The 144,179-nt window shown below is 37.5% G+C and overlaps 5 pseudogenes across 1 annotated transcript; 2 read left to right on the top strand and 3 right to left on the bottom strand.

The window, feature by feature from the left end:
• On the bottom strand, nucleotides 46,311-46,874 carry BNIP3P43 (BNIP3 pseudogene 43; annotated as a pseudogene).
• ANKRD30BP2 (ankyrin repeat domain 30B pseudogene 2) lies at nucleotides 48,867-128,952 on the bottom strand (annotated as a pseudogene). Its single transcript, NR_026916.1, has 12 exons — nucleotides 128,694-128,952; nucleotides 124,502-124,616; nucleotides 124,166-124,339; nucleotides 121,848-121,955; nucleotides 118,089-118,153; nucleotides 114,416-115,322; nucleotides 106,235-106,652; nucleotides 104,160-104,278; nucleotides 101,419-101,943; nucleotides 100,070-100,266; nucleotides 97,826-97,943; nucleotides 48,867-49,280 (listed from the first exon to the last, which is right to left on the bottom strand). The product of NR_026916.1 is annotated as an ankyrin repeat domain 30B pseudogene 2 (transcript).
• ZNF355P (zinc finger protein 355, pseudogene) lies at nucleotides 68,691-71,576 on the top strand (annotated as a pseudogene).
• VN1R109P (vomeronasal 1 receptor 109 pseudogene) lies at nucleotides 75,029-75,502 on the top strand (annotated as a pseudogene).
• On the bottom strand, nucleotides 119,429-119,535 carry RNU6-614P (RNA, U6 small nuclear 614, pseudogene; annotated as a pseudogene).
• Nucleotides 128,953-144,179: the final 15,227 nt, after the last annotated feature.

The following is a 144,179-nucleotide window of genomic DNA, read 5'->3' as shown; positions in this document are numbered from 1 at the left end:
AGCGGAGATCGCGCCACTGCATTCCGGCCTGGGTGAAAGAGCGAGACTCTGTCTCAAAAAAAAAGAAATGAGATAATTAGATTTACTGTAAATGAAATTTTGATGAAGTGCTATTGAAGTATAATATTCTATGAAATCCCTTGTTACCTTGAAAGGAGCTAAATGACAACTGCTTGATTATCATGGGACAAAGGATAACTTTAGGTTTTTTTCTTCTAAATTGTGGATAGTGACTATTTCGGTATTTTCTGTAATGGTATTTTCTGTAAGTGATATTACCCAGCTTTTAGGTCCACATCTTAGCCAAATCACTTCCTGAAACCTGACTTTACAACAAAAACCTTCTTTGTTCTTCTTAGCCTGTGCATAGTGGCAGCATTTAAAATTAATACCATGCAATTACCTTCTGTTCTATGATAATCTTTCATATTTTCTCTTGTTTTCTCAAACTCTTCATAACTCTTAGGTCAAATTTCAGGCACTATATAGTTCCCTTCCTTTTGTATCACCTTTATGTAGCTAAGATTATAGTAAGTTCTTAACAAGAATTTATAGATTTATCGGTCAAATTATTAACCGTTCAACAAGAAGACCAAAGCCAATGTAATATTTTTAAAAGTAGGGATTAAGAAAATTACCTTTGGTATTATCCTTAAAGAGAGTTTTAGTCCTTATTTTCCAATACATACACTCAACTATACCTCCCATTTTGTAAGAAAACCAGCTGCATTTGGGAACATTTCTTAAATTGTTGAAGTCTTAACATTGATACATTTAACTATTTACTTACAATCTTTGTGAATATTATAGAGGATATTCACTAAAGATAACTAAAGAGATTGTACTCCACATGTCAGATGAATGGCTTTAAAGCCTTAGTCTGTAGAATTCGCCAGGATTTTTGCTTAAAGTGCAAACTTCTCAGTTAGTTCCAAGTCCAGAGATTCTGATTTAACAGGCATACAACAGGACCTGGGAATCTGCATTTTAAATAAACTCAAGGTCCATCTTAAATGCACTCAGAAATAAGTGATTTTACTACTTGAGAAATGTAACTTGAGGAGTTTAAAATCTGTGAAATCTGTGATAAAAATTAATTATGTGGCTGGGCATGGTGGCTCATGCCCGTAATTCCAACACTTTGGGAGGCCAAGGCAGGCAGATCATAAGGTCAGGAGTTCAAGACCAGCATGGCCAATATGGTAAAACCCCGTCTTTACTAAAAATACAAAAAAATGTAACCAGGTGTGGTGGCTGGTGCCAGCTACTTGGGAGGCTGAGGCAGGAGAATTGCTTGAACTGGGGAGGTGGAGGTTGCAGTGAGCCTAGATTGCACCACTGCACTGCAGCCTGGGTGACAGAGTGAGACTCCAGTTAAAAAAAAAATTTAATATGTGCTTTGGCACTTTAAAGAGAAGTAAATAAATGAGTCGTGTTTGGCTTCTATTCTGTCCATCTCTGCTCATTTTCTTTCTTTCTTTATTCACCTTGGCTGGTCCGTGTATTTACAGGTAACTTTCATGAAAACTCCATCCATCTTCATCAATACACATAATACATACTTTGCAAGGCCCTTTTTAGAAGCCCTATTCAAATATTTCTGAGCTGGATGAATCAGTCTGTGTTAGTCTGTTTTCATGCAAATAAAGACATACTTGACTGGGTCATTTATAAAGAACAAGTGATTTAGTGGACTCACAGTTTCACATGGCTGGGGAGGCCTCACAATCATGGCAGAAAGCAAAGGAGGAGCAAAGGCATGTCTTAGATGGCAGCAGGCAAAAGAGTTTGTGCAGGAGAACTCCCATTATGAAACCAACAGAGGCTTATTAATTAACATGAGAACAGTATGGGGGAGACCGCCCCCATGATTCAATTATCTCCACCTGGCCCTGCCCTTGACATATTGGGATTATTACAATTCAAGGTGAGCTTTGGGTGGGGACACAGCCAGACCATATCACAGTCTCATAATCTCTTTTGTAGTGATAAAAATCACAAATTTGAACCATTCATGATATTTTCTTATACTATAATTTATGAAAGATTTATGGAAGATTTACTTATTTCATTTTGTATCTCCTCCACCTTCACTATTGCAATGGATTAAATGGTTGTTTTTCTCCCCCCCACCCAAATTCATATGTCAAAATCCTAACCCACAATGTATGGTACTAGGAGGTGGGGTCTTTGGGAGCTAATTACATCATGAGACTGGAGCCCATGTGAATGAGATTAGCACCCTTATAAAAAAGACCCCAGAGAACTCTCTTGCTCTTTTTCTATTGTGTGAGGATGTAAAGAAAAGACGGCAGTCTGCAAGTCAGAAGAGGGTCCTCACAAGAATTCATCCATGCTGGCACTCTAATCTCATATTTCTGAATTCAAGGTCTGTGAGAAATAAATTTCTGTTGTTTATAAACCCATCCAGCTTACAAAGTGCCTAGTCTATGGTACTTTGCTCTGGCAGCCCAAACTAAAACAACTATATTTTTAAGAAAAAAAAAATATGCATGCACATACATCTATAAAAGTCTTCCACCTGATAACTCTGAAATAACTTTTACTTTAATGGTATTCATATAAGAAAGAAATGTATGAAGCCAAAATAAATCTCAAAATTAAGGGGGAATATTACTTAGCAAAATGCATGTTTGCTTTGCCAAAGCCTGAGACTTTTTTCTTTTTAAGCAAATTGAAAATCTCAAAGATTTCAACATTTTTTATTACTTATCCCAGCAAAATCATTCAGACCACTTATTTTTAAAATTAAATAGTCACTGATTTATTTCACTTTTATGCAGTTAAGATAGGAAGTGGAGGTCAATTGGAAAATAGAATTACAGGAATAGGACCATCATGAAATGATTTTTTAATTTATTACCATTCAGACCATCTATACTTTTTTGTCACACATTCAGAAGAATGGAAGAAAGGAGGGTAGAGAATGAGTCATATGCATTGAAAATTGTTATTCAGTTTTAAAATGAGTGCCCAAAACTATAGACACTGTAAGACCCTGAATTTGAATATTTTACATTTCATTCTTCTATTAAAATTCATTTCATTGAGGACAAAAAGAAAACAAGAAAAAATAAGAAGATAAGCATCTTCAGAGAAACAACTATAGCCCGAAACCAAAAACTGAGAAGCAAACCTTCCAAATACTGTTATATTTCAACAAAAACAAGGAGTGATCAGAGTGAGTGCTTTCACATGTATAATCAGTACATGTTCAGGATGGTCATTTTTTCCAGATATCATTGCCGCTACTCTGGGAGATGTAACTCAAAAACTATTTTTCTTAAAATTGTTAGATTTTATGGAATAATGTGACCATGATATTAATAAAAGTAGGAAAGTCACTATAGAGTAACTCAGTGTTGTCTAACCATAAAATGGAAAGAATTTGAAGTTGTAAGAGAATTCAGGCTGATGTACTCTGTTCATTTCATATACTCTGAGTTCCAAACAGAATGAAGCTCACAGAAGTGGAAAAGAGCAAAAGAGAAAAGAATTAACCAGCATGTGATAATATAGAGATTAGAAATGAAGATTTAGAAACCTAGGAATCTAAATCTGAGCCACATTACCTTTAGAAAAGTGAATGCTGATAGGAGGAGAAACAATTATCCAGTACTTAGGGAGTAAGAAAATTAGTGTGATGGTATTCCATTACAAAAACATGGATTTAAAAAAAGATACAAACTGCAATGCCACCCCACTCCTGCCCCAGAGGATCCCTTAGCTAATACTGGATCTGTTCTATGAGGAATGCAGAGAGAAAAAAATCAGTAAAATATATATGCCTGGTGTTCTATTTTCTAAATATGAAAATGAACAAAAAGCATAAACAAGATGCAGTTACTAAAACTACATCACAAGTAGAATTACCAAAGTAATCAGAGAACAAATTGAAGTTAACTTAATCTCCATTTAGAAATTGAAGTGAACAACTAAGGAATTATGTAAGAAATACATAGGCACTATATACATCAGCAATTACATCCAGAAAAATAGTGAATATCTAGAAGAAACCATACAAAAGTAAATTATATGAAAAGACAAAGGCATAATAAAAATCCTTAATATGGTGTTGGTAAATATAGATGCATGACAATGGAGACTCAACCTCTGCCTACTTGATGTTTTGAAGAATAAGAAAGAACATTAACATTGGAAACATTACTTGTTGAAAACTTCAAAGAGATAAAATGACACTTGAATCTATAGATTAAAATAGCATTCTGTTTTTTAGACAAAAATATAGAGATACTGATCATCACTAAGACTGACTTTGATTCACTTACTAGATTTGAAGAATAAAGCAATAGGATAATTGTCATCTGGGCAGTTAAACAAGTCTCTGAGAATTCAACTGTTGCTGATGAAGAATTAATGATTACCAGAATTATGCAACTTTTGTAAACGTTTAGAAATCCAGAGCAAGTATATAAACTGTTTTCATTGCATGAAAAAAATAGGCAGCACAAAACTGTGATTTCTCAGAGAAAGAAAACAATATATACCCTTTATAGTGCCAGCATACTTACTGAAAGTGATTTCCAGCCTCCAGCATGGTATGAGACAATCCGAGAGAGAATATCATGATTTGCTGAATTTAAGAGCAAGATATCAAAGTTTATGGAGGCCAAGGTGACTAGAATCATCAAGGCAGACTGACAGAGAGAAGAGGGCTGCACAGAGAGAGAACTGTGGAGATTTACGTAGAGGTTCTCTGGAGTCCTTGAGTGAGAACCGAACTGTGCCTACATAAAGTAAAACTCCATGAGATAGAAAAATGAGTCTTCATTAGCAATGGGCCAGAGAAATTCCTGGAGGTCATATGGGCCTTAGAAGAACCAGTATGTGCTCCAGCCAGAGTGAGAAACTTATAACATCAGATAGAGTTCTCAGAATAATCACACCTTAGTAGAGGGGTGAATCAGCTCTAGAGTCAAGGCTCTGAAGCCATTATAATCACATTTAAAAGTAAACAATATCACCACTGATCTCAGATAACTGCATTTGAAAACAAAGTTCATCTCTCTTTAAATAAAACGAAATCCAGATCCTAACAATGTAGAATTCAGAATTTCCCTTAGACATTAAAAAAATAACAGAAATGCATATAAACAAAAAAATTCATCCAAAACAAGAAAAAAAAATTAACAGAAACAGACCAAGAAAAGACAGAAATTATGGGATTAGAAAATATTAAGCAGCTTAACAACACACATAATTGAAATCCCAGGAAATGGGGGGAGGGCAAAAACTATTTGTAAAGGCAGTGGTTGAGATATTTTTAAAACTTGGTAAAACTATAAACCAACAGGTAAAAGAAGCGCAGTGGAATCAAAGCAAAATGAATAAAAAGATTAAGTTGAAGAAAGTTGTTTCTAAAAAGAAAACTTAAAAACAGTTGGAGAAAAAGAGATGTATTATTGACAATGGAACCAATGTAATAACTACTTTTTATGATAAGCATGTATATCAGAAGACAGTAGCGCAACATTCTATTACTTAAAGCAAGAGAAACAAGTCAACCTGGAAATTCATTCATGTGAAAATTCTAAAAAAATCAAGAAATTTACAAAAATGAAAGCAAATAAAGCTATTTTGACAATAAGTAGCTGATAGATTTTATCAACAGCATACTGGTACTGACAGAAATGGTAGACAAAAAGAAAGTAACAGGATGAAAATTTACTTTTTTTATTATTATACTTTAAGTTTTAGGGTACATGTGCACAACTTGCAGGTTTGTTACATATGTATACATGTGCCATGTTGCTGTGCTGCACCCATTAACTCATCATTTAACATTAGGTATATCTCCTAATGCTATCCCTCCCCCCTCCCCCCTCCCCCCACCCCACAACAGGCCCCGGTGTGTGATGTTCCCCTTCCTGTGTCCATGTGTTCTCATTGTTCAATTCCCACCTATGAGTGAGAACATGCAGTGTTTGGTTTTTTGTCCTTGTGACAGTTTGCTGAGAATGATGGTTTCCAGCTTCATCCATGTCCCTATAAAGGACATGAACTCATCGTTTTTTATGGCTGCATAGTATTCCATGGTGTCTATGTGCCACATTTTCTTAATCCGGTCTATCATTGTTGGACATGGGGGAAAGGATTCCTATTTAATAAATGGTGCTGGGATAATTTACATTTTTAAAAAGAAATGACTCATGTTAGAAATAATACATAGGGCTGTGCATGGTGGCTCACACCTGTAATTTCAGCACTTTGGGAGTCCAAGGTGGGCAGATCACAAGGTCAGAAGTTGGAGACCAGCCTGACCAACATGGTCAAACCCTGTCTCTACTAAAAATACAAAAATTAGCTGGGTGTGGTGGCGTGCGCCTCTAATCCCAGCTACTCGGGAGGCTGAGGCAGGAGAATCGCTTGAACCCAGGAAGTGGAGGTCGCAGTGAGCCATGATCACACCACTGCACTCCAGCCTGGGCAACAGAGCAAGACTCCGTCTCAAAAAAAAAAAAAAATGGAAAAAGAAACAATACATACAAAAGACGTTTTTTCATGTTTTAAGTAATGTTAAAGGTAATGGATTATTTAAAACCAAAATAACAATTATTTCTGTGGCATTCAAAATATATATAAAGAAAGGAGGAAAACCCTATGACAGTAGGGCAAAGAACTGTAGAGAGAAAATGGATAGACAGTTATAATATTTGTTTTTTTATTTGAACATTTATTTTAAATTTATGGAATACATGTACAGGTTTGTTACATGGATATATTGCGTGATGCTGAGGTTGGTGGTACGGTTGAGCCCATCTCCCAGGTACTGAGCATAGTACCTAACAGACAGTTTTTCAACCCCGGCCTCCCTCCTTCCCTTCCTCTCCCTCTAGCAGCGTCCAGTTTCTATTGTTGACGTTTTTATGTCCATGAGTACCCCGTGTTTAACTCCCATTTACACGTGAGAACATGTGGTATTTGATTTTGTTTCTGCATTAATTCACTTAAGATAATGGCTGCAAGTTGCATCCATGTTGCTGCAAATAGATGGTTTTGTTCTTTATTATGGCTGTGTGGTATTCCATAGTGTATATGTACCATATTCTCTTTATCCAATCCACTGCCGATGGGCACTTAGGTTGATTCCATATCTTTGCTATTGGGAACAGTGCTACAATGAACATACAAGTGCATGTGTCTTTTTGGTAGAATAGTTTATTTTCTTATGGATATATAACCAGAAATGGGATTATTAAGTCAAATGGTCGTTCTGTTTTAAGCTCTTTGAGAAATCTCCAAACTACTTTCCCCATTGGCTGAACTAATTTACCTTCCCACCAACAGTGTATAAACATTCCCCTTCTTCTCTAGCCTTAGCAGGAACTTTTCAATAAAAAATATCATTAAACGTTTTTGGAGTTTTTATTAATAGCCATTCTGGCTAGTGTGAGATGATATCTCATCTCGGTTTTGATTTACATTTCTCTGAGATTAGTGATTACGAGCATTTTTTCATGTTTATTAGCCACTTGTATGCCTTCTTTTGAGAAGTATCTGTTCATGGTTTTGCTCATTTTTAAAATTAAGTTATTTGTTTTTTGCTTGTTTAATTGTTTAAGTTCCTTATAGATTCCAGATATGAGACTTTTATTGAACACATTGTTTGTGAATATTTTCGCCCATGCTGTGGGGTGTTTGCTTATGCTGTTGATAGTTTCTTTTACTGTGCAGAAGCTCTTTAGTTTAATTAGGTCCCACGTGTCGATTTTTGTTTTGTTGAAATTGCTTTCGAGGACTTAGTCATAAATTCTTTCCCAAGGCTGATTTTCAGAATGGTGTTTCCTAGCATTACTTCTAGGATTCTCATAGTTTGAGGTCTTACATTTCAGGATTATAGGTTGCTGGGTTTTAGTATCATGGTAATGCTGGCTTCAGAATTGCAATATTTTAAAACTATATAGCAGGTATTATAAATATTATTTGAAGGTTGAGTGTTTTAAGTTAAAAAAATGTACAGATGGTACTCTTTATGCACATCAGTGGGGGGCCTTAGTAACCACTGTGCAAGTTGAAACTGGGCAAAGTTATCTTAATAATTAATGGAAAAACATAAACTTGTTCCTGCAATCATTAAAAACACTTGTCAGTCAGGTGCAGTGACATCACACCGGTAATTCCAGCACTTTGGGAGGCCAAGGTGGGCAGATCACTTGAGCCCAGGAGTTTGAGACCAGTTTGGGCAACATGACGGAACCCTGTCTCTACAAAAACTACAAAAAATTAGCCAGGAGTGGTGATACGTACATATAGTCCCAGCTATCCAGGAAGCTGAGGTGGGAGGATCACCTCAGCCTGGTGGTCGAGGCTACAGTGAGCCTTTTTGATACCACTGCACTCCAGCCTGGACAACAGAGTGAGATCTTGTCTCTAAATAAAAGAATAAATAAATAAACACATTTGTCAAAATATTAAAAATGTCTTACTGTTGGTTATATATGCATAGAAAAGTAAAAACCAAAAAACAACCCTAAAACTAGTATTTATATAGTACACTATAATTTAAAACATTGATAATTAAAATACATGTTTTATATATTTCTTTGAAATGTATTCAGAGTAGTTTGTACAGTATTTGCACAACTTCTCATCATGTGACTCTCAATATTTTTTATGCTTTGGTGAATTGCCATACTTCTTTATAAATTCGATTATTTGTCCAACATTTTATTGTTTGTGCGTTCATTGTCTTTAAACATCTTGGAGAATTTCTTCAATGTAATTTTTTTTCTCAGCATCACATCTTCTGGGAAAACTTTTGTCTTTTCCCTGCAATCAGCTTCTTCATTTAAGTTGTAAATATGTCTTCTGTAAGTTCCCCTGACTGCACATATGAAATCTTTTGGATGGTAGTTGTGTCAGCATTCTCGCAATTAACTATTTCTTCTATAAATCCATCAAGATCCAATCTGAATTTCACTTTCGGTGTTGACACTTTCATTTATTTGCCACACTTTCATTTTTGTTGGCTGATTTTCTGTCGTTTATCAATTTTTGTATAATGTCATGCCTTTATCACTGAAAGACAAAGAAGCAACACTACTGGATGCTTTCCTGTCTCTGTATGAATACAAAACAGATACATAGTAATTGATTATTGATAGATATTGAGAAAAGTGACATGACTGATCATGGATCTTGATGCAAATCTGATATTTACTTAATAGTTTTATGGACTGAAGAGTTAACAGAAAAAAATTATACTTCAATCTGTTAGTCCCAATTAATACACTGCTGTACCTAAACTGTTTTGTTTTGGGGCTTGTGCTATGTAACTAAAGCATGATAACTAAAGCCTTTGCATATCAAAACTAAGGAAAACAAGAACTGTCTATTTTATGAGCCCTATATCAATCATTAAAATTAAAACAAAATGGAACGGTTAAAAGTTAATAGTGGAGATAAAAGCGGATCTTAAAAACTAAATTCTCAATTCAAAAGAAGGCAGAAAAAGGGGGAAAATGAACAGAAATGATGAGATATTTAGAAAACATATAGCAAGAGAGTAGTTACACACCCAATCATATTGATAATTACATTAAATATAAATTGACAAAATATTCTTATTAAAAGGCAGAGATCATAAGACAGGATTAAAAACACTGACTCAACTATATGCTCTTTATAAGAAACTTATTTGAACCGAAAAAAAAAAAGAAAAACAAACAAACCAAAACCCACTAAAACTGTGATGAGCAAAGTAGACATCAGAACAGGAAATATCACTGGGGATGAAGAATAACATTTCATAATGACAAAGGGGAAAATACTCCAAGAAGACATGTAAATAATAAATATGTATGCATACAATAGCATTACTTCAAAATACATAATATAAAACCTATTAAAACTGAAAGGTAAAATAGTAAAACCACAGTCATCCATGGGGATTTCCACAGTCTCCTGCCAGAAATTTTTAAAATTTGTTAAACAAAAAATTGGTAAGGGTAGAGAGGATCTTAAAAATATAATTAGCCAACTTGATCTAATTGAATCTTTTAGAATAATCTAAGGATGAGGGATGAGGTAGCAGAGAAAGAAAAGGCAGACATCAACGTGACATTAGTGTTTCAAGGCTATGAGAATACACCAATAATGGTGTGTGTAGATGGTAAGCTCAATCTTAAAAATGTTGAGTTTTAACTGACAATTCATTATTATGAAAGATAAGAGGAGATGATATCTAGGGAGAGGCTATATGACTGAACTCTAAGAGAAAGGTCACAGCAGAAATTGTGTACTTGACAGCTCTATAAGGTCAGTCAAAAATAAGTCAGTGATGAATTCTCTGGTGTAAAAGCAGAGGAATGAGGATTAGATTTAAAACACATGGAAGCACAGTGACTTATGATAAAAACATGAGCTTGAAAATCCTGCAGACAGGGCTTTAAATCCTGGGTATGATATTCTGCTTGTGTAGGCAATAGTGATAAAAACACAACAACAAAGAGAGGTAAAGAGCATTTTCCTTTGATATAAGTAAAGAGCACGACTTATTGCCCATATATATATAGGTATTCAACTGAGATTCAACATTTTTCTCTCATTGAAACAGCAAGCTCTCCAGGCCTTCATGTTCCCAGTGAGGTAGGTACTCTTCTGATGATTATACTCAGCCTCCCTCATTGCAAAGCTCCCATTGTTATTGTCTTGGCTCTGGATTCCCTCAAAAATAGATGATGAAACAAATATCTTGGGTCAGATACTTTAATCAGAAATTGAGTGAGAAAGCACAGAAGTGGAGAAAATGAAACAGAACACGAAGCCAGTGTGAATGAGTAGTTACTGCTATTGTGCTCAGTAATGATGGAGGTATGGAGATTGTCTCAAAATAACTTTACAAAGAGATGGGGATGCTGGAATCCCCATCTCTTATTGCTTAAGGATTGCCTTAGAATCATTAACTCTCCACCCCTAACTCCTTCTTTGTTCCTATGTGTGGTTGAGAAGCACTGGTTAGCCTCAAGAAGCTTGCAGGCAGGCCCAAAAATCAGAAAGACAGGCATGATGTGGGGAGCTCTCAGTTAGTTGGAAACAGGTGAATTTCAGGTGAACACATTGAGTCCAGGAGATAGAAGACAAGTCATCAACAATATCTGCTGTGGCCAGTTTTCTGTTTCTTTTTAAGAATGTATATACTTTTTACTGGGGGTCCCCAAGTCCCCCTTTGGTTTAATGATTCACATAACTCAAGAAAGCTGATTTTTTTTGTGGTTATAGTTTCTAACAGTGAAAGAAACCAGATTAAAATAATCAGAAGCATAAAAGCACATAAAGTTGAGTCCAGGACAAACCAGATGTGAGCTTACAGGTGTCCTTTCATAGTGGGGACTTCACACTGACTAATTTTCTTTACAATGGTGTGAGACAACATGTGTGAACTTGTTGCCAACTAGGGAAGCTCAGTCAGTCTTGAGTCCAGGGTTTTCATTAGGATTCCACCACATATGCATCGAGCGTCCTGTGACTGAACTTAGCTACTTAGTTCCCAACCTCCCTATGCCCTAAGAGAGGTCATATTAGTATGGCATTACACAAAGTCATAGGCATACAGAAACAGGTGCTCACAAGAAATCACGTTGTTAGCATCAGCTATTTGGTAGGACCTACGTTTTCAGGTATACAAAGACTCTCATCAGGCAGCATATACCAAGGGCTCATAGGTTATCATCTCCCAGGAGCTTGTCGAGGGCCAGTCCTGAAGACCTTTGGAATGCACAAGGTTTTGGAAAGCCATGTCTTGCTTTCTTTTTTCTCCCTTCCTGCCTTTGTCCCTTCCTCCCTCCCTTCCTTTTCTCATTTCCTCCTTCTTTTCTTTCTTCTTTCTTTCTTTCCTTCCTTCCTTCTTTCCTTGCTTCTTTTTTCTTTCTTTTCTTTTCTTTCTTTCTCTTTACTACAATTCATATTACTTTAAAAAATTAAGAGAGGGAGGCAGAAAAATAAAGAACACTTTAATCTGCAGGTAAATAGATTATGTCTGGTGTAGACAAAAGAATGGCCTCCCAAAAATGTTCATGTCCTAATTCCCAGAGTCTAACATACAAATATGTTAGGTTGCATGGCAGTGGGAAATTAGATTTCAAGTGAAATTAAGGTTGCAATAAAATGATGGAGAGATTATCTTAATTGGGTGGGATCAATGAAATCACAAGATTCCTTATAAGTGAAAGAAGAAGGCAGAAGAAAGGCAACCATGGAGGTGGTGGCATGAGAAATTACTCAACATCACTGACTTTTAAGATACAAGAATGAGGACCCAGTGCGGTGGCTCACGCCTAATCCCAGCACTTTGGGAGGCCGGGGTGGGTGGATCACGAGGTCAGGAGATCGAGACCATCCTGGCTAACATGGTGAAACCCCATCCCTACTAAAAATACAAAAAATTAACTGGGCATGGTGGCACATGCCTGTAGTCCAAGCTACTCAGGAAGCTGAAGCAGGAGAATCGCTTGAACCCGGGAGGCAGAGGTTGCAGTGAGCTGAGATCATGCCAATGCACTCCAGCCTGGGCGACAGAAGGAGACTCCATCTCAAAAAAAAATAAAAGATATAAGAATGAGGTCATGTTCCAAGGAATAAAGGTGGCCGCTGGATGCTGAAAAAAATCAAGTATATAGATTCTGCCACAGAGCCCTCAGAAAGACTGCAGCCCTGCCCAAAACTTGATGTTAGCCCTGTGAGTCTCATTTAAGGCTTCTGAGCTCCAGTACTGTAGGATTACCAGTCACTTTATTGTAAGATATGAAGTTTGTGGTAACTGGTTACAGCAGCAAGAGGAAATTTATATAGTAATTGTATCATGAAAATCAGAACCATAATTTACAACTGCTTTTAATACTGCACTTGGATGTTTGAAATCACGTACATGGAAGTGATCACTATGTGTATGAGGGAGGATAGCAAATTAATACCAAAATAACGCAAATGCAAATCTTACACTCATTTCTATGTAGGTTTCATTTAATCTTTGAAATTAAAAGGAAATTAAAGGATTATGATATTTTGATGAAATTAGACTAAAATGAACAATAACAAAATAAGAACTTATATTCTTTATGTAGTCAATAAAGAAGTGATAGTGGAAAAAAACAAGGTCAAATGAAGGTGATGATTTAGGAAGTTGGAAAGATAGCTTAAACTACAAAAAGGTATATAACTAGTGAACACTTAGACACACTGATTTATGAGCTTCAGCTTTTGGCTTGGTGACAGCATAAAATGAGAGCAGCTGAGGTTTGCAAATTTGTAATCTCCTTGTGGAAAAACAGGGGAAAACACATCTCAGCCTAATAAGATTTATCTACTAAAGAGTCAAGACTTGATCCATTTGTCCTTATAATTCAAAAGCTAATTCAAATACTGATTTGATGTATTCTGTGAACAACCATTGCTGATTATCATCGCATACCTGGCATTCTCTTTTATCTGATATCTAAAATATTTGCTAATTCCTGGACTTTCTCTTTTCATACCCAGTGCGGTTTAATTTCAATCTTAGAACAGTTGTCTTTGAGAAATTCTTCCGTCTACTGCATCTGTGAATGGGCATAGCATGGTTACGTACATACTGTCACCCCAGAGAACATTTGTTAAACTAAAGCCAAAGTTTAAAGCAACAGCTTTAACTCACTGGTTTTACTAATGTTTTCCTCCCCAATAGCCACAACAATATTGATACCCTCACACTTTTTAACATAAAGCTAGGTGTTGTCTATTTTTCAGGTGCTGTTATCTATATGATGTCAGTATTTTAAAAATCAGCTTCCAGCCCATATGGTGGCTCATGCTTGTAATACCAGCCATTGAAGAGGCTGAAATGAGAGGATTCTTTGAGCCCAGGAGTTCAAGAGCAACCTGGGCAACATAGCAAGACCCAGCCTCTATCAAAAGTTAAAAAAAAAAAAGGTGGGCATGGTGATGTGCACCTGTTGTCCTAGCTATTTGGGAGGCCAAGGTGGAAGGATTGCTTGAGCTTGGGAGTTTGAGGCTGCAGTGAGCAGTGATTGCACCACTGCACTCCAGCCTGGGCAACAAAGCAAGACCCTATCTCAAAAAATATATATAATAAAAATAAAAATCAGCTGTCATTGAGTTCTACATAAATAGGCACAGGTGATGTCCATATAGACATAAATAATAATATATCTGACAATGGGTCCATATGATCTTCAAAATGTAAAAAGCCTATCTGTGTAATTGACTGGTTAGTCTCATTAATGAATATAGATTCAATTCTACTTTCTTGTTCTAGATAAATTACATAATCTAGCTCTTCATTTCACTTATTTACTGATAACAACAGGAGGAATGACAAGATACCTGTTTTGGAAAATTACTGTCGTAGGAGTAAAGGTGAAACAATGAAAGAATTACATGGAAAACTAGAAAAAAGTATGGTTTTCTGATATTCTATTACATCATATACTAAAGGCCTCATAAAACTCAGATATTTTATCTAAAAATATTATTTTCATCTTAGGAATGATCAAAGCATGAGACTAGAATTGTATTACGATGACTCTCACAAGCACATGTGCTAAAAAGGAGGGGAAAACATCATTACTGATATTTTAAACGTATGTTTTACTTTCCATCAACATGAACCTCAACTTGATATGATGCAGATTGAAGGAAATCACCCATAATTCCATATGAAGAAGGCCTGTGATATTTTATGGGAAAATAAATAGAGAAAATGCTAACAGAAACCCTATTAAGCATTAAGCTTTATGGAGCAAAGACAAATCCAGTGGTGAAAGATACACACTCGAGTTCTGTTTGTTGTCTTGGAACAATACAGTTTAGAGGTGACTGGTGGGTGAGGAGAACATATGCGAGTTCACCAAACAGAAAAGCTGAATGAGGCAATGCCTCTTTCTGATCATATCTCTTACTCAGATAACTATATAATTTATTGTCCAGTAAAGGGTATATTTAAAAATCATATTAAAAGTCATGCAATGAAGTTGTCCAGGGAAATCAAGACTTAACAGTCTCACTCTGACAATAATGAATAAGGGGGTTCCCTCAAGATAGACTAGGACATGACCCCACACTGGCAGGCAGTAGTACCAGAAAAGAAACTATGGAAAATCTTTACCTTATGCTTGAGGTAGGGACCAGGCTAAAGTGAAAGCCAGACATAAAATTCTACCTAAAATATATCCACAATCGAAGAAAATATGTGGTGTACAGGCATAGAATGTCTTTACTGGATCATTGAAATAGTAAGATAAATTCAAATTTTTACATTGTTTTATTTTCCTCCAGTTAGGGCTTGAGGTTTGTCTCTGGAGAGTGACTGTCAATTGGAGCCCTGCCTTTCTTGGGTTCTGAGCAGGGGGTTGTGGATGCTTAACATGTGCCTTTCACAGGGCACTTCCTTACCCCAGCAGTGGCCAGGTGTGCATCCCACAACCAGGCCTCCCTCTCACAGAACATCTGTTGAGACTAGGAGATGCCTGGTGGCTATTGCCTGACCTGTGTCCTGTGTATTTCTGACAAGAGCCACTCCTAGATACCCTGGCCAGGAGGAGAGTTAGGTTCCAGTGTAGGTCAGATCAGACACATGCAGGCCACAGGACAAAACATGGGAAATCACAGAAGTAGTTTTATTACTCACAGATCCAGAGAGAAGAGGGTAGCTGAGAAGAGGGTTTAGCTGTGTCCCCAGCCAAATCTCATCTTGAATTCCCACATGTTGTGGGAGGGAACAGGTGGGAGGAAATTGAATCATGGGGGCAGGTCTTTCCCATGCTGTTCTTTTGATAGTGAATAAGTCTCACAAGATCTGATGGTTTTATAAAGGGGAGTTTCCCTGCACAAGCTCTCTTGTCTTGTCTGCTGCCACGTGAGATGTACCTTTCACCTTCCACCATGATTGTGAGGCCTACCCAGCCATGTAGAACTGTGCGTCTATTAAACCTCTTTGTTCTGGAAATTACCCAGTCTTGGGCATGTCTTTACTGGCAGTGTGAAAATGGACTAATACAGTAGCACAACTCGTAGGGCTGAAGAAAATGGGGAAGATGAGTGGGGAGCAAGAGACAGAAAAGGGGTCTGTGGGACTCCAGCCTTTATTGGGCCCAGAACATTACCCAAATAAGTTTTCCACGGGGCTCTGGTCAGTGGGGTGAGTGCCAGCAGGCACATTTCTTGGCTGCAGCTGCAACTGAGCAGGTCACTCTGGCTTGTGGGGGCTGTCCAAGTGGGCTGTGAGGTCTGTGGGGTGAGTCAGGTAGGTTGTATCCAATGGTTCCACAGTGGCTAGTCACCAGGAGGAGGCAGCTGTGTAGGATCAATATCTGGGCCAGCCACACTGAGGAACTGTGAGGGTTAGAACTGGAAATTGTCAAGGGAATCTGAACCCAGCTACCATATAAGAGAGTTCAACTTACGTTCAATGTGAATGCCATGGCAATATTAAAAGGTAAGAATTCGCTCCATACGTGCTTGAGGTAAATAGGAGAAACCTAGAATTTATGTAAACAGTGAGAAGATTGCATGCGTTTTCCGTCATATATTTTAATACTAGCAGCATATTATATATGTCAATCCATCAGGCATTCAAAAGTACATGCTTATGAAAATTTTTTTGCACCATCAGACAAAAGACAAGGGTAGAAGACATTTGTAACCCTATAAACACTAGTAAATTAAAAACAGAAGGACCTTTATGTCCTAATATATGTTGTGAAAGGCTGCCCTGTGAAATATGGGATATCTTAAACATATTTTAAAAATCATAGGTGTCAATATTTTTTAGAAATCCATTTAAATTTTCTCTTGCTTTTTTACAATTCCTATTTATTTATTTAGTGGTTCTGCTGATTTTGATGTATATCCTAAACTTTACATTTTCTTTAAAGTATGTTTTATACAACTTTATGTAAAATGTTTCAGTATCTTCACATTCTCTCCCTGTCCTTTTGTTTTGCTCTTATATGGTGGCCTTGAGTCTTTTCTCTGGCTTTTCAAACCTAGTAAGACTAAGAAACCAAAGTAACTTTGCCCGTGGTTTGGTAATGCCTTCTAAAGCACATCCTAAGCTCTCATGCATACAGGGGTCTCCTTTGAGCTCTATGCTTTTGAGATCTCATATACCTAAATTCCATTACTCCAAATCAGTACTGCTCAGTTTTAGTTACTAAGTTTAAAAATGTATTTTATTTTATTTTATTTTTTGTAAAATATATTTATTTATTGGACATTATCATTGTATTTCTAGTCACTAAACATTCTGTAACATCTTATTTTAATTCTTTTTTAAATTTTTTTATTTTTAATTTTTTTTATTATACTTTAAGTTTTAGGGTATATGTGCACATTGTGCAGGTTAGTTACATATGTATACATGTGCCATGCTGGTGCGCTGCACCCACTAACTTGTCATCTAGCATTAGGTATACCTCCCAATGCTATCCCTCCCTCATACCCCCACCCCACAACAGTCCCCAGAGTGTGATATTCCCCTTCCTGTGTCCATGTGATCTCATTGTTCAATTCCCACCTATGAGTGAGAATATGCTGTGTTTGGTTTTTTGTTCTTGCGATAGTTTACTGAGAATGATGATTTCCAATTTCATCCATGTCACTACAAAGGACACGAACTCATCATTTTTTATGGCTGCATAGTATTCCATGGTGTATATGTGCCACATTTTCTTAATCCAGTGTATCATTGTTGGACATTTGGGTTGGTTCCAAGTCTTTGCTATTGTGAATAGTGCCACAATAAACATACATGCACATGTGTCTTTATAGCAGCATGATTTATAGTCCTTTGGGTATGTACCCAGTAATGGGATGGCTGGGTCAAATGGTATTTCCAGTTCTAGATCCCTGAGGAATCGCCACACTGACTTCCACAATGGTTGAACTAGTTTACAGTCCCACCAACAGTGTAAAAGTGTTCCTATTTCTCCACATCCTCTCCAGCACCTGTTGTTTCCTGACTTTTTAATGATTGCCATTCTAACTGGTGTGAGATGGTATCTCATTGTGGTTTTGATTTGCATTTCTCTCATGGCCAGTGATGATGAGCATTTTTTCATGTGTTTTTTGGCTGCATAAATGTCTTCTTTTGAGAAGTGTCTGTCCATGTCCTTCGCCCACTTTTTGATGGGGTTGTTTGTTTTTTTCTTGTAAATTTGTTTGAGTTCATTGTAGATGCTGGATATTAGCCCTTTGTCAGATGAGTAGGTTGCGAAAATTTTCTCCCATTTTGTAGGTTGCCTGTTCACTCTGATGGCAGTTTCTTTTGCTGTGCAGAAGCTCTTTAGTTTAATTAGATCCCATTTGTCAATTTTGTCTTTTGTTGCCATTGCTTTTGGTGTTTTAGACATGAAGTCCTTGCCCATGCCTATGTCCTGAATGGTAATGCCTAGGTTTTCTTCTAGGGTTTTTATGGTTTTAGGTCTAACATTTAAGTCTTTAATCCATCTTGAATTGATTTTTGTATAAGGTGTAAGGAAGGGATCCAGTTTCAGCTTTCGACATATGGCTAGCCAGTTTTCCCAGCACCATTTATTAAATAGGGAATCCCTTCCCCATTGCTTGTTTTTCTCAGGTTTGTCAAAGATCAGATAGTTGTAGATATGCAGCATTATTTCTGAGGGCTCTGTTCTGTTCCATTGATCTATATCTCTGTTTTGGTAGCAGTACCATGCTGTTTTGGTTACTGTAGCCTTGCAGTATAGTTTGAAGTCAGGTACTGTGATGCCTCCAGCTTTGTTCTTTTGGCTTAGGATTGACTTGGCAATGGGGGCTCTTTTTTGGTTCCATATGAACTTTAAAGTAGTTTTTCCCAGTTCTGTGAGGAAAGTCACTGGTAGCTTGATGGGGATGGCATTGAATCTGTAAATTACCTTGGGCAGTGTGGCCATTTTCATGATATTGATTCTTCCTACCCATGAGCATTGAATGTTCTTCCATTTGTTTGTATCCTCTTTTATTTCCTTGAGCAGTGGTTTGTAATTCTCCTTGAAGAGGTCCTTCACATCCCTTGTAAGTTGGATTCCTAGGTATTTTATTCTCTTTGAAGCAATTGTGAATGGGAGTTCACTCATGATTTGGCTCTCTGTTTGTCTGTTGTTGCTGTATAAGAATGCTTGTGATTTTTGTACATTGATTTTGTATCCTGAGACTTTGCTGAAGTTGCTTATCAGCTAAGGAGATTTTGGGCTGAGACAATGGGGTTTTCTAGATATACAATCATGTCGTCTGCAAACAGGGACAATTTGACTTATCCTAAATATATATGTACCCAATACAGGAGCACCAAGATTGATAAAGCAAGTCCTGAGCGACCTACAAAGAGACTTAGACTCCCACACATTAATAATGGGAGACTTTAACACCCCACTGTCAATGTTAGAGAGATCAACAAGACAGAAAGTCAACAAGGATACCCAGGAATTGAACTCAGCTCTGCACCAAGTGGACCTAATAGACATCTACAGAACTCTCCACCCCAAATCAACAGATTATACATTCTTCTCAGCACCACACCACACCTATTCCAAAATTGACCACATACTTGGAAGTAAAGCTCTCCTCAGCAAATGTAAAAGAAAAGAAATTATAACAAACTATCTCTCAGACCACAGTGCAATCAAACTAGAACTCAGGATTAAGAATCTCACTCAAAACCGCTCAACTACATGGAAACTGAACAACCTGCTCCGGAATGACTACTGGGTACATAACGAAATGAAGGCAGAAATAAAGATGTTCTTTGAAACCAATGAGAACAAAGACACAACATACCAGAAGCTCTGGGACGCATTCAAAGCAGTATGTAGAGGGAAATTTATAGCACTAAATGCCCACAAAAGAAAGCAGGAAAGATCCAAAATTGACACCCTAACATCACAATTAAAAGAACTAGAAAAGCAAGAGCAAACACATTCAAAAGCAAGCAGAAGGCAAGAAATAATTAAAATCAGAGCAGAACTGAAGGAAATAGAGACACAAAAAACCCTTCAAAAAATTAATGAATCCAGAAGCTGGTTTTTTGAAAGGTTCAACAAAATTGATAGACCGCTAGCAAGACTAATAAAGAAAAAAAGAGAGAAGAATCAAATAGATGCAATAAAAAATCACAAAGGGGATATCACCACCAATCCCACAGAAATACAAACTACCATCAGAGAATACTACAAACACCTCTACGCAAATAAACTAGAAAATCTAGAAGAAATGGATACATTCCTCGACACATACACCCTCCCAAGACTAAACCAGGAAGAAGTTGAATCGCTGAATAGACCAATAACAGGATCTGAAATTGTGGGAATAATCAATAGCTTACCAACCAAAAAGAGTCCAGGACCAGATGGATTCACAGCCGAATTCTACCAGAGGTACAAGGAGGAACTGGTTCCATTCTTTCTGAAACTATTCCAATCAATAGAAAAAGAGAGAATCCTCCCTAACTCTTTTTACGAGGCCAGCATCATTCTGATACCAAAGCCAGGCAGAGACACAACAAAAAAAGAATTTTAGACCAATATCCTTGATGAACATTGATGCAAAAATCCTCAATAAAATACTGGCAAAACGAATCCAGCAGCACATCAAAAAGCTTATTCACCATGATCAAGTGGGCTTCATCCCTGGGATGCAAGGCTGGTTCAATATCTGCAAATCAATAAATGTAATCCAGCATATAAACAGTGCCAAAGACAAAAACCACATGATTATATCAATAGATGCAGAAAAAGCCTTTGACAAAATTCAACAACCCTTCATGCTAAAAACTCTCAATAAATTAGGTATTGATGGGACGTATTTCAAAATAATAAGAGCTATCTATGACAAACCCACAGCCAATATCATACTGAATGGGCAAAAACTGGAAGCATTCCCTTTGAAAACTGGCACAAGACAGGGATGCCCTCTCTCACCACTCCTATTCAACATAGTGTTGGAAGTTCTGGCCAGAGCAATCAGGCAGGAGAAGGAAATAAAAGGTATTCAATTAGGAAAAATGTATTTTAATAGCAAGTTAGTTTAGTGCACTCTTACTTCTTTCTTTACTGCTGGTATACATGTATATTCCTTTAAATAAATCTTGGAATTTATTTAAAAATTTTAAATTATACTAATGAAACTGTATATTGTTGTGGATTCATAGGTGAATTTGGAAAGAATTTGTCTTTATGATACTAAATCCTTTTTATCCAAGAATCATATGTGCCTTTATATTTATTCCAGTCTATATTTATATCACTGAGTAAATATATAGAAAGGTAGATACATACAGCTGTAGTTATAGATAGATACAAATATAGATATAACATGTTAAATCTATATCTATCCCATATAACATATATGCATGTTATATGTGTGTGTGTATATATATATATGTTTGTGTTATTAAAGAGCTCCCTTAAAATTTTTCTTTTATTTCCTATATAATTTTAGGTTGAGCTTGAATTTTCCTTGTAAAAACCAGCAAATATTTATACTAGTTTTAATACTGACGTTTAGACATTCTATCTTATTTTAGCATTGAATATTTTCACAATTATAAATATTATCTAATATTAATAATGTAACTTAAAAATATTTAAAATTGTACCTTTGAATTATTTTATGTTGAATTTATATTCCTTTAAGTATGATAGTAAATTTATATTTTATGCTTTCTCTATGCATATGCAAATTAATCTATCCACTTCTCTACCTCTATGTAGTAACATATGAAAATCAGGCCTCTGTTCTTCTAATGGACATACACATGTTTGCGTATAGAATATCAGACTCTTTATAGCATTTAAAATCTTTAAAGACATGAATATGACCTTTTAACAAATATATTTTAGCGTGTACTGAGAATCCCCTATTTATTTTTTATTTGGGCTAACCAATATATCATTAATATTATTGGATTACCAAATTTGGAATCACACTTTCATCCCCAAGGTGGATATTTGTTTTATTTTTTTTGCCAATTTCTTGTCTTACTGTTTCAAATATTGTTGGATATTATTTTTATTTTATTTGGCATTTTAGTATCAATATTTGTGAGTGATGTACTCTACATATTTTTTCTTCAATATCTGGTGGGTTTTATAATTACTGCTATATTGGATTTGTAGTAGATATTGAGAAAAATTATTCCTGCATGTTTTATAGCTGTATGAAGGAAACTAATATATTTTACCCCAAAATATATTTCCTTGAAATATTTCAAAATGGCTATTGAGAAGGGCTGGAAATGCAAACTTAGCTGCAAAGCTATCTTGGGGAGATTCGCATCGGTAGAGAATCTGCCTTGATGCAGCCAGGCTTTCTCTGAGGTCTGCCCCCTTGTCTGGATCTAGGAAAGGTTAACTGAGTGTCGGAGGTCTCCAAAGGTCTGAAAGAAACATTTTCTGTCTATTCTATCTGAGGACTGCTCCCAGTGAGGTTTCACTTACGTAATAAGTCCACTGTTTCTAGGCAGGGTACTTTTCTCACATAACCTTTTTTTTTTTTTTTTCCCTGTGATCCAAGACCCCATTCTTTCTGTAAACTTCATGTGGTAGATAAGCTTCTGCACCCATCGTGTGTCTGGGTCTTCATTGTAAGGGCTCCAGTGTACACACATTGCAGAAACCTGTTTGCCTTTTCTACTATTTATCTGCCTCCTATTAGTGATTATCAGGGAAACTTCAGAAGGCAAAAGGGACATTCTCCTTTAGCCCATACTCAGACAAAATCCCCCAACATTTAACTGATTCCTAATAGCTTAAAATCACTTTGAAAACTCCATATATTTATAACCTTTTCTTCCCTCTATGATTTCTGTTCAGCTTGTGTTTTGTTTTTTATTCCATTTACTTCATCCTCGAAAAGACCTATTTTATGTCTATTTATTCTCATTTATTGACATTGAGAAAAGAAAATAACTTTCATGTGAGAAATGCAAGTCCTTTTAAATAATCAGGCCCAGAGAGATATTCAAAGGAGACAGCAGTTCTGTCCTGCTCCTCTTTGAGCTGTGTGTTCATCTAGGCTGCTTGCTGTTGCCACAGTAGCTATAAATTAACCAATAACGCCACACCAGACACTATAATCCACACCCAATAATAGTGTAACAGTGTATAGCCAGTCAATAATAAATGTTATTTCCATAAGCCAATGAGAATTTGTGACAAACCTCTTTGCATCATCCCACTTCTGGACCCTTTTTTGCCTTTAAGAAACTGCTTGTTGCAAAGCTCCGAAGGGAGTTCATATCCAAGGATACTTGGGTCTGTTTCTTCCAGGCGGCTGTCCTCATTTTGGCTCAAGTAAACTCTGAATTACATTTTGTGCCTCAGCCTCTTCCACTTAGATTAACAACATGGATTTGTGTCACCATGTACAGCAATTAAAATGTTTACACTTTTCCCCTCGAGGGCATTGATGTGTTTTCCTGAGCACTTGGAATAGCTACATAGTGTTTACTTTCTAGATTATGGTTTCTCAACCTTGGTGCTACTTACCTTTAGGACCAGAGGATTCTTCGTTGTGGGAGGCTGCCCTAGCAATGCTAGTTGATTCATTTGACCTCTAAATTTCACACCTCCACCAGTCTTGACATCCCCACAATAACCCTAGACATTGACAAATGTCTCCTGGGGAAAACTCCACCAGTTGACAGCCAAAGTTCTTGAAATATTGGAATCGTCAATTGAGTTTTTATGTTATCCAAAACAAATATTTTTCTTTGTTTTTAAACGTCTACTTCCATCACTTATCTACTTATTTTTACTTTTATTTGTAACTTAATTCCATCAAGGAGAGAGAGTGCATTTCTTGTTATGCTAAATTTTTGAAGAATGTATTGATTTTTTATGACCTGATATATGGATGATAGGTAGATATTACATGTTTGTATTATCAAATTTCAGGGCGATAATAAAATAAATACTTATAATGTTTATATTGTCACTGTATACTAGTTATTTCTTTCTTCACTACAGGAGTTTTTCAACCTATAGGCTATTTTTCAATTCAAGGTTATCCAGTAGATTTTGAAATGTTATGATTAAATATCTACTTCTCAAGCATTCATCTTTGCAAAGGAATCAATCCCAAGCTCTTATAATGCACATCATATAAAGGGCAGATTAGTCAATATATGGTTCAGAAATAATTATGTAATATTTATAAGAAAATTAAAAATTTAGATCCTTAACTCAGATAACAATAATCCAAATTAAAATTTGATTTAATTACATAATTTAAAATGACACCAGAATACTAGCAAAAATGTAGATAAGTTTATATAATCCTTTTTAGCTGTGGAACTTTATTAGCATAAATTCAAATACAGGAACCAAAATAAGATTGAGACCTATAGTCAAAGGTTAAAATGTACACATTATAGTGGCATGATTAAACTAATTTAAAGCATAATAACATGGAGAAATATTGCAAAACATACATTTTACTGAATTAATTGTTAATATCTAATCATTACGTGAGAACAAAGGTAAAGAGTAGCTACACACACACACCCACACACAAGTGCAATATTGTCAATAAACGTGATGTTCAGCTACACTAGAAATCACACCTATGTTTTCTCCACAGAAAAGTAAAGATTAAAAATCACAATAATATTTATTGTACATATGGAGGTAAAGATACTCAAAATATTACCCTAAAATACTTTTTTTGTTGAGATGGAGTTTTGCTTTTATTGCCCAGGCTGGAGTGCAATGGCACAATCTTGGCTCACTGCAACCTCAGCCTCCCAGGGTCAAGTTATTCTCCTAGCTCAGCCTCCCAAGTAGCTGAGATTACAGGCATGCACCACCACACTCAGCTAATTTTTTGTATTTAGTAGAGACGCGGTTTCACCATGTTGGTCAGGCTGGTCTCGAACTCCTGACTTCAGGTGATCTACCCACTTCAGCCTCCCAAAGTGCTGGGATTACAGGCGTGCGCCTGGCCAACTTTTTGACATATTTCAAGATAGCTACTCGGAAGACTGGAAATAGCTTCTTCTACAAAAATAGCTGAAAAGCTGTGTTTGTTGGGGAGATTTGCATTTGTAGAGAAAATCTGCATTGATATAGACAGGCTTTCCCTGAGATACTCCCTTGTCTGGGTTTAGGAAAGATTAACTGAGTCTGGCACGTTTACATTTCAAAAAACCATTTCCTATCTTTACTTCCCAAGAGGAGGGCTGCTCCCTGTGAGGTTTCATCCATGTAACAAGACAACTTCTGCTGCCAGGCTCCTCTTTCTTCCTTGTCGTCACCTGCCTTCTGCAAAGCCTGATTTAGCAAAGTACAGCTCTGTGTTTTCTGTAACCTCAAGACAGCATAGGCGTGTTGACTACCTTGCCTTTCCTGGAGTTTTTATACATATATAGTATATATTTGTATATCGATTTATAATATACAAATATTTGTATATACATATTTATATATATTATGTAAACTCCAAGTGCATAGTTGTGCACATAATTATATCCGTAAACCTTTTTTCCTGTTAATTGAGTCTATTGTTTGATAGACTCAAATAATTAAAGCTTCAAGGGAAATATAAAGAACTAATTAAGTTAGCACCTACTTTTCAAATATCGCATTTTTTCACAGACCTATTAAATAAGACAAATAACATTTAAACTTTATTTTTAAATTTGCAGAATAGTATTTTTCAGCAGATGGTTTATTTTAGCAAATTCCATCTTCACATTGTGCTATGCTTTTATGAGTTCCAGCTGTTAACGGATAATATTTTACTGCTGAATCTATCATGTGTGATATAATTGCTCATTATGTGCCTTAAAACACAAGCGATATAGTTATTTTCAACTTGGAGCAAATTAAAATCTTATCAGCAATTTAAAAAGTCTAGAGTAGTCTTCTTCTGGTTAATTATTTTAACTTGTATTTTTCTCTTTATGTTTTTAGTGAGTTGTCTTATCAAGGAGAAGAACTCAAGCTGATTATTCTTTTTTTTTCTCTTCCATCCACCTCGCTGGTGTGTGAATAATTTCATTTCTCAGAAAATGTTCTTTCATATCCATCTTACAAGATGAGAGACCTTTTAACATCTTCCATTCGGATGTGATACCAGTAATGGAAAATATTCCAGCTTCATGAATATGGTGATACAAATAGTTATCCGTCTAACCTCTGTCAGTGCCAAATGTTTACTTTACTCAGTGAATTACTCAGCTGACTGTTAATTTCTTCTGAAATCACTAATGAGAGGATCAGAGGTCTGGCTGTTGTCTGTACCTCGTATGACTCCCAGTGCAGACAGTTGTTTCTATGGAGCACAGACAGTTGAATGGATTGACTTCCTGCCTAGAATAGTTTCTGCTGTGCTTCTTATCCTTCTTGTGGAGATTTCAGATTATCTGAATTGCTTTTCTATCTTAAGAAAAAACTCAACAATTCTCCCACCTGAGAGGAACGTAAACTTTAGTAAGTTAGCAGAAGCAATCCGTAAAGTTTTTACATTGTTTGTTGTAAAATGCAGCGTTGGTGTCTCCATCACTAACATTTTCTATCCCTCATTGTTCTTTCTTTGACTGCAATAGGATACCTCTAGGCAAATCTGTATTCCCGAGACAAAGTGCCCTTTCCGTTAGCTATAAGTACACTCAATGGTAGGCTGAAATGATAGTTTTTATCTATGGCGAAATGGAATCATATCAGTGATTTTTTTAAAGGGAAATTTAACTCTTGTTATGGTTTGAATGCTTGCCCCTTCCAAATCTCCTGTTAAAATTTGATCCCCAATGTTGCAGGTGGGGCTTACTGGGAGGTGTTTGGTCATGGGGATGAACCTTCATGAATGGATAATGCCCTCCCTTAGGAATCTCAAGCTATCCTCCCTCCTCGGTGCCCTCAGGAATGAATGTACCATTCTTTATTCAACTATAATTCCCCCACCCATCCCTTTTGAGATATTAATTAAATGTATGTTACACTGCTGCATATTGTCTCACGTATCAGTGAGTTTCTGGATTTCTTATTTTAGTTTACCCTTTGTCCTTTAGTTTGTAAAGCTTCTAATTTTTCTATATATTTTCTGATGTTAGGGTAAAATCCATGACTTATTCTATCTCATGGAATTTTTATTTCAAATATTTATTTTTCATCTATACGTGTCACATTTTTCATTTTATAACTTCCATTTTTCTCCTATGTTCAATTTTCATTTAAGTACTTTGACATATATATGTATTTATCTATATGTATTTATAAAATATAATTACATTAAGGACCTTGAAAATTCCTTCTTCTGTCATTGATAAATGACTTATTTTTTCCTCTTAATGTATATCTTAATAATATATATCTTCCGGCTTCTTTGCATGTCAGAGTTTTTTTTGGGGGGGGGGTATTTTGATGTTATGCTATTGAATATCTAGATTTTATTGGCTACATTTGAACAATGTTGTGGCAGGCAGTTCAGTAACTTCAGGATGACTATTTTTCTGTTGTTGTTTTAAATCTTCTCTTTAGACTTTGTTGAGTTAGTCTAGAGCCATCTGTAATTTGGAGCTAAATGAGCACTGTCACTAGGGCATGAACCTCCAGTGGTCTTTACTGAATATCCTGGAAGTACAGAGGGGATTCCCTTCTCTGGCTGGTCAGAGCTAACATGTCTTCCTGTCATGTGATGCCAGGGAAGTGTTCTTCCAACTCCCTGGTAGTCCTTTGCTGAGCTCCTTAGAATTTCATCCTATGTACATTTGGCTTAGGGACTTGGGAGAAACCTTAGGCTGATTATTGGTTCCTTTTTCTGTAAACGTTCTCTTCTACTACATATTCCAGCTGCTTAACATTTTGGTTTTTATCTGGTTCCTCAGTGCAATGACAATGTCTGCTCTCTCTGGGATTCCTCTCTACTGCTGTCACGGAGAACCTGGGAATAAAGCAGGAGTCATTCTGGCTCCTTCTTTTCTCTTGCGGAGCACAGTCCTGTGCTGCCTGATGTTCAGTATTTCAAAAAAAGTTTCATATATTTTGTCCAGTTTACTATTCTTTAACTCTAAAAGAGTAACTCCAGTCCCAGTTACAGCATCATGTTCTGTAACTCTACTCCTTGTTGCTTCATTCTGCCATTATCTGGTATGAGTGCCCCTTTCCCTTCTGTAATCAGGCCAAGAGCATAACATAATACTAGTTATAACTGCACAGCTTGCCTCCGTTGTGTAAAAAAATCACTGAGACTTAACTGTGTCCAACTTTTTAAATGTGAATATAAGTACAACTAAAGCTATATTTTGTTTAATATTTGCATTGCATGCTTTTCCATTATTTAATTTCAACATATGTGAAATATAAATATAAATTTTAAAAACTTTAAGAGAGTCCATTTAAAAAATCTGGTCTGATTATGTTTTAACTGGTTTATTACAACGTGCATTCAGGGTCTAATATAATTGGTACATTTGTCTATTTGCAAAAAAACTTGACAATATTTTAAAATTAATTTATCCAACTCACAACTTATATGCTTCTGCTGTTGTATGGAAGATGCATTTTAAACTTTATGAGATAGTATTCTGTTATACAGTCGATATCCAATTAAATTTCTCTCTATGTTTATTTCTTTCATTAAAAAAAGCGTTCTTCTAACTGCAAACTTTCATCAGGGATCATAGCTCTTCTACCTGAAGAATAATCTTTAGTATTTCTTTTCCTGTGGGTCTGCTTGGGATAAATTCTTTATTGTATCTTTGCTTTTGATGGATATATCCACCAAGTAGACAGTTCTAGGTCGGCACTTATTTTATTTCAGGACTTGAAAGGTATCAATACCTCACTTGTTGGCTTTCATAGTTTCATTTGAGAAGGTTGTCATCAGTCAACTCTTTCTGTTTATAGTTAGCCCAATTTTTTTATCAAGTGCTTTTGACATTTTTCTTTTACTTTTCAGAAATTGTCCCATTATGTTCCTAGGTGTGTCCTCTCTGTGTGTTTTCATTTGGTTTGCAAAGCCTCCTGAACCTGTGGATTAATATTATTGGTCAATTTTGATAAAACCTCTAACATTGCCACTTAAAATGCTGTTCAGACCAGCTGTTTTCTCCTTCTTAGATTTCAACGTGTTAGATTATTACTGTATGCTTTATATTTTTTAAATAACCTTTCTCTACTTTTTTTAGTTGGTTAATCTGTATTAGTGTATATTTTGCTTTTTTATTTTATTTTATTTTATTATTATACTTTAAGTTTTAGGATACATGTGCACAATGTGCAGGATTGCAACATAAGTATTCATGTGCCATGTTGGTGTGCTGCACCCATTAACTCGTCATTTAGCATTAGGAATATCTCCTAATGCTATCCCTCCCCCCTCCCCCCACCACACAACAGTCCCTGAAGTGTGATGTTCCCCTTCCGGTGTCTGTGTGTTCTCATTGTTCAATTCCCACCTATGAATGAGAACATGCTGTGTTTGCTTTTTTGTCCTTGCGATAGTTTACTGAGAATGATGATTTCCAGTTTGATCCATGTCCCTACAAAGGACATGAACTCATCATTTTTTATGGCTGCATAGTATTCCATGGTGTATATGTGCCACATTTTCTTAATCCAGTGTATCATTGTTGGACATTTGGGTTGGTTCCAAGTCTTTGCTATTGTGAATAATGCCACAATAAACATACATGCACATGTGTCTTTATAGCAGCATGATTTATAGTCCTTTGGGTACATACCCAGTAATGGGATAGCTGGGTCAAATGGTATTTCTAGTTCTAGATCCCTGAGGAATCGCCACACTGACTTCCACAATGGTTGAACTAGTTTACAGTCCCATCAACAGTGTAAAAGTGTTCCTATTTCTCCACATCCTCTCCAGCACCTGTTGTTTCCTGACTTTTTAATGATCACCATTCTAACTGGTGTGAGATGGTATCTCATTGTGGTTTTGATTTGCATTTCTCTCATGGCCAGTGATGATGAGCATCTTTGCATGCTTTTTGGCTGCATAAATGTCTTCTTTTGAGAAGTGTCTGTTCGTGTCCTTCACCCAATTTTGATGGGATTGTTTGTTTTTTTCTTGTAAATTTGAGTTCATTGTAGTCTCTGGATATCAGCCCTTTGTCAGATGAGAAAGTTGTGAAACTTTTCTCCCATTTTGTAGGTTGCCTGTTCACTCTGATGATAGTTTCTTTTGCTGTGCAGAAGCTCTTTAGTTTAATTAGATCCCATTTGTCAATTTTGGCTTTTGTTGCCATTGCTTTTGGTGTTTTAGACCTGAAGTCCTTTCCCACGCCTATGTCCTGAATGGTATTGCCTAGGTTTTCTTCTAGGGTTTTTATAGTTTTAGGTCTAACATGTAAGTCTTTAATCCATCTTGAATTAATTTTTGTATAAGGTGTAAGGAAGGGATCCAGTTTCAGCTTTCTACATATGGCTAGCCAGTTTTCCCAGCACCATTGATTAAACAGGGAATCTTTCCCCGTTGCTTGTTTTTGTCAGGTTTGTCAAAGATCAGATAGTTGTAGATATGCAGCATTATTTCTGAGGGCTCTGTTCTGTTCCATTGATCTATATCTCTGTTTTGGTACCAGTACCATGTTGTTTTGGTTACTGTAGTCTTGTACTACAGTTTGAAGTCAGGTAGCGTGATGCCTCCAGCTTTGTTCTTTTGGCTTAGGATTGACTTGGTGATGCAGGCTCTTTTTTGGTTCCATATGAACTTTAAAGTAGTTTTTTCCAATTCTGTGAAGAAAGTCATTGGTAGCTTGATGGGGATGGCACTGAATCTGTAAATTACCTTGGGCAGTGTGGCCATTTTCATGATATTGATTCTTCCAACCCATGAGCATGGAATGTTCTTCTATTTGTTTGTATCCTCTTTTATTTCATTAAGCAGTGTTTTGTAGTTCTCTATGAAGAGGTCCTTCACATCCCTTGTAAGTTGGATTCCTAGGTATTTTACTCTCTTTGAAGCAATTGTGAATGGGAGTTCACTCATGATTTGGCACTCTGTTTGTCTATTATTGGTGTACAAGAATGCTTGTGATTTTTGTAAATTGATTTTGTATCCTGAGATTTTGCTGAATTTGCTTATCAGCTTAAGGAGATTTTGGGCTGAGAAAATGGGTTTTTCTAGATATACAATCATGTCATCTGCAAACACGGACAATTTGACTTCCTCTTTTCCTAATTGAATACCCTTTGTTTCCTTCTCCTGCCTGATTGCCCTGGCCAGAACTTCCAACACTATGTGGAATAGGAGTGGTGAGAGAGGGCAATCCTGTCTTGTGCCAGTTTTCAAAGTGAATGCTTCCAGTTTTTGCCCATTCAGTTTGATATTGACTATGGGTTTGTCATAGATAGCTCTTATTATTTTGAGATATGTCCCATCAATATCTAATTTATTGAGAGTTTTTAGCATGAAGAGTTGTTGAATTTTGTCAAAGGTCTTTTCTGCATCTATTGAGACAATCATGTCGTTTTTGTCTTTGGTTAGGTTGATATGCTAGATTACATTTATTGATTTGCATATGTTGAACCAGCCTTGCATGACAGGGATGAAGCCCACTTGATCATGGTGGATAAGCTTTTTGATGTGCTGCTGGATTCGGTTTGCCAGTATTTTATTGAGAATTTTTGCATCAATGTTCATCAAGGATATTGGTCTAAAATTCTCTTTTTTGGTTGTGTCTTTGCCAGGCTTTGGTGTCAGGATGATGCTGGCCTCATAAAATGAGTTAGGGAGGATTCCCTCTTTTCCTATTGATTGGAATAGTTTCAGAAGGAATGGTACCAGTTCCTCCTTGTACCTCTGATAGAATTTGGCTGTGAATCCATCTGGTCCTGGACTCTTTTTTTTTGTTGGTAAGCTATTGATTATTGCCACAATTTCAGATCCTGTTATTGGTCTATTCCGAGATTCAACTTTTTCCTGGTTTAATCTTGGGAGAGTGTACGTGTTGAGGAATTTATCCATTTCTTCTAGATTTTCTAGTTTATTTGCGTAGAGGTGTTTGTAATATTCTCTGATGGTAGATTGTATTTCTGTGGGATCGGTGGTGATAACCCCTTTATCATTTTTTATTGCATGTATTTGATTCTTCTCTCTTATCTTCTTTATTAGTCTTGCTAGCGGTCTATCAATTTTGTTGATCTTTTCAAAAAATCAGCTCCTGGATTCATTAATTTTTTGAAGGGTTTTTTGTGTCTCTATTTCCTTCAGTTCTGTTCTGATTTTAGTTATTTCTTGCCTTCTGCTAGCTTTTGAATGTGTTTGCTCTTGCTTTTCTAGTTCTTTTAATTGTGATGTTCGGGTGTCAATTTTAGATCTTTCCTGCTTTCTCTTGTGGGCATTTAGTGCTATAAATTTCCCTCTACACACTGCTTTGAGTGTGTCCCAGAGCTTCTGGTATGTTGTGTCTTTGTTTTCATTGGTTTCAAACAACATCTTTATTTCTGCCTTCATTTCATTATGTACCCAGTAGGTATTCCGGAGCAGGGTGTTCATTTTCCATGTAGTTGAGCAGTCTTGAGTGAATTTCTTAATCCTGAGTTCTAGTTTGATTGCACTGTGGTCTGAGGGACAGTTTGTTATGATTTCTTTTCTTTTACATTTGCTGAGGAGAGCTTTACTTCCAAGTATGTGTTCAATTTTGGAATAGGTGTGGTGTGGTGCTGAGAAGAATGTATATTCTGTTGATTTGGGGTGGAGAGTTCTGTAGATGTCTATTAGATCTGCTTGGTGCAGAGCTGAGTTCAATTCCTGTGTACCCTTGTTAACTTTCTGTTTCATTGATCTTTCTAATGTTGACAGTGGGTTGTTAAAATCTCTCATTATTATTGTATGGGAGTCTAAGTCTCTTTGTACGTCACTCAGGACTTGCTTTATGAATCTGGGTGCTCCTGTATTGGGTGCATATATATTTAGGATAGTTAGCTCTTCTTGTTGAATTGATCCCTTTACCATTATGTAGTGGCCTTCTTTGTCTGTTTTGATCTTTGTCGGTTTAAGGTGTGTTTTATCAGAGACTAGGCTTGCAACCCCTCCCTTTTTTTGTTTTCCATTTGCTTGGTAGATCTTCCTCCATCCTTTTATTTTGAGCATATGTGTGTCTCTGCACGTGAGATGGGTTCCTGAACACAGCACATTGATGGGTCTTGACTCTTTATCCAATTTGCCAGTCTGTGTCTTTTAATTGGAGCATTTAGTCCATTTACATTTAAAGTTAATATTGTTATGTGTGAATTTGATCCTGTCATTATGATGCTAGCTGGTTATTTTGCTCGTTAGTTGATGCAGTTTCTTCCTTGTCTCGATGATCTTTACATTTTGGCATGATTTTGCAGCGGCTGGTACTGGTTGTTCCTTTTCATGTTTAGTGCTTCCTTCAGGAGCTCTTTTAGGGCAGGCCTGGTGGTGACAAAATCTCTCAGCATTTGCTTGTCTGTAAAGTATTTTATTTCTCCTTCACTTATGAAGCTTAGTTTGGCTGGATATGAAATTCTGCATTGAAAATTCTTTTCTTTAAGAATGTTTAATATTGGCCCCCACTCTCTTCTGGCTTCTAGAGTTTCTGCCAAGAGATCCACTGTTAGTCTGATGGGCTTCCCTTTGTGGGTAACCCGACCTTTCTCTCTGGCTGCCCTTAACATTTTTTCCTTCATTTCAGCTATGGTGAATCTGACAATTATGTGTCTTGGAATCGCTCTTTTCAAGGAGTATCTTTGTGGCATTCTCTGTATTTCCTGAATCTGAATGTTGGCCTGCCTTGCTATATTGGGGGAGTTCTCCTGGATAATATCCTGCAGAGTGTTTTCCAACTTGGTTCCATTCTCCCCGTCAGTTTCAGGTACACCAATCAGACGTAGATTTGGTCTTTTCACAGAGTCCCATATTTCTTGGAGGCTTTGCTCATTTCTTTTTATTCTTTTTTCTCTAAACTTCCCTTCTCGCTTCATTTCATTCATTTCTTCTTCCATCACTTATACCCTTTCTTCCAGTTGATCACATCGGCTCCTGAATCTTCTGCATTCTTCACGTAGTTCTCGAGCCTTGGCTTTCAGCTCCATCAGCTCCTTTAAGCACTTCTCTGTATTGGTTATTCTAGATATACATTCGTCTAAATTTTTTTCAAAGTTTTTAACTTCTTTGCCTTTGGTTTGAATTTCCTCCTGTAGCTCAGAGTAGTTTGATCGTCTGAAGCCTTCTCTCAACTCGTCAAAGTCATTCTCCGCCCAGCTTTTTTCCATTGCTGGTGAGGAACTGCATTCCTTTGGAGGAGGAGAGGTGCTCGCTTTTTAGAATTTCCAATTTTTCTGCTCTGTTTTTTCCCCATCTTTGTGGTTGTATCTACTTTTGGTCTTTGATGATGGTGATGTACAGATGGGTTTTTGGTGTGGATGTCCTTTCTGTTTGTTAGTTTTCCTTCTAACAGACAGGACCCTCAGCTGCAGGTCTGTTGGAGTTTTCTAGAGGTCCACTCCAGACCCTGTTTGCCTGGGTATTAGCAGTGGTGGCTGCAGAACAGCAGATTTTCATGAACCGCGAATGCTGCTGTCTGATCGTTCCTCTGGAAGTTTTGTCTTAGAGGAGTACCCGGCCGTGTGAGGTGTCAGTCTGCCTGTACTGGGGGGTGCCTCCCAGTCAGGCTGCTTGGAGGTCAGGGGTCAGGGACCCACTTGAGGAGGGAGTCTGCCTGTTCTCAGATCTCCAGCTGTGTGCTGGGAGAACCACTGCTCTCTTCAAAGCTGTCAGACAGGGACATTTAAGTCTGCAGAGGTTACTGCTGTCTTTTTGTTTGTCTGCGCCCTGCCCCCAGAGGTGGAGCCTAAAGAGGCAGGCAGGCCTCCTTGAGCTGTGGTGGGCTCCACCCAGTTCGAGTTCCTGGCTACTTTGTTTACCTATGCAAGCCTGGGCAATTGTGAGCGACCCTCCCCAAGCCTTGCTGCTGCCTTGCAGTTTAATCTCAGACTGCTGTGCTAGCAATCAGCGAGACTCCGTGGGCGTATCACCCTCTGAGCCAGGTGCAGGATATAATCTCCTGGTGCGCCATTTGTTAAGACCATCAGAAAAGCGCAGTATTATGGTGGGAGTTACCCGATTTTCCAGGTGCTGTCTGTCACCCCTTTCTTTGACTAGGAAAGGGAACTCCCTGACCCCTTGCACTTGCCGAGTGGGGCAGTGCCTCACCCTGCTTCGGCTCATGAACTGTGCACTGCACCCACTGTCCTGCATCTGCTGTCTGGCACTCCCTAGTGAGATGAACCTGGTACCTCAGATGGAAATGCAGAAATCACCCATCTTCTGCATTGCTGACACTGGGAGCTGTAGACCGGAGCTGTTCCTATTCGGCCATCTTGGCTACACTTGGTAGTTTCTTTTCCCTCTGCTTCTGGGTTCTGAGAGTTTGTCACTAACATAGGATTCCAGAACACTGCTTCAGGGTTCTGAGTGATTGTTGCTCACATGGGATTCAAAAACACTCCTGCTGGGTTCAGAGTGTTATCCCTCACATACGATTCCAGAACACTGCTATGAGGTTCTGAATGTTTGTCCCTCACAAAGGATTCCAGAACACTGCTGCTGGGTTCTGAGTGTTTGTCCCTCACATAGGATTCCAGAACACTGCTGCTGGGTTCTGAGTGTTTGTCCCTCACATAAGATTCCAGAACTCTGCTATGAAGTTCTGAATGTTTGTGGCTCACATAGGATTCCAGAACACTGCTGCTGGGTTCTGAGTGTTTGTCCCTCACATAGGATTCTGGAACAATGCTGCTGGGTTCTGAGTGCTTGTCCCTTATATTGGATTCCAGAACAATGTTATGAGGGTCTGAATGTTTTTCCCTCATGTAGGATTCAAGAACACTGCTAAGAGGGTCTCAGTGTTTTTCCCTCACAAAGGATTGCAGAACTCTGCTGCTGGGTTCTGAGTGTTTGTCCCTGATATAGGATTCCAGAACACTGCTATGAGGGTCTGAAAGTTTTTCCCTCACAAAGGATTCCAGAACGCTGCTGGGTTCTGTTTGTTTGTCCCCCACAAAGGATTCCAGAGCACTGCTGCTGGTTTCTTAGTGTTTGTTCTGCACATAGGATTCCAGAACACTTCTGCGGTGGTTTGAATATTTGTCCCTCAGATAGGATTCCAGTACACAGTGGCTGGGTTCTGAGTGTTGGTCCCTCACATAGGATTCCAGAACACTGCTTCGAGGGTCTGAGTGTTTGTCCCTCACAAAGGATGCTGGAACACTGCTGCTGGTTTCTGAGTGTTTGTCACTCACAGAGGATTCCAGAACACTGCTGCTGGGTTCTGAGTGTTTGTCCCTCACAAGGGATTCCAGAAAACTGCTATGAGCATCTGAAGGTTTGTCCATAACAAAGGATTCCAGAACAATGCTGCTGGATCTGAATGTTTGTCCCTCACACAGGATTCCAGAACACTGCTTCGAGGGTCTGAGTGTTTGTCCCTCACACAGGATTCCAGACCACTGCTTCTGGGCTCTGAGTGTTTGTTCCACATATAGGATTCCAGAACACAGCTACAAGGCTATGAAAGTTTGTCTCTCACAAAGGATTTCAGAAAAATGCTGCTGGGTTCTGAGTGTTTGTCCCTCACATAGGATTCCAGAACACTGCTGCTGGTTTCTGAGTGTTTGTCCCTCACATTGGATTCCAGAACACTGCTGCTGGGTTCTGAGTGTTTGTTCCTCACATAGGTTTCCAGAAAACTGCTGCTGGGATCTGAGGGATTGTCCCTGTCATTGAGTACGAGAACACTGCTGCTGGGTTCTGAAGGTTTGTCCTTCAATTAGAATTGCAGAATACTGCTGCTAGGTTATGAGGGTTTGTCCCTCACGTAGAATTCTAGAACTCTGCTGCTGGGTTCTGAGCGTTTCTCTATCACATGAGATTCTGGAACACTGCTAAAATGTAGGAATGTTTGTCCCTCACAAAGAGTCCAGAGCACCGCTTGTGGGTTCTGAGTGTTTGTCCCTCACATAGGATTGCAGAACACAGCTGCTAGGTTCTGAGTGTTTGTCCCAAACATAGGATTCCAAAACACTGCTCAGAGGGTCTGAAAGTTTCTTCCTCACCAAGGATTCCAGAACACTGCTGCTGGGTTCTGAAAGTTTGTCCCTCACATACGATTCCGGAACACTGCTATGAGGGTCTGAGTGTTTGTCCCTCAAAGGGATTCCAGAACACTGCTTTTGAGTTCTGAGTGTTTGTCCGACACAAAGGATTCCAGAACACTGCTGCTGGCTTCTGAGTGTTTGTCCCTCACATAGGATTTCAGAACACTGCTATGAGGGTCTGCATGTTTTTCCCCTCAGAAAGCATTCTGTATCACTGCTACGAGTGTCTGAATTCTTGTCCCTCACATAGGATTCCAGAACACTGCTACTGGGTTCTTACTGTTGGTCCTTCACATAGGATTCCAGAACACTGCTCCTAGGGTCTGAATGTTTGTCCCTCACATAGGATTCCAGAACATTTGCTGCTGGTTTGTGTTTGTCCCTCATATGGGATTCCAGAACACTTCTGCTGGGTTCTGAGTGTTTGTCCCTCATATAGGATACCAGAACACTGCTATTGGCTTCAGAGTGTTTGTCCCTCACATAGGATTCCAGAAAACTTCTAAGAGGTTCCGAATGTTTTCCTTCAGATAGGATTCCAGAACACTGCTGCTGGGTTCTGAGTGTTTGTCCCTCACATAGGATTCCAGAACACTGCTAAGGGGGTCTGAATGTTTATCCCTCCCAAAGGATTCCAGAACACTGCTGCTGGGTTCTGAGTGTTTGCCCCTCAAATAAGATTCCAGAACACTACTATGAGGGTCTGAATGTTTTTCCCTCACATAGGATTCAAAAGACTGTTACGAGGGTCTGAATGTTTTTCCCTAACAAAGGATTGTAGAACACTGTCACTGGGTTCTGTTTGTAAGTCCCTCCCATAGGATTCCAGAACACTAATACGAGGGTCTGAACGTTTGTCCCTCACATAGGATTCCAGAACAGAGCTGCTGTGTCCTGATTGCTTGTCCCTCACAAAGGATTCCAGAACACTGATGCTGGGTTCTGAGTGTTCATCTATCCCATAGGATTCCAGAACAAAGCTGCTGGTTCCTGATTGTTTGTCCCTCACAAAGGATTCCAAAACACTGCTACGAGGGTCTGAATGTTTGTCCCTCATATAGGATTCCAGATCACTGTTGCTAGGTTCTGAGTGTTTGTCCCTCACATAGGATTCCAGAACACTGCTGCTGGGTTTTTCGTGTTTGTACCTCATATAGGATTCCAGAGTACTGCTATGAGACTCTGAATGCTTGTCCCTTACATAGGATTCCAGAACACTGGTTTGAGAGTCTCAATATTTGTCCCTCACAAAAGATTGCAGACAACTGCTGCTGAGTTCTGAGAGTTTATCCTTCACTTAGGAATCCATTGATTCTGGGTTCTGAATATTTGTCCTTCACATAGGATTCCAGAACAGTGCTGCTGGCTTCTGAGTGATTGTCCCGCACGTAGGATTCCAGAACACTGCTACGAGGGTCTGAATGTTCTTCCCTCACAAAGACTTCCAGAACACTGCTGCTGGTTTCTGTTTGTTTGTCCCTCACAAAGGATTCCAGAGCACTGCTGCTGGTTATTTAGTGTTTGTTGCACACATAGGATTCCAGATCACTTCTGTGAAGGTCTGAATGTTTAGCCCTGAGATAGGATTCCAGTACACACTGGCTCGGTTCTGAGTGTTTGTACCACACACTGGATTCCAGAACACTGCTGCTGGGTTCTGAGTGTTTGCCCCGTCACATAGGATTCCAGAAAACTGCTACGAGGACCTTAATGTTTGTCCATCACAAAAGATTCTAGAACAATGCTGCTGGATCTGAGTGTCCCTCACATAGGATAACAGAACACTGCTTCGAGAGTCTAAATGTTTGTCCCTCACAAAGGATTCTAGAACATTGCTGCTGGTTTCTGAGTGTTTGTCACTCACATAGGATTCCAGAACACTACTGCTGAGTTCTGAGGCTTTGTACCTCACATAGTATTTCAGAACACTGCTATGAGGTTCTGAATGTTTGACCCTCACAGAGCATTGCAGAACAGGGCTATCGGGATCTGAATGCTTGTCCCTCACATATGAATCCAGAACACTGCTGCAGGGTTCAGAGTGTTTATCCCTCACATAGGATTACAGAGCACTGTTCTGAGCGTCTGAGTGTTTGACCCTTACAAAGGATTGCAGAACACTGCTGCTGGGCTCTGAGTGTTTGTCCTTCACATAGGATTCTAGAACACTGCTGCTGGGTTCTGAGTGTTTGTCTCTCACATAGGATTCCAGAACACTTCTCTGAGGATCTTAATGTTTGTCCCTCACAAAGGATTCCAGAACACTGCTGCTGGGTTCTGAGTGTTTGTCCATCAAATCGGATTCCAGAACACAGCTGCTGGGCTCTGTTTGTTTGTCCCTCACAAAGGATTCCAGAGCACTGCTGCTGGTTTCTGAATGTTTGTCCCTGACATAGGATTCCAGAACACTTCTAAGAGGCTCCGAATATTTGTCCTTTAGATAGGATTCCAGAACACAGTGGCTGTGTGATGAGTGTTTGTCCCTCAAATAGGATTCCACAACACTGCTTTGAGGGTCTGAATGTTTGTATCTCACAAACCAGTCTAAAACACTACTTCTGGGTTCTGAGCGTTTGTCATTCACTAAGGATTCCAGAACACTGCTGCTGGGTTCTGAGTGTTTGTCCCTCACATAGAATTCTAGAACACTGCAGCTCGTTTCTGAGTGTTTCTCCGTCACTTTGGATTCCAGAACACTGCTAAGATTGTCTGAATGTTCGTCCCTTACCAAATATTCCAGAACACTGCTGCTGGGTTCTGAGTGTTTGGTCCTCACATTGGTTTCCAGAACACTGCTGTGATTGTCTGAATGTTTGTCCCTCACAAATTATTCCAGAGTACTGCTGCTGGGTTCTGAGGGTTTGTCTCTCACATAGAATTAAAGAATACTGCTTCTGAGTTCTGAGATTTTGTACCTCACATATGATTCCAGAACACTGCTATGAGGGTCTGAATATTTGTTCCTCACAGAGCATTCCAGAATGGTGCTATGAGGGTCTGAATGCTTGTCCCTCACATAGGATTCCAGAACACTGCTCTGAGAGTCTGAGTGTTTGACCCTCACAAAGGATTCCAGAACACTGCTGCTGGGTTCTGAGTGTTTGTCCCACACATAGGATTCCAGAACACTGCTGCTAGTTTCTTAGTGTTTGTCTCTCACATAGGATTCCAGAACACTGCTACGAGGATCTGAATGTTGTCCCTCACAAAGGATTAGAGAACACTGCTGCTGAGTTCTGAGTGTTTGTCCCTCTCATTGGATTCCAGAACACTGCCGCTAGGTTCTGAGGGTTTGTCCCTCACATAGGATTCCAGAACACTGCTGCTGGTTTCTTTGGGTTTGTCTCTCACATAGGATTGCAGAACACTGCTACGATTATCTGAATGTTGTCCGTCACAAAGTATTACAGAGCACTGCTGCTGGGTTCTCTCTGTTTGCCCCTCACATTGGATTACAGAACACTGCTGCTAGGTTTGAGGGTTTGTCCCTCACATAGGATTCCAAAACACTGTTGCTGGGTTCTGAGTGTTTGTCCCTCACATACGATTCCAGAACACTGCTATGATTGTCTGAATGTTTGTCCCTCACAAAGTAGTCCAGAGCACTCCTGCTGGGTTAAGAGTGTTTGTCCTTCACATAGGATTCCAGAACAGTGCTGCTGGGTTCTAAGTGTTTGTCCCTCACATAAGATTCCAGAACACTGCTACGAGGATCTGAATGTTTGTCCCTCACAAATTATTCCAGAGTACTGCTGCTGGGTACTGAGTGTTTGTCCCTCACATAAGATTCCAGAACACTGCTACGAGGATCTGAATGTTTGTCCCTCACAAATTATTCCAGAGTACTGCTGCTGGGTACTGAGTGTTTGTCCCTCACATAGGATTCCAGAACAGTGCTGCTGGGTTCTGAGAGTTTGTCCCTCACATAGGATTCCAGAACACTGATACGAAGGTCTGAATGTTTGTCCCTCAGATAGGATTACAGAACACAGCTACGAGGGTCTGAATGATTGTCCCACACATAGGATTCCAGAACACAGTGGCTGGGTTCTGAGTGTTTGTCCCTCATATAGGATTTCAGAATACTGCTATGAATTTCTGAATGTTTGTCGCTCACAGAGGATTCTAGAACTCTGCGGCTGGGTTGTGTTTGTCCCCCACATAGGATTCCAGAATACTGCTGCTGGGTTCTGAGTGTTTGTCCCTCACATAGGATTCCAGAACACTGCTACGAGGGTCTGAATATTTTTGCCTCTCAAAGGATTCCAGAACACTGCTGCTCAGTTGTGTTTGTTTGTCCCTCACAAGGGACTCCAGTGCACTGCTGCAGGTTTCTGAGAGTTTTTCCCTCACATAGGATTCCAGAACACTTCTACGAGGGTCTGAATGTTTGTATCTCACAGTGGAATCTACAAAACTGCTGCAGGGTTCTGAGTGTTTCTCACTCATATAGGATTACAGAACACTGCTGCTGGGTTCTGAGAGTTTATCCCTCACATGGGATTCCAGAACACAGCTGCTGGGTTCTGAGTGTTTGTCCCCCACATAGGATTGCAGAACACTGCTACTAGGGTCAGAATGTTTGTCCATCACAAAGGACTCCAGAACATTGCTGCTGGGTTCTGAGTGTTTGTCCATCACATAGTATTCCAGAACACTGCTCCAAGGGTCTGAATGTTTTTCCCTCTCAAAGGATTCTAGAACACTGCTGCTGGGTTCTGAGTGTCCCTCACATACGATTCCAGAACACTGCTGTGAGGTTCTGAAACTTTGTACGTCACTAAGGATTCCAGAACACAGCTGCTGTGTTCTGAGTGTAGCTCACATAGGATTCCAGACCTCTGCTGCTGGGTTCTGAGTGTTTGTCCCACACATAGCATTCCAGAACAATCCTGCTGGGTTCTGGGTGTTTTTCCCTCACATAGGATTCCAGAGCACTGCTGCTGGGTTCTGAGTGTTTGTCCCATATATAGAATTCCACAACAATGCTACGACGATCTGAATGTTTTCCCCTCACATAGGATTCCAGAACACTGCTGAGTGTCTGAATGTTTGTCCCTCACAAAGGATTCCAGAGCACTGCTGCTGGGTTCTGAGTGTTTGTCCCTCATATAGGATTCCAGAACACTGCTACGGGGGTCTCAATGTTTTTCCCCCACAAAGGCTTCCAGAACACTGTGGCTGGTTTCTATTTGTTTGTCCCTGTCAAAGGATTCGGGAGCACTTCTGCTGGTTTCTTAGTGTTTGTCACGCACATACGTTTCCAGAACACTTCTACGAGTTTCTGAATGCTTGTCCCTCACAAAGGATTCCAGAAAACTGCTGCTGGGTTCTGAGTGTTTGTCCCTCACATAGGATTCCAGAACTCTCCTGCTGGGTTCTGTTTGTTTACCCCTCACAAAGGAATCCAGAGCACTGCTGCTGGTTTCTGAGTGTTTGTCCCTCACTCAGGATACCAGAACACTGCTACGATGGTCTGAATGTTTGTCCGTCACAAAGGATTCATAACACTGCGGTGGGTTCTGACTGTTTGTCCCTCACAATGGATTCCAGAAAACTGCTTTGAGAGTCTCAATGTTTGTCCCTCACAAAGTATTCCAGAGCACTGCTGCGGGGATCTGTGTGTTTGTCCCTCACATGGGATTCCAAAACACTCCTGTTGGGTTCAGAGTGTTTTCCCTCACATAAAATTCCAGAACACTACTACAAGGTTCTGAATGTTTGTCCCTCACAAAGGATTCCAGAACACTGCTGCTGGGTTCTTAGTGTTTGACCCTCACATAGGATTCCAGAACACTGCTGCTGGGTTCCGAGTGTTTCTCCCTCACATAGGATTCCAGAACACTGCTGCTCGGTTCTGTGTTTGTCTCTCACATAGCATTCCAGAACACAGGTACGAAGTTCTGAATGTTTGTCGCTCAAATAGGATTCCAGAACAATGCTGCTGGGTTCTGAATGTTTGACACTCACACAGGATTCCAGAACACTGCTGCTGGGTTCTGAGTGTTTGTCCCTCACATAGGATTCCAGAACACTGCTTCGAGGGTCTGAATGTTTTTCCCTCACAAAGGACTCCAGAACACTGTTGCGGGGTTCTGAGTGTGTGCCCCTCATATAGGATTCCAGAACATTGCTACGAGGGTCTGAATGTTTTTCCCTCACAGAGTATTCCAGAACACTGCTGCTGGGTTCTGAATGTTTGTCCCTCACATAGGATTCCAGAACACTGCTGCTGGGTTCTGAGTGTTTGTCCCTCACTTTGGATTCCAGAAAACGGCTACGACGGTCTGAATTTTTGTCCATCACAAAGGATTTTAGAACACTGCTGCTGGATCTGAGTGTTTGTCCCTCACACAGGATTCCAGAACACTGCTTCGATGGTCTGAATGTTTGTCCCTCACAAAGGAGTCTAGAACACTGCTGCTGGTTTCTTAGTGTTTGTCACTCACATAGGATTCCAGAACACTGCTGCTGGGTTCTGAGTGTTTGTCCCTCACATACAATTCCAGAACACTGCTACTAGGTTCTGAATGTTTGTCCCTCACAAAGGATTCCAGAACACTGCTTCTGAGTTCTGAGTGTTTGTCTGTCAAATAGGATTCCAGAACACTGCTGCTGGGCTCTGTTTGTTTGTCCATCACAAAGGATCCCAGAACACTGCTATAAGTTTCTGAGTGTTTGTCCCTCACATAGGATTCCAGAACAATTCTACGAGGCTCCGAATGTTTGTCCTTCAGATAGGATTTCAGAGCACAGTGGCTGGGTTCTGAGTGTTTGTCCCTCACATAGGGTATCAGAACACTGCTGCTGGGATCTGAGTGTTTGTCTTTCACAGAGGATTCCAGAACACTGCTGCTTTGTTCTGAGTGTTTGTCCCTCACATAGGATTCCAGAACACTGCCGCTCGGTACTGAGGGTTTGTTCCTTACATAGAATTCTAGAACACTGTAGCTCATTTCTGAGTGTTTGTCCCTCACTTAGGATTCCAGAACAATGCTACGATTGTCTGAATGTTTGTTCCTTACCAAGTATTCCAGAACACTGCTGCTGGGTTCTGAGTGTTTGGCACTCACATTGGTTTCCAGAACACTGCTATGAGGGTCTGAATGTCCCACACATAGGATTCCAGAACACTGCTAAGAGGGTCTGAATGTTTTTCCCTCAGAAAGGATTCTGGAACCCTGCTACTGGATTCTGTTTGTTTGTCCCTTACAAAGGATTTCAGAGCACTGCTCCTGGTTGCTGAGTGTTTGTTCCTCACATAGGATTCCAGAACACTTCTACGAGTGTCTGAATGTTTGTCCCTCAGATAGGATTCCAGAAGACAGTGGATGGGTTCTGGGTGTTTGTCCATCACATAGGATTCCAGAACACTGCTGCTGGGTTCTGAGTGTTTGTCCCTCACATAAGGTTCCAGAACACTGCTTCTGAGTGTTTGTCCCTCACATAGGATCCCAGAACACTGCTGCTGGGTTTTGAGTATTTGTCCCTCTCATGGGATTCCGGAAACCTGCTGCTGAGTTCAGACTGTTTTTCCCTCACATAGGATTCCAGAACACTGCTGCTGGGTTCTGAGTGTTTGTACCTCACATTGGATTCCAGAACACTGCTGCTGGGTTTTGAGTGTTTGTCCCTCACATAGAATTCCAGAACACTGCTACGAAGTTCTGAATGTTTGTCGCTCACACAGAATTCCAGAACACTGCTGCTGGGTTCTGAGTTTTTGTCCCTCACATAGGATTCCGGAACACTGCTACGAGGGTCTGAATGTTTATCCCTTACAAAGGATTACAGAACAGTTCTGGAATCCTATGTGAGGGACAAACACTCAGAACCCAGCAGTGTTCTGGAATCCTATGTGAGGTCAGTGTGGGGGGATGGGTGAGGGATAGCATTAGGAGATATACCAAATGCTAAATGATGAGTTAATGGGTGCAGCACACCAACATGGCACATGTATACATATGTAACAAACCTGCACATTTTGCACATGTACCCTAAAACTTAAAGTGTAATAATAAATTTAAAAAATTAAATAAAAAAATTTAAAAAAGAATTAACATAGTTTTATGTAGTCTTCAGTAGACAACATTCATCCATGTAAATTAAACAGTATTTTCTACAATCATGTGAATATAAGGCCACACTATTTACTATGAATAAATCCCTTAAATAGTAATTTTAATATCAGTATTTATTCTTTTGAAATATAATTACAACTGAGTTAAGGTTACAGATAATTTTAAAAATGTATGCCATTACTAGTATATTAAGATTATTTATACTTAGATATTTATATCTAATATCCAAAGAAAATTTACTATCTAATTGTTACAGTAGATATTAATCTGACATGCTTATTAATTCATCCCATAGATATAATAATAGGTCAGCTGGGCGTGGTGGCTCACGCCTATAATCACGGCACTTTGGGAGGCCGAGGCAGGCAGATCACCTGAGGTCAGAAGTTTGAGACTACCCTGACCAACATGGAGAAACCACGTCTCTACTAAAAAAAATACACAATTAGCCGGGGATGGTGGTGCATGCCTGTAATCCTAGCTGCTCGGGAGACTGAAGCAGGAAAATCACTTGAACCTGGGAGGTGGAGGCTGCAGTGAGCTGAGATTGCACCATTGCACTCCAGTCTGGGCAACAAGAGCAAAACTCTGTCTCAAAAAACAAAACAAAACAAAAAGATAGAGTAGTAGGTTAGCAAAATTTTACATTCTATCTTTTTTTGTTGTTTTTGAGATGGAGTCTGGCTCTGTCACCCAGGCTGGAGTGCAGTGGCATGATCTCAGCTCACTGCAACCTCTGCCTCCTGGGTTCAAGCGATTCTCTTTCCTCAACCCCTAAGTAGCTGGGATTACAGGTGTCTGCCACCACCCCTGGCTAGTTTTTGTATTTTAGTAGAGATGGTGTTTCACCGTGCTGGCCAGGCTGGTCTTCAACTCCCGACCCAGGTGATCCGCCTGCCTCAGCCTCTCAAAGTGCTGGGATTACAGGCGTGAGCCACCGCATCCTGCCTCACAGTCTATTCTTATGTTTTACTATATTTGGAATGCCACTCTTACAGAACAAATCAATGCAAGTGATGTGACTACCCAAAAATCATGAATCATAATAGTCTTCAGTTAGATATGTTGCAATCTCAGATATAGTTCTACTATGTAAACAGAGTCAAATTCCAATTCTTTATCAAAAAGTGCTGGCGAAGGTTGCCTGATGTGTTCCAGTGTAGATCCTCAATCCAATGGCCAGCAGATGAGAGAGCAGCAGAGATGGAAGAAAAATCTTAAGAAATTCTGCTGAGAATATGCCCCCTTTCTTCATAACACTGTGTTTCTTGTGTTGAGAGCAGCTGTGCATTTTGGGTGTTTAGAGAGAAACTGTCTCAGGGGAGTATTTTCTGGTCGACTTGGCTAATATTATATGTAATCTGAATTTTTCTTTCAGATACCTTTAACCTCTTAATACAATTTTATTCAGACTGAGAGCTGTTTTTCTCTTCAATGCTTTCGGTGTCTGTCTTCAGAAGGGACACCCAAAAGTGTCTCATGGTGTTTCTGAGTGAGTTGGGCTGTCACAATGAGAACTCTTTGGCACTCTATCCAGACCCATGCTGGGAATCCAGCAGTATTTTTTTGTCACCATTATAAATAGAAACGTAGCTGAAACATTGCTCCCATTTCCATTATTGCAAAAGTGCAATCCTACCCAGGAGTCCTGCAGGTTCTCCTCCTGCAGTTCAGGGACCCTGCTCCATAATGTGACTCTGGAGTGCAGCTGTGGTGGTTGGAGTCCATGTGGAATGTGGGCTGCCAGCTGTGTGCTGTGAGCTGTGCCTCAGTGGTAGATGGTAGGGGAAGAGATGGGACACAGGCCACCAGGACAGGGCAAGCAGGATTACTGCAGCCCGTGGCCTAGGGAGTAGGGACCCTTTGCTTTGAAATGTAAATAGCCAAAAGAATAGTATCCTATTTCACAGTGTCTGTAAAAGAACCAGAGCCTACATTCAGCAGGCACCTGGCTGTAAGTTGCAAAACTATCTCGTATCATGAAGATGTCAGAAGTTTATTTTTCCTTTCAATATAACCAATTAACATACACAGATGGCCTCCCCAATTACCAGGTGAATTCAGGATAAACTGTGTATGACAAATGGTGCTGTCAAGTCTTCTACTTGAGGACTAATTATAGAGACCTTTCTGTCTTTGCAATCTCTTGAGCAGATTGTCTGTGATTCTTGTCACATCACATTCTGGTTTTGTTGTGCAATAAAACACTTTTCTTTCTGGTCTGTTATTGTGGGGTTTTTCTAGGACTGGAGATAATTTTCCTTTTAATTATATTTCTCAAACCCTGTTCACAATTACCAGACATTGTATATATGTATAAATTGCCCCCCAAGCTTCATTTTAGAGAAGGCTTTCCCCCTCAGGCTTCCAGTCAACTCAGTCAGTTGTGCTTCAAAGTGCACACTGCCCCCAGAGTATGCAGGCAGACTTGTGTCTCTGCCTGTTTCACATCTATAGTCCTCTACAACCACTCGTAGAGAGGTTAAGCCTTTCTACAAGTGGTTGACAAAATTCACAGGACAGTAATCAGCCATTTCACCTCTTTCAGTGACCATAGTGTCTTCAGACCTGAAACTGAGTTGGAGACTATTAGGCCCAGAAGAACAATTAGGGTGACATGTGTGCATTGAGTAAATGTGAGTATCTCAAAGTTCCTCTTTCTCCTCCTCCCCAAATTCCCATAAATGTGCAGTTAACACCTGCCATTTCTCCATCCATCCAGGACCTAAATCTACAATACCAAATTCTGAATCTCGGTCTTGAGATTAGAGGAAAAAGAATAACTTTGATCTGAGGATTGCAAGTCCTTTTGGTTTTATCAGGCTCGGAGAGACATAAAAATGAGAACATAATTATGTTCTACTGCCTCCTTTGAGCTACATGTTTGCCTCTTGAAACTGTTTGCTATCCCTACAAGTAGATATAAATTAACCTAATAATGCCACACTAGATGTTATAAGCAATACCTCACAGCTTAAAAATATATAGCCAATTAGTCATCAATGTATTTTTGTAGATCGAGAAGAATTTCTGACAAACAACTTTGTTTCAGTCCACTCCCTGTCCCTCTCTTTTGCCTTTGTAAATCCACTTGTAACTGCTGCTAAGTAAAGTGTACATTCAAGGTAACTTGAATCTATGCTCCCAGATTTCAATCCTCAGGCTTGGCCCAAATAAATTCTCTACTTAAATGAGTGTTGCCTTAACCTTTTCTTTTTAGGCTGACATATCATGTCCTAGAGCAGACTTTATGATGGAAACTTTTTTTTTTTTTTACTCTCCTTGCTGTAACACCAAAGAATGAAGAGTCAGGTTGATCTTACCTGTAATCTGTACATAAGAGCTGAGCTCTCCCTGGGAATCACAGGAGAGAGCCAGATTTTGGATTGAGAATGTACAGAAAACCCATAGGAGACATTTTCTGATCTGTGAGATGTCAGCATAGAAATCTTAAAGCCCTCCTTTCAGAGTGTATCCCTTTGAGCTTTCCAGATCTTTTCCAGTGACCTGCTATGTTTATGTGAGAGGCTGCTGGTGTAAATAGAATCTGGTTGCACAATCTGTAAGTGTAAACATGCATGTCAGCAGGGAGAGATCAAAGCCACAAAATACCCAGAGCAATGACATAAGTTTACCTATTTGTAAAATGTGATACTGGAGTAGAGTATTCTTGTCCTTTCTCTTACCTAAGACCTAGCTAATCAGAACAGGTGATATCACACATAGATCCAGGTTCTGGAGCTGTACCAGGGCAGTTCCATTTTCTATTTATAATCAGCTTGAGTCTTTCCTACCTGGATCAACATACGGTCATCAGTCCATGGTCACTAGGAATCCTCTCACAATCACCCGGGAATCTTTAAGACATTTCAGGATGTCCTGTACAGACTTGGGTCAGGCTGGCAGGAGTGTCTAATTCTGCTTCCATGTGAGAGGAAGGGAAATGAGTCATTCAGTGTCTGTTCCTTCTTTTGTAGAAATAATCTCCTTGGTTGGTACCTGGACGAGAGTTTCTCCAGTTTCCTTGGCAAAAAATTCAGGAGTTCTGGAGACTCAGACTGATAAACAAATTGCCTCCATTTCATATGGCCTTTAGAAAAATAGATGAAGCAGTCATGGTCCCTGTCATTCAAAAACTCTCAGTCTAGAACAACTGGATAAATAGTTTAATTAAGCATCATATAGTCAATACAATAAAGTGGGAGTGTTAAGGGGACTTGGGCAATGGCTCTGATGTTGTTGTGACTTCTGATGTCACCACCAGAAGAGCTATTCTCAAACAGGAGAGTTATTTGTATTTCTATTGCTTTTACCTTGCTAAGAATACATATTTTCTAATAAAATTATCCTAGAAAGCCCTAAAAATTTTGGTTAAATTGCTTATTATTATACGTTATAAAATAGAGTAGTGGCTAAATGGATTAAAATTATACAAACTCTTAAGTTTCTCTTGGACAGGCTTAGGAAAGACAGAACAAGAAGTACTCCAGCAGTATAGAGATCATAATTCAACATAGGACAGTTTCTCCACCCCAGCTCTGTCCAGATTCACCATTTTCTGAGACTCATTCAGGTCTGGTCCCACCCTGGAGTCTCTCCTCACAGAACTCATTAGAGGAGACCAGAGATTTGGGAGGTGGCTCCTGCTGCCTCTCCAGAGCTTATGCTCACAATATTCTGAAACCCAAAAGCAGATAAATTAGAGCAATAAACTATATATTTTGAGGTCTTAACTTCTTTCTTTCTAATTAAAACCAGTGCTTGTAGAGACATTCCATCCCAGTAGTTACTCCACAAGTCACAAGAAAGTAAATAGAAACACACTAAAAAATCCCTCTAAACTACACTTAACCCTTTCCTTTCTGTATCCCTCCCATCTGTCTATATTTATCTCTTATGCCATACATTTTTTTAAAAAAATCAGTGAGAGGCCGGGCTCTGTGGCTCATGCCTGTAATACTAGCAATTTGGGAGGTCGAGGTGCGTGGATCACTTGAGATCGGGAGTTCAAGACCAGCCTGACCAATATGGAGAAACCCCATCTCTACTAAAAATACAAACTTAGCTCAGTGTCGTGGTGCATGCCTGTAATCCCAACTACTCGGGAGGCTGAGGCAGGAGAATGGTTTGAACCCAGGAAGCGGAGGTTGTGGTGAGCTGAGATCGTGCCATTGCACTTCCAGCCTGGGCAACATGAGTGAAACTCTGTCCCCCCCCGAAAATAATCATTAAGAGATAAACAGGGAAGAAAACAATGCTGGTCCCTTCATCTAAATTCTGAGTATTATTGAACACTTAGTACCCAACTCTCAAGTTGTTTTGAAGATTAAATCACATAATGTGATGTTCCCAGCACAGTGCTCTGTAACACACTCCTGAGCACATAGTACCTGCTTAATAAGCATTGCATAAGTATATGTGTACATGTTGTTTTTCAGTGCAGACTTACTCAGACATTGTTGCCTTCTCCTGTCTCTGTAAACTTTAAAGAGCTAGCAAAGAATGTGTTTTTTCAGGATAGAGATTGATTGTTTATTTGATCAGAAGTATTTGTGTTGTGATGAATGATGAGTGTGAGAGTCTGTTCTATGCCTGCTTTTTCTAGCTAAATGCTACTAATGATGGGTCTGTGGAAGCTACATCAGCATTGACAGGAGATGTGTTTAAAATGCACTTTCATGGATGCTTTTAAAACCTGCAGAATCACATTACATAGTGTGGGGCCAGGGTTACCAAATGATTTATATGCACATTGAAGTTTGAGAGGCAATGCTTAGCTAAGTGGTTCTTGGCCCAGGCTTCTAATTAAGATTCCATGGCCAGGTTGCAGAAATCTTTTCACTTGTGCCCTTCCCGCAGGCTCTGTATATTGTTCTGGGTGGAAGCATCCTTGTTGATATAATTAAGTGCCTCATGTGACTCCAGGTTGAGGCCAGGGTCAAACACGAGGAATTCAAAATACATTCATGAGAGTTGAGTTCAAACTTTATTCCAAAGGGAGGTCACAGGGTCTACTATGGTTGGATTTGGTAGGTACAAGTTAATGTGGTCCATATCCCCATTGCTGTAGCAGAAATTGTGGCGTCTGTGGCAGGAAAAGAGAAAGATAAATTTTGATCTTTGTGGAGCAGCTCACTGTCCTTGAATCTCACCTGTTATAAAGAACATAAATGGGTGGACATGTTCTGCATGCCTGGATCTTTCTACCTGTGTTTGTGGTGGTAGCAGGTGAAGAGATTGTGCTGATTCCTTTAAAGGCATATTCCAAAGATGCAGGTGTGACTTGTCCAGAGAATATCACCTGAGAAGAAATGCTAGAGAAGGATGATGAAGAGAAAAATGGCTTTTTCTCAGGTGACTGTGTCTCAGATTAGGAGCAGTGTTCACTCTGCCTCCTGGAATGCCATATGTTTAGAACTTACAAACCTGTACTTCTTGACTTTATGCTGTTTCTCCCTATAAGTTTGTTTAAACATTTTTTCTTCTCATGATAGTCAAGCAACTCTGAAATATATTATTTTCTATATACTAGAGTCTTCTCGACATTCTCTTCATCTTGGCTTCTTCTCTGCCATGCGGAATTCTCATCATTAATTATGACTCGTAATATTAAAAATATTCCCTTTGGCTGGGCGCGGTGGCTCATGCCTATTATCCCAGCACTTTGAGAGGCCGATGTGGGTGGATGACCTGAGGTCAGGAGTTCAAGACCAGCCTGGCCAACATGGTGAAACCCTGTCACTACTAAAAATACAAAAAATAGCTGGGCATGGTGGCGGGTGCCTGTAATCCCAGCTACTTGGGAGGCTGAGGCAAGAGAATCACTTGAACCCAGGAGGTGGAGGTTCTGGAGGTTGCAGTGAGCCTACATCGTGCCACTGCACTCCAGCCTGGGCAACAGAGGGAGACTCCATCTCCAAAGAAAAAAAAAAAAAGAAAAATACCCTTTGTTGCTGGTGCTGGTGCACATGGAAAGGTATGGATACCCAAGATTCCTACTGGGGAAGAGGTGGGGTTCTTAGATATTCATGAAAAAGGGGAATATGTAATGTTGAAGTTCTGTCTGTGTGCTCCATCAACTCCATGTGGAACAGGATTAAAATATGCACATTTGAACAGGATGGTATTTGTTACCCAGAATAATTCAGAAAGTTTTGAAAAAAATAATTAGAAGATACTCGCTTTCTAGAATGCTGAAGAAAGTCTGCGTAAATACTTTAATAGAGATTACACAACATGAGCGATTACTGTAGTTTGCATTTTGCATAAAACTTGTTTCTTTATGATTAGATTTGAATTATAATTTACTTCTTTGGCGGGGGCCAGTATCACAGCAGTGATATTGTGTCGTTCTGTGAGCATCAGCGCATGATGAAAATTTGTTCTGTTATAATTGGTGTTAATTTGATTCGTTGAGTTAAATAGTTCTCTGAGAATTTTTTTCCACTGTAGAGTTATTTTTCTCTTTATTATTGAGTACCTTGGGGACATTTACCAGCTGATGTGAATAAAGCATCCCATGTAATCTGGAAGTTCTCTTTTCTTCTTAGATTGTCTTTGCATATGTCTTTCTTTAAAAAGTGAAGTCTCTCATCTTTGTTTACTGGTCATAAAAACCCAGGCTCTGTCACTTAATGAATGTTTGACAAAATATTTATCTTGGGCCAGAAAGATTGGTGTCACTTGTGAGCTTGTTAGAAATTCAGAAACTCAGGTTTTACCTCAGGTTTCTTGAAACAAAATCTGCATAAAAAGATCTCCAGTTTATTGTTGTACACATTAAAATTTGAGAGGTACTTTATAACTAAGCCTGACTTTTTAATCTGAGAAATATGCAGAACTTATACTGTATGATTAAATGGAGCACTCAAAAATGTACATGTCTATGTTCCTGTTGTTAATTTTGTACTTTATCATTCAAAAAATATCATCAATACACTACACTGGTATTGTGAATCTTATGCTCTCTTTTCTCAGAGATAGAGAATGCAACAGAGAATATTTCTTTGTTGGGAATTATTTTATAGGACAATTTTGGTCGTATCAGTCAGAATCAGTTCTCTTCACTCATTTTATCTTGAGTCAATTTAAGAATTCTGCCTATGGCCACTTGAAGTGGGTGTGTGTGTGTTTTCAGGGACTGTTGACATTCAGGGATGTAGCCATAGAATTCTGTCTGGAGGAGTGTCAATACCTGGATGCTGCTCAGCAGAATTTGTGTATGGATGTGATGTTACAGAACTACAGAAACTCTGTCTTCTTGGTTGAGGATAACTTCAATATAGAATTTCTAATTTACCCTGAAGGTTTCATTTTCTTCCTTTGTAGGATGTGTTTTGGTAATTTCTGCTTTGCATGAGTAAATTTCAGATCCCTGTTTTTAAGACAATCTTGCGGATTTTTTGGTGTGGAAAATGAATTCTTCAGGTTGTTTCATTTTGACCTGAATTTTCCCCTTTCCTGAGTTTATCTATGTTATTCACTCTAGATAAGTGGTAATTTCAGAAACTTAGTGACATAAAATAATGTTGTCCACACCTTAAAATTCAATTGCCACCACCAATTTTTGATTCAGTAATACTGGGGAGTGAAACAGAGGACACTCATATTTAATATACTTTCTGAATACGCTAAAGGTTCTGTCAGTAAAAAGTATTTTGGGATTAATTTTCTAGAATCTTCTATTATGTCCTCTTTTCTCTACTTAGCACAGTATTAGGTTGGTAAATGGAGAATCCCAGGAAAAGTCATGCTCATGATGCTTTTTAAAATAAAACAGGTATTGTCTTCTCTAAGCCAGACCTGGTCACCTGTCTGGAGCAAAGGAAAAAGCCATGGAGTATGAAGCACCCAGGTAGGTGAAAGCGAATGAAGAAGAGGATGACATAGATGAGGCATCCAAAGGCCGAGAGGAACCCGGACTTTTACATGTGATTTGGGAAGCTGTGCTCCAGTGGAAATCCTTTCTGAGAAGCCTGGGTTTTTTCACTTGTTCTCACATAGGGGCATCCTCTGTCCCATGCTCTCTAGTGACTCTACATTTTCTTCAATAATTTTTCTTCAGATTTGCAGTGAGAGCCAAAGTTCTCTTTATGGCTTATAAAACAGTGCACAATCTGACTACTTTTATTGCTTTTAGGGATATACAAATAGCTGCATATTTTTTAGAAACCCTGTGTTTACCCATTTTTAAGTTCTCTTTCTGCATTGTGTCTGAAATATGTAAAAGTAGTGATATTGAGATTTGGTTCAGAAATCCCAGAAATACAACCCACATATGTTGTATGTTTTCTGCTTTATAGTTTCTTATTTTATGGAGGTTTCAAATGTGTTTCTACAGAAATTCATACTCGGTAATTTAATCAGAATATTAAGTATCTCTTTAAGAATATCTAATGTTATTTGAATTGAAATTTTTATTCTTTTAGTACTAACTGAGGTTGGTAATTTCAATTCTGTCTTAATTTCTCAACTGTAATATAACGTAGATATTTCCTACATTTCTACAATTCACTATGTCAGGGAACTTAGAACATTACTGAGCATATGTTAAGCTCCCACTTCTTTCCTTGTTTTTTAAATTACTATTTTTTAATTTTATCTTGTTCAGGATAAAGTTTACCAGAACTGTAATTTATATGTGTGTATATATATGTAGGTGTGTATTGTGGATTTTTTTATAAATAAAAATTGTATATATATTTATTGTGTACAATGTAATGACTTACTGCATGTGTATATTGTAAAATGATTAGCACAATTATGTTTCTGAGCATTTTTATCACCTTTCCTCACATAGGTACCTTTTTTGTAATGAAAACATCTAAGGTCTGCTGACACCAAATTTTAAGCATACAAAAATTTAGTGTTAACTGTATCATGAAGCTATACATTACATTTGAAAAACTTACTCATAACAGAAAATTTGTCTTTTCAATATCTTTTCATTTTCTCCCATATCTAGTCCCTGACAACTTCCATTGTAGTCTCTGCTTCTGTGAGTTCAGCTTTCTTAGATTCCCCATATAAGTGAGAATGAACAGTATTTCTCTTTCTATGTCTGGCTTATTTCCCTTGGCATAATGTCTTCCAGTTTTACCCATGTTGTTGAAATGGCAAGATTTAGTTATTTTTCAGGCTAAATAATATTCTATTGTTTATTTATACCAGCTTTTCTTTATTCAGCATCCACTAACATTTAGGTTTTTTATATCTTGGCAATTGTGAATAATGCTGCAACAAATATGGTGGTACAGATATGTCTTCAAGTTACTTATTTCATTTCCTTTTGTTATATACACAGTATTATATGCACAATACTACTATTGCTAGATTGTGTAGTAGTTCTGTATTTCAGATAACCTCTATTGGTTTTTGTAATGACTCCATCAATTTATAACTCTCCAAGAATGTACAGAATTTTTTTTCTTCAAAGTGTTGTCAACACTTGTTATGTTTCTTCTTTTTACATTATCCATTCTAACATGTTTGAAATGATACTCATCATAGTTTTGATTTGCAATTGCCTGATATTTGGTGATATTGAGTACTTTATGGCTTATGTGTTGGCCATTTGTATGTCTTCATTGGACAAATAACTGTTTAGTTTTTTGCCTATTTTGAACTGGGTTACTGTTGTTTTTGCTTTCAATCTGCTTGCATTTCTTATATATTTTGTATATCAATCTTTTATCAGATGTATGGTTTGCAAATATTTTTTCCCATTCTACAAATTTTTTTATTTTATTGTTCTCTTTTCTGTGCAGAAGGTTTTTAGTTTGATGCAGTCCAGCTTGTTTATATTTGCTTTTGTTGCTGTACTTTTGGTATTATGTCTAACAAATTATTGTTAAGACCATATCATGAGGGTTTTCCATGTATTTTTTTTCAGGTTTTTTAAGGATTCATATTTAAGTCTGTAATTTAACTTTTAGCATGGTGTAAGAAAAATAAGCTAATTTTATTCTTTTGCCTGGAGGTATCCAGTTTTTTCAGAAGCAAATATTAAAAAGACTATACTTTGTTCATTGTATATTTTTGGTGCACTTATCAAAGATTAGTAAACTTTATATGTCTGGGTTTATTTCTGGGCTCTATTCTGTGCCATTGGTTTATTGTGTCCATATTTTGCATGTATCATCTGTTTTTTTACTACAATCTTAAAATATAGTTTGAAATCATAAAGTATGAAGTTTGGTTGCTTTGTCCCTTTTCCTCTAGATTGCTTTGGTTTTTCAAAGCCTATCGTAGTTTCATGTAAATTTTAGAATTGTAATTTCCATTACTGTGAAAAATGTCACTGGATTTTTAATAGAGAGTTCATTGAAACTGTAGATCACTTTGAATCATATGGTGCTTTATAATATTTATTCTTCCAGTTCATAAACTTGAAATCTTTTTGCATTTATTTGTGACTTCTTCCACTTCTTTCATCAATATATGTTTCAGTGAAAAGATCTTTTGCCTTCTTTGTTAATTTTTCAGAAATTTATTATTTTAATTCTATTGGAAATGAGATTGTTTTCTTCCTTTTTTATCAGATGGTTTGTTGTTAGCATATGGAATCATAACTGATAATTATATGTTAATGTTATATATTGCTAATTTTCTGAGGGCATTTGTTATTTTTTGATGTATTGTTTATGGTTTTCTATTTATAAGATCATGTCACCTACAAACAGCAACCTTTTAATTTTTTTCCTCAATTTGAATGTCATTTTTAGGGTCATTTTCTTGACTAATTCTTCTGCAAAGTACTTTCACTGCTATGTTAAAATAGAAACATTGACAATGGAACCATGTAGCCTTACCCCGGTGTCTATAAATTTGAAGAAGCAAACAGCTCTTTAATTTTTTATAAACTGTTTTCAGGAGGTACAGATCTTCTTTTGTTCCCAGGGTAATGGGAAGCCCTATGAGCTTGTAGTAAGGAAGAGTTTATAACTGTGTCACAAGGCTGCTGGGTATGCAGTGGATTCAACCTTCAAGTGGCTTTTTACCAGGGGCTTTGGTTGTTGTGATTCCCATCTAATGTCTGGGCGGGCTGGATTTCCTTCAGGACTTTTATTTATAGTGCAGAAACTAGGACAGATTTCTGCAATTGGGTGTGCATATGGTGGACCTTATGTCGGGATGTGGTAAGTGTGGCTACCACTGAGTATTTGGAAGTTTTTTTCCACATCACTGTGTGGGTTCCTGTGTTGGCAGGAATTGTTGTGAACTGTGGCAAAGACAGCTGAAACTGAGTCACTGAACTCCTTCAGCGGCCACAGTAGAGGCCAAGGTCTGCAGGCCACAGTAGAGGCCCAGCTGGAGTGCAGTGGCACAATCTTTGCTCACTGCAACCTCCGCCTCTCAGGTTCAAGCAATTCTCCTGCCTCGGCCTCCCGAGTAGCTGGGATTATAGGTGCCTGCCACCATGCCCAGCTAATTTTTTTGTGTTTTTAGTAGAGATGGGGTTTCACCATATTGGCCAGGCTGATCTCTACCTCCTGACCTCAGGTGATCCGCCTGCCTCGGCCTCCCAAAGTTCTGGCATGACAGGAGTGAGCCACCATGCCCAGCCTTCTTGGCTGATTTTCAACAGTTGTCTTATTATGTGAAGGTGAGTAGTCATAGAAACAGTGGTATATTCACTAGGTGTTTAATGATAAATATATATATTTTCTTTGTGTGAGAGAAACACTTTAGTGATTTGAAGGTGATTTATGTTTATATATTTATGTATTTTATGATTTATAGAAAGACCTATATCACTTTTAGTTGTTTTCAAAAAAAAATGTGAAAACACATGACATAAAATTTACCATCTTAAAGTTTTTTAAGTCTATATTTCAGTGCTGAGTGTGGTGGAGGCTCATGCCTATAATGCCCGTACTTTGGGAAACTGACGCAGAAGTATTGCTTAAGCCGAGGAACTTGAGACCAGCCTGGGCAGCATATAGAGAGCCCTTCCCCACAAAAATTTAAAATTAGCCAGGTGTTGGGTTGTCCACCTGTGGTCCTAGCTCCTTGTGAGGCCGTGGCAGGAGAATCACTTGTGCATGGGAGGTTGAGGCTGCAGTGAGCTATGATTATATGACTTCATTCCAGCCTGCAGGACAGAGTGAGAACCTACCTCAAAAAAGGTGTACATTTTAGTTGTTAAGAGTATTTACATTGTTATGTAAAGACCTCTAGAACTTTTACGTCTTCTAAAATTAAGACAATACCCATTAAGTAACAACTGCCCATTTTACCCTCTCTTTAGACCTTGAGTAATACCATTCTCCTTTCTGTTTCTATTTGACTACTTATGATGACTCATATCATGGAATCATATAGTATCTGTCACTTTATTACTATCTTATTTCAGTTGACATAATATCTCAATGTTTATGTAAGAATGTGACAGATTTACTATTTTAAGGCTGAATAATATTCCACTGTATGTATATGTCACATTTTTAATTTGTTTATCAGTCAAGGGATATCTGGGTTACTTCTGCCTTTTGGCTTTTGTAAATATTGGTATAATATATTTATATATTGTATATATATAAATATATGTGTATATATTTATATATAATATATTGGTATAATATATTATACCAATATTTAATTTTTAATATATATAAAATATATATTTATTTATATAATATATTTATTTATTTAATATATATTATATTTATATATAAAATATATAAATATTGGTATAATATATTTAATATATATTATATTAATATATATTAAATATATAAATATTGGTATATTTATTATACCAATATTTGAAATATATATTCAAATATATCTTCCACGTTCTTTGTTTGGATATAGATTTATATTTGGAGTATACATTTATATTTATGTTTGAATATAGATTTATAAGTGGAATTCTTGGATTCCATTTATATATATATTAATATATAAAAATGTATTTTATATTCCAGTCAAATAATATGATTTATATTTGAATCTAGGTTTATAAGTGGAATTATATAATTTAAATTTTAAGAAACATTCATAATATGATGGTTGCATCCTTTTTCCCCACTCAATTCACATGAGTTTTAATTTCTTTACATCCTCAACAGATTCGGCATTTAAAAAATTTATCGTGGCCATTCTAATGGGTATGAGGTGGTTTTGTTTTGGATTGTAATTTTGTTTTGTATTTCTCTACAATTGGTACTTTTTTTGCATTATTTTAAGTGCTTTTTTCTACTTACATATATATTTTTGATTAAACATCAGTTCAATTCTTTGTGCATTTCTAAATCAATTTATTCATTGTTAGTTTTTCAGTTTTAGTTGTTTATAATTCTGAATATTAACTCATCACATGTAATTTGCAAATATTTTCCCCCATTTCTTCGGTGGCATTGTCATTCTACTAAATATTTTCTTTGGTGTGCAGAAAATTTGAAGTTTAGCACAGTTAAATTTTGGGGGTTTTTATGTTTTTCATAAGTATGATGTCATATCTACAAAAAAGTGCCAAAACCAGTGTTCTGTATTTTCCCTATTTTTTTCTTCTAAGAGTTGTATTAGTTATATGTTTTTTAGTTTCATTATTTTATTTAAAATGTGCAAGAAAATAATCCAACTTTATTTTTTTCAGTGTAGATACTCAGTTTTCAGCATCATTTGTTGAAGATATTTTCTTTTCTCTATTGTGTAGTCATGGCAGCTTTGTGGAAGATTATTTGATTATATAAAGAAGGGTTCATTTCTGGGCTATTTTGTTCTATCATCTGTTCATTTGTCTCTGTTAGTACCACATTGCTTTTGTTTATTATAGCTTTTTAATATATTTTGAAATCAGGAAATTTAATGCCTCTTTGTTCTTTCTCATGGGTGTTTGGCTAGTTTTAGCTCATAATCAATTTAAAAAGTTTTAAACAATATTTCTGGTCAACAATGTACCATTGGAATTTCTTCACCACCGTGAGTTGTTTTCACATTTAGATTAAATTATCTGGACCTTGAGCAAGAATATATTAAAGAGTGTGTTTTATTTCCATATATTTTTGAATTTGCCAGTTTATCTCTTGATTTTGATGTCTAGTTTCATTTTATTTTAGTCAGAAAACATAACTGTATAATTTTGGTCATCTTAAATTTATTTATTTATTTTTGTTGCTATTGAGAGACAGATTCTCACTGTGCCACTCAGGCTGGAGTGCAGTGGTACAATCTTGGCTCACTGCAGCCTCAACCTCCGAGGCTCAAATAATCCTCCCACATCAGCATCCCAAGTAGTTGGGACTACATACGTGTGCTTTCACGCCTGGCTAGTTTTTTGATTTTTGGTAGAAATGCGGGTTCTCACTATATTGCCCAGGCTGGTTTTGAAATCCTGGTCTGAAGGGGTCTTTCCTCCCAAAGTGCTGGGGGCTACAGGCCTGCGCCACCACACCTGGCCAGGCTTCTTAAACTTAATAAGACTTGTTATGTGTCCTAACAGAATGCACCAAGTTCGAACAAGAATATTGTGTAATCTCTTCCTTTTAACTGGAGAGTCCTGTACATATTTTTAATGTGTAGTTGGCCTATGATATGATTTGGATGTTTGTACCCTTCAAATCTCATGTTGAAATGGGATTCCCAATGTAGGATGTGGATCCTTGTGTGATGTGTTTGGGTCATGGGAGCAAATCTCTTGTAAATGACTTCACGCCATCCCCTTCGTGATCAATAAGTTCTCACTCTGTTAATTCACATGAGAGCTGCGTGTTTAAAGAACCTGGCACTTTCCTTTCACGCTTGCTCCCTCTCTCCCCATGCAATATGTCTGGTTTCTCTTTGCCTTCACCATGATTGTAAGCTTACTTAGACCCTCACCAGATGCAGATGCTGGCACCACACTTATTGTACATTTTGCATAACTATGAAGAAAATAAATCTTTTTTCTTTATAAATTACACAGTCTTAGGTACTTATTGCAATACAAAATGAATTAATACAATTTATAATGTCATCCAGGTTTTGTTCTCTTATTGATGTTTTATCTAAACTTTCACTCATTATTAAAGTGGGGTCTTAATGTCTGTGATTATTATGTTGCTATGTATTTTTTGCTTCACTTCTGTCAATATTAGCTTTATATATTTTGGAACCCTGATCTTTTAAATAGATGTAATAGTTATAGATTCCTGGTAAATGACCAATGTTACCATTATATAGTAACAATCTTTACCTCATGCTAGTTTTTGATTTACAGCGTATTTTGTCGAATATAATTTATGACCACCTCACTTAATTGTGGATACTGTTTGCATGGAATATGCTTTTTCATTCTGTTTCTTTCAACCTATTTGACTCAAAGTTAAAGTGAGTCTCTTGAAATCCTGGTCTCAAGCAATCTTCCAGTCCTGGCCTCCCAAAGTGCTGGGGCTACAGGCATGAGCCACCACACCTGATTAGTCTTCTTAAACTTAATAAGGCTTGTTATGTGTCCTAACAGAGTACACTATGTTTGAACAAGAATATTGTGTGATTTGTTGCATATTGTGTGATTTTGTTTGTTCTTATTCCATTGGGCCATTTAATTTCTTATTATTAGTTTAATCAATTTATGTTTAAAATGATTCCATAGAGAAATGAAGTTACTATTACCATTTTGATTGTTATTATTTTTTGTGTTTCTTGTAGAGATGTTTTCCATAATTTCCTATTTTACTGTCTTAATTTTTGCTTTTTTGAGTTTGTAGTGTTATGCTTTGTTTCCTTTCTCATTTTGTATTGCATACTTTCTATAAACTTGTAATTATCTAGGTAATTGGAGATTATGTAAAACATTTTAAAGTTATAACAATATTAGTACGTCATAACTTCAGTTGAATACAAAAACTATACCTCTTTACATCCCGTAGTGGGTTTTTTGTTTGTTTGTTTTGTTTTGTTTTGTTTTGTTTTTGAGATGGAGTCTCGCTCTGTCACCCAGGCTGGAGAGCAGTGGTGTGATCTCGGCTCACTGCAACCTCCGCCTCCCAGGTTCAAGCAATGCTCTGCCTCAGCCTCTCAAGTAGCTGAGACGACAGGCACCCACCCCCATGACCGGCTAATTTTTCATATTTTTAGTAGAGATGGGGTTTCACCATCTTAGCCAAGCTGGTCTTGAACTCCTGACTTTGTGATCCACCCATCTCGTCCTCCCAAAGTGCTGGGATTACAGGCATGAGCCATTGTGCCCAGGCTTACATCCTGTAGTTTTTCATTATTACAAATATTATTTTATATTGTGTATCTATTAACAGATTTATGCAGATTTTTTGTTGAAATTCTATAGCAGAATTTTAAGAGATTTTGCTTAATGATTATGGTAGTAAACAATTGTATATGTGTTTATATATTTACATTTAACAGAAAGTTTATAGTTTCATGTAGTTTTTTAAGATTGTTCAGCATCATTATATTTTTCAACATATGGACTCTTTTCGGCAATAAAAAAATAAACAGCATCTCACTATGTTACTCAGGCTCATCTTGAACTCTTAGCCTCAACTAATCTGCCTGCCTTGGCCTCACAAGACTCTGGGATTACAGACATGAGCCACTGGTGCCTGGCCACCATGTAGCATTTCTTGTGGGACCATGCCTGTGGTGATAAATACCTTCACTTTTTGTTTATTTTGTAAGTTCTTTATTGTTTCCTTATTTTTAATTCCAGAATAATTCCAAATAATTTCAAAGCAAACAGTATTGATTGGTATTAGTTTTTCTTTTATCACATAAAAATTTGGAAAGTTCTCATCCTCTTTTATCTTCAAATAACCCCTCTAACTACTTTTTCCCTACATTCGTCTTCTAAGATTTCTTTTCCAAATGTAGTAATCTACTTAATGGTGTTCAGTAAGTTTAACATTCCATGTTTTCATTTTGTTTTGCAATTTTATTTTATTTCATTTTACTTCATTTAATTTTATTTTTTTTTGAGACACAGTCTTGCTCTGTCGCCCAGACTGGAGTGCAGTGGCATGATCTCGGCTCACTGCAAGCTCCACCTCCCAGGTTCACGCCATTCTCCTGCCTCAGCCTCCCTAGCAGCTGGGGCTACAGGCGCCCACCACCATGCCCAGCTAATTTTTTGTATTTTTTAGTAGAGATGGGGTTTCACCGTGTTAGTCAGGATGGTCTCAATCTCCTGACCTCATGATCCGCCCGCCTCAGCCTCCCAAAGTGCTGGGATTACAGGCATGAGCCACCACGCCCAGCCAATTTTATTTCTTTTTTGTTTCATATTTTAGAGTATGCCAAGTGACATCAGTTAATTGTGTTTTTAGTTTTTATTTTTATGACAATTGTGAATGACAATATTCAATTCTGTACACTTTAAGACAGCGTGGAGCCAAAGTTACATATGAATCAGTCATATCTCTATTCCCAATATAATAATTTCTGTGTTTGTGTATACACATATTATTTCTGTATTGTTTATGACTTGTATGTTTGTGAGTGATCAATGGTCGTTTTATCTGAGTAGTCATAAAAATTCTCCTACTTCTAATATCTATTTGGGAATCTATTTTTGTGTGGGAGAAACACTTTTTTGATTTGAAGGTAATTTTAAAAACTGTCAATTTTGTCCCTTTTTTAAGGTATTATTACTGTTTACTTTTAATTATCAAGAACATAAAATTTAGAATCTTAATTTAAAAATATGTAGTTTATATTAACTATATTGACATTATTATACAATATATCTGTAGAATGTTTTTGTCTTACAAAACTAAAACTGAATACACATTAAACAACTACTCAATTCTCCCATTTTCTGGCCCTTTACAAACAATTCTGTTTTCCTGTTTTTGAGTCTAACTGCTTTAAATATCTCATGTAAGTGGATTCATACCATATTTTTTGTGGCTGACATATGTTATTCTGCATAATTTCATGAAAGTTTGTTATGGTTGTTTGTTAGAATATTTCCTTTTTTTTAGGCGGAGTTTCGCCCTTGTTACCCAGGCTGGAGTTCAGTGCAGCGATCTCAGCACACCACAATCTCCACCTCCCAAGTTCAAACCATTCTCCTTCCTCAGCCTCCTGAGAGGAGGCTGGGATTACAGGCATGCACCACCATGCCCGGCTAATTTTTGTAAGTAGAGATGGGGTTTTTCCATGTTGGTGAGGCTGGTCTCGAACTCCCAAACTCAGGTGATTCACCCACCTCGGCCTCCCAATGTGCTGAGATTACAGGTGTGAGCCAGTGTGCCTGGCCTGTATTTCCTGTTTTTAAACACTGAGTAATATTCCATTATTTTTATGTTTCAAATTATATTTATCCAGTAATCTGGGGAGAAAATTTTGCATTGCTTTCACCTATTGCCTTTCAATAACAATGCTGTAAAAATTATGGATGTGCAGCCGGGCGTGGTGGCTCATGCCTGTAATCACAGCACTTTGGGAGGCCAAGGTGGGTGGATCATAAAGTTAGGAGATCGAGACCATCCTGGCTAACACGGTGAAACCCCATCTCCACTAAAAATACCAAAAAATTAGCCGAGTGTGGTGGCGGGCACCTACAGTCCCATATACTTGGGAGGCTGAGGAAGGAGAATGGCATGAACCTGGGAGGCAGAGGTTGCAGTGAGCCTAGATTGTGCCACTGCACTCCAGCCTGGGTGACAAGAGCGAGTCTCCATCTAAAAAAAAAAAAAATATGGACGTGCAAATAACTCTTCCTGTGATTATATGTGTGAGAGTTTATATTTATACTACATTCTCTTTATTTGGTCTAGTTCACTTTTTATAACCAAACCAAATTTTTTTAAGTCTATATAATGTGTTTTGAAATCAGGGAGTTGTGATGCCTCCAACGTTGTTCCTCTCTTTGAAGATTATTGGGTGTTTCATTGTTTCTTAAAATTTCATATAATTTGGGGATTGCTTTTTCTATTTCTGCTAAAATAAAATTAGATATTTGAAAGGGATTGCATTAAATCTGTAGATTACACTCAGCAGTACGGGCATCTTCACAATATTAATTATTTTACCCTTTGATCATGCTGAATATTAATTATTTTACCCTTTGAGCATGCTGAAGAGTGTGTTGTTTAATTTTCATGTATTTGTAAATTTTTTAGTTTTGTTTTTGTTGATTTCTACTCTTATTCCATTTTGGTCATAAAAAGTAATCTATCAATTTCAATTTTTAAAGATTTAGTAAGTTTTTATTTTTATCATGGCCTAACAGGCAGTTTATCAAAGAGAATATATGTGAGCTATTGAGAATGGTTATACCCTGCTATTGTTAAGGGGTATTCTTTGTTAGGGCATAATATTGTTTTATACTTCTTTCTTTGTATATTTTTTCTTTTTGAGATGGAGTCTTGCTCAGTCACCGAGGCTGGATTGCAGTGCCGCAATCTCGACTCACTGCAAACCCCGCCTCCCTGGTTCAAGCAATTCTCCTGCCTTAGCCTCCTGAGTAGCTGGGATTATAGGCGCCTCCTACCGCACCTGGCTATTTTTAGTAGAGATGGGGTTTTGCCATGTTGGCCAGGCTGGTCTCAAACTCCTTACCTCAAGTAATCTGTCTTTCTTGGCCTCCCAAAGTGCTGGAATTACAAGCATGAGCCACTTGTTCCCATCTGTACTGCTTTCAGTTTCTCTTTTCCTTTTTTTGTTTTCTTGAGACAGAGTCTTGCTCTCACCCAGGCTGGAGTACAGTGGTGCGATCTTGTCTCACTGCAAGCTCCACCTCCTGGGTTCATGCCATTCTCCTGCCTCAGCCTCCTGAGTGCCTGGGATTACAGGCACCTGCCACCACGCCCTACTAATTTTTTGTATTTTTAGTAGAGACTGGGTTTCATCGTGTTAGCCAGGATGGTCTCCATCTCCTGACCCCGTGATCGCCTGCCTTGGCCTCCCAAATTGCTGGGATTACAGGCGTGAGCCACCGTACCTGGCCCTCTTTTCCATTATTAATATTGTTTTGTTTTATTGTTCATTGCAGAAATTGAAGTATTAAAATATCTTATTATAATTATATTGCTCTTTATTTGTTGCTTTAATTCTGTCAATTTTTGTTTCGTATTTTTGGAAACCTAATGTGAGAAATACACATACACACACAAACATATAAATATATGTATGCACATATTTGTCATACATTTTCAATAAATTATATCTTTATTATTGTTTAATGACCTTTTTTCTCTTGTGAATTTTGACATAGAGTATATTTTATAAAATAAGAGAGTTGTTGACTTACGATATATTTTGTATAATACAATTTTGATCTCTTCTGCTCTCATTTGGTTAATGTTTGCCTAAAATGTCTTCTTCCACTTGCCACTTTCAGGCTGATGTCACTACTAGATCTCAAGTGACTCTTGAAGAAAGGCAAGTTGGATCTTGGTATATAAAATTTTATATAATCCCACTATTCAATGTATGTGTATTGATTGGCAAGTCTATTTTTAAAATATTTATTTTCTGAAGACAAAGATTATTGTTATTTTATTGTTTAATGATTCTTGTAGGTCTGTTTCTCATTCTATCTTCCTTTGTGTCTTTTTGATTTTTGTATGGATAGGCTGTCACTTCTTTCTTATTTCCTTTTTTGTACCTATACAGACATTTTCTTTGTGGGTGCCTTCAGGATTATATAAAAACCTCTTAAAATTTCAACAATATATTTTGAAGTGGTGAAATTTAAATTTGGGTCCATGCACAAATTATTTCTTATTATATCTGTCTTCAGCTTAGTTATTGATGTCACTAAACATATCTATTTATGTTATATATTTATTAACAGATGTTCATTATTATTTTTAGCTTTTATCTTTAAATTTTAGAGAATAATTAAATAAAACATTTTTTGGTATTATAATAATGCTACAGGATATTTTTTCTATAATATTTGCATATCTTTATATCTTTCCTAGAAAGCTACCTATTTTTATATGATAGTTTTGTTTTTTAGCATCATATAGTTTTAGTAGGAGGACTCTTCTCAGCATTTTTTGTAGGGCACATGTAGTGTTGATATAATTTTTCCACATTTCATTATCTTTAGAGGTCTTTCCTTTTTCTTCATTTTTGTAGCACAGTTTTGCTGGTTATATTATTCTTACATAGAAGCTATTTTTCGCTTGGCATCTCGACTATAGCACACAATTTCCTTCTGGCCTGCAAGGTTTTTGTTGAAAGAGTCACTGGTTATATCATGGAACCATAATTATGTATTTTCCAGCATTTGAGATTCTCTTCTTGTCTGTGACTTTGGGAACTTTGCTTTGCATGTCTTGTTATGGATCTGTGTGTTTCCTAGTTTTAGTATGTTGAGCTTCTTCATTTTTACAACCTTATTTTCTTACTTTTGAGAATTTCTCAGGTATTCTTAATTTTTCGAGACAGTGTCTTGCTCTGTCACCCAGGTTTGAGTACAGTGGCATATTGCAGCTTACTGCAGCCTTGGGTTCCCTAGGCTTATGTGATCCTCCTACCTCAGCCTCCTGTTTACTGGGACCACAGGTGTGTGCCAATACACCTGACTAATTTTAATTTTTATAGAGGAGAAGTATTGCCATGTTTCCCAGTTTAAACCTGAACTCCCTAGGTTCAAGTGATCTGCCTGCCTCAAACTCCAAAGTGCTGGGACTACAGACATGAGCCACTACACCTGGCCTCAGTTATTATTTCTATTTCTATTTTCTACTTCCATAATTTCTATTATATTTTTCATCTTTTCCTTGATATTCTATTTTTTTCTGATTTTATTTAGTTACCTGTGTTCCCATTTAGGTTAAATTTTTAAAATTAATGTGTACATCTTTATTTTCATGGTTGTTTTCTGACAGTTTTAAGTTTTTTTTTTTACTTAGGCCATGTCACTGTAATATTTTGTATGTATTGTACTCTTTGGTTGAGATTTGGACATTAACAAACAGCTACCTCTCACAATCTTTATAATGTGGTGTTGTCCTAACATAATCTGAAACCAGTTGTCTCAACTAGAGATTCTGGGAGCCTATCAAATATGTTATGATGTGTCTTGTGTGGAATTTTGTGTTGATTATTCAGTTAAAGAGGTTTGTCTGTGTTTCTTAACAGTCTGTAATTACTTCCTACACATATTGCATGCCTGTGGTACTGTAGTTTGTTGCTGTAACATTTACCTTTGATCTCAGCAGACTCAAGCTGTTATTTCAAAGTATACCATCATTTCTTTCAGCACATTTTGTCACTGGAGACAGAAACAAGTCTCTGTAAAAGTGCCCAGAAGCCAGAAGTAAAACTACACGAGCCAGTTTTTTCTTTTTCTATATTGAGGAAGATGCCAGGCATTGCAGTTTACTTCTAAAAGTGCCATGCTGCATTATGGAGGAGTAAAGGTGTTGGGCAAATGTAACAAACTTTTCTATCCATTCAGTATGGCTTGTGGCATTTTGCTCACCTGGTACACTGAACACACTTAACTCATTTCTAGATTTTCCATAGACATTTTGGTCAGTACAGTTTTGTTATAAGTCTATAAAATAATTAAGACCTGTGGTATTTTTGTTATGCCATGTTGCTAATGTACTTTGTATAATTTTATGTATTAGATTTGTAAACAATAGATTTGTATATTTACATGGGCCTAGTGAGATAATTTGTTATTTTTATTTCTTTCAGCTGTGTTTTCATTTCACCGAAGACCTTTGGCTAGATCAGAACACAAAAAATTCATTTCAAAAAGTGATGCTGAGAAGATATGGGAAATGCAGACATGAGAATTTACAAATAAGAAAAGGCTGTAAAAGTTTGAATGCATCTAAGGTGCAGGAAGGAGGTTACAATGGACTTAACCAATGTTTGTCGATTACTCAGAGCAAAATACTTCAATGTAATACATGTGTGAAAGTCTTAAGGAAATTTTCAAATTCAAATAGACTTAGGAGAAGACATACTGGAGAGAAACCTTTCAAATGTAAAGAATGTGGCCAATTCTTTCACAGGTTCTCACACCTAAGACAACATCAGATAATTCATACTGAAGAGAAACCCTACTAATGTGAAGAATATGGCAAAGATTTTAAGCAGTCTTCAGGTCTTACTATACCTGAGAGAATTCATACTAAAGAGAGACCCTACAAGTGTGAAGAATGTGACAAATCCTTTAAACAATCTTCAAGACTGAATAAACATAAGAAAATTTATACTGGAGATACAACCTACAAGTGTGAAGAAAGTGGCAAAGCTTTGAAGTAGTCTTCAAACCTGACTATACATAAGATTATTCATATGGGAGAGAAACCCTACAAATGTGATGAATGTGGCAAAGCCTTTAGAAAATCCTCAAAACTGAAAGAACATAAAAGAATTCATACTTGAGAGAAACCCTATAAATGTGAAGAATGTGGCAAAGCTTTTTACTATTCCTCAGGCCTTACTCAACATAACATAGTTCATACTGGAGACAAACCCTACAAATGTAAAGATTGTGGCAAAATTTTTAAGTGGTCTTCGAACCTTACTATACATCAGAGAATTCATAGTGGAGAGAAACCCTACAAATGTGAAGAATGTGGCAAAGCCTTTAAGCAATCTTCAAAACTGAATGAACATATGAGAGCTCATACTGGAGAGAAATTCTACAAATGTGAAGAATGTGGCAAAGCTTTTAAGCACCCTTCAGGCCTTACTCTACATAAGAGAATTCATACTGGAGAGAACCCTTACAAATTCGAAGAATGTGATAAAGCCTTTTATTGGGTTTTAAGCTTTACTAAACATATGATAATTCATAGGGGAGAGAAACCCTACAAATATCAAGAATGTGGCAAAGCTTTTAAGTGGTCTTCAAACCTTACTATACACAAGAGAATTCATACGGGAGAGAAACCCTGCAAATGTGAAGAATGTGGCAAAGCTTGTAAGCAGTCTTTGGGGCTTACTATTCAAAAGAGAATTCATACTGAAGAGAAACCCTACAAATGTGAAGAATGTGGTAAAGCCTTTTACTGGTCCTTAAGCTTTACTAAACATGATAGTTCATACTGGAGAGAAGCACTACAGTTGTCAAGAATGCATCAAAGCTTTTAAGGGTCTTCAAATCTTACTATATATAAGAAAATTCATGCTGGAGAGAAACCATACAATTGTGAAAAATGTGGCAAAGCGTTTTACTGTTCCTCAAACCTTATTCAAAATAACATAGTTCATGCTGAAGAGAAACACTACAAATGTCAAGAATGTGGCAAAGCTTTTAAGAAGTCTTTAGACCTTAATGTACATAAGATAATTCATAGTGGAGAGAAACCCTACAGATATGAAGAATGTGGCAAAGTCTTTAAACTATCCTCAAAACTGAATGAACATTAGATAACTCATAGTGGAGAGGAATCCTACAAATGTGAAGAATGTGGCAAAGGCTTTTACTGTTCCTCAAGCCTTACTAAGCATATGATAGTTCATACTGAAGAGAAACTGTACAAATGTGAAGAATGTGGCAAAGCTTTTAAGTGGTCCTCTGAGCTTACTATACATCAGAGAATTCGTACTGAAGAGAAACCCTATAAATGTGAAGAATGTGTCAGAGTCTTTAAACACTCCTCAAAACTGAATGAACATAAGAGAAATCATACTGGAGAGAAACCCTACAAATGTGAAGCATGTGGCAAAGCTTTTTAAGCAGTCTTCAGGCCTCACTATACATAAGAGAATTCATACTGGAGAGGAATCCAGAAATGTGAAGAATGTTGCAAAGCCTTTTACCAGTCCTTAAGCTTTACTAAACATAAGAGAGTTCATACTGGAGAGATACCCTACAAATGTCAAGAATGTGGCAAAACTTTTTCTTGTTGCTCAAGTTTACTCGATATAAGAGAGTTCATACTGAAGAGAAATCCCACAAATGTAAAGAATGTGGGAAAGCCTTTAACCAGTCCTTTAGCCTTACTAAACTTATGAGAATTCATACTGGAAAAAAATCATACAAATCGGAAGACTGTGGCAAAATCTTTTAAGTATTGCTCAAATATATCCAGCCATAATTCATACTAAAGATTATGCCTATGAACCTAAAAAAGTTTAGCAAAGCTTATGAATACACCTCAAACTTTCCTAAGCATTGGAGAAATATCAGTCAGAAACCTTAGAAAACTGAACAATGTGGCAAGGCCTTTAAATGGTTGTCACATCTTACTGTAGGTAAAATAATTGATAGTGGAGAAAATCTCTACAAACAAAGAATGTGTCAAAACTTCTAACATGCTCATACCTTATGGCACATAAAGGCGTTTATACTTGAAAAATTGTACAGAGTGTGGAAAAGCCACTTCTATTTGCTCACATCATAGTCAACATCAGGAAGTTCATACTTAATAAAATTATTATAAATGTAATTACTTTTGAAAGACCTTGGAAAATTTAAACCCTTAAAAAAGAGTACTCTGGAGACAAACATTACAAATATAAAGAGGGTTGTAATACCTTTACTTGCCCTATATAATGTACAGATTTTATGCTAGAAGAAAACTCTAAAGGAATTACTCAAACTTGTTCAGCGTCAGAGAATTTATGTTGAAGGAAACCATACAAATGTAATAAATGTGGAAAAACATTTGTTCAGAAACTACAGCTTAAAAAACACCATGCAGTTTATAATAAAAGATATTTTTGCAGATGGAATACATGTGTAAAAATATTTAGTCAAAATTAAGTCTTTGTAAACTTTAGAAAATTCACAATAGGAAGAATTAAGGCACTGGCACTTAAGACGTTACACTAAATCAGAATGTTCTGTATAGAAAGTAATCCAAAGCTAAAACTGTTGGATAATTTATTTGTATATAAGTTTAAGAGGAGTGGAAGATTATTTTTTGGAGAGTTATAATTACATTCAAGATATACGTTTTTCCTTGAAAAAAATGTAGATTTTTTGAAAAGCAAATAGTGAGGTAATTCAACTGTAAAACTGCTTCATTCTGCTCCTTTTTTCCTGTTGTTTGTGTAAAAGCATGTCATCAATTTCTGTTGCATCAGAAATCTGAGAGATTCCTTTCTTATTAGGTAGGCATCATTCATTAACTTTTCCGTGGAAGAGTAAGGATATTAAAATGTAAGATGTATATTGAAAATCTAATTGGAGAGGCTCTTTATGGCTGACTTTTAACATTTTTCATGTGATACATGAGTTATGTGTTTAGAGTAATATTCTGCATTATAGTGAAAGGAAAACTTTGAGTTTTAGTAGTAAATTGTTTTACCAATTGTACTTTTATGTAATAAAATGTAGGGAATTTTAAAATTCTTTTATAAGACTGTGATAACTTAGCTTTTAAATTAAAGGGAATAGTTTTAAACTTTTTAAGACCTGCATTTAGTTAAGTGTTATGTCACCAACTTTAACGTGTCCCACCTTATTAAAGATGTAGATAAAAATGGTAACATAGTAGAATGAGCTCTCTAGCAATCTCTTTTGCCTGTGGCATTAAACTGAAAAGTTTAAGAGTATTGTTTCAATGGGTAAAAATGTACATTTGTTTAACGTTTTAAATTTTTGTAGGAACATAGTATTGTTTACCTATTTATGGCATATATAGAATATTTTCATACAGGCATACAACTTGTAATCACATCAGAGTAAATGAGGTATTCATTACATAATGCATTTATTTTTTGTGTTACAGACAATCCAATTAAACATTTTTAGTTATTTAAAAATGTACAAGTAAATTATTACTTGCTACAGAGGTTTTTTATGGTCATAATAATAATTACATAGTAGTATAATAAGAAATCCCACATTTCTAAGTCCTGAATGAATATTTTTAAAAATTGTTCATATATATGTTGAACAAGTGGCCTCTCTGCCCGTAAACTCATACAGACTGTTAGTTTTTTACTTACATGGTGTTAAATATACAAATATTTTACTCTTAATATAAACATTAGGTGTAAGAAATTTGTGGGGCAAGTAATTGTGTGAGTGTGAGTGTACCTATTTTCAGAAGACAAGAAATATTGGAACAAAATATCACTTTAATAAAGTGGACAAATCATTTACTAGAAGACCAGAAACCTCCGTGATTTTGAATAATATCTGTATTCTCTGTATTTTATTTAATTAATTACTGTGAAGTCTTATGGATTGCGTTTCCGAATCTTTCCATGCAAATTCTTTCTTTCATGTGCCTGGTACTCATGGTAGACTGATATTTTTTTTCATATTTTTTGTGTTTATAATTTATTAAGTATTCATTATGTGAGTTGCTCAGGTATTCTAAGAATTTTTGTAAAATTTACTAATGCATGCAAAATAATTTTTCAATGTTATTTCACAATGAGTGTATTAACTTATATTTCTTTTGTTGCTTTCTTTTTTCTTTTCTTTTTTTTTTTTTGAGATGGTGTCTCACTCTGTCACCCAGGCTAGAGTGCAGTGGTGGGATCTCAGCTCACTACAACCCCCACCTGCTGGGCTCAAGCAATTCTCTTGCCTCACCCTCCTAAGTAGCTGGGACTACAGGCATGTGCCACCATGCCCAGCTAAAGTTTTTGTATTTTCAGTACAGACTGTGTTTCACTATAATGGCCAGAGTGGCCTTGAACTCCTGACCTGGTGGTCCACCCGCCTTGGCCTCCCAAGGTGCTGGGATTACAGGCATGAGCCACTGCATCCTACCAACTTATATTTCATTTAGTTAGAACACCCCATTTTGTTATTTTAATTGGAGAAACCTGTGTAAGCTAAGTTTCCTTTATTATTGTTCCTTTTACTCTTTATAATTGACATACGTGAATTTATTCATTCAGCCAATTTGTTTAGGTAAATGCTGGGGAGGCTTCATAAGTCATAAAGATATTTTGATATGTAAATGTAGCAAACACAATGCTTGCTGTGTAATAGATGCACCATTATTGGCCACAAATATTTCTGCTGGAGTTAGTTTGTAGCTCCAAGTAAAGATAAGGAAATACACATGGTGAAGAAATAAAATCGATTCTGTATATGGAGAGGACATTGTTCTTATGCTGCAAAATTGACTCTTTCTGAATTTAAAGAGACATTCTGCTTATTTTCTGATTATCTTTAGTTTTGTTTGTGTGTCTACTTATGTTTATCCCAACTGTGTATGCATCACAGCCCTTCTTTTTATTCTTTGTGTTATGGTTACATCTTTATTGCTGTTTGTTTTGTGCCATGTCACTTCACACAGTACTTTGTAGGTTCTGATGAAAGTTTGTCAATGTAAATTTCAGATCTGTTAATTGAGATAAAAGGCATGCAGTGTTCACAGGTGAGAGGAATAAATCAGTCAGAATTTATTATCTTTGTAAAACCAAACTTTTATTAAATTTTAACACAGTCTGTGTGTGGTGGCTCACACCTATAATCCCAGCACTTTGGGAGGCTGAGGTGGGAGAATCACTAGGTCAAGAAGTTGAGACCTTCCTGGCCCATATGGTGAAACCCCATCTCTACTAAAAATACAAAAATTAGCTGGGCATGGTGGCATGCACCTGTTGACCTAGCCATTCAGGAGGCTGAGGCAGGAGAATCACTTGAACCCAGGAGGCAGAGGTTGCAGTGAGCTGAGATTGCACAACTGCATTCCAGCCTGATGACAGAGCGAGACTTCATCTCAAAAAAAAAAAAAATTAACACAATGTGTGGAAAATATAAAATTAGTTAGAAGATATGTCTTAGAAATTAAACTTTTAGAAGAGTTAATGGTAAGTGGAGAATGTTAAACTTAATTTTTTATTACATACTTACAGCTCAACTTAAGTTTTCATTCAGAATCTTTTTTTTGGTGTGAATGTTAAATATTCAAAAATAATAGAATGACACCTGTGGATTTCACATGTGAAATAATCTTTTTCATATTAATGTTAAAATCTTGAGGAATTTCTCACACTTGTATAATGTACTTTTTTATTGGGTGCAGTTTACACTTTAGAGGTTTCAGTCTTTGTCACCTAACTAGTCAACTCCTTGGTCATTTTATCTGGAAAAATTTTAAAGATCATGGCATCTTTTGAATTAAAAAATTTCTTCAGTGATCTGGGATGCAAACTTATTTACTCTCTTCAGAGTGGTTTAATCATGTGAAACACAGCAAGAGCTGCCCTTTTTGTGTCTTCCCTATCATTACCACCAGCACCAGAAACTCCAGTTGTCCCAAGCTCAAAATAAAAGCCCTAAGGTACATTGGCTTCTCCCATGCTCTGTGCTGGGTGCCGAACATGGTGGTAAATATTAGAGTTCATATGGTCATGACTGACTAGGTGACAAAACAGCACAGAAATTATGTATCTTTCATACTATTCAGACAGGTTTATGACAAAAACACCGGTCAGAATTTGAAACATTGTCATTTTTAATAGTTTTTATAAATATATTTTTAAATTCACAGATGAAATATGTATTTATTTTGTGAAATAGTATTTTGAAGTAAATATACATTGTCAATGCCTAATTTTAGCTAATTGTCAAATGCTTTGCCTCACATAGTTATTATTTTTGTGGTGAGAAGACAATATTTACTGTCAGTATTTTTTCAGAAATACAATACATGCATTATAATCTCTTGAACTTATTTTTCTTATTCAACTGTAATTATGTAATCAAGATATGTTTTGTAGAATCCACATGTGAGTGAAATCATGAGATATTAACTTTTCTGTGCCTTATTTCAACAACTATAGTGTCCTTTAGGTTTATCTTTGTGATTAAAAATAAGATTTTCTGTTGAAAATACAGTATTCGATTGTATATATATACCATAGTGTCTGTATTTCATCATTGGATGATGGACACATATGTTGATTCTATGTTTTGGCTTCTGCAAAGTGTGCTGCAACAAACACAATTGCAGATGTCTGTTCATCAATCTAGTTTCATTTGTTTTGTGATAGATATCCAGTAGTTCAATTACATGTTAGAGTTTGTTTTGCAAAATTTCTATTTTTCATAATGGCTGTTTTTATTTACATTGACACAAACAGTGTGAAAGCTCCCCTCTTTCTCTTTTTTCAAGTTTACCAACAATTTTTTAAACATTTTAACAGGAGTGAGTTTATATGTTAGAGTTGTTTTGGTTTGCCTTTCCTTGATGATAATTGACTTTGAGCCATATTCATCTGTCTGCCAAGCTATATGTATGTCTTTCTTTGAAAATTATTTATATAGATCTTTTGCTTATTTTTCATGGTTATTTGTTTTTTGTTGTATAGTCCTTTGAGTTTCTTGTATATTTTTGATATTAACTGCTTTTCACATGTGTAATTTGCAAATATTTTCTTCCATTTTTCAGTTATGTCATTCTGCTGATTGTATCTGTTGGTGTGCAGCAGCTTCTTAATTTTAAGGAATCTGATTTGTCTATGTTCCCCTAAAATTTTGAGGTTAAACCCAAGAGTCACTGCCCAGACCAATGTTATGGGGCATTCATTCTATATGTCCTCATCTTAGTTTTAGATTTTCAGGTCTCATATTTAAGTATCTAATTTGAGTTAATTTTTATATATGGTGTGAGATGAAGGTCTGATTTTATTATTTTGCATGTGGATATATATTTTCTCAATATCATTTATAAAACAGACTGCTCTTTTTTTAAAAAAATTGTCATCTTTATTTACAATCAGTTGTCTGTAAATACATGAATTTATTTCTGGTCTTTCTCTTTTGCTCTGTTGGCCTTTGTGTCCATTTTTATGTAAGTAACACTCTGTTTTGATTACTGTAGCTTGTTGGACATTTAAAAGTCAGGTAGAGTGATTCCTTCAGCCTTTTATTTTTCATTTTTTGCTTGATTTTCTTAGCTATTAAGGCCTTTTGTGGGACAATATACATTTTAGATTTTTAAAAAATTTTCTGTGGAGAATTTAACTGGTATTTTAATAGAAGTTTTATTATATCTGTATATCAGTTTGTGTAATGCAGATATTTAACAATATTAATCATGCCCATTTATGAATTAGAATATCTTTTTGTTGGAATATTATTTTCTAACTTTTTTTTAAGATTATAATGTACAGATCTTTCACCCTTTTGGTTACATTCACTTCTAAGCATAGTTACTGCTGCAATTATTGTAGATGGGATTGTTTTTTGGTTTTATTTTCAGATACTTTATTGTTAGTATATAGAAATGTTACTGAATTTTTTATGTTGATTTTGTATCCTGCAAGTTTAATAAATTTGTTTATTCTAATAATTTTTTGTGAAGTCCTAGGTTTTTCTATGCTTAAGATTATATCATCTGCAAGGAAAATATAATTTATCTTCTTCATTTTATTTAAGATTGCTTTGATTTTATTGAATAATTTTTCTGTCTTGGTCATTTTGTATTATGTTCAGTAAGATCAAAGAAATTGGGCTGGGCATGGTGGCTCACACCTGTAATCCCAGCACTGCGGGAGGCAGAGGTGGATGCATCACGAGGTCAGGAGACCAAGACCATCCTGGCTAACAAGGTGAAACCCCGTCTCTACTAAAAATACAAAAATTAGCCAGGCGTGGTGGCAGGCACGTGAAGTCCCAGCTACTCAGGAGGCTGAGGGAGGAGAATGGTGTAAACCTGGGAGGCAGAGCTTGCAGTGAGCCAAAATTGCACGACTGCACTCCAGCCTAGGCAACAGAGTGAGACTCCATCTCAAAAAAAAAAAAAATGGATTGGAGAAATTGGACATCCTTGTCTTGTTCTAGCTCTTAGAGAAAAGGCTTAGTTTTTCCTTATTTAGTATGTTAGGTGTGCATTGTTGTTACATATGACATTAACTTGAATTGCATTTATTTTATAACTGGTTAAAGAGATTTATTATGAGGAGATATTGTTACACTTTCATTATGCATCTATTTAAATGTTACATTTGTGACAACCAATCCCACAAAAATACAAAGGATACTTGCAGACTACTATAAATATCTCTGTGCACACCAACTAGAAAGTCTAGAGGAAATGAATAAACTCTTAGAAATATACAACCTCCCAAGATTGAATCAGGAATAAACAGAAGTCTTGAAGAAACCAAAAATGTGCAAGCAAATTGAATTGGTGATAAAAAAAAACTACCAATTATAAAAAGTGCTAAACCAGATGCATTCACAGCATGATTTTATCATGTATACAAAAATGAGTTGGCTGTAATTCTACAGAAAGTATTCCAAAAAATCAAAGTGGGACTCCTTCCTAATTAATTCTATCATATAATATCAGTCTCATCTTGATATATTAATCAGGTAAAGACACAACCAAAAAAAATTACAGGCCAATATCCCTGATGAATACAGACACAAACATTATTCATGAAATGCTTGCAAACTGAGTCAGGAAATCAAAGTTATTTCACTGCAACTATGTGGACATTATTCTGTGAATGCAGGAATGTTTTAACATGTGCAATCTATAAATGTGATTCAGCATATAAAAATAATTAACAAACAAAACCACATTACCTCAATAGATGTGGAAATAGCAATTAATAAAATGTAATATCTATTTTTGAAAAAAATTCTCAAAAAACTAGGCATTGAAGGAACATACCTCAAAATAATTACAGCCATATAGGACAAATCCTCAGCCAACACCATACTGAACAGGTGAAAGATTAATGCATCCTTCCTAAAAATTGAAATAAGAAAAGAATGTGCACTTTCACCACTCCTATTCAACACAGTTCTGAAAGTTTTAGCCAGAACAATCAGGCAAGATAAAGAAAGAAAAAGCACTCAAATAACAAAAGAGGAAATCAGCTTATCTGTCTTTACTGATGATATAATTTTCTACCTACTTCAAAGACTCCTCCAAAAGACTCCTAAGCCTAATAAAAGACTTCATCAAAATCTCAGCAACAACAACAAAAAGCAAAACAACATTCAAAAATGAGGAACATTTCTATACACCAGTAACACTTAAGCAGAGCAAAATTAAGAACACAATCCAGTTTACAATAGCCAGAAACAAAAAATAAAATAGTAATCCATTAAACAAAGGAGGTTAAATATCTCTACTAGAAGAACTACAAACCACTACTGAAAGAAATCAGACACAGTGCAAATAAATGGAATAGTATTTCATGATAATGGATTAGAATTATTAAAAACTTCATACTGCCCAAAGCAATCGACAGTTTATTTCTATTTCTATCAATCTACCAATGCCATTTTTTATAAAATTAGACAAAAAAACTATTCTAAAATTTATATGAAAACAAAAAAGCTCAAATGTCCAAGGCTATACTAAACAAAAAGAATAAACCTGGAGACATTATGTTACCAAACTTCAAACTTTACCACAAGCTACGGTAACCAATATAATATGGATGCAGATACACACACACACACACACACACCCCTACTGAATAGAAGAGAGAGCCCTGAAATGAAGCTGAACTCTTGCAATTAATTGATTTTTGACAGCATCAACAGAAACAAATGGAAAGAACTCCCTACCCAATAAAAGGTGCTGGAAAAACTGTTTAGTCATATGCAGAAGAGGAAAACTCGACCACTACTTCTCATGATATAGAAAATTAACTCAAGATACATTAAAGACTTATCTGTAAGAGTTCAACCTATAAAAATCCTAGAAGAACACCTAGAAAATTCTCTCCTTGGCATTGGTCTCTGTAAAGAATTAATGACTACATCCTCAAAAGTGAAAGCAACAAAAATAAAAATTAAAAATTGTGACCTGCACAGCAAGAGAAACTATTAACAAAATAAACAGACAACCTATAGTATGGGCTAAAATATGTGTAAACTGCATACAATAAATAACTAATATATATGTTTTATAAGGAATTTAAGAAAAAATGTTGACAAAAAATGTGAACCTATACTTTTAAAAGAAAGACAAAAAAAGCAGCCAACAAACATGAAAAATTGATGAACATTTCTAATGATTAGAGAGATGTAAATCCAAACCACAATGTGATACCATCTCACCCCAGTCTAAATGGCTATTATGAAAAAGTAAAAAAAAAAAAAAAACAGATGTTAAAATTGTGTAGAAAAGAGAACCCTGATATAATCTTAGTGGGAATGCAAATTAGTTCAGCTTTTGTAGAATGTATTTTGGGGGTTTCTCAAAGGACTAAAACCAAAGTTACCATTTGACCCAGCAGCCTCACTACTGGGCGTATACCCAAATACAAATAAATTACACCTGCACTCGTATGCTTATTGCAGCACTAGTCACAATAGCAAAGACATGGAATGAAACCATGTGCTCATAAATTTTAAGATGGATTTTAAAAATTATGTAATTACACACCATCCAATACTATGCAGCCACTGAAGAAGAATCATGTAATACTCTTTGCAGCAACATGGATACAGCTCAAGGTCATGATCCTAAGCAAATTAACACAGAACAGAAAACCAAATACTACATTTTCTCACTTATAAGTGGAAGCTAAACATTGGGTACACATGGAAGCAAAGATGAGAACAATAAACACTAAGGATTCCAAAATGGAGGGAGAAGGGGTACAGGGGTTTAAAAGTACTTGTGATGTATAATGTACCCTATTTGGGCAATGGGATTATTAATTGCCCAAACCTCAATGTCATGCAGTATACCTATGTTACAAATCTGCACGTGTATCCTTGAATCCAAAATAAAAATAATAAAATACTTTGTGATATAATGCCATGTTAGATTTCTCCAGTTTTGTTTAATGGTTGGAATTAAGGGTGGAAGACATAGAATTTTGTCCCCTTTAGACATAGGGGTGAATGTTTCTATAACAGGTCTCCTGACATCCTATAAGCTACTTTCTCTGAAAGCTCTTGGCCTTAGTCTTGGGTGTGCAGCTAAAATAAATGACTGTCCATCAAGCTTGTCCAACTCACGGCCTACAGGCTTCACGTGGCCCAGTATGGCTTTCAGCACAGCCCTAAACAAGTTCATAAACTTTCTAAAAGCATTATGAGTTTTTTGTGATTTTTTTATCATCATTGGTGTATTTTATGTATGGCTCAAGACAATTCTTCTAGTGTGTCCCAGGGAAGCCAGAAGATTGGACACCCCTGCTCTACATTTTTATTTTTCATCTATTTACAGTATGCTAGATGATAGTGTTAACTTATTACTCTTTGGGAAACAAAGATGGTCAGTGGTTTAGTTTTTTTAGAACCATTTTTGAAAATATGAAGCTATGATAATCACACCTAAGTGACATAATTAGGAAATAAAATTTCTATTATGGTTAAAGTTCAAGAACAATGAAACAGGAGTATTGGTTATTTAAGACAACAGTCCTGCAAAGGCAATTATTTCATCACAACCATTTTGGTGACAAAGAATAATGTGTCAGAAGGAATTTTTAGAATAATTTTCTGATTATATGGCAGTGTTAAATTTTTATTTGTGTTATTTGTCATATATAAGTCTGTAAATCAAAAAGAAGATGGCATGACTTTCAGATGAATCTTTTCACACATATATTCTCTGTAGAAGGGCACTGGTGTGTTTTTCAAAAGGGTTAGCATTGCTGGCTTTCATTGTGCCGATATGCTTGTGTGCTAAATGAAGGCAGAAAGTGAAGCAGAGTCAACCAGGACGTCTCTAGTTTCTACATCCACATCATCTGAAATCTAGTGTTATGTCAACTAGAAATAATCCTGGGGCTAAGTATTCTAAAACCAAAAAAAATGCATTGATAAATATAGTTTTAGTTTATTTTTATAGTTTATAAAAATTTATTGTTTCTGACTTATTACAAGTTAAAACAATTTGAACATGCAGATAACTAAAAGTTCCATCTAGATGATGGTATTAATATTTAATAACTTATGATTGTGAGCCACAATTGCCCCATTTGGCTTACTGAAAAGCAGTATTTTAAATGGAGAATAGGATTTCCATAATTCCAAGCATACAGATCTTTTAAGATAAGCACTATGTTTAGATTTGAATAGATTGTAGTAACAGAAACTTTAATATTTTTTCTAATAGGAGCAAAAAAGCAATAAAAATAGGTAGTTAAAATTAGTTCAAAAGAAACTTCACATGTGGTCATTAAAGGAGTAGCTGGGGTTACAGGCATGTGCCACCACGCCCAGCTAATTTTGTATTTTTAGTAGAGATGGGGTTTCACCAGGTTCATCAGGCTGGTCTCAAATGCCTGACTTCAGGTGATCCCCCCACCTCGGCCTCCCAAAGTGCTGGGATTACAGGCGTGAGACAACATGCATGGCCGGAAAAAGTATTCTTATGTTACTGTTTCTGAAACTTTCAGAAACTTTAGTCGACTCAATGGATGATGATGTACATGCAGACCACAAATTATAAATAAAATAATAGGCTCCTTTTAGCTTTTAACATTAAAACTAAATATATGTCAAAAGTAAAATTAGTGGCTCTTTTAAGTCATGAGAAGAATGTCAGTGTTAGAAAGCCTTCACCAAAATATTTGTGTTAGGCTTAGTAATGAGTGCTTTGCACCAAAAATTAAGTTCGTTTGTTTTTATATGTGTCTTTTTTCTTTCTTTGTTATTTCTAGAAGTATTTTAATTTTAAAATGTAAACTATGACTGTGTTAAATGCCTTCATTTCTATGCCTTTTTGTTAATATTTTGCCTGACTGAAAAGATGAGTTTTTAAAAAAATTTTCTTGAATCAAGACCATTAATTAACATAGAGACAAAATAGTAATGAAAATCGACCTTGATTAGTAAAACAATTATCTACCTCCTAGTAATCCTTACCTGTCTCACTCAACATAAAGTCTACATCTTTGCATCTCTCTTAGTTATAAGGAAGTGGCGTTTGATCGAATTGGTCAGCATGACATTGGGTAAAATGTAACTATGTTTTGGTCTGACAGTTGCACTTATTTATTACCAAAGAAGTTGATTTTTTTAGTATGTGATATTTTACTATTTTCTATTTATTTAGGGAAACTAAACCGACAAAGCATGAAATTAAAGTTTTATTTCAAATAGAAAATGCTTAAACATGTTTTATCACAACTAAAGCTAAAAATATTTTTGGATTTTTAAATTAAAGAACATCTCAAGTACTTCAAGTTACCTTCCCCTGACAGTAGATTATATTTTACTTTATTGCTAAAATTGAGTTTGGCTGTCTTTTTTGGCTGTATTCATCATTTTCATTCTATTTTTTTGTGCAATATTTGCATCATGCATTTCTCATTTTAATAGTTATAGTTCATGCGATGTGATTTTCAAACAATTGTCCTATTGACATGGCAAGCCATCTGCTTAATCAGCAGTCACTTTACTTTCAGTCTTTTCAAAGCCACTTTGTCTGAAAAGCAAAGAGACAATTCAACCCAGTGTGCCAAGCTGGTCCCCTCCAGTGACCATCTATTCAAATTCACACAGGCAATCTCTGGTGAAGGAAGGAAGGTGCACTTCAACAGCATTTTCACAGAAATGTGGAACAGATATTATAACATAAAAGATGAAACATTGCCTTCAAGGAAAAATAGTTGATTTTTCTTATTCTGTGTACAGGAGTATCTGATGGTTGTAAGGTTGAGAATAAAGAGTAAAGTTGGGCCAGGCTCGGTGGCTCAGGCCTGTAATCCCAGCACTTTGGGAGGCTGAGGCAGGTGGATCACAAGGTCAGGAGATCGAGACCATCCTGGCTAACACAGTGAAAGCCGGTCTGTACTAAAAAATACAAAAAATTAGCCAGGCGTCATGGTGGGTGCCTGCAGTCCCAGCTACTAGGGAGGTTGAGGCAGGAGAATGGCGTGAACCCGGGAGGCGGAGCTTGCAGCGAGCCGAGATTGCACCACTGCACTCCAGCCTGGGCAACAGAGTGAGACTCCATCTCAAAAAAAAAAAAAAAAAAAAAAAAGTAAAGTTAGAGAAAGAAAAAGCTTTACATTAGTAGTACCTTCTTGTTTTTCTAACACATCCTGAATGGTTTTGTCAAGTGTTAGGTTGCCATATCCATCATTTGTTAGACTCTGATAATCAGTTTCTATCTTACCAGTGTAATTATGCAATTGACATCATCTGGAGTTGATGTCGTTGATTCTTAAGTTCTCAGACATAAAACTATTAAATTATTATTGATAAAAATATTAGGTTTTATTTGCCTGTTTGTTTTACTACAGAACATTTGATGCCAGTAAGCTTAAGTCCCTTGAACCTTTGAAAAAAATGCTTTAGCTTTTCTTGTTTGGAAAGTCAAATTTGGTCAAAAGTAAATATAACAACAAACTTGAATATAAATTATTTTTTAATTGAATCCAAACAATTGAATAAAACAATACATTTGATATTTACTTCAGTATATGTCAGAAATTTTCAAAAAATTCAAATAGATACAAATTTGTGACTGAGCTGAAACTTGAAAAATATACCTGCTTTCACTCTGATGGTAGTTTCTTTTGCTGTGCAGAAGCTCTTTAGTTTAATTAGATCCCATTTGTCAATTTTGTCTTTTGTTGCCATTGCTTTCGGTGTTTTAGACATGAAGTCCTTGCCCATGCCTATGTCCTGAATGGCAATGCCTAGGTTTTCTTCTAGGGTTTTTATGGTTTTAGGTCTAACATTTAAGTCTTTAATCCATCTTGAATTGATTTTTGTATAAGGTGTAAGGAAGGGATCCAGTTTCAGCTTTCTACATATGGCTAGCCAATTTTCCCAGCACCATTTATTAAATAGGGAATCCTTTCCCCATTGCTTGTTTTTGTCAGGTTTGTCAAAGATCAGATAGTTGTAGATATGCGGCATTATTTCTGAGGGCTCTGTTCTGTTCCATTGATCTATATCTCTGTTTTGGTATCCATGTCCTTTGTAGGGACATGGATGAAATTGGAAATCATCATTCTCGGTAAACTATCGCAAGAACAAAAAACCAAACACCGCATATTCTCACTCATAGGTGGGAATTGAACAATGAGATCACATGGACACAGGAAGGGGAACATCACACTCTGGGGACTGTTGTGGGGTGGGGGGAGGGGGGAGGGATATCATTGGGAGATATACCTAATGCTAGATGACAAGTTAGTGGGTGCAGCGCACCAGCATGGCACATGTATACATATGTAACTAACCTGCACAATGTGCACATGTACCCTAAAACTTAAAGTATAATAATAAAAGAAAAAAAAAGAAAAATATACCTGCTTTCATGACAAATCATTTTATGATCACATTAATTTTCAATTTAGCCATGTTTTATAGTAGACTTCAGTAAAAGTCAGCTGTGGTCCAAATGTAAATACTGACATATTAGAGAAGAAAATGTTGGTGATAAAGAATATAAAACAAAGCATAAAAGTGCTTGCCTTGATTTATTCCCAACCACCAACTCTGAGACCAAGATTTAACTGTTACATCACCATTGTCCACAGTGGAAAAAGCAGAATTTTAAAATCAAACACATCTCAGCTTAATTTGGGACATTAGTTGTGTGTCCAGGATAAATTATTCCACAAGCTTGAAGCTTTACTTTTTTTTTAGATGGATTCTCACTCTTGTCACCCAGGCTGGAATGCAATGGTGCAATCTCAGCTCACTGCAACCTCCACCTCCCAGGTTCAAGCAATTCTCCTGCCTCAGCCTCCCAAGTGGCTGGGATTACAGAGGCTTGCCACCAGGCCTGGCTAAGTTTTGCATTTTTAGTAGAGATGGGGTTTCACCATCTTGGCCAGGCTGGTAGTGAACTCCGGACCTCAGGTGATCTGCCCACCTTGGCCTCCCAAAGTGCTGGGATAATAGGTGTGAGCCACTGCACCCTGCCTTAATCTTTATTATGTATAGAATTACTATTTCTTCCAGGGCTATTTTAATTCATACATTGTAGCTATAAGTATTTTTCATTAAAAGTCTTGTCTAAATGTGGTAAATATTTGAAAATAAGATTATCATTTAAAAATATTTTATTGTAATTGTATACGTTCTGTTATATTTAATGTATTTTTAAATGGTAATTTTTTATTTGTTGCAGGATGTCACAGTACCCAAATGGAGGGACTGACTGAAGCCACGGCAGAAGAATGTGGATTGTGAAGATTTCATGGACATGTATTAGTTCCCCAAATTAATACTTTTATAATTTCCTATGCCTGTCTTTACTGCAATCTCTAAACACAAATTGTGAAGATTTCTTGGACACTTATCAATTCCCCAATCAATACCCTTGTGATTTCCTATGCCTGTCTTTACTTTAATCTCTTAATCCTGTCAGCTGAGGAGGATGTATGCCACCTCAGGACCCTATGATAATTGCATTAACTGCACAGATTGTAAAGCATGTGTGTTTGAACAATATGAAATCTGGGCACCTTGAAAAAAGAACAGGATAACAGCAGTTGTTTAGGGAATAAGAGAGATAACCTTAAATTCTGACCACTGGTGAGCTGGGTGGAACAGAGCCATATTTCTCTTCTTTCAAAAGCAAATGGGAGAAATATCACTGAATTCTTTTTCTCAGCAAGGAACATCCCTGAGAAAGAGAATGCACCCCTGAGGGTGGGCCTATAAATGTCCTCCTTGGGTGTGGCCATCTTCTGTGGTCAAAACTGTAGGGATGAAATAAACCCCAGTCTCCCGTAGTGCTCCCAGGCTTATTAGGAAGAGGAAATTCCTGCCTAATAAATTTTTGTCAGACTGGTTGCTCTCAAACCCTGTCTCCTGATAAGATGTTATCAATAACAATGGTGCCTGAAACTACATTAGCAATTTTAATTTTGCCCCGGTCCTGTGGTCCTGTGATCTTGCCCTGTTTCCGTTTGCCTTATGATATTCTATTACCTTGTGAAGTACGTGATCTTTGTGACCCACACCCTATTCGTACACTCCCTCCCCTTTTGAAAGTCCCTAATAAAAACTTGCTGGTTTTGTGTCTTGGGGGGCATCATGGAACCTACTGACATGTGATGTCTCCCCTGGATGCCCAGCTTTAAAATTTCTCTCTTTTGTACTCTCTCCCTTTATTTCTCAAACTGGCAGACACTTAGGGAAAATAGAAAACAACCTACTTGACTATCGGGGCAGGTTCCCCCATATTTATTGGCATAATAGACTAAGGGTTTCTATATTGACTTTGGTAATTTCTACAAATGGTTTTTGCCTGGTACTGTTGAAGTTAGGCTGAATTTTGGACCAGTAGATTTGTTGTTTACCTTATGTGGTTTTGGGTTCATTTGTTCTATATGCATAATGTGTATCCTTTTGGGGGTAATTTGGCTTTATTTCTGCTTTTTTATTTTTACATCTGGGACTGGAGAAATTGCTAGAATTTCAATAAGGTTGATTTGAAATCAGGCAACAGAAAATCCCAGAAAACACTCAAGGTTGTATGTACTGGATAATGCCTTTAGGTGAGGCTTATACATAAAACACAATTCAGTAAAATTTATATAATCATTACAAGTTTGTTAAATTTGATAACAAAATGCCTATGACATATTAGGCACTTGTCTTAGTTTGTCTTTGACATCCCTATCTTGGAGAAGCTGATATTACATGAAAGGATATTACTAATATAATATAATAAGAAGTGGAACAAATACTTATGTGCTAGAAACATTCCCATTAATAACCCTTAAATACATTTTATTCTGGCTCAATTCTTTTTTTTTTTTTAATTGATGGAGTTTCTCTCTTGTTGCCCAGGCTTGAGTGCAATGGCATGACCTCGGCTCTCTTCAACCTTCACCTCTTGGGTTGAAACTATTCTCCTGTCTCAGCCTCCCAAGTAGCTGGGATTACAGCACCTGCCACCATGCCTGGATAATTTTTTGTATTTTTAGTAGAGATGGGGCTTCACTATATTGGCCAGGCTGTTCTTGAACTCCTGATCTCAGGTGATCTGCCCACCTCGGCCTCCCAAACTCCTGGGACTACAGGCATGAGCCACCACACCCAGCTGGCTCAATTCTTTTGGCACCACTATTTTTTGTCCCACAGGCTTCTTCCCACCAAATTTAAGCCATGGTGTTTTCAAGTTTGTATTTTTAGTTTTATTTGCTTGTTTTGTTTTTTACTTTTTTGGAAAGGGGAGTGTGGGCTTACCTCTGTGAAATGAGATCAGCCTATTTGTAGTTTTACCTAGTAAGCTTCATAGTTGACATCATTATATTGAGTTTCCCTAGGCCACCCTGAGCTTCAGAGCTGACCATCCTACCTCATTCCTCTTGGTTTTTCAGGCTCTGATGTTAAGTCCCTCTCACTTCAAATTTGAGCTTTCATAATGTCTCAGTTCGAAAGAAGCAGAAGAAAGTGTTGCCATATTTATCTGGGTGAGGATCAAGACTTTACATCCATCATTCATAGTAAAAAACAACCCTTTTAATAATGTGGACATGTTTCACTCAAATTAAATATAAGCAGTTTTAGCAACATGCCAATATAGTCAAAATAAATAACTATCAAGTTAACCAAAATGTTCTGCTTTAGATTTTCCCAGCACAAAGATCAATATGTATGCATTGGTGGATGTTAGGGTTTTGTTGGTGTAGGTTTTTGTTTCTTTGTTTTTATTTTTTACAGATTTTCATCCTACTTTACACTGATGTAAATCTAACTACCCAAGGCTTACCAGAAGCTTTATTTTACATTATTTCTACCAAAAATTCATATCCTCAACTATTAAAAGTGGCATTCTGTATTACCATTTTTCAAGTAATGTAGTCTGCATTTATTAGTACATTTCAATATATGTTTTTTACATGGGGTAAGGTTATAAAAATGCCATGCAGTTGATTTTCTAGGTAACAACGGAATCTGTTTTCTCAAACAGTAGCACGAGAATTCTTGATATACCACCCTCAGAGGTACTGAAAACAACTATATAATTTTGCTGAAATTTGGATTTTTTCATAATTTCTTCAGAGGCTGAGTCACGGCAACATACGACAGCTGAATTTATTCTTCTTGTCTAAATGTTGTGGAGCCACATCCACCTGTGTAAATAACACTAACTGGGTAAAATATTTTTTATACTAAGCCAGAAATCATTATACCTGGTGGTTTTATTTTAAATATATGAACAGTATTCTATAACATTCAAATAAGTAATAGAAATTTAATTCTATATATATGGAAAGAAAATTTATACAGGCACACTGAGAATAAATTGGAATCTGGAACTGAATGCTGATTAGCATGGCCTATAAAATCATAAGCAAGTTAATTACTTCTAAGATACAATGAGGGTACAGGCATTGGATGAGGATGCTCCTATTCCAAATAGGAGAACTGGACAAAACAAAAGGGCTAAAGGCCCCATGCAAGTCCAGAATCCAGCAGGGTAGTCATTGAATTTTAAAGCTCCAAAATAATCTCCTTTGACCCTGTGTCTCACATTCAGGTCACACTGGTGCAAGAAGTAGGCTCCCATGGTCTTGGGCAGTTCTGCCCCTGTGCCTTTGCAGGGTACAGCCCCATTCCAAGCTGCTTTAATGGGCTGGCATTGAATGTCTGCAGCTTCTCCAGATGTACAGTGCAAGCTGTTGGTTAATCTACCATTCTGGGATCTGGAGAACAGTGGCTCTCTTCTCACAGCTCCACTAGGCAGTGCCCCATTGGGTACTGTGTGTGAAAGCTCTGACCTCACATTTCTTTTCTGCACTGCCCTAACAGAGGTTCTCCATGAGGGCTCCACCCCTGCAGCAAACTTCTGCCTGTATATCCAGGCTTTTCCTTACATCTTCTGAAATCTAGGTGGAGGTTACCAAACCCCAATTCTTGACTTCTGTGCACTCACAGGCTCAATGCCACATGGAAGCCAACAAAGCTTGGGGCTTGTACCTACAGAAGCAATGGTCTGAACTGTACCTTGGCCCCTTTTAGCCACAGATGTAGTGGCTGGGACACAGGGCACCAAGTACCAAGGCTGCACAAAGCAGCAAGGCCTGGACCCCACACACAAAGCCATTTTTTCCTCTTAGGCCTCCTGGTCTGTGATGGGAAAGGCTTCTGTGAAGGTCTCTGACATGCCCTGGAGACATTTTCCCTATTGTCTTGGTGATTAACATTAGGCTTCCTGTCGCTTATGCAAATTTTTGCAGCTGGCTTGAATTTTTCCCCAAATAATGGGTTTATCTTTTCTATAGCATTATCAGGCTGCATATTTTTCCAAACTTTTATGCTCTGCTTCGTTTTTAAATATAAGTTTCAATTTCAGATCATCTAAATTCAAAGTTCCACAGCTCTTTAGGCAGGGGGAAAATGCTGCCAGTCTCTGCTTAAGCATAGCAAGAGTGACCTTTGCTCTAGTTCCCAATAGGTTTCTCATCTCCATCTCCAGACCCAAAGTCGCTTTTACATTGCTGGGTATCTTTATAGCAGTACCCAACTCTACCAGTATGAATTTACTGTATTAGTCCATTCTCACACTGCAATAAAAATCTTCCCAAGACTGGGTAATTTATAAAGCAAAAAGGTTAAATTGACTCACAGTTACTCATAGCTGGGGAGGCCTCAGGAAACTTATAATCATGGCAAAAGGCAAAGGAGAAGCAAACTGGACCTTCTTACATGACAGCAGGAGAAAAAACATGTGTGTGTGTGCAGAAAAAACTACCATTTATAAAACCATCAGAATTCATGAGAATTTACTCAGTATCACAAGAACAGCATGGGGGAAACCACCCGCCATGATCCAATCACTTCCCACCAGGTGTCTCCCTTAACACCTGGGGATTACAATTCAAGATGAGATGGGGGTACACAAAGCCTAACCATATCTATCATAAAGACATAGTCCCAATTCCCTGATATCCCTGCTTCCTGACCCCTGTGTGAGACAGGCTATGTGTGTCCCAGAATGGCCTGTTTCTCTTGATTTGGGGGGCAGTGTATTAAGCACCTTTCAGCAGAATTCACCTTCTCTTTATGAATTAAGTCCTAGGCACCATTCACAATGCCAGCTCTCAATAAATTTGTTACTGTAATTTTTTTCCAGAAATGATATTGGAGTGGAAACACAAAGCAAAAGAAACCTAAAGATAGGTAATGCTGAATGGCTGGAAAGTATATTTATGAAAGAGCTATGCTTCACAAAAGCATCTTTGCTATGATTCAAGGGAGAAATCGTTAAATACCAACCCCATCATATCCACATAAATCCAGCAATCTAGAGACTGTTGGTCTTTTTTCTTTTCTGCATTATGTTTCTGCTCTCAGTAAAGCAAGGTTTTAATTGTAATATTGAAGCACTGGAAATTTAACACTAAGATACTTTCAAAACTAAGTGCTTTTTTTGTTTGTTTTTTTGTTTTTGTTTTTTTTGAGAGTCTCACTCTGTCACCCAGGCTAGAGTGCAGTGGCATGATCTCGGCTCGCTGCAATCTCTGCCTCCCAGGTTCATGCCATTCTCCTGCCTCCTGAGTAGCTGGGACTACAGGCGACCGCCACCACACCTGACTAATTTTTTTTTTTTTTGTATTTTTAGTAGAGACGGGGTTTCACCATGTTAGCCAGTATGGTCTCGACCTCCTGGCTCCGTGATCCGCCAGGCTTGGCCTCCCACAGTGCTGGGATTACAGACGGGAGCCACCGCACCCGGCCAAAACTAAGTTTTAATTATAGTAGGGAAACTAATGCAAGGCCAGAAATTATTGACTTTGTTCACAGAATGCTAATTTTCCCCATACAAAATATGCAGAGCTATGTTTCATTAATATGCAGAGCTATGTTTTATTACCAAAACACACTATTCCAAATGCTCAAAAGGAAAAAAGATATTTGTACTCTGTGCTAAAACAGATTCATCTGTGGTATTTAAATGACAAAACTGGAATTGTTTCAACCTGGAAATCATTGGTTAAAATTTCCATGGTTAAAGGTTTGCTCAAGCAAATCTTAAAACACAGGTATGTATTTCAGAAGATCAACCAAATTCAAGAGTTTGGATCCCATTTTGGGTACCTTATAAGTAGAAATTTCAAAATCTTCCTCAAAAAAATCTGCATCTGTTTTCCAGATTCTTGCAACCCAAAACAAAACTTCACAGAAACTCTCCACAAGAGTTGGTAGACAGCTAAACCTTCTCCAAATTGAGTTATGGACAATAAGGTATTGATTATAGCAGAACTGGAAGGTCTATTTACAAGCCTGCACACAGTGCTATGTAAGTTGGCTGCTGGGGCACATAGATTGACAGGGAAAGGCCAGGGAGGCAGTTGAATTCCTGGCATTTTTCAAAGCTTTGTTTCCTAGTTTCATTATTCCTAGAATTTTGAAGCTTATTAAGACATTCCCTATCCTATGTCATACTCTAGAGCACTCTAGTCAGAATCCTGATAGAATAAACTCTTTTTGTGTTTTTTAAAGTGTACATTTCAATGACTTTTAATAATTTTTTTATACTTTAAGTTCTAGGGTACATGGGCACAACGTGCATGTTTGTTACATATGTATACATAGGCCATGTTGGTGTGCTGCACCCATTAACTCGTCATTTACATTAGGTATATCTCCTATTGCTATCCCTCCCCGCTTCCCCCACCCCACAACAGAGCCTGGTGTGTGATGTTCCCCTTCCTGTGTCCAAGTGTTCTCATTGTTCAATTCCCACCTATGAGTGAGAACATACAGTGTTTGGTTTTTTATTCTTGCGATAGTTTGCTGAGAATGATGGTTTCCAAATTCATCTGTGTCCCTACAAATGACACGAACTCATCATTTTTCACGGCTGCATAGCATTCCATTGTGTATATGTGCCACATTTTCTTAATCCAGTCTATCATTGATGGACATTTTTGTTGGTTCCAAGTCTTTGCTATTGTGTAATAGTGCCCCAGTAAACATACATGTGCATGTGCCTTTATAGCAGCATGATTTGTAATCCTTTGGGTATATACCCAGTAATGGGATGGCTGGGTCAAATGGTATTTCTAGTTCTAGATCCTTGAGGAATCACTGCACTCTCTTCCACAATGGTTGAACTAGTTTACAGTCCCACCAACAGTGTAAGTGTTCCTATTTCTCCACATCCTCTCCAGCACCTATTGTTTCCTGACTTTTTAATGACTGCCATTCTAACTGGTGTGAGATGGTATCTCATTGTGGTTTTGATTTGCATTTCTCTGATGACCAGTGATGATGAGCATTTTTTCATGTGTCTGTTGGCTGCATAAATGTCTTCTTTTGAAAAGTGTCTGTTCATATTGTTCACCCACTTTGTGATGGGGTTGTTTGTTTTTTTCTTGTAAATTTGTTTGAGTCATTTGTAGATTCTGGATATTAGCCTTTTGTCAGATGAGTAGATTGCAAAAATCATCTCCCATTCTGTAGGTTGCCTGCTCACTCTGATGGTAGTTTCTTTTGCTGTGCAGAAGCTCCTTAGTTTAATTAGATCCCATTTGTTAATTTTGGCTTTTGATGCCATTGCTTTTGGTATTTTAGACATGAAGTCCTCACCCATGCCTATATCCTGAATGGTACTGCCTAGGTTTTCTTCTAGGGTTTGTATGGTTTTAGGTCTAACATTTAAGTCTTTAATCCATCTTGAATTAATTTTTGTATAAGGTGTAAGAAAGTGATTCAGTTTCAGCTTTCTACATATGGCTAGCCAGTTTTCCCAGCACCATTTATTGAATAGGGAATCCTTTCCCCATTTCTTGTTGTTGTCAGGTTTTTCAAAGATCAGATGGTTGTAGATGTGTGGTATTATTTCTGAGGGCTCTGTTCTGTTCCATTGGTCTATATCTCTGTTTTGGTACCAGTACCATGCTCTTTCGGTTACTGTAGCCTTGTAGTATAGTTTGAAGTCAGGTAGCGTGATGCCTCCAGCTTTGTTCTTTTGGCTTAGGATTGTCTTGGAAATGTGGGCTCTTTTTTGGTTCCATATGAACTTTAAAGTAGTTTTTTCCCAATTCTGTGAAGAATGTCATTGGTAGCTTGATGGCGATGGCATTGAATCTATAAATTACCTTGGGCAGTATGGCCATTTTAATGATATTGATTCTTCCTATCCATGAGCATGGAATGTTCTTCCATTTGTTTGTATCCTGTTTTATTTCATTGAGCAGTGGTTTGTAGTTCTCCTTGAAGAGGTCCTTCACATCCCTTGTAAGTTGGATTCCTAGGTATTTTATTCTCTTTGAAGCAATTGTGAATGGGAGTTCACTCATGATTTGGCTCTCTGTTTGTCTGTTATTGGTGTATAAGAATGCTTGTGATTTTTACACATTGATTTTTTCTCCTGAGACTTTGCTGAAGTTGCTTATCAGCTTAAGAAGATTTTGGGCTGAGACGATGGGGTTTTTTAAATATACAATCATGTCATCTTCAAACAGGGACAATTTGACTTCCTCTTTTCCTAATTGAATAATTTTTATTTCTTTCTCCTGCCTGATTGCCTTGGCCAGAACTTCCAACACTATGTTGAATAGGAGTGGTGAGAGAGGGCATCCCTGTCTTGTGCCAGATTTCAAAGGGAATGCTTCCGGTTTTTGCCCATTCAGTATGATATTGGCTGTTGTTTGTCATAAATAGCTCTTATTATTTTGAGATACGTCCCATCAATACCTAATTTATTGAGGTTTTTAGCATGAAGCGTTGTTGAATTTTCTCAAAGGCCTTTTCTGCATCTATTGAGATAATCATGTGGTTTTTATCATTGGTTCTGTTTATATGCTGGATTACATTTATTGATTTGCGTATGTTGAACCAGCCTTGGATCCCAGGGATGAAGCCCACTTGATCATTGTGGATAAGCTTTTTGAGGTGCTGCTGGATGCTGTTTGCCAGTATTTTATTGAGGATTTTTGCATCGATGTTCATCGGGGATATTGGTCTAAAAATCTCTTTTTTTTGTTGTGTCTCTGCCAGGCTTTGGTACCAGGATGATGCTGGCCTTGTAAAATGAGTTAGGGAGGATTCCCTCTTTTTCTGTTGATTGGAATAGTTTCAGAAGGAATGGTACCAGCTCCTCTTTGTACTTCTGGTAGAATTCGGCTGTGAATCCGTCTGGTCCTGGACTTTTTTTGGTTTATGTCCAATCAAAAATTCTTATCCAGAATATATGAAGATTTGTAGGAGATTTTTTATATATTCTGGACATAAATTTTTGATTGGACATAAACATTGCAGATATCTTCTCCCACTTTGTCTTTTCTTTCTCTTAATGGTGAATTCGTTAATACCAATTTCTTAATTTTAATGTAGTTCAAGTTATCAGACTATTTCTGTGTAGTTAATGCTTATTTTGTCTGGCTTAAGAAATTTTTGTCTACCCCATTGTCATAAAGGTATTCTTCTATGTTACAGAAGCTTTTCTTTTTGAATTTTTAACGTTTCAGATTGAGCTTTATAACCCACCTACGATTGACTTTTGTTTGTGAAGTAAGATAAGGGCTAAATTCTTTTATTCCCCCATTTTGATATCCAAATTATCTAACACCATTTATTGAGAAGATTATTATTTCCTCACTGCACTGCAGTTTCACCTTTGTCATAAATCAGGTGATGGTATAAGTATGAGTTTGTTTTTGATTTCTCTATTTGTATGTCCTGCTAATAGCATCTTATTTTAATTGTAATAAAGTTGGAAACATCTGATGGTATACATTCTTGAGCTCTGTTCTTCTTCAGAACTTTCTTGGTTCTTCTTGTCCTTTTAAATTTTCAAAAAAATTTTAAATTAGCTTGTCAATTTTCAAATTACCTGATAGGATTTTGAGTAGGATTGCATTTAACCATAATTTAATGAGTAGAAATTACTTATTCACAATATAAAATCTTTCTATTCATAAACATTGTGTGTCTTTTTTATGTATACAATATTTATATCTGTTTTAAAAATTTTACTTTAAGTTCTGGGATACATGTGCAGAATGTACAGGTTTGTTACATAGGTATACATGTGCTGTGGTGGTTCACTCCATCTATCAACCTGTAATCTAAGTTTTAAGCCCCACATGCATGAGGTATTTGTCCTAATGCTCTCCCTCCTCTTCCCCTCCAACCCCTGACAGGTCTCTGTGTGTGAGGTTCCCCTTCATGTGTCCATGTGTTCTCATTATTCAACTCCCATTTATGAGTGAGAACATGCACTGTTTGGTTTTCTGTTCCTGTGTTAGTTTGCTGAGAATGATGGCTTCTAGTTTCATCCATGTCCCTGCAAAGAACATGAACTCATACTTTTTTATGGCTGCATAATATTCCATGGTGTACTCTAATTTGTACATGTACAAATTAGAACTCAGGATTAAGAAACTCACTCAAAACCACACAATTACATGGAAATTGAACAACCTGCCCCTGAATGACTACTGGGTAAGTAACGAAATTAAGGCAGAAATAACAAAGTTGTTTGAAACCAGTGAGAACAAAGAGACAACATACCAGAATCTCTGAGACACAGCTGAAGTAGTGTTAAGAGGGAAATTTATAGCACTAAATGCCCACAACAGAAAGCTGGAAAGATCTAAAATTGACCCCCTAATATCACAATTAAAAAACCTAGAGAAGAGTAAACAAATTCAGAAGCTACCAGAAGACAAGCAATAACTAAGATCAGAGTAGAACTGAAAGAGATAGAGACATGAAAAACCCTTTGAAATATCAGTGAATCCAGGAGATTAATAAAATAAATGGACCACTAGCTAGACTAACAGAGGAAAAAGAGAAGAATCAAGTAGACATAATAAAAAATAATAAAGGGGGCTGGGTGCAGTGGCTCATGCCTGTAATCCCAGCACTTTGGGAGGCCGAGGCAGGTGGATCACGAGGTCAGGAGTTCGAGACCAGCCTGGCCAATATGGTGAAACCCCATCTCTACTAAAAATACAAAAATTTGCTGTGTGTGGTGGTTTGTGCCTACTGTCCCAGCTACTGGGGAGGCTGAGGCAGAAGAATTGCTTGAACCCCAGAGGTGGAGGATGCAGTGAGCCAAGATTACACCACTGCACTCCAGCTTGGGTGACAGAGTGAGACTCCATCTCAAAAAAAAAAAAAAGAATGATAAAGGAGGTATCACTATTGATCCCACAGAAATACAAATTACCCTCAGAGAATACTATAAATGCCTCTCTGCAAATAAACTTGAAAATCTAGAAAATATGGATACATTCCTGGCACATACCCCCTCCCGTGACAAAATCAGGAAGAAGTAGAATCCCTGAATAGACCCATAACAAGTTCTGAAATTGAAGCAGTAATTAATAGCCTACCAACCAAAAAAAGCCCTGGACCAGATGGATTCATAGCTGAATTATACTGGAGATATAAAGAAGAGCTGGTACCATTCCTTCTGAAACTATTCCAAACAATGGTAAAAGAGGGACTCCTCCCTAACTCATTTTATGAGGCCAGCATCATCCTGATACCAAAACCTGGCAGAGACTCAACAAATACAGAAAATTTCAGGCTAATATCCCTTATGAACATTGATGTGAAAATCCTCAATAAAAGACTGGCAAAGTGAATCCAGCAGCACATACAAAAGCTTATCCACCATGTGCAACACTTTTTTTAAAGGCATGCTTCAATAAAGAAACACTTCCATTTAGTCAGGAGACTATCTCTTTGAGTCTAACATAGATTACAGCCTTGACATGAATAAGATTCTTCTTTTATGTACTCAATAAATGTTTACTTACAGCCTATTTTATGCTGGGTAGTATTATGGGAACTGGAGAGAGAAGGTCTGTCTTTATGGAGCTTGCAGTACAGTGACAGAGATAGAACATAAATGCGTAAACAGTTGCACACTAAAGTGATGGATGTACTAAGTGCTATGAAGAAATACATTAGCCAAGTGTGGTGGTGCTCACCTGTGGTCCCAGCTACTTGGTAGGCTGAGACAGGAGGTCTGCTTGAGCCCCAGAGTTTGAGGCTGCAGTGATCCATGATTGTGCCACTGCACCCTAGCCTTGGTGACAGATTGCGGCCCTGTCGAAATAAAAAGTATAATAATACAAAGAAAACAAGGTAGGGTAATCACATTCATGGTGTCAGCAACTGCTACTTTAGATAGGGAGCTCTGGAACAATCTTTTTGAGAAGATGACACTTGAGCAGGTCAGAATGGTATGACAGAGTAAGTTAAGCGAATGTCTAGAGGGCAGAGAGAAGAGACACTGTGCAGAGTCTGAATACAGACAGCACTTGATGAGCTCAAAGATCACTACAAAGTCCAGTCAGGCTGCAGGCACTGGGAGGAGGAAAGGAGAATGCACAGTCTGAGGAGCAGATAAACACAGACCATAGTAAAGAGCTTGGATTTCTTTGTTAATTGTGATAGGTAACCACTGGAGGATTCAGAGCTGGGAATGAAATGGTATAAGATATGTTCTTACAGGAATAGTCCAGCTTTGTGGGAGAATAGATTACAGATTACCATAAATAGAATAATAATAAATGTAAAGGCAGCTTAGGAATGATTATATCTGTCCAGGGGTTGATACTGATGGTGTTAGAACTGTGAGGTCCAGTATGATAGCCACCAGCTGCTTTTAGTTTTTTACACTTAAATTAATTAAAATGCCATAAAATTTATTCCTACCAGGGACTTGGGAGGAAAGGGAGAATGAGGAGTTGTTGCTTAATGAGTACAGAGTTTCAGTTTGGGGTGAAAATTTTTTTTGGAAATACATAGTTTTGATGATTGCACAACATTCTGAATGTAATTAATGCCTCTGACTTTTATGTTTAAAATGGCAAAGCTTATTATATGTGCTTTACCACAATGAAACATTATAAAATTAATCACAGAACCAAAACTCTAAAACCATTTTTTAAAACTGTATAAATTTAAGGATTGCAAGTGCAATTTTGTTACATGGGTATATGGGGTAGGAGTGAAGTCTGAGCTTTTAGTGTGTTTATCACTGGAACAATGTACACTGTATCCACTAAGTAATTTCTCATCACCCTTACCCCTCCCACCTTCTCACCCTTCTGAGTCTACAGTGTCTTATCATTTTACACTCCTTGTTCATGTGTACACATTATTTATTTCCCATTTTTAAGTAAGAACATGCAGTATTTGATTTTATGTTTCTGAATTGCAAAACTATAAAACTCTTAGAATAAAAAATAACAATAAATCTTTATGGCCTTTGATTTGGCAGTAGTTTCTTAGATATGGCACCAAAAGCACAGTGATAAAAGAAAATGTACTGGGCTTCATCAAAATTAGGAACATTTGTGTTTCAAAGGACGTAACAAAGAAAACAAAACGACAACCAGAAAAGTAGAGAAAATGTTTGCAACTTATATATTTGATTAGAAATCTGTATCCAAAATGCACAAATAGCTTTTACAACTCAACAACAAAAAGAAAAAATACATAAAAATAGGCAAAATATTTAAATAGACATTTTTGTGAAGAAGATATAAGAGCGTCCAATAAGTGCTTGAAGAAAAGCCTAACATCACAAGCCATCAAGAAAATGCAAAATCAAAACCACAAGCAGATATCACTTAACACCCACTAGTGTACCCACAATAAAAAATGACAAATGGTTGGGCACGGTGGCTCACGCCTGTAATCCCAGCACTTTGGGAGGCTGAGGCGGACGGATCACGAGGTCAGGAGATCAAGACCATCCTGGCTAACATGGTGAAACCCCATCTCTACTAAAAAATACAAAAAATTAGCCGGGCGTGGTGGCAGGCGCCCGTAGTCCCAGCTTCTCGGGAGGCTGAGGCAGGAGGATGGCGTGAACCCGGGAGGTGGAGCTTGCAGTGAGCTGAGAGTGCGCCACTGCACTCCACCCTGGTGAGGCCGTAGAGAAATTAGATCTTTCATACATCGCTGGTGGGGAAGTAAAATAGTGCACACATTGGAAAACTGTGAGGTGATTGATGAAAAGGTTATGCATAGGTACCTTATGACCCAGCAATTCCATTCCTAGGTACATACCCAAAAGAAATGAAAACTTATGAATGAAATATACAAAAGTTTGTACCTAAATATTATAGCGGCATTATCATAATTCTGAATAATACATACTAAATCGAAGGGATATTAAAAGTAATATTGATGAAATAAAGTTAGAAATATAAAATTTTTACCAGCGATTGATTGAGCTGATTCAAATTACTTCTTACAGTCTTCAATTCCATATTTTGTATATTCGGAGAGTGAGCTCAAGTTGCTTCACTTCTAACTTTTTCTTTTGTTGCTCTTCGATTTTTCCTAATTCTTCCCTAATTTTTCATTTAATATATTGGCATTTCTTCTCTTCTCTTCTTCTTGGTTTAAAGTCAATCTGCCATTAAATATACTTATCTTAAAATTCATTTTGTTAGAACATAGAATTCACTTTGAGATCTACTTCTTCGTATATTGGTTTATTATTCCAGTAAAATTTCTATATTCTTGAATATGTTTTTTCTTTCTAGTTCTGAGGTATTTAATTTATTACTGAACTCTCTTCCAAATGATGCACATACTTGAAAAATAATGAGAAAGAACATCTTCTAGTTAGAAAGATTCTGTTACCAGTAACTTCAACAACAGTTATGGAAAAGAATACTGGAAGTTATCCAGTAAAATTATAAGTTGAAAATTATTATTTTAAAAATATAACAGTCAAAATTACTCCTCAATAAGGACAGATCATTTAGAGTTAACTAATTAAAATGACGTTACTTTTTGTAAACAAGTTTACATATTCATTAGACATAAATATTCATCTTTATAAAATAAGGCAAGTATCCTTAAAAATAATTATATTAAAATCTGAGACTAGGCTGAAAAATCTAATATCTGTTATCCCATATATGTTTTGTTTCTTTTTTTAGTAATACTTTAAATGTATCTTGTTGATTATTATACATTTTATCAACAAATTTTAAATCTCTTTTAGAATAACACAGAATATATTTAATTAAAATATAAAAATAATAAGTACAACTCTGAATTAATTTTATTTATGTAGGAGAGAGAGATGTTGAATATACTAGTCATAAATTACCTATATTTTTCTTTATACTCCATGCATATTAAGATTACAAGTGTATAATTAAAGGAAAATGATTATTGGGGGTAGAGCAACCTATAATTTAACCAAATATTTTTATAGTGAAGAATTTATTCCAAGTCAATAATTAGAATGATAGAAAAAGATTTACATGCAGTTATGCCTTGCAGCACTTATTATAACACAAAAAATTAAAAATAAAAAAAATTAATTTGTTAAGTAATAATGGGGTTTCCAAATAATGGCCTTCTATGCAGCCATTAAAATTGTGATTTAAATAAATATGCATTTAATTATCAGGAGATGTATTCACAGTTAAGAAATTGTATTATTTAAATGAATTTGACACTCTACAAGACAGAGATTTCTTTCTCCAGTTAAACCTCAGAAGGTATGTCAGCTAGTACAAAAAGTATCCTATATACTAGTATGTCATACCTCACACTGCAGAGCTCTTGTTCTCTTTTAAGTTTTTGATTCTCTATGATTTTATTTATTTTGCTTCTGTTAGTTCCTTTTGTAGTACACGAAGCTTATTTTTCATTTGTTTCATTTTTGCTGTAAGTTGTTCACAGGGATTTTTTTTTCTTTTATTTTTTTTGACGGAGTCTCGCTCTGTTGCCTAGGCTGGAGTGCAGTGGCGCGATCTCCACTCACTGCAAGCTCCGCCTCCCGGGTTCATGCCATTCTCCTGCCTCAGCCTCCCGAGTAGCTGGGACTATAGTCACCTGCCACCACGCCCGGCTAATTTTTTTTTTTGTATTTTTAGTAGAGACGGGGTTTCACTGTGTTAGCCAGGATGGTCTTGATCTCCTGACGTCATGATCTGCCCGCCTTGGCCTCCCAAAGTGATGAGATTACAGGTGTGAGCCATGGCGCCTGGCCCACAGGGATATTTTTTAAGTTCCCTTGCTCTTTCACAAGAAAGAACTGCATCCAAGATTTTTGATAGGCTAGTTGAATGTGTCTCAAGGAGGAGATAGAAATAAAATATATTAGTACTTTTGGGATACAGAGAACTGCATATTTTAACAATCATTAATTCATACACTGATCAAATATATATTGATTGCCTGCCACGTGGAAGGCATTATACTAAGCTCTGCAGATTAAACAGAAAAAAACAAAAACCTCTGCATTTGTTTAACTTAAAATGTGCTAAAAGACAAAGCCCCAGAAAAGTGACAGTTATAAATTCAGATAAATACTGTAAGAAAACAGATTGCTAAGATTTAGATCTATACTAGGCTCATGGAAAATTCCCCCGAGGGATGTATAGCTACACTGAGGAATGAAGAATGAAAAGGAAGCAGTTGAGCAAACAGGGAAGGAAAGCATTTTAGCCAGTCTGTGGCATGTGCTGAAACTCTAGTGTAGTCTTCCTCTAGCCAAGGGAGAGCAACAGGTATGATTTTTCTTCTTAGCTAAAATAACTAAAAACAAAACACACAAAATACATTAAACAATTTTTCAGATACTGGACATTAGGCAAAGAAGATAATAATCCCTGAAAAACAGAAAATAAAAAAACGAAAGAAAGCAAACCTTCTGAATGTTTCAGCTTCCTGTCTTGGCAGAGATTCCGAGACATGACACAGGAAGAAAAAACTGAGGTGGGATCTACCAGACTCTCTTGGTTACACTGATGAAGCTTAGAGTCTAGTAAAACCAAAGCAGGCAGATATTACAGAACAAACACTGAGGAGGAGAGAGAGATACAGAAGCAACGGCAAGAAACCCCCTGTCAGTATTTAGCAAAATTTTGAAAATTGCATGTGAGATAGAAAACTACCTAAGAACAAACCGGATGGGGGTGGGGGTTGGCTTATAAAATTAGAGGAAATCACACCTGGTACTCATACAGTGCCAAGAAGAGTGTCTGTTTTTATAGATTTGCCTGGGAAAACTCAGACTTCACAGGAAAATGAATACTCAGAAAGGCCTTGTCTCAGGTATGGGGAGTTAGCTCACACCATAAAAAGAAAAATGAAAAGGATCAAGCTGTTTATAAGTAACTCAACTATAAAAATCAAGAAGATAAATAAAGCAATAGAAGATACTTTTAAAAACCAAATTGCACTTTTAGAGATACAAATTACAATGCTGGAGATGAAAGCTACACTGAGTAGATATGAGCATAGATTAATTCGCCATCATGAAAGAAAAGATTCACAAATTTGAGACACTAGTGAACGATGAGCAAACTTCCAGCAGGTAGTATATAAGTCCCCAAAGAGATAGGAGGAGAGGCAGAATCAAAAATTTGAGGAAAAATTGGCTAAATATGTTCTAAACTTAACGAAAGCCATAATCCCACAGATCTAGGCTGGGATCTGGTTGATAGAAAAGAAGTGAAAATATGATTGTAATTTCTTATACCATCTATGATATGATATAATATTACTTGAAGGTGGATTGTGATGAGGTAAATTCATACATTATAAATCCTAAAGCAACTACTAAGACAGCAAAGAGTTATACCTAATACCAAATAAACTTATACCAAAAAAGATATGACTAAATTGTAAAGAAATGTAAAACTAGATTAATAACTAAAAAAGTTATGCATATACAGATATGTAACTAAATCATAAAAATTACTAAACTAGTCTGAAGGAAGCAGAAAAAGGAAAAAAGCAAAGCAAAGAAGATCTGAGACTAATAGAAATCAAACAGTGTGATGACAGACAACTCTAATCATATCAATAATTACATTATAAATTAAACTGGTCTAAAAACCTCTGCTCAAAGGCAGATTATCAGAATGGATAAAAGAGCAAGTCTTATCTGTATAATGAGTATAAGAAATAAACTTTAAATATAAAGACAAAAATTGGTTAAAAGATGAAACGAGATATATCACACTAACACTACAAAAGAAGGCTGAGGAAGAGTGGTTGTATTAATACCAAAGTACATTTCATAGCAAAAATATTACCAGCAATAAACAAGGTCATTTCATAGTGACAAATGGTTCAATTAATCAAGAAAACATAACAGTCCTAAATATTTATGTATATAATAACATAAATGCTTCAAAATACATGATACAAAAATTGATAGAACTGCAAAAGAAATAGACAAATTCCCAAGTAGAGCCTAAAATTTCTAAACCCCTTACTCAAGTGGTATAATAAGGAGGCAGAAAATTCTGGAAAAATGTTGGTATGTGTACTCACCAGTCTAGACATTTTCCCACTACCTGTGTATGTATGCCGCTTTAGTTACAAAAAGTTAGGTAGGATCTTGGGAGATTTCTTCTTGGATACCAGAATTATCAACCACATCAACAGTATACCTAACAACTAAAATAATTCTTTTGAACAGATTACCACTGAAGAACTTGTAAGTTAAATCCAGTAGCCTTTTGAGTAATTTTACTGCTTGAAATTCTCACATTTAAAAGAAATTTGCAACATCACTTTCTCAGACTCCTCTCCTACATTTGTTTAACCACTGCTCAGTCTCCTTTACCAAGTCCTTTGACTCTTGTGAAATGTTGATATTCCCAGGGTTTTGTCAATGGCTTTCCTTTTATTCTACATCTTCTGCCTCATGGATAAGCTCATTGAGATCTATGGCTTTGCCTAATAATTATAATAAAGGTATTCTAAGCCTGCATCTTCAACCAGAGTTCTATCTCCAGCTAGAAATGCATATAATCCAATTACCTACTGAAAGTATCCCTCACAAATGTTTCATTGAACTCAATATGTAAAGAAAACTGTTGGTCTGTCCCATGACTGTTTGCACTTCCCTGTTAACCTGACAAATTCCTACTCCTTCCCCATGAGCATTGTAAATGCTTGTGCACAATCTGAAAACTTATGAATGACCTGAGATTTTATCTGTCCCCTAGCTTTTTAAACTCAATTATCACTAAACCATATTAACTGCACCTCTTTTCTGCCTTTGCTTTATCTTTCCAGTGCCACTGGAAATACAAACTTATTTATTTTATATTTATATTTCCTTGTTAAACGTGGCCCCTTAACTGATGGCTTTCACAGGGAAAAAGAAACCCTACAAATTACTGTTCTTATTTTTTAAGTTAAAAAAATTAATCAAAATAAAATAATGCCAAAGAAGGACCTACATGTTTAAATGTGTAAATTGAGCTTCTGAACTTTATTCATTTTACCCTTGATGGATCAAACTTTCATAATAGATTGATACTAGGCCACAGATTGTTTACAAAAAAAAAAGACTATCACATGAACTACTACAAAAGCTTAATCTTTCAATCTTTTTACGTGATTATCCTCCATCTATCTACTATATGAAGGGCCAAAAACTATAGGCCACAGGCCAAATTCAGCTTTCTAAATGGTTTTTTATACAAACTTTTATTGGAGTACAATCATGCCTCTTTGCCCATACATTATCTATGACTCCTTTCACTCTACAATGGCAGAGTTGAATAGCTGTAATAGAGACCACATGGCCCAACATATTCGCTATCTGGCACTTTACAGGAAAACTTTGCCAATCTCTGCTTTATACCATGACCAGAATGCCCTGATACTCAAATCTAATCTTGTGACTCCCCTGCTCAAACTTTTCCACTGAATTCCTGCAGAAAACATTGCTGGCTTCCTATGCATAGTCATTATTTATTCTTTATTGCTGCAGAAACACATGCTCATTTAGATATTTATTATTCCATTACACCCATCCCATCTTAAAAGAAAAATCATTATTGTAAGCTAATCACAGTAATTACATTTGCTTTCCTAGTGATTGGTATAGAAATAAGCATGTGGTATAATCCAGCCAATAAAATGTTACAGGAAGATTACTGAAAGCTTCCAAGTTTTCTCCCATTAAAAAAAAATGTGAACAAAAGCAGCCCTCCCAGCCTTCAGATATTGTCTTGAGATAGCATGATGATTGGAGCTGTTGCTAATTAGCCAACCAAGAAAGGAGACATGAACAAAACACTGCCAATAGCACAACTAATAATGGGGGGGTGAGTGAGATCCTATAACATCCCTGTACCACCAAAACAACTTTGGTTTCTATGGTTTTAGCAATTGTTAGTTAGTTCATCTATTATTTACAGCCAGAACTATTTTGGGAATTTTTCCAGGGCCTACAGAATAAGATCTACTCATTTCTACACTATTAAAATGTGTTGCCTAAGCTTGCGTTATCTAGACATTCAAGCCATTCCCAACTACTCCCATACCACACTATTTCCATTAGGCAACCCAGAGTGCCAATAAACTCTACAAAGTTCACTCAAGCATCTTACCATTTGTACTTGCTTTTGTAGCTGTTTTTTTGTAGGACATGTGATCATCTTAGATGTTCCTTCTTCCAAAACTTCAATTTTATTAAATGTTACTCCTGCCACTCATTCAGTCTTTACAGATGTTTCTTTTTCCTCCCGTGTGGTCTTTGAAGGCCTTTCTTGTGGCCATGCAAATTTCTCAGATGTTTCTTTCACAGGCCTTGTAATTTTCCTAGGTGTTTCTCCTGCTGACTGTTCAATCTTTCCAGATATTGCTTTCCCCAAACATTGAACTTCGTCAGATGTTCCCTCCACCAAGGGTGCACCTTCATGTTGGAAATAACTTTTTGGTGACACAAAGAAGAGTTAGCACTCCAGCAAGGCAAATTTACTTCTATAGAAGGGTGAGTCTTGCGGATGGAGCAATGGCAAGAGCACACTGGATAAGAGAGGGGAAAGGGTTCTTATTCCTAATGCAGCTAGTCCCTACTTTTGTGTCTCTCCCCTGTTGGCTAGGGTTGGACGGAACACTCTAAGCTAATTTTGACTGGCTACTTCAAAGAGGACAGGGGTGCAAGCCAGAGTGGCGGGGTGGGTAGTTTCTGCAGGAAGGATGGTTACAGAGCGGGCGACTAAGGATGACTAAGGAGAGAGCAGGTGACTAAGAATGGCTAAGGATAGAGTAGGTGATAGGGACTAGGAGGGGGTCATTTACTGAAACTAGGGGCAAGGATGCATAAATAATGAGGAAGTTAAACTTTAAAATGGAGAACAAAGAATAGAGAAGCTGAACATATTCACATATTTGTTCTTTGAAGAGGAACTCAGAACTCACTGTACTTAACAATCTTCCCTCTCTTGAACTTTAAAGGACATTAACAGGCTAAAACCTTTGAAGAGGAATTCACTGTATTCTACAATTCCCTCTTTCAATTTTTATAGCCCTTCCTCTTCAAACCTTTTTAACATGTCTTGGCTTTTTTTTTTTTTTCAACTTGATCCTCTAAAAAGAAAAGCCTATCTGAATAAGGTGGAGGACAGCTAAGGGAGGTTTTAGAAAGTGTTGTTTCTATAAGCCTTTGCACTAGCCCATGGATGCATGGTATGACACAACACCCAACAAGAATGAGTACAGCCGTTACTTCTGTAAGAGAAGTAAGAATTGAGGCTATGATTTCTTCCCATTTACTGAAACACCTTTCTAGCCATCTGGAGAAAGGGTTATTGACCCCAGAATTTTTAGCTAATTCATTGGATAAAGTGGTAAATCCTTGTAGGGCCCTTGTTATGCTCCCATTGGGGGCAGTGTTGTTTGCCCCCAATGGATAAAGGTGTATCACTGAGTTTTAATGATAACACAAACACCACCTTTTTCAGCTAATATCATATCCAGGGCCATTCTGTTTTCCCAGGCCATCTGGCTAGTTGGCCTCAATTGTTCTGCTATTCCTTTGACAACATCCCTGGTGGAATTAATAAACCACTGTTGATTATTATAGATGTAATTCATCAAATCTACATTTTTATTGTCACCCACCAAAATATTGATTCAAATCCTGTAGCTATTTGATCTTAGGCTTAAATGTATCTGGTACTCCTCATGGGATTCCAATAGCATCTAAATAAATGTGGGAGTCAAAAGACCCGTAAGGGACTTCCCTTGCTTTACAATGTTGTGTTTTCCCTTTTTCTGGTTGATGAAATGCCAGAGTGAAAAGTATAGCCAACAGGACTAGAGCACGAGGGCTGCTCCAGTTACTTGGCAGAGTGTCCAGTAAAGGTCCACCACAATACCACCATACATCTGCTCAGGGGTGTATAAGCGATGACTGATTGGTAAGCTCTTGGAAAGTCTTAAGCTTACTGCATCCTTTTAGGCCTCCAAACAATGCTAAGTTTCCTCCTTGTTGTGAGAGACATGAAGTGAACTTAGTGTCGGGAGACAGAAGCTGGATGGCCCTTGGAGGCTGACCTGCAGGGTGTTGAACTTTGGGATATAGCAGAGAGAGAGATTGACATGACTTGTTACCCCAGGCTGTGGAACCCTGGAAAAGAGCTACCATACAGACCATGCCTGGTCGACTGAAGGACCATCCTAGTGGAAAGGGGACAATCTGGGCCTTTGGTGTGCTGTGTGCACAAGCGTAACAGTTGCTTTTGTTTAAAGTGCGAACGGAGTATTTGATGCATTCCAACCAGGCATTCACATCTTGATATCCTGCCTCAGTTACCAAAGTTTGTTTTAGGTCTTTAACTTCTACAATAGCTACCTTGGTCTTCTCATTAGATGGAGGAGGAACAACAGTTTCATTGTGAGAGTTTTTGGAAGAAGACTTAGGGGAAGCTGTAGGCAGTAGGGGAGCAATGAAGCATATTCCAAAAGATCCAATAGGGTCCGTTTCTGAAAACTCAGCCCCCATATCATAAAACCAGCTTAAAGAAGGGAATTGGCTTAGAGAAGGGGAAGATCTTTGAGGGTTTGAAATAATAACCTGTATTGGGTTGCACTAGTTTACCTGAAAGTTAGGGGGAGCTATATCTTTAGTAAAATGAATGTATGATTTTAGGAATTACAACTACTTGTTGGGGCAGTCCATCCTTGCTCTCACTTGCACGTAGTTGGACCAACTACATCATAAAAGCTCTGTGTCAAGGGGGCAAGACTCCCAGTTGACACTGGGGTCTTCATTGAAACTTTCGCAGACTAAATGATCCAAATTCTCTAATGTCCAGTCTGAGGAGAGCCAGGAAGTACAGAGGTACTTTTCTGAAGTTGAGAGCTGTCTTCAACTTGACAAGTCTCCAAAGGTATAGCAAGGCAAGGATCAAATGTAATAGTTTCAGGCAAAATGGGTTCCATTGTCTGAGTCAATGTTTTCTATTAGCCTAAACCTGGGCACTATATTTTCAATTAAGGCCTTAACTACATCATTGGCCATCACATTTGAAAAGGGAATAGCTTTGACCCAGTGAGTAAGGTGATCTACTGTCACTAGTAAATATTTTAGACGACCTATTGGAGGCATCTCTGTGTAATCAATCAGGATACTTTAAGTCTGGACTCCTTCTCCCAAGGGGTAATCTTTTTATAGTTTTTTTATTAGTTTTCTTACATACTAAGCAAATGTCTGTAACCTGTTTGGTCAGAGTATAAATTCCTATACACCCAAAAACTTTCAGAACTGTGTCACACATGGCTTGGGACCCCCAGTGGGTCCCTTGATGCAGTTGGGACAAGTTTTCCCTCATAAAGGGTTTGAACAACATTTCCCTCTGGTCTGACAATATTCATTTTTATTCTGAATTCTCTTTAGCACCTATTTTTATTAGTTTCTCTTTTCAGTGGAAGAGAAAATGGAGATTATGGTAGGAGGAGGAAGGTAAAGAGTTCAGTGAAAAATAGATGTTTTAAAAGAAATGGCAGCCTGTTTCCCTATGTAATCTGCTAGGCTATTTCCTGGACTGTCAAAAGAAAGACTTTTCTGGTGTCTGGGGACATGGACAATCACTATTTCCTCTGGCAACTGAAGGTTATTCAATACTTAGGTGATTAGATCCTTATGAACAAGATCTTGATGTTTACTATTAATGAGACCTCGTTCAGTCTAAATTTTTCCCAATGTATGAGCCACTCCAAAGGCATACTTAGAATTGGTATAGATGGCTACTTCCTGGTTCTGCAAGTACTTTAAGGCTCAGCTGAGTGCAAACAGCCCACAAGTTTGGGCAGACCAATTCTTAGGCAATTTTCCTACCTCAATTTCTTCAAGAGTTTCCCTATCAATTACTGAATACCCATTGCATCTTTTTGCCTCAATCACCTGGGAGCAACCATCTATAAATAAGTGTCATCCCATCCTGAAGGGAGTTTCTCCTAGGTCTGGTCAGACCTTTGTATGGTAATCAGTTAAATGTAAACATGTGTGCTATCTCTTTAGATTTGGATCCCCTATTAGGAAAACTGCTGGGTTAAGGGAATTATCAGTGGTTAATGTTAAATCATCTTTTTCTAACAGAATAGTCTCATACTTTAAGATTCTTGAGTCAGTAAGCCACCTCCCTGCTTTCTGGTTTAAGATAGTTCTAACTTGATGGGGCGTTATTACTGTCAATTTTCCTCCAAAGGTTAACTTCCTGCTTTCTTTGACCATTAGTGCTGTAGCCACAATGGATTGGATGTATTGAGGCCACTCACAAGTAACTGGATCTAAGACTTTTGACAGGAAGGCCACCATGGTCTGCCAATGGCCTCCATGTTCTTAAGTGAGCACTCCTAAAGCTACCCCATTATCCACGTTGACAAAAAGGTGGAATGGCTTTTCTAGGGAAGGTAAGGCTAAGACAGGGGCTGTTATAAGCCTTTTTTCAGCTCTTCAACCTGATGGACTTCCTCAGAAGTCCACAGGAAATGGTCAGTCTTCCCCTGGGCAAGTTTTGGATATAGAATTTTACTGTTTAGTGCATGTGAGTTAATCCATAAGCAGCAGTATCCAAATAACCCTAAAAATTTCCTGAGTTCTTGTTTAAGTTTGAGGCAAGGGTAGGGACACGATTCCCTCAACTCGTTCAGGCCCTATTCTTCACTTCTCTGCACTTAAAAGTGGTCTAAATATTTAATTTCAGGTTCTACATACTGAAGCTTTCCCTTTGAGACTCATAACCCCTCGAACTGCAGATGGTTGAGAATATGTGTAGAGAAGCCAGCTACCTTCTCTATATCTTCACCAGATATAAGAATATCATCAACGTATTGGAGCAGGCATATTTGTTTGGGATGATAACTTTTTCTAATACTTGTTCTAAAATTTGACTGAAAAGGTTAGGGGAGTTTGTGAACCCTTGGGGTAAGACTATCCATCGATATTGTTGTTTCTACCCTGAATGGGGATCCTCCCACTCAAAAGCAAATATATCTGGCCTATCTTCAGCCAGGAGACATACCCAAAAAGCATCCTTCAAATCTATTACAGTAAACCATTGATTATTATATGGAATCTTGCTGAGAATGGTGTAAGGATCGAGGACAATTGGATGGGTAGTTTGGACTATTTGGTTAATAGCCCTAAGGTGCTGTACCAGCCGATATGACCCATCTAATTTCTTGGCTGGCAATATTGGGTTGTTATAAGGGGACATAGAGGGCCCAAGAAGCCCATCTTTAATAAGACCTTCAATTATAGGTTTCAACCGTATCCTACCCTCTAGGGGAATGGGGTATTGTTTCCTCCTTACTACTTCCCTGGGGTTTTTTACCTTGATGTGCTTGGAGGGACTCAGAGTTTCCCTCAGTTTCCTTCTTTGGATCAGACATTAGAATTAATATATTTTTCATCTGCAGTGGTGAGTAGCTTTAATGAGGTGAGGAATCCTCTTGTGCTGAGTTGCAGGCCTATGCCTAACTTCAACATTAAATCCCTGCCTAGTAAATTAGTCCCTGCTTTAGGGATTAACAAAAACTGAATATGAGCTGATTGAGCCTGGTATCTGACTTCTGTGTTTTCTAAAATTTTTGCTTTAAATCCTTCTCCCTTTACCCCACACACCAAAAGTTCCTCTGAAGAGCAGGCAATATTAGATGGGGGGGAAACAAACAGAGGATCGAGCCACTCCTGAATTGACTAAAAAGGTTATAAACTCATGCTTAGGTCCCACTTCTAGACTTATCAAGGGCTCCTGGTGGGACTCAAGATAAAAGAGACAGAACCCCTGACACCATTATTCTTCCTCAAAAGCCATGAGTGGAAGGGCTTCTTTTTCCTTTTCTAATTTGGGACATTCTCTCTTGAAGTGGCCTGTTCTTCCACATTTGTAGTGCCTACCTTGCCCTTCCCCACTCTCAGTTCTGGGATTCTTTGATTTTACTCCCCCATGCTATTTAGATGGACTGGTAGACGAGAGCCTTGATCCTCCCAATGGAGGCTTGGGTCCTTTAAAGGAGGGTTTGGAACCTTTATAGTTTCTGGCCCACTGGAAGCTCTGTTTAGGGGTACATGGGTTTGGAGCCATCTGTTGGAAGGTGAATAACATAAGTTTTGTCTTTTGTTTTCGCTTTTCTTCGTCTCTCTTCACAGATACTTTTTGAGTCTCTCTGAGGTTCACTTGAGGTTACTTCACTTGAGGTTCACTTCTCATTGAAGTTCACTTGAAGTCAGTTTTCCCAATCTTCTAATTTTTGTAACTTTCTTGAAATATCTGGACAACGTTGGCCAGGCACAGTGGCTCATGCCTGTAATCCCAGCACTTTGAGAGGCCGAGGTGGGTGGATCACGAGGTCAGGAGATTGAGACCATCCTGGTTAACACGGAGAAACCCCGCCTCTACTAAAAATACAAAAAATTTGCTGGGCGTGGTGGTGGGCGCCTGTAGTTCCAGCTACTTGGGGAGGCTAAGGCAGGAGAATGGAGTGAACCTGGGAGGCGGAGCTTGCAGTGAATCAAGATCGCACCATTGCACTCCAGCCTGTGTGACAGAGAGAGACTCCATCTCAAAAAAATAAAAAGAGACATCTGGACAACTTTTAGTGACAAAAATGGAGATTTAACATTCCCTGTCCCAGGGGATTTTCCAAATTTAGGCCTGCATATTTTCTCATTTGCTCCTTTAGTCTGTCTAAGAATTTCATGGTCCACTCACCTCTCTCCTGTTGTATATCAAATGCTTTGGAGAGATTTTGAGTTTGGGGTACTGATTCCCTAGTTTCTTTCATTATCATTTCCCTTATGTCTTGCATGTTTTCTTGGTGAGCTGCGTTATTATTATCCCACCGGGGATCTTGGGCAGGGAATTTTTGGTCCGTGGTAGGAACGTTTTGACAAGGAGTGTGTTCATATTCCCAAATTGCCATAGCAGCCCTACGGATCAGATCATGCTTCTTTCCTCCTCCGAAAAGAGGATGCCTAGGATGGACATAAACTCGACCAAAGTGTATAACTGAGGTCCCAAGAATTGATCAACCTGATCTGCCACCTCATAAGGGTCGTCTAACAATGGCTTAATTTCCTTTTTCAAACTTCAGACTTCTGAACTGGTCAAGGGAGCATTCACAAATACAATGGCTCCTCCTCCTTGTGGCATGTCTTTTAAGGGGAAGAGAGTTGGGGCTGACTCTTTAGGTGTGGACGGAAAAGGGAAGTTCTGAACGTCCTTTTTACATTGCTGTACCTCATGCTGGAGTCCCTTTAGGGAGAGGTATTTAAGCTGACAGGGGACAGGCTCATGGGATGATAACTCCCAAGAATTAGAGTTGTAAGGAGGAGTAACAGCGTGAGCAGGAGAAGGATCTGGGGTGGGATATGGGGTGGCAGCAGCTGCCCGAGGGGAAGGGTCAGAGGTACTGAGCAGGGCAAAATGGTATAGGGGATCCCATGTGGTGGCTTTAGGTGTGGGAGTCAGCTCGTCTGACTTTTCAATTTGAGATACTGGATCGGGTTCTTCCCTAGTTGTCTTTATGGGAATAAAGACAGGTCCCTGTCTCCAACAAAGAGCATAGTCTAGTTCTTCTTGAGAAACCAGATTTTTATCATTAACATATTGAATTAGAAGTTGACATATTACATTCTCAATCGACCCAAACTTTGGCCAGAAGATTGAGTGTTTGAAAATGGGACCTTGGGTCCAAATGAAACAGCAATATTTTATCCTCTAATGCTTTTTCTTATGTTTAGTCCTCTCATTATCCTTCCAATATTTTAACATGAGACCCAGGGGACTATGAGGGGCATGTCTTTGTTACTATCCTCTTCTTTTTTGCTCCCTATCTTATTTGGGGCTTTTCCCATGTTAGGTCCTGGTTAGGCTCAATCCCGCATGCTAGAGATTTCTTCCCTATCCTTTATCCCCACCTGCTGGAGGCTCCTCACACCCTTCTTTCACTTCATCCACTCTGGCTGCTTCCCTCCCAGGAATTTTCCGTCCCTCTTTGCATTGGCATCATGGTATAAACCCCACAGCAAGATCTGCCCTGAGCCCTATGAGGATACAGTGAATTCCTCTTCAAAGGTTTTTTATTCAAATAAAAAACCGCAGATAGGACCCACTCACTCCTCACAGCAATAATGCTTAGTATCATCCACACAAACAGCACCACAAGCAGTAGTGCTTGTGATCATTCACACACACTTTCAACCTCCAGAATATCCCGACCACCAAGGAAATACTTTGTCACCCCTGCGACATTTCTTACCTCGGTCTGTGCACAGTTACCTGGTCGCCACGGTATGTGAAGATCCTTTCCCCAGAGTTGCTGGCCTGTTTCTTTCCACGTTGCTGAGAGCCCGGGTTTATTAATCGCACCAGTTGAGTCTTGATTCCTTACCTTTATGGCCACTGCAACGAGGCAGCGGGGTGCACCTCCTCAAGGGAGAGGACTGGACCCTCCCCCAGAGGAGAATGGGAATGTTGGGTGGGCCCTCAAATTTTTGGAAAATAATTTTCGGTGCCACAAAGAACCGTCAGCACTCCAGCAACAAGTTTTTACAGCAAGGCAAATTTACTTCTATGGAAGAGTGGTCTTGCAGATGGAGCAAAGGCAAGATCACACCGGACAAGGGAGGGGAAAGTGTTCTTATTTCTAACGCAGCTAGTCCCTACTGTTGTGTCTTTTCCCTATTGGATAGGGTTGGACTGCACACTCTAAGCCAATTCAGATTGGCTATTTCAAAGAGGGCAGGGGTATGAGCTGGAGTGGCAGGGTGAGTAGTTTCAGCGGGAAAGACAGTTACAGAGCAGGTGTCTAAGGATGACTAAGGACAGAGCAGGTTACTAAGAATGACTAAAGACAAAGCAGGTGTTAGAGGCTAGAAGGGGGTTGTTTAATGAAACTAGGGGCAAGGAGGCATAACGAACGAGGAAGTTAAACTTTAAAACGGAGAACAAAGAACGGAGAAGCTGAACATACTGACATATTTGTTCTTTGATGAGGAACTCAGAACTCATTGTACTTAATCTTCCCCCCTCTTGAATTTTAAAGGATGTTTACAGGCTAAAATCTTTGAAGAGGAATTCACTGTATCCTATTCGTCAGGTGTTCTTTCCACCAAGCTTTCAGCCGTGTCAGGTGTTCTTTCCGCCAAGGGTGCAGCCTCGTCAGGTGTTCCTTCAGATGTTCCTTCTGCCAAACACACAGTCTGGTTAAATTTTCCTTCTGCTAAATATCATCCTTCTGACTCTTTACCTGGAAAACTTCTACTCATTCAGCTTGCTTTCCTTAAATACCACCAAACTTTTGTTTTCTCCTTTTTTTTTTTTTTTTTTTTTTTTTTGAGACAAGAGCCTCGCTCTGTTGCCCAGGCTGGAGTGCAGTGGCACGATCTCAGCAGATCACTGCAACCTCCGCCTCCTGGGTTCATGAAATTCTCCTACCTCAGCTTCCCATGTAGCTGGTATTACATATGCATGCCACCCAGGCCCAGCTAATTTTTTGTATTTAGTAGAGATGGGATTTCACCATGTTAGTCAGGGTGGTCCCAAACTCCTGTGCTCAAGCAATCCGCCCGCTTTGGCCTTCCAAAGTGCTAGGATTACAGGAGTGAGTCACCGCTCCTGGACACTACCAAACTTTTTAAAGCTTTAATTCTTCACGTTGGATATAAAATGTCTGACACATACTGAATATGGTAATGACATAATAAGTGATAGTTATAAGCTCCCAAAGGGGTTCTGGCACAGAGTAAGCACTAAATAAAGTAGTAAATAATAAAAAAGATGATAATAACAAGAAAAATGCTTAGTAACTTAATAAAGTAGTAAATAATAAAAAATGACAATGATAATAACAAGAAAGATGCTTAGTACCTTAAAGATACCTGACAGTTATTTGTTAAGTGGACAAGTGGATACACAAATAGAAAACATAGTTAGGAAATTCTGTTGGAAAAATGAAGAAATTCAACAGAGACAGCTCTACTGTATTATGAGCACCTTAAAGACCCAGACTATGTGTATTCCATGTTGGTCTCCTGCAACTTGCAAAATCTAACTTATAGAAGTCCTTTGATAAATATGTAATAAATTAAAGATGTGTTCATACAGTTCATATTGTACAATGTATTCTGTCACATTTAGGTATCACAGTAGCACTTTTGTTATTGTGAAAATTTTTTCCACTTTTATTATAATTCGTTGAGCCTAGAGTTGAGCTAGTTGTATATTTATAATGATAATATTTTGGCTAGTAGGAACAGAGTAACTTGTTGTAACAAAATTACTATCAACACACTAATTATCCAGCAGATAGAACAACACATCTTGTTCTAATGAAGTAAATATATCTTATTTGGTTTCAACTTAGAGGGAATGAAATTGATAATAGTGAGACCTTGTTGGTACAAGACTATGTAACATAACCTGTGCTTCTCAACAAAGAATTGCTTTTCTGACTTCTGCACTCAGTAGGTATCTTTGAAAAATAATCTCCTATTGGTACTGATGCATCCTTGCTAAGTTATGTTAATTCTTATTGACATTCATTTATGGTGCAAGAAAAGTATTATTGAGTTCCAAATTCTAAAGATAGTTACTTTTTTAGTGACGCAAGTCACTATGCCACACAGTTGATCTTTGAATAAGGGTTCTCACTCTAGGAGCCCACTAATAGACAGATTTTTCTTTTCCTTTGCCACTGCAAGATACTAAGAAAAATCTCGCCTTTGCCTCCTCCTTATCAGCCTACTCAACATAAAGGCAATGAGAATGAAGTCCTTTATGTATAATAATTCACTTCCATCTAATAAATAGTGAATATATTTCTTCCTCTTTATAACAGTTTCTTTTCTCCAGCTCACTTTATTCTAAGAATACAGTATATAGTACATATAAAATAGAAACTATGGGTTAATTGACTGCTTAAGCTTTCACCTTTTTTCAGGCTCCAGGTCAACAGTAGAATGTTGTAGAGTTTTGGAAGAGTCAAAAGAAACAGATTTTCCTATAAAGCAGATTTTCAGCTGCATGGGGGGATCAGCACCCTAACTCTCATGTTGCTCAATACTCAACTGTAATTAATTCTAATTTTCTAAATGCAAATCATTTATTGTAAAAATTAAATAAAGCCCAGAAGTTCAAGACCAGCCTGGGTAACATAAGGAGACCATGTCTCTACAATAAAGAAACAAACAAATAAATTATTTATTTGTTTATTTAACAAATAAACATTTTGTTTATGTTTAATAAACAAACAAATAAATTATTTATTTGTTTATTTAACAAATAAACATTTTATATGTTTGTTTATGTTAAATAAACAAATATTTGTTTATTAAACATAAACAAATATTTGTTTATTAAACAGTTAACTGTGTTCCTTTATAGGTTATAATATTCAAATGTTGCAGTTTTCTGTTATTAATTCCTACTTTTCATTATTAGAAGTTCTATTATTTGTGGCTTGTAATTCAAGGCACCGATGCTATTTTATAATTTGTAATAAAATTTATTTATAAATATATTAATTCATTAAATTGGATAAGCTGATAATCCCCTATTACTGAGCTCATCAATCACACCAAGGATTATACATTTTATAACAAGCATAAATTTTTATGACAGTTTGGGAAACATACTATAGATAAACTTAAAAATTGTTTTACTTATTTATACAAAAGTATTATATAGGATATTAGGGACCACAATTAAACAAATATTTTTTCAGATAATATTTTTGAGATTATAAACTACCTACAACTAAATTCTTAATGAATTCTGAATTATAAACTAAAAAATTAAATCAAAGCTTTGTATATAAAAAAACACTTACATATAGGTCTATATGTAAACACATGCTACTTACACATTGCTTTTCTAATAGCTCTTTTGTGATTAACACTCCTATAATCTTATGGTAGCACCACCAAGAGTAGTTTACTATCAGAGGTCTTACCTGGATTACTATTTTGAGAATTTTTAGATATCTTTTGTTTATATTCCAAAAGTTGTTGATGAATGCTATGTATAAAAATGAAATAAATAAAATCACTATTTTAACACTGATATAAAAAAATTTACCAAATTTATTACATTCTTAGAGTATTTCAGACAATATTAGAGCTAACATCAGAACATTACTTTTTCCATAGACTTTAAGTATACAAGCTCTATGAACTTATTAAGCTTCTAATTAAAGAAGAAAGAAAGATAAAACACTCATAAAGTGAGGGCAGTATAACTCAGTAAATTAACTAAAGTTAGCTTGACATATGGAAAATGTCCCTAACTCGGAATAAGTCCTAGCATGGCTACCAACAGGTATCTTTTCTTGAACAAGTTGCTTCTCTTAGACTCAATGTCTTCTAAAAATGAGGATTTTAGGGCCTTATTTCACTAGGTTATTATAAAGATTTAACAAGATAACATTTTTAAAATGCTTAAAATAAAAAATGAAGCAAAAAAATTATTTGTTCTTCAACCTTATTGCTGAAACAATTTAAAATTCCCAATAAAACCCAATATATTGGCCTGGTGCAGTGGCTCATGCTTGTGAGGCAAGCACTTTTGGATGCTGAGACAGGAGGATTGCTTGAATCCAGAAGTTCAAGACCAGCCTGGGCAACATAGGGGAGGACCAATGGTCCACCAAAATTTAATTCCCACTAAACATAAGACACAAAAAACATGTTTTTCTTCATAGGTTATAATATTCAAATATTGCAATTTTCTGTTATTAATTCCTACTTTTGGATATTAGATGTTCTATTCTTTGTGGCTTGTAATTCAGAGCATCTAAGCTATTTTATATTTTGTAATGAAATTTATTTATAAATATATTAAATCATTAAATCAGATAACCTAATTATACTCTATTACTGAGCTCATCAGTCACACCAAGGGCAGAAAACTAATAGATGTCAGCATCTGGCTTGGACTACTACTACTCTTTATCTACCTCCTTAAACTCTGAACCAACAAATCTTTGTTAGAATGATGCTTAGTCACTATGTTCATTTCCAGCTGCTGTGGAAGACAAAACCCTACCTTTATTTTTTGTAAGTTCCACAAAGAAGATGCAAGTTGGTATTTTCTCATTTCTGAGATCCCTACTAACAAAATATTGCACACAAGATCCTATGTGTTACCACATCTCATTTCATAGATCACCTTATGTAAATAATTTTTTGTATGAAAATCACAATTGCAATACTGGGTGTCACCCATTTTGCTTTGACTCACACCATTTCCTTGGAGCTAGTTAGAAAGTAGTAAAATGTCCTTTTGGGGACTGCAAGAAATATGCAACACCTTACAGATTTCTATGTCATCCTTGTGCGGGGACCATGCTGATCTTCTCAACGTTGTCTTAATTTTACTATATGTACCACTGAAGCCAGCACAAATCCTTACTTTTATACGTGAAGACTGATGAGGGATGGATGAGGCTTAGCTCTGTTAAATCTAACCAACTTACTTGAGATTTAGTGAAGTCTATTGAATGGCTTCATGGTGATGCAGCATTTGAAAATATTTTAGAAACTCGAGGTGGAGATGTAAGTAGCATGGGAGATTTTTACTTTTAGGAAAAAAGAATCACTTGAGGGGACAACCACAAGTTGGAACCCACTACAACTTGGGAAAGATGACATGGGATTTTATAGAATAAGATGAGACCTTCCACTACCTACAAAATGGTGCTACACAGGATATAAAGGGCCAGGGATATAGATCTGGTAACAAAGACAAAATGGATCTCTAATTTCTTCCTGTAACATTATTTCAACCTGACTTACAGTTTCAAACTACCACAACTAATATTGGCTAGAGAAAATAGAAAAAAGCCACTCAAAGGATAATTTACCATGAAGGTCTAGGCCATGTCCAGGCTAAGATGTGGGTTTCACATCAGGTTTTGAGTGTGAGGAGAAGGGTCAATTTGCTCACTATGTGTGTGGCTAAAGCTAAAAGTTCTAGCTGCCAGAGTGGGGTGCTGGTACTTTGGAAACAATGGCTGAGAATATGTACGTGAACTTTAAAAACATGTCATAACTTGGAAGTCTATACCATGAAGACTGAGGAATCTGTGTTAGTAAGGGCATCCTGGTCACAAAGGTCAATCATTACCAGACTGCAGGAGCAGTTTCAATGGCAACGATGCAGCAACAGAATCAATGGAAACAGCAAAATGAAGAGAATGGCCATTTCCCACCCCCCAATCCTTCTGACTTGTACAAAAGGAATGTCTTCCTTGGACTTAGGTTCAGATTCTTTTAAAAAATTCAAGAATGAAGGTATGGAAGACAGCCCCCTGGGGACACTATCAGGTTTTCTGCTTAAAGTGGACATTTTGAGACCCAAATAACTAATTAGAAAAACCAAAATTGTGACATTATATTTATCCCATGCATAGGGGTTATACTTCAAATCAAGTAGACAACATTAGCGTCCCTAAAGCCCTAAAATAAAGAATCCTGGAGCCATTAATCTTTCTAACTAGTCTAGCTTTTTGCCTAGTTTCTGGCTGATGAAGTGAACTAACTCACTGTCATTCAAAAACTACCTGAAACAAACTATAAAATCTCACCTAGCCTTTAAATGTAAACACTTAGAGATTAAATCCACAAGCAACAGCATAACGTTCTGCAATCATTCCACATGTAGCTTCAGCACAGATGTCAACATTTTGCTGAAGAACCGTGCCAACTATCTCTGATGATCCATGACATATGGCAAGCATGAGGGCTGTGCTAAAATAACAGACATAACTTCATTATTAGGAATGAACCAATTTAATATGTGCCTGTCAGTATAGAATTAACCATTTACATGTATTAACAAATGTTAAGTATCTTGAGTGCTCAAGTGTTTATCCTTGTAAATCACGACCAAGGCTAAAAGGAAGGGGTGAAAAGACTCATGTCTCACTGGGATATGGCATAGTAGAATTGGCTAACATAAAGTCCACTGAGGGGCAAGAAAATATGTTCTGTTCACTAATCTAAAAGAGGCAAAGTTTTAAGTGAAGAATTATCTATTTCCTCCTTAGTCTGATATAATATTTTGTACTTCAAAATTAGCTAGAAGTCGGACAAGTGAGAGCAATCTGAAGACTTAAAACAATATTAGGAATAATATTGTCCTGAGTACCTGGGACTACAGGCTTGTGCCACCATGGTTGGCTAATTTTTATATTTTTCATTGAGATGAGGTTTTACCATGTTGGCTAGGCTGGTCTCAAACTCCTGGCCTCAGGTGATCTACCCACTTGGCCTCCCAAAGTTGCTGGGATAACAGACAACAGCTACCATGCCCAGCAAATATTGCATTTTTTAAAAGTGTATGAAAAACAGAAGTTAGAAAAATACTATAAAGGTGTTAATCATTCAATATTGAATTATAAAGTAAACTAAAAATTCATACTTCTTAAAACTAATACAGAACCACTTTAGCTAATAGAAGATAATGCAACCAAAAACATCAGATTACAAATAAGAATCAGTCAGTATAATAAAAGAAGAAAATCCTACTGTATACTGTTCTTTGTGTTGACCAGTCCAAATAATTGCTTTTCTTCCTAACTGATAATTTGTCTTGATATTTTTCTGTATAATCTAATAATTTTAAGTAAATGTTATTAATTTAATATTTCTGACTTGAGTGTTATTACTCTAGCACACTACTCAAGTGTTTTTTAATAAAAAAACTACTATACCATTTAAACTTATCAACTCCATTTGCATTTGCATTTTTTTGTCAGTAAAAATTCCACAATTTGCTCACTTCTTTTCCTTATGGCCAATAAAAGTGGTGTGTGGCCAGCCTGTAAAACAGCAAAAACAATTTATAATTCATGAAATTACATATTTCTCAGCTGAATTGAATACCTTATATAATATCCTATGAACTTAAACAATGGAAAGTAAATCAATAGCAATCCCTTCTTTCTCACTTTTCTGTGCTTTCCCATGCACTGCACCTTCTCTTGTAAACATTCAGCCTCTGCATCACCACATTAACTCTGGTTATCTCCAAAAATCATTACATTGTAATGATTTTATTGTTTCCCATGTAAACCAAGAGCTTCTTGAGGGCAGGGGCTGTATCTTTTACCTCTATATCCTTAAACCCTAAGACATAGTAGTAAATACTTTATTTTTTACTAAATTAGTAATCTAAATTATTACTTCTAGAACAGTGTTTCTTCAACTTTATTCCAAAGAATAATTACCTTACCAGAAGCACTGTACCCCAACAGATTCCACCATTATCTATGTTCAAGAAATGTTATAAAACTGTGAATTAAATGTTCATTATTCAAGAAATGAATTGAACTTTACCTAATCCTTATTTGACAGTATATTTTTGTGGCAAACATTAACATTTGACAAATTAGAATTTCAGGGATGCAGTTTTGAAAGCTTCCCCCCAAAAATGGAGGTTTCCTCTGGGTGATACAAACTCACTTGATTCTCTTCTATCAATGATCCCAAGATTCCAAATGCCAATGTCAGGCACTCCTGCTCTAAATGGGTCACTAAGGAAGTGGCTGTAAATTAAAAGAGATTGGCTTCAAATAAACTTTGATTGCATATTCTTAAATGGTCCATGGGGTTTATCCTATTACCAGACAATAGGATTTTATCTCAGCTATTAGAAATTCAGTATAAAAGGCCAGGCAAAGTGGTTCATGCCTGTAATCCCAGCACTTTGAGAGGCCAAGGCGGGCAGATCACAAGGTCAGGAGATTGAGACCATCGTGGTCAACATGGTGAAACCCCATCTCTGCTAAAAATACAAAAAATTTAGCTAGGCGTGGTGGCACATGCCTGCGTCCCAGCTGCTCAGGAGGCTGAGGCAGGAGAATTGCTTGAACCAGGGAGGTAAAGATTGCAGTGAGCCGAGATCACACCACTGCACTCCAGCCTGGTGACAGAGCAAGGCTCTGTCTCAAAAAAAAAAAAAAAAAGAGAAAGAAAAAAAGAAAAGAAATTCAGTATAAAAGTTTATTCTCTATTAGAATGATACTCCTAGGATCCTAATGCATATCTACTTCTTAAAATGCAATAATCCATTTTTATTCTGGTTTCTATTGTAATTGATACTATTTTTTGGCAAAATATCAGAAGTATGAATAAAATGGCTTATTAATGAAAGTTCTAACTCATGTATGTGGCTTAGCAAAATAGAAGCCACTAAATCACTTGAATTTTAAGGGACAATTCTGTGGAGAAAGATATAATATTTTTTCTGCAATATGCATAACCTATTCAAATATAACCATGATTAATCTAAAAAGGCTTAAAGGCCTTCTAATAGAAGATGATTATTTATGGTTTATATGAGAAAAATCATCATTTATAAAATATTCTAAATTCTAGAAGACAACCCCATTATTAATGAATTAATGTAAAATATAAACTATATATTATAAACACCTATAAACTGCCTTCAATAACTTGAAATCTTTACCAAAATGTACTATGAGAGAGGAATTGATAACTGAAATATTTACAGAGGCAAAATAGGTAAGTTGAATAAGTGATGTAACTAGGTGGGCACAGTAGCAAACTGGAAACATATGCTTTATGTAAAACTAGAATGTCTTCATAGCATACCAAACAGTCATACGGGCTCAAGAGACACAAGATTCAATCCTTTAAGAGGAAATCCAGATTTCTGCATGTCTCCTAAATTTTACATGTTGACTCAATTTATGCAGGCAAATTTTACTTTCTTGTAGTTTTACACTAACTGGAAAGAAAAAAAAAAACTTGGGTGGGAAAGAATATTTGAAAATGTTTTACCTTTAACAAATTTAAATATTTATCATAATGCACAGAAAAGCCATACTAATAGTTCTTGTAAAAATATTAATATTTAAAGCAAAATCCTAGACAATTAAGTTTTGTCAAACTATTTTCATAGAAAAATAGGAATGTTTGAGCTTCCAAATATAAAACAATTTACATATGTTAATGTTAAAACAAATGGATTTCAAATATTTTGAAAATAACATTGGTTAATGTCTACCTTGTTCTTCACTTTAATGTCTGTACCACAGGACAGCAATTTTGCCACCACTGACAAATTCTCACTGTTAACAGCATAATGGACAGCTGTGTTGCCATACACATCTACAATATTTGGATCAGCACCAGAATCTATGAGAATATTTGCACAAGCCTCCCTCTGGCATTGCAGAGCCTGTCAGTATTAAAGCAAGAAGTAAATTATAAATTATAGGAAATATAAATAAATATTCCACAGGTTTCACAAACTAGTTATATTTCAATGAGATAAATTCATTTTTATTCTATGTATTTAAACCAAATCCATCTCCTGCTGAAAGAACTGGCTACCATTTACCTTCATCAGAGTTGTCCTGTTTTCGCCATCAAGGACGTCAAGCTGGCACTTTCTATCTACCAGAAGTGTTACTACTTCTGCATGGCCATTGGCACAGGCCCAGTGTAGAGCAGTCCTACGAGAGTGAGAGGCCTTTTAAGGAAAGTTTAGTCCACTGTCTCAAAACATAGAATGATTTATGTAATTGTCAACATTAAATACCATGCTCTTTCTCTGCCTTCAAAACAAATATTTAATATTCTCCTGAAGAAACTACAACATTCATTCACTGTTATTACTCACTATATTAATGAAAGAGTGGCCTATTTGAATAGAAAGAGCTTGGCCTTTGGATTCAGTTCAACTTGGGCTTGAATATTACTTTAAAGTCTTTCACCTTCTAGCTATCACTTAACCTTTCTGTGCCTCAATTTTCTCATCAATAAAGTGAAGATGAATACAGCAGTTATCTCACAGGACATCACTGTGATGCCTCATGAGAATCTGTGCAATGTATTTCGAAGAATTCCTAGCACATGTAACAGCTCAGTGATTGATAGATATTGTAATTATTTCTACTACTTAACAAAGAAAACATTTTAAGTAAAATGGTAAAATTATGCCTACTTTGTGGTATGTTTTAAAGGTTAGAGATAAAACTATTTTAATAATTCTAAGATACTCTATTTCTCATATTTTAACATCTCTGACATTGAAATGCCACTTATAAGTCATTATTTGTTACAAGTATATTTTGCAGAAATTTAAACGATCTTTTATTGGTACATAAATAAGGAGGCATCACACCATTCACCGTGCCTTCCACGAAGTGGAATATGGTATATACAACAGGACGATGGCAGTCCTAGTCATAGGATTAACACTTAAAGAAATTTTAGCTTTTAAGAGTGCTATACAAAAGGAGAGTTGAAATAAAAACAAACTGTTAAAACAAAGTACTTCTTTAATATTTTTAAAACTTCAAGCCAAAGAAAACTTGGGATTCAAGTAGGTATGGCTCATTTTATTCCATGTTTAGATTTACAGAATGTATATAAATTCATATTTAAATTTATAGAATGCATGTAAATTAGGTATTTCCAATGATTAATATTACTATTTAAAGCTGTTATAAATTTCCAAAATCGTGGTTGGTAGTTATCTTTTACTAGTTTCTTACTTCAGAAGTGTTTTTGTTTTAAAGATGAGAGGAAAAGCTTCAATTGAGATTCATTCCTAGTACTCCAACTTTAAATCTCTCACTTTGCTAAGGCTGAGCAGGTAAATGTGAAATTTTTAAGGATGAAAGGATCTTGAGAGTTAATGTATCTTCTACATAATAGGCATTCAGCTTACATGTGATAAATTGATTAAAAGGATAAATACAGTTGAGAAGTTCAATACCTTAAAAAAACTGCTATAAATAAAGCACTTATATTTTCTATTTTATTTTCTTAATAATAAAACTACACTAATCTATAATTATTGACATATGTGTAAGAAATCTATATACAATAAAAATATGTGCCTAATAAGATGTATATGTAAATCAACAAGCACAGGTAAAAAGATTGTCTTTTGAAGATGCTAAAAGTTCACAGAATATACTAATCCACAAAAAATAATAATTAAAATATGGAAAGTGAGAAATTATTTTTATTGGTGCAAAATTATATTCCTGCTCTTCCCAAAAATTATTTCATTAATAATAAACTTTTTCTAACAGCATTGTACATGCTCAATGTGGAAATCAAAGATAAAAAAAAGGAAAAACATTTTATATTAAAACAAATGCCCTCAAATAACAAATTTTATCATATTTCATACACAACTTCAGATAACGCAAGTCTGTGTGTATGTATAATGAAACTGAACTTTACCCTCACTTGATACACCAAAATACATTTTCAAATGTCACCTACTTCTCTACATATTTCTACCTTCAGTGGTCACATATTATCCCATGCTGTAAATTCACTGAAATGTATTTATAAAAGTCATTATATGGATTCTTCTTAATAATATGGTACTTACCACCAAATTGTCTATTTGAAAAGTTATCTGCAACTTAAACTTTAAACAGTAGTATAAATATCACTGCTCTTTATCCTCACAAACTTTGTAGGTAGAAAGCAGTATTTGATTCCTCTTTTAACTTAAATGCCTTCTGTAACCAGGAACACTAAATATTGTTTTCTGTGTGCATAGGTCACTTACAGATCTTAAGAAAATATTTTCCAAATTTTAAATTAGAAGCAAAGTACTATTTTTAGATCTGCAATTTAGATCTCTAATTTAAATTGCTCAATTTTAAATTAGAGGGTTTTTTTGTTGATTTAAGTGAATTATCTATAAAATGATGATTTAAAAATCTAATATGTATACACACACGCACATACATGTGTAGTAAATATTTTACAAGTATGCTGCCTTTTATTTTTTCTCCTTACAGTTTAATTTAATTTTGTTTTGCTTAATTATCCTTCAGACTGCTTGCTTCTGAGCTTCTTAGAAAGGTGTTGTCAACATAAAAATGTACCTGTGTAAATAGGCATTTATGTTTTCTTCTGGTGCTTTTATCATTTTGTATATTAAAAAAATTTAATCTATATTCCATCAGAAATTTACTTTGTGGCATAAAAATCTAGTTTTCTCCAAAAAGCAGGCATTTCACTTATGAAACTAATTCTTTCCCTACTAGTATAAAGTGTGAGCATTATCAAATTCTGAATTCTTAGATATTTGGGTGTTTCTGGTTTTCTACTGTGTTGTATTCATTTACCTGTCTTTTCAGCTGTTATCAAATAATTTGTGATTTATTTATTTATTTTTGAGACAGAGTCTCACTGTCGCCCAGGCTGGAGTGCAGTGATGGAATCTCAGCTCACTGCAACCTCCGCCTCCCAGTTTCAAGCGATTCTCCCTCCTCAGCCTCCCGAGTAGATGGGCTTACAGGCTCCCGACATCGTGCCTGGCTAATTTTTGTATTTTTGTAGAGTTGGGGTTTCACTATATTGGCCAGGCTAGTCTTGAACTCCTGACCTCAGGTGATCCACCCACCTCGGCCACCTGAAGTGCTGGGACTACAGGCATGAGCCAACACGTCTGGCCCTTTTTTTTTTTTTCTTTTTCAAATTTTATTTATTTATTTATTTATTTATTTATTATTATTTTGAGACGGAGTCTCGCTCTGTCACCCAGGCTGGAGTGCAGTGGTGCGATCTCGGCTCACTCCAAGCTCTGCCTTCCAGGTTCACACCATTTCTCCTGACTCAGCCTCCCAATTAGCTGGGGACTACAGGCGCCCACCACCACACCCGGCTAATTTTTTGTATTTTTAGTAGAGACCGTGTTAGCCAGGATGGTCTCAATCTCCTGACCTCGTGATCCACCCACCTCGGCCTCCCAAAGTGCTGGGATTACAGGCATGATCCACCGCGCCTGGCCATGGCCCATTTTGTGCAAATTAATAGCACATTTTGAAATCTAGAAGGGCAAGACTTTTCTACTCCGTTACAAAATTTGTTAAATGTCATCACAATAGTAAAAGACAGCGTGTGTAATTTTAAAAATGTTAAAACGTTGATAACTTTATTTGGTTTATGTAAAACTGATAAAGAACTTGCATCTTCAGAAAAATGAGTCTTCTTAAATTCGAAAACATAAACCATCTTCCCACCTCAAAGTTACCTTCTAAGGTCCCTCAGCAAAGAATATATTTACATAGACATTCATTGATATTGAAATGGTTACTGGACTTTATCCAAAAAATTTTTAGCCAAGAAGTTAATATATTATGGGAATTATTTCATTATGCACCATTTCATAATGTATCTAACATTATCTTTTAAAACCTGTACATTAAAAGTAAAACCCTGTATGTACTTAATTTTGTAAGTTAAATCACTTTAAAATTCTCTACACAGTGCTCTGTGAGAGGAAGTGGGAGTGAAGGAGAAAGCAGCTAACTAAAGTTTGGGGTTGATTTTAAGGTGGCCTGGGCCCTCTGCCCTGCAGGGCTCCCCCATCCAAGGCCTGGGGGGCCTTCCCGGGAAGAAAATCAAGACCTCGGGGCCAGGACGGCCGCCCCGCTGCCCACCACTCCTCCACCTGCTCCCCTCGTCCCCAGGACCCCCAGCCCCCACTCTGAAGGGGCGATCCTCCCACAGCCTCCTCCTCCTCCTGCAGCCCCGGCTCAGGCAGGGCCTGGTACCTCTTCTTCGCATCTCTTATGTTCAGGTCCATTGTCGTCTTCTTCATCATCCTCTCCAGCTTCCAGGCTTGGCCCGGGAGGCAGCTTTGTGGATCTTCCTGAGATCCCCATGGTGAATCACGTAAGAGTCGTTGTTGGTGTAGACCAGCTGACTGAAGGGGCTTGGGCGCTCTGGGCCCGTCTGGCCCTTGACAGCGGCGGCACAGAGCCTCTCCATGGCTGCAGCCACCTGCTAGAGAGAGCCCGTGCCTCCCGCTGCTCGCCCTTCCCCAGTCCCCGCCGCTCGCCCTCGCCCTTCTTCAGTCCCGCACCCGCCCTGACACGACTAGCAATCTCAGTCGGCCAAGCTTTTGGACACTCCAGCCTCTCCAGGGAGAAAATGGCTGCGCAAAACCGTTAGGCAGCTGAGCAGAACCGTTAGGCAGCTGAGCAGAACCGTTAGGCAACAGCGCATGCGCAACTCAGCAGACCTGGGAGGCACGCGAGGCAGGAAACCGCCCTGGCTGCGCTTCGCCCAGCACGGCGTGCAGGTGGCACCTGCTACTGAGGCGCTATCGGGCTGGCAGGGCTCCTTACAGCGGAACGTGGGGGGCTCCCTGCCACATGGCCTGCTTGACAGAGCCGCTCCTGGCCCCTCCTCAACCTGAGATCCAGGAGCTGGGCCCTGGCGCTGGGCATCGTGCAGCCTCCAGGGTGGCGCTGAGCGTCGGTTCCCGGCCTCCTGCAGCCAGGGACCCAACCCCTGACTTAGGCTCCCTGGAGGCTTCTGGCCCAAGTATCCGCGCGGCTGGTGGCGCTGGCAGGGTCAGGGTTGCAGCCTCTTCTGCCACGTGCCATGTTCAGGTGGCAGCTGCAGCTGAGCCCATGGTAGAGGCTACAGGGCTGGGCCCAGACCGCTGAGCATCGCCGAGTACATCGCCCTTCCACCCGGGGCTCTGCTCTTCCTCGGCTCGCGCTGGCAGCGCAGGCTTGCGACCACTGGGCCCTGTACAGCTGCGGCGACGAGGCTTTGCAGCAGGTTCCCACGATCCTGCAACTGAGGTCCCACTGCCTGACTTAGGCGCAGTGGCGGTGTCCGACCCTGGGGTTCGCCTGCTGGTGGCGCGGACAGGTTCTGGGGTTGCCACCGCTGCTGCCACCTTCAAATGCCAGCTGCAGCTGAGCCCACGGTAGAGGCTGCAGGGCTGGGCCCGACGGCCTTAGGGTAGCCGTGTGGCACACGCCCTCCCACTCTAGGCCCTGCTCTTCCTTGGCTCGCGCCCTGAGCGCTGGTTTGCAGGCTCTGGGCACTGTGCAGTCGCCAGGATGCGGCTGAGCAGCAGGTTCAGCGCCGCCTGGGCCCAGAGGGGAAGAGGGGAGTTTGGGGTTGCTTGGCCATATTTGCCTGTGTGCCAAGTGCAGGTAGCGGCACCAGTTCTGACAGGCACGGATGGCGGGTCCCGTTTAGAGGGCTTCAAGGTTCCTGAGAGCGCCCGCTGCCAGGCCTCAGGATCCCTTCCTCGTTGACCAGCATCTGGAGTATGGCAGTGGCGCTGGGTCATCTGCAGCCATCCTGGATGGGGCTGAGCTGCAGTTCTCACCCTTGGACTGAGAGGGAAACTCGGCTGAGTGGATCAGATGGAGAAACAGTTAAATTGAACTTATCTATAAAGACTTCCAGGCTGGGTGCAGGACCTCATGCCTGTACTTACAGCACTTTGGGAGACCGAGATAGGAGGATCACTTGATCCCAGGAGTTTGAGACCAGCTTAGACAACACAGGGAAACTTTATCTCTATAAAAATAAAACCAATCAGCCAGGCATGGTGGTGCATGCCTGTGGCCCCAGCTACTTGGGAGATTGATTGTGGCATGATCACTTGGGCCTGGGAGTTCGTGGGTACAGTAAACTGATTGTGCCACAAACAAGGAATGAGAGGTCCTGTTGCTCCCCATCCTTGACAGCATTTGACCTTTTCATTCTTCTGGATTTTGGTTATTGTTTGATTGTTTGTGCCACTGCACTCCAAGCCTGGGCAACAGAGACTCTCTCTCAAAATAAATAAAAGACTTCTAGTCACTATATCTTATCTATGTCGAATTGTTTACACATCTAGCTTGAAGAGTTAAAACCCACAGCGCCCTCTGATTATGTGATAGGGACCATGTGATTAAAGTGGGTGACCATGTTCTTGCCTCCAGGGGTCCCAAGTCAAGGGATGGGTCCCCAGCTGCAGGAGGGTGGGAATGGATGCTCAGCACCATCCCGGAGGCTACACAATGCCCAGCCCCAGGGCCCAACTCCTGGATCCCGGATCATGAACAAAAACCCACGAATTGAAGACTTGAGTGTTAGATATGCTCATTTCTGCTGTGATATCATTGGTTCTAGAGACCGTCTTAGTTTACAGAGCAAAGAAATAAATGTGTGTATACAAAGCTGTGTATACACATAACTATAAATATTTCTAAATGTAATGTGTATAAGTGTTAGTTCATACTGATGTCTACGACTCAATTCTTTTATCACATGATCATTCTGGCCTTCTCCCCTTGCTTACATGTAACCTCCCACTTTAATAGTGAGAAACCAGGCTCCTGTCATTTGTCATCCATTTGCTTAACTGTCTAGTTCCAATATACATTTATTCTCTATCAATATCAGAATCGCTATCCCATTTCCTGTAGGAAACAGCTACACCACCCAGATCACATGAGTTGTTTGCAGTTTCTCTTCCTTTCAGTCTTCATGCATTTTCTTTGTTTCTTTTTCTTTTTCTTTTTCTTTTTTAAGATGGAGTTTTGCTCTTCTTGCCCAGGCTGAGGCTGGAGTGCAGTGGCTTGATCTCGGCTCACTGCAACCTCTACTTCCCAGGTTCAAGCGATTTTCCTGCCTCAGCCTCCTGAGTAGCTGGGATTACAGGCACCCGCCATCATGCCCAGCTAATTTTTGTCTTTTTAGTAGAGATGGGGTTTCACCATTTTGGCCAGGCTGGTCTCAAACTCCCAGCCTCAGGTGATCCGCCCACCTTGGCCTCCCAAAGTGCTGGGATTACAGGTGTGAGCCACCACAGAAGGCCCATCCATTTTCTAAGATGCTTATGTCAGCACGTTTTTCCCACTCCCTAGAGTGAAGTGGCTTTATACATTTGTAGTACTTTAGATTTTCTATCACATTCTGCATTCCATCCCAGGATCCCCAGAACACCTACTTTGTTGTTGTTGTTGTTTTAAAATTTGCATATATTAAGTGACACTCTTTGTGCTGTGAGATTCTTTGTTTTTTAACAAACGCAGGCCGGGTGCAGTGGCTCACGCCTGTAATCCCAGCACTTTGGGAGGCCGAGGTGGGCAGGTCACAAGGTCAGGAGATGGAGACCATCCTGGCTACACGGTGAAACCCCGTCTCTACTAAAAATACAAAAACAAAAGTAGCCTGTCGTGGTGGCAGGCACCTGTAGTCCCAGCTACTCGGGAGGCTGAGGCGTGAGAATGTCGTGAATCCGGGTTGCAGAGCTTGCAGTGAGCCGAGATCGTGCCACTGCACTCCAGCCTGGCCGACAGAGCAGACTCCATCTCAAAAAAAAAAAAAAAAAAAAAACGCAAACGCATACTATCGTGATTCCACAGTTGTGGTAACATGCAGAATACTTTGACTGGTCCAAATAATGCCCACGTGCTTCACCTATTAAACCTCCTCACTGAATCTTTTGCCAGATCATTTACTTTTTTAGGAAGTAATATTCCCTTATATGACGTATCACAGTTTTTTTTTTTTCCATTCATCAATTATGAGACCTCGAGGTTTCTTCCAGTTTCGGGAATTATAAACAAAGCTGCTATATATATATTCATGCGTCAGTTTTGGTGTGGACATGGTTTTCAAATAAGGTGGATAAACACCTAAAAACACATTTGCAGCCAGGCACGGTGGCTCACACCTGTAATCCTAGCACTTTGGGAGGCCGAGGCGGTCGCATTGCCTGAGCTCAGGAGTTGGACAACAGCCTGGGCCACATGGTAAAATTTCCCAAATCAAAAGGTTATACTGTCTCTAGTAAAATACAAAAAAAAAAAAAAAAAAAAAAAAAAAAAATTAGCCGGGCATGGTGGTAGGTGCCTGTAGTCCCAGCTACTCTGGAGGCGAGGCAGGAGAATTGTTTGAACCCAGGAGGTGGAAGTTGCAGTATCCTTCTATTGCACCACTGCACTCCAGCCTGGCTGACAGAGCAAGACTCTATCTCAAAACAAACAAAAAAAAACACAATTGCTATATTATATGTAAGACTTTTTTTTTTTTTTTACATATAGTATAGCAACTATGGGCCTAAGAAATTGCCCATCTGTCTTCCAAAGTGGTGGTTTCATTTTGCAAGTGGTGAAAGAAAAAAAACAAAAAACAAAATTCTTCTTGCTCCTGGTTTTTGGGAAAAAGTATCCCAATTCTCATCATTAAGTATGATAGTTTTAGGGGTTTTGTAGATGTTCTTTGTCAAGTTATGAAAATTCACCTCAATTCCTAGTTTTCTGAGAGTTTCTCAAATTATAGATGGGTGATAGATTTTGCCATAAGCTTTTTCTACATCAATTGATACAGTCACATGATTTTTCTTCCTTAACCTGTTGATTTAGGAAATTCTGCAGATAATTTTCTAATATTGAATCAGTCTTGCATACTGTCTTACCTAAAATAAATACATAGTTAGATTCAATTGTCTAGTATTTTGTGAAGGATTATTGAATCTTTTTTCATGAGAGATATTGATATATTGATTTTATTTAATTTTATGTCTATTGGATTTGGTAAGAGGGTAATATTTACCTCATAGAATGAATTAGGAAGTGTTCTCTCTAATTCCATTTTCTTGAAAAGTCTGTGGAAAATTGGTATAATTTTGCCATTAAATGCTTGATAGAATTCACCACTAAAGCCATTTGGGCCTGGAACCATTGGAGGGGTGGGTGGGTTATTAACTATTTATTCAATTCCTTTTATAGATATAAGAGTACTCATGTTATCTATTTTTTCTTTTGTGAGTATTGGCATATTGTGTCTTTCAAGGTATTTGTCCATTTTATATAGGTTATTGAACTTGTGAGTATAGAGTTTTTAATATAGTAAATATATCATCCTTTTAATGTCCACAAAATCAGTAGTCATAACCCATACCCCTGTTTCACTTCCAATATTTGTTAGTTGTGCATTCTCTCTTTTTTTCTTTATTAGTTTGTCTAAATGTTAGCAAGCTTATAGATCGTTTCAAAGAAACAGCTTTCTGTTTCATTGATTTTCTCTATTGTTTTCCTGTTTTATATTTTACTGATATCTGCTAAACTTTATATATTTTTTCCCTTGTTATTTACTTTGGATTTTCTTTTTCTAGTTTCTTAAGGCAGAAGCTTAGGTTATTGATTTTATCTCTTTTTTCATAATAATACGCATTTAATGCTATAAATTTAGGTACTAGTTCTACTGTATCTCATATATTTTAATAAGTTGTGATTTCATTTTCATTTAATTCCAAATATTTTAATTACTGTTTAGTCTTCTTTTGGGATGCATTTAGATGTTTTGTTAAGTCTTCAAATATTTGAAAAATTTTTCAATTCTTCCTGCTATTTATTTCTACTTTAATTTTTATTGTGGTCTGAGTGTGTACTTTGTATGAACTTTATTCTTTGAAAAATTTTAAGACATTTATGGCCCATAATGCAGTGTGTCTTGTACAAACTAGAGAAGAATGTGTATTCTACTTTTGTTGAAGTAGAATATAATCATTAATTATATTCATTTATTTTTATTTTATTTTATTTTATTTTATTTTAATTTTATTTTATTTTATTTTATTTTGAGATAGAGCCTCACTCTGTCACCCAGGCTGGAGTGCAGTGGTAGTCTTGGCACACTGCAACCTCCACATCTCAGGTTAAAGTGATCCTCCCACCTCAGCCCAGAGTAGCTGGGATTACAGATGTGTGCCAAAACACCAGGCTAACTTTTGTATTTTTAATAGAGACGGTGTTTCATCATGTTGGTCGGGCTAGCCTCAGGTGGTCCAACCACCTTGGCATCCCAAAGTGCTGGAATTACTGGCAGGAGCCACTGTGCCTGGCCTGCCTTCTCTTATTTTAATTGAGCATCTTCTATGATTGCATTTTTGTCTCAGCTCTTGGTGTATCTCATCACCTCATGAGATGTGATCTCATCACTTCTTTTAAAAATTTGCGGTGGTTTTCTTAGGATTGATTATATGCATTTTAAGTCTATCTTTAAATTAATTAGAATTGATTATATACATTTTATGTCTATCTTCAAATAAAATTGTTACTTCACACGTAGTGTAGGTATCCCATAAAAATACTACCAGATTGTACCTCCTGTACCTTATGACATTGCTATTGTTAATTTCATCTGTCCACATTCTATAATTACCCATTTCTTGTGACTAAACAGTTATCTTATGGATCACTAAGAATAAAAAAAGTTTTTAACTTTAATTTATTCTTTTTCATTTATTACTTCTTTATTGTGTATCTGAATTTCTCACTTGCATCATTTTCTCTCCACTTGAAGAACTTCCTTTAGTATTTCTTGCAAGACAGGTCAGCTGATGATGTATCACTAAAGTTTTGTTTTTCTGAGAAAGTTTTCTATTTGCTTTCTTTGTTAAAGGAAATTTCAATATATAGAATTGCTTTATCCCCCTAAAGTCATATGTTGTTGAATATATTTTCAAATACTTACTTGCCATTTTTATATTTCCTTTGGTGACTTATCCATTTATACTGTTTCCCCATTTTTAACTGAATTGTTTGCTTTCTTGTGAAATTTGAAGGGTTTCTTGTGTATTTTGAATAATAGCCTTTATTACAGATTAGTGGATAAAGAAAATGTGGCATATACATACAATGGAATATTATTCATCCTTACAAAAGAAAGAAATCCTAAAATTTGTGATAGCATTGATGGACTGAGAGAACAAAATGCTAAGTAAAATAAGCCAGACACAGAAAGACAAATATACTGCATAATCTCATTTATCTGTGAAATCTAAAAAATTTAAACTCATTAGATGCTAGGGATTAGAAGGTAGGAAAAATGGGGAGATGCTTTTAGTTAAAAGATGAATAAATTCTGGATACCTAACATATATAGCATAGTAGCTACAGCTGATAAGAATGTATTGTATACTTGAATTTTGCTAACAGGGTAGGTCTTATGTATTTCCATACAAGCACACATAGACACACACAGAGAAAGTGTAACTTTGTAAGTTGATGAAAATGTTAATTGACTGCGGCTATTACTTCACAATGTATACATACATCACATCATATTATATAACTTAAATATGTACAATTTTTATTTATCAATCATACTTCAATGAAGCTAGAAAGAAAAATAAGAAAAAAACATTTGTACAGCATAATTAATTATGAAACGGATACATTTTCTAACAATTATGATATATTTTTCTATGCTTATTTTAGAATATTGTATTGTCATTGGGATTATTGCCACCATTTTCTTCTCTGTACCTGTATTCCTATCTTTATCACAGTGACCAAATCTCCTCTGATAACACTTAATTTTTGCCCATCTGAAATTATATCTTAAATTCCAAAAAGTAAATATTTTCTGATTTTTAGGGAAAAATAAGAATTTTTTAGATTTCCTAGGTGACCTCTAGAAAAACTGTGACAATTTTTGCCTTATAAAATGGATGAGGCTAAAATAAATTGGGCTTCTTTGGTATGCCCCATATTTCTTCATTAGTTCCACACATCTGTGTGAGTTGCATGAGGTCAATTCTAAAAGACTCAGCCTTCTCAGTTCATTTTACATAATCTTACATATTAAGATGAATGGTGGTGGGGTGCGGTGGCCCACGCCTGTAATCCCAGCACTTTGGGAGGCTGAGGTGGGCACATCAGGAGGTCAAGAGATTGAGACCATCGTGGCCACCATGGTGAAACCCCATCTCTACTAAAAATACAAAAACTAGCTGGGCGTTGTGGTGCATGCCTGTAGTCTCCTCTATTCGGGAGGCTGAGGCAGGAGAATCACTTGAACCCAGGAGGCAGAGGTTTCAGTGAGCCAAGATCGCACCACTGCACTCCAGCCTGGTGACACAGGGATACTCTGTCCAAAAAAAAAAAAAAAAAAAAAAAAAAAAAAAAAAAAACAGGTGAATTGTTTAGGAACTGTAGACATTTAACTCACAGATTAGAGACTGTAATAGGAAATTGGAGAGGTATATGCCCCCAGGTGAAACATTGGTCAAGTCTTTATGAGATAGTATTGAACCTAATGCAGAATTTTATTCTTCTCCATTTTTATATTATTGTTTACTATATAAATTAAACAGCCATTTAGTTGCTTCTCTAGGTGGTTTTTGTTTTCCTCTGACACTTACTTGAATGTTCTCCTATAAAGTACTGAGCATAACAACTTACTTTTAAATCTCATTGTTTTAAGGATTTATTTTTTGCCTCATTGGTAGATAATTTTATCAAAGCAAAAAACTGACTCAACATCCAGTAGAAGGAGTATAATTACACAGTTTCTTTTTCTAGCTCTGATCCTCAATTTTATATACTACAGCTTGTAAGTGAAATACATCCTTCAAACGCTGTCTAATTTCTATTTTTCTCTGAGAATTCAGAAAAATATATTTGTACTGACTCTCCATGCTTGTAAGACAACATATTATTATTGTAAGACTTTCTCCTTAGTTCAGCTAAAAGCTGCGTTCTTGTCACACAGCCATGATATATTAGGCTCACCGACGCTTTGAAGGGTAAGAAAAATGGAATTTATTGGGCAAAAGGGAAAAAAGGAGAAACAGAGACTCCTGCTACCCAGCTTCCTGCCTCATAGATTGAATCCCAGCCTCCGTCCTGGAACAGAAGAGGCCAGGCTCCTCCCCGCTGCAAACTTCCTGAGGCTCCACCTCAGTGTGCACTCCTGTCAGTGTGCAAGCTGGTCGGAGGTTCTGCTGGGGAGCCCTTTTTACTTGCTGTCTCATTATTTGCCTAGTTTCATCAAGAATCTGTCCTTTTTTCCTGGGATTTAATTGGACATCCAAGGTCATACATGTGTTTATAAGGTATGAAAATACCTATTAAGGAAAAAGATTGTACTTTAAATGTTGAGCCAATACCTACTAAGTCCTCCACCTGTTCTATGGTTCCAGCCTCACATTGGTAAGGGAGTGTTTTCAGAAGGCCATGAATCTTACATTTTAGAACCTGGTGGAGGGAAGACTTCACCTATGTGTTTAACTCCTCTTTCTGAAGCTACATAAATAATCAGGGTCGAATATAGTCAGATAAACTTTTTCTTTTTTTGATTAAGAATAACACTTGGAGGCCGAGCCAGTGGCTCACGCCTGTAATCCCAGCACTTTGGGAGGCTGAGGCGGGCGGATCACGTGGTGAGGAGATCGAGACCATCCTGGCTAACACGGTGAAACCCCGTCTCTACTAAAAGTACAAAAAATTAGCTGGGCGTGGTGGCGGGCGCCTGTAGTCCCAGCTACTCGGGAGGCTGAGGCAGGAGAATGGCATGAACCCGGAGGCAGAGCCTGCAGTGAGCCGAGATCATACCACTGTACTCCAGCCTGGGAGACAGAGCCAGACTCTGTCTCAAAAAAAAAAAAAAAAAAAAAGAATAACACTTGGAGATTATTGACATGAAAATAAGGAACTGAGTTAGTTATGGATTAGCACTAACAGAGGACATATTTGTGATAGCGGACTGCTAAGGAAAAGTATCTAAAACTCTGACATAAAACATGTATTTTTAGTGTAATATTACATTATTAAAAGCTATCCTCTAAAAGGTTAACCCAAAGATTACTTCATTTTCTTTTGACTTGGCCATGTATTAGTTGATTTGATCCTAGATGCTATGCGATTATGTGATAATTTCTAGGTTTCTCTCTAGTAGAAAAAGACAATGCCAGACCTTATGGATCTGTTTCCATGAAGGATATTAATCAGTTTTAATTCACAACTGATAGGAGTTCATCAAACGTCAGAAAAACTGCTCTTGAGTGCATTTACTGTACACATTTTTGTGAATTACTTCATTATATCACATTTCCAATTCCCTTTTTCTAATAAGTTTAATAAAGTTTAAATTTTATGCTTAATAACAAAAAATACAGTGCAATTGGGAATACATATTTTTGTCTTTTAATTTTCTTCTTTAACTTGTGGTAAAATACACATACTGTAAAATTTATCACTTTAATGAATTTTAAATGAACAGTTCAGAGGACATTACATTCACCAAATTGCACAACCTTTACCACCGTCCATTTCCAGAACTCTTTAATCATCCCATATAGAAGCTCTGTACCCATTAAACAATAACTTCTCACCCACACTAGTCCCTGGTAATGATTATTCTGTCTCTGTAATTTGCTTATTCTAAGTACTTCAAGCAATATTTATCCTTTTGCATCTGGCTTATTTCACTAAGCATAATGTTTTCAAAGTTTACGTAGGTTGTAGTCATTGAAGTTCTGTAGTGTATATTAGAATTTCATTCCTTAATAAGGCTGAATAAGTTTCCATTATGTGAATATGGTGTATTTTGTTTATTCATTCATTTATTGATGAACCTTTGAGTTGCTTCCTGCTTTTTGTTACTGTAAATCATGGTACTGTGAACATTGGTGGTTAATATCTGTTGGAGTCTCTATTTGCAATTACTTTGGGCATGTATATAGGCATAGAATTGCTGGATCACATAGTAGTTCTATGTTTAACCTTTGAGGAGCCACCTAACTGTTGTCCACAGAAGCTACACCATTTTACATTCCCACCAGGAATGCACAAGGGTTCCCATTGACTCTGAATCCTCACTAACCCTTGTTATTTTCTGGAGTTTCTGTTTTGTAATCATCCTAATGGGTGTGAAATGATATCTCATCATTACTTTCATTTGTGTTTTTCTAATGCTAGTGATATTGAGCCTCTTTTCATGTGCTTGTTGGCCATTCGTATATCTTCTTTAGATAATTATCTATTCAAGTCCTTTGCCTATTTAACAAATTGAACCATTTATTATTGTTGAGTTGCTGGAGTTCTTTATTCTATTATACATATTATATCCACATATACTGATGTCATATCACATATGTGATTTGCAGACATCTTCTCCCATTCTTTGAGTTGTTGTTCCACTGTCTTGAGGGTGACTTTTTTTTTTTGAGATGGAGCCTCCCTCTGTCGCCCAGGCTGGAGTGCAGTGGCACAATCTCAGCTCACTGCAACCTCCGCCTCCCAGGTTCAAGTGATTCTTTTGCCTCAGCCACCCAAGTAGCTGAGATTACAGGTGCACACCACCATGCCCAGCTAATTTTTGTATTTTTAGTGGAAATGGGGATTCACCATATTGGCCAGGCTGGTCTCAAATTCCTGACCTTGTGATCCACCTGCCTCAGTGCTGGGATTACAGGCATGACCCACCACACCTGGTCAATGGTGACTTTTAATGCACAGAACTTTTACTTTTGATGAAACTAATTTTTTTGTTATTTTTTTATTCCCTGTACCTTTGATATCATATCTAAGAAATCATTGTTAAATCTAACATAAAGAATATTTTCTCCTATGTTTTTTTTTCTAAGAGTTTAAGGGTTGTAGTTGTTACTTTTAAGTCTTTGATCTATTTTAGCTTATTTTTGTACATTATGTAAGTTAAGGGCCCAAACTTTATATTTTGCCTGTGGATATCCAGTTTACCCAGTACTATTTGTTGTTATTAATCAATTTTGCTTCTTTTTTTTTTTTTCAGGGCGGAGTTTCCCTCTGTCGCCCAGGCTGGAGTGCAGTGGCACAATCTGGGATCACTGCAAGCTCCACCTCCTGGGTTCACGCCATTCTCCTACCTCAGCAACCTGAGTAGCTGGGACTACAGGCCACCATGGCCGGCTAATTTTGGTTTTGTATTTATAGTAGAGACCGGATTTCACCATGTTAGTCAGGATGGTCTCAATTTTCTGACCTCCTGATCCGCCCGCCTTGGCCTCCCAAAGTGCTGGGATTACAGGTGTGAGCCAGCGCTCCCAGCCCAGTTTTGCTTCTAACATAGTTGTCTTATTCTAACATTTCTTGTTTTTGGGGAAAGAAAATCTGTAATTTTTTTTTTTTACTTGTTCTGGAACCAGCTTTCCCACCTACTGATTTCCTCAGGAATAAGTGAAATAAATTTTGACACAGGTTTATTTTGTATTTGTATGTGAGTTTTATTATTAAGCTCATTATTAAGTTTTATTATTAAGCAGAGAAAATTATACTCTGGCCATGTAAATATCCACAGTGTATTACTTTCAGAATGTCCTGATTTTTTCTCTTGCTATAAAGAAGACTCAGGGAATTTACAATAACACACCAGAGTGTTAGAGTCAGGCAGCCATTGTCAGTTGGTGGGTCAGAACTGTACATAGATTTTGAAACAAACAACAGCTACAATGACAATTTCTTATAGACAGAAAATGTAAACCCATGCTTTAATTACTTCTCTCCCAACGAACATAACTAGGCCTATTTTTTATTCTGAGACTTCTCTAAAGGGGCCTTTCATTTGCTCTATGACAGATAACTTGATGGATCAAGTGGGTTAAAACTAAAATAATAGTGTGAAACACCCAGTTATGTCCTTGTAAGCATTATATGTTGACATTTGCATCTAGACATTTAAACATCTAGAGAACACTGATACCATCTTCACTTATTGACAATGGCATATTATCAATTCACTTTTCCAAAGAGATAGAAGTTACTTCTTTTGACTTAGATCTGACTTCTTAAACTGTTAAATGAAGTAGCTGAGTATAACTCAGCTACTGAGTTATAACTGAGTATAATCATGAAATGATTTAAGGCTTTGAGACCCTGGAACAAACTTAGAACCACTATATTAATAGTGGCTACAAACTAGTATTAGCCAGAGGGTTTTGAAAGATTATGTTGATTTCTTAGATATATTTGTCAGAGAGGCAACTGCAAGTTAATCTCTTCTCTCAGTGAAAGGCTTAATGTGGACACCTATAAAATCCCCAGTGGTCATAACTTGCAGGAATCTCTCCAGAGGGACAGCATCATACCCAGTAGGGCGACATTAATTTCCTCAGGACAGATCAGCAATTAAAAAAAAATACAGAACTAGGCATGAGTCAACTTCTCCCTTAAAATTGTATTTCTCATCTAAATGAAAGCACATTTTTAAGAGAGAAAGATGTGTAAGATATAGAAATATTAAAGTAAGGGCTACAGTACATATAATACAAAGCAAATGAAGAGAGGAGGCTAAATATCAAAGTTGTAGGTGGTGAGTTATACTCAGCTACTTCATTTGACAGTTTAAGAAGTCAGATCTAAGTCAAAAGAAGTAACTTCTTTCTCTTTGGAAAAGTGAATTGATAATATGCCATTGTCAGTAAGTGAAGACGGTATCAGTGTTCTCTAGATGTTTAAAATATTGTAAGACATTTGTTCATATAAAAATTGTTAATCATCTTGCTTACTATGGGCTTTTTAAAAAGAATTAAGGGCTACTCCTTTTAGTAAACATGTAACTCTATACATTGAAAAAATCCAATTGTAAATTGACTTGCTATCCTTTCCTTCAATACAAACATTAGCCTCAAATGCAAAAGTGGCATAGATTCAGAGTAAATTAAGTGAAAATATGAAGGGGTGGCCAGCCCCTCCACACCTGTGGGTACTTCTAGTCAGGTGGGATGAGAGACTGAGAAAAGAAATAAGACACAGAGTCAAAGTATAGAGAAAGAAAAGTGAGTCCAGGGGACCAGCGCTCAGCATACCAAGCACCTGCACCAGCACCGGCCTCTGAGTTCCCTCAGTTTTTCTTGATTATTATTTTCATTATCTCAGCAAGAGGAATGTGGTAGGAGAGCAGGGTGATAATAGGGAGAAGGTCAGCAAAAAAACATGTGAGCAGAAGAATCTGTGTCATAATTAAGTTCAAGGGGAGGTACTATGCCTGAATGTGCACGTAGGCCAGATTTATGTTTCTCTCTGCCCAAACATCTCAGTGGAGTAAAGAACAATAAAGCAGCATTGCTGCCAACATGTCTTGCCTCCCACCATAGGGTGGTTTTTCTCCTATCTCAGAATTGAACAAATGTAAAATCGGGTTTTATACCGAGACAGTCCATTCCCAGGAGCAGGCAGGAGACAGTGGCCTTCCTCTATCTCAACTGCAAGGGCTTTCCCCTTTTACTAATCCACCTCAGCACAGACCATTTATGGGTGTTGGGCTGGGGGATGATCAGGTCTTTCTCATCCCATGAGGCATATTTCAGACTATTACATGGGGAGAAACCTTGGACAATACCCGGCTTTCCAGGGCAGAGGTCCCTGCCATTTTCCGCAGTGCAGCGTGCCCTTGGTTTATCGAGACTAGAGAATGGCGATGACTTTTACCAAGCATACTACTTGTAAACATTTTGTTAACAAGGCACAGCCCTAGATCCCTTAAACCTTGATTCCATACAACACATGTTTTTGTGAGCTCAAGGTTGGGGCAAAGAGGTTGGGGCACAGTGATTGGGGCAAAGTTACAGATTAACAGAATCTCAGGACAAAGCAATTGTTCAAGGTACAGGTAAAAATGGAATTTATTATCTCTTCCCTTTCTACATAGACACAGTAACAGTCTGATCCCTCTTCCTTTTCCCTACAAAATAGAAATGATCGTTAGCAACAGAAGAAAACTAAAATGAATAACTTATTTTTTTAAAGTAACATATTGGCTAGGCATAGTGGCTCTTGTCTGTAATCCCAGCATTTTGGCAGGTGGAGGGGGGCAGATCACTTGAGGTCAGGAGTTCGAGATCAGCCTGGTCAACATGGTGAAACCTCACCTCTATTAAAAATACAAAAAATGGGCTGGGCATGGTGGCTCACGCCTATTATTCTAGCACTTTGGGAGGCTGAGGCTGGTGGATCAGGAGGTCAGGAGTTTGAGACCGGCCTGACCAACATGGTGAAACCCTGTCTCTACTAAAAATACAAAAATTAGCCAGGCATGGTGGCACATGCCTGTAATCCCAGCTACTCAAGAGGCTGAGGCAGAAGAATCGCTTGAACCTGGGAGGCAGATAGCCGGGCATGGCAGCACATGCCTGTAATCCCAACTACTCAGGAAGCTGAGGCAGGAGAATCGCTTGAACCTGGGAAGTGGAGGTTGCAGTGAGCCGAGGTTGTGCCATTGTATTCCAGCCTGGGTGACAGAGCAAGACTGTGTCTCCAAAAAAAGAAAAAACATAAAAAACAAAAAACAAGCTGGGTGTGACTGGTGTCTGCCTGTGATCCCAGATACTTGGGAGGCTGAGGCAGGAGAATAGCTTGAATCTAGGAGACTGGGGTTGCAGTGAGTCAAGATGGCACCACTGCACTTCAGTCTGGGGGACAGAGTTAGGCTCTGTCAAAAAAAAATGCAGCAGTGTATTATGCTTATGCTTAGGA

This window comes from Homo sapiens, chromosome 21 (assembly GCF_000001405.40).
Source record: "Homo sapiens chromosome 21, GRCh38.p14 Primary Assembly".
NCBI classification, from domain to species: Eukaryota; Metazoa; Chordata; class Mammalia; order Primates; family Hominidae; genus Homo; species Homo sapiens.
This window is presented reverse-complemented; position numbering and strand designations above follow the sequence as displayed.